Source organism: Schistocerca piceifrons, chromosome 2, assembly GCF_021461385.2.
Source record: "Schistocerca piceifrons isolate TAMUIC-IGC-003096 chromosome 2, iqSchPice1.1, whole genome shotgun sequence".
Classification (NCBI taxonomy): domain Eukaryota; kingdom Metazoa; phylum Arthropoda; class Insecta; order Orthoptera; family Acrididae; genus Schistocerca; species Schistocerca piceifrons.
Genome location: NC_060139.1, coordinates 788,893,577 through 789,037,755, shown reverse-complemented (window position 1 = coordinate 789,037,755; position 144,179 = coordinate 788,893,577). Strand labels below are relative to the sequence as shown.

Genomic DNA, 144,179 nt, shown 5'->3' with positions numbered 1-144,179 from the left:
ATTTTAGATGTATAGATATTACCTACAAAACAGAATTCAGGTCACATTCATAAAACTGCACCTAAGAAATAAAATTTATTTTGGAAATGCAGAAAATAAAATATAGAATTTCTTACAAGTCAATGCCAGGTCTGCTTCTGGTCAAACTTGATACAAACGACTCTCTAATAACTTCAAATGACCATTCAGAAACTGCTGTGTTTGACGATGACAAGCAAGTAATCAAGACCTCAAAATCAACTTAACTTAACACAGAACAGCCAATATCTAAATAAGCCTACTTATGATTTACAGCAAACAGTTACAGCCCTAATCTCACGAAGAGACATATTACACAATTCTGTAATAACAAAACCTATCCACTGCCATCAAATTCTGTTAAAGATCATTCACATGTTGTGTAAAATTATGTGATTAATACTAAAATGGTGTCACCATGTAGATATATTAATCACCAACCTCAGTTCAGCATGCGTGCACTGAGCAGTAATCTCAACAATTCTGACTTGAAGAAAGGAGTATTAATTTATTTTGCATACTTTCATCCTTTGTAGTCTCAAGGAATAGACCCTGCAGCCAAACCATACCCAAGTCCGCCCCAGTAGCTGAGTGGTCAGCGTGACGGATTGCCGTCCTCTGGGCCCGGGTTCGATTCCCGGCTGGGTCGGAGATTTTCTCCGCTCAGGGTCTGGGTGTTGTGTTGTGTTCATCATCATTTCATCCCCATCCGGCGTGCAGGTCGCCCAATGTGGCGCCGAATGTAATAAGACCTGCGATATGGCGGCCGGACCTGCCCCGCGAGGGGCCTCCCGGCCAATGACGCCAAACGCTCATTTCCATTTACCATACCCAAAACCAAAAAATGAGCTATTGGAGCCGGCCATGGTGGCCGAGCGGTTCTAGGCGCTTCAGTCTGGAACTGCGCGACCGCTATGGTCACAGGTTCAAATCCTGCCTCAGGCATGGATGTGTGTGATGTCCTTAGGTTAGTTAGGTTTAAGTAGTTCTAAGTTCTAGGGGACTGATGATCTCAGATGTTAAGTCCCATAGTGCTCAGAGCCATTTGAACCATTTTGAGCTATTTGAATTATATTCAACATAATAAGACAAGGTGCATGACATCCTCTTTCCCCTACACCAAAGATACTGAACATTCAATACCCGTGCATATAAACAAAACAATTGTCTTTTTAAGGATTACTTCAGAATTTCCAATGCATATCTGCAAAACAGCTCTGCATGGATCAGAGCACAAGAAACTGCAATAACTTTAATGGCCCCCATGCCAGGACATACTATCACTGAAGTGTTCTTCATAGTGGAACACAATAATACACTTTCCTAACAACATCAATTCATTATATATAAAAAAAAAAAGAAACGAGTTCCACACCGTATGAAGTGGAATCTTTTACAGTAATCTTAATATTATCATTAACCTTAAAGCCATCATATACGTGATTTACTGAATTAACTGTATGTATGATAAACTGTATTAACATTTACAATTATGGTCAAACTTGTCCACAGCACTCACTTGTGATAAATACACTGATCGGCCAGAACATTATGACCACCAACTATCGATGTAAACCCATCCTGGTGATAGCAGCATCACCTAGAGAGGAATGACTGCTAGTCAAGACACACACACGCTGCATATCAGTGAGTGAACTGTCATGAGTAGAATGGGGAAGGCCTGCAATCTATCCGATTGTCATGCTCCGGAGGCATGAGCACTTCGGAAAATGCACAACTTGTTGGGTATTCAAGGAGTACTGTGGTGAGTTTCTTCAACAAATGGCAAAACCAGAGTAAAGGCACGTTCAGATGTCACAGGGTTGTCTGGACACCCCTCATCACAGATATCAGATGTTATAGGCTGGGCAGACTGGTAAAACAGGACAAGGGGTATCTGGGTGAAACTAACATCAGACTTTAATGCTGGGCACAGTACAGATGTGTCTGAACACACAGTGCACCAAACAGTGCATGGTGGACTCCCACAGCTGACGACTCTTGCATGTGCCAATGTTAATAACACAACATCGACAACTACGACTGAAACGGGCACGTGACCATCTGCACTGGACATTGGTGCAGTGCAGATAACTGCAGCGTCTGATGAATGCTGATACCTGCTTCATCACGTCAATGGGAGGGTGCGAAACAGTCATCTTCCAGGGGAACAGTTCCTTGACACTTGTGCTGTGGGATGGAAACACTCTGGTGGTGGTTCCACTATGCTCTGGAGAACGTTCACATGAGCATCTATGTGCTCAGTGGAGTTTGTACAAGGCACAATGACAGCTAAGGCGTATTGTAACTAGTTGCAGACCACATAGACCCCCTCATGATGATCACATTTCCTGACAGCAACAGCATTTTTCAGCAAGATAATGCACCATGTACAAGACCAGGAGTGTGGCTCAGTGGTTTGAGGAACACAGTGGCAAGTTCCAATTGATACGCTGATCCGTCAAATCACCAGATCTGAAACTGATTGAACATATCTGGGATGTGTCTGAATGTGGTGTCAGAGCTCATATCCTCCCTCCCCTCCCCCTCCCTCCCCTCCGGAACTTAAGTGAATTGTGTGTGCAGATGTAGTGCCAACTCCATCCAGCAACCTACCAAGGCCTCTATACCAAAGGTGTGCCTACTGACTATTAGATAGGTGGTCATAATATTCTGGCTGATCAGTGTATATACCAGTACATTAGCCTATCCATATAATGATAAGTTTCCAACAAGTTGCAATTTGCACAATCATAATGCAAGACACAAGATTAATATCAATGTAGACTTTGCTGAGTATCAAAACTTGGGATGGCTTTCATATGGTGCACAGGTCTTCAACCATGCCTTATATCCAACCAAGCCCTATCAGACATAATGGACAAAATTTGGAATCTCTACCCATTAAGAAGAAATTAAAAACTTGTGATACAATTCCCACTTTCTACAAAGTACATCGTCATTGAGACTCGAGAACTGAAAACTTGCGTTGGTGACACAATGAGTGGCAAAGATCACTTAGTTATGCTTCTATGATTACAGATGTTGATAACAATTAATCTTTGATTTCTAAATGAAAGCTACCAATATGAGGTAAACAGTAGTTGAGGAAACAGTTTTCCCCTCTTTCCAAAGTTGTGAATTTCCTCCTAATTTTCCTATGTTAAATTTAGCTTACATAAAACACACAGAAAAGAGAAGGGGGCTGAGGGAAAGGGTGGAGGGGACAGGGGTGGCAGGGACATCTTATAAGGACCTTATTACTTGCTTGATACTATAATTTTTTTTGAGAGTACTGTATACAGTAGCAACCAGGAGTAGACATAAATGTTCACATGCCATAGGCCACCATTAATTTTTAATGCTGCGGTGTAAAAATGGACAACAAATCCATATATTATTAGCAACTCATAGGGTTTCAAGCTTATCATACTCTATACTGTCACAGAAATATAGAATTTCACTACTCTGACCACTATTGTCAGTGTGTTGAGTACATGGGTGTAAACACAGCAGAAGCAACAAATGTCACGGAACAGAAACGAATCTTGAACAATGACAATACAAATCGCCTTAAACATAAACTAGCCAATGAGGAATGGAACTGTGTTTAGGAGGTAAAAGGCTCAAACAAGAAATGGGATCAATTCTATTTCTTTATAAATCAAGAGGTTATCATCCTTAAGGAAAAGTATTATAAAGCCAAGAAAATGTTTAAGGCACAGCTTTCAGGAAAAAGGTGCACAGTGATACAGTCATTAAATCTGACAATGTGAGTAAAGCATCTTGGAAGCCCATCAGTCAATACCAGAAAGCACCATCAAATGTGAATACAAAACAAATATGCATATTGCATGAGAAAAAATTAATAGAAGATCCGAGAAGAATCTGTGACATTTATAATAAAAATTTCATCACTCCATGTGGCATTCCAACTCAACCTGATGACCAAAACAGCACGATTAACATTTGCTCAAACCAATATATAAACTTTGAAGTCAGAACTGTGAGTGAACATGAAATAAGTCGAATAATCTGAACATTAAAGATCAAGCACTCAGCTAGATGGGATGAGATATCTAGAGCCCTAGTTAAAAAGTGCCACAAGGAATTAGTTAAACCTATTATCAATCTCATTAACTGTTGTATTAAGGTAAACACCTTCCCAGACTCATTTTTAAATAAGTGTAGTAAAACCAGTATAGGCTATAAGAAAGGAACTAAAAAAAAAAAAAAAAACAGGTTGAAAACTTTAGGCCAGTATCATTAATCCCCATATTTAACAAAATCTTTTAATATGTTTTGCTCCCCCCCCCCCCCCCTCCCCCCCATGAACCATAGACCTTGCCGTTGGTGGGGAGGCTTGCGTGCCTCAGCGACACAGATAGCCGTACTGTAGGTGCAACCACAATGGTGGAGTATCTGTTGAGAAGCCAGACAAACATGTGGTTCCTGAAGAGGGGCAGCAGCCTTTTCAGTAGTTGCAGGGGCAACAGTCTGGATGATTGACTGATCTGGCCTTGTAACACTAACCAAAATGGCCTTGCTGTGATGGTACTGAGAACAGCTGGAAGAAAGGGTAAACTACAGCCGTAATTTTTCCCGAGGGCATACAGCTTTACTGTATGGTTAAATGATGGTGGCGTCCTCTTGCGTAAAATATTCCGAAGGTAAAATAGTACCCCATTCGGATATCCGGGCGGGGATTCCTCAAGAGGACGTCGTTATCAGGAGAAAGAAAACTGGCGTTCTATGGATCGGAGAGTGGAATGTCAGATCCTTTAATCGGACAGGTGGTTAGAAAATTTAAAAAGGGAAATGGATAGGTTAAAGTTAGATATAGTGGGAATAAGCGAAGTTCGGTGGCAGGAGGAACAAGACTTTTGGTCAGGTGAATACAGGCTTATAAATACAAAATCAAATAGAGGTAATGCAGGAGTAGGTTTAATAATGAATAAAAAAATAGGAGGGCGGGTAAGCTACTACAAACAGCATAGTGAACGCATTATTGTGGTCAAGATAGTTATGAAGCCCATGCCTACCACAGTAGTACAAGTTTATATGCCAACTAGCTCTGCAGATGACGAAGAAACTGAAGAAATGTATGATGAGATAAAAGAAATTATTCAGACAGTGAAGGCAGATGAAAATTTAATAGTCATGGGTGACTGGAATTGAATAGTAGGAAAAGGAAGAGAAGGAAACATAGTAGGTGAATATGGATTGGAGGTAAGAAATATAATAGGAAGCTGCCTGGTAGAATTTTGCACAGAGCATAACTGAATCATAGCTAACACTTGGTTCAAGAATCATAAAAGAAGGTTGTATACATGGAAGAAGCCTGGAGATACTGAAAGGCTTCAGATAGATTACATAATGGTAAGACAGAGATTTAGGAACCAGATTTTAAATTTCAAGACATTTCCAGGGGCAGATGTGGACTCTGACCACAATCTATTGGTTATGAACTGTAGATTAAAACTGAAGAAAATGCAAAGAGGTGGGAATTTAAAGAGATGGGGCCTGGATAAACTGACTAAACCAGAGGTTGTACAGAGTTTCAGGGAGAGCATAATGGAACAATTGACAGGAATGGGGGATAGAAATACAGTACAAGAAGAATGGGTAGCTTTGAGGAATGAAGTAGTGAAGGCAGCAGAGGATCAAGTTGGTAAAAAGACGTGGGCTAGTAGAAATTCTTGGGTAACAGAAGATATATTGAATTTAATTGATGAAAGAAGAAAATATAAAATTGCATTAAATGAAGCAGGCATGAAGGAATACAAACGTCTCAAAAATGATATCGACAGGAAGTGCAAAATGGCTAAGCAGGGATGGCTAGAGGACAAATGTAAGGATGTAGAGGCTTATCTCACTAGGGGTAAGATAGATAGTGCCTACAGGAAAATTAAAGAGACATTTGGAGAGAAGAGAACCACTTGTATGAATATCAAGAGCTCAGATGGAAACCCAGTTCTAAGCAAAGAAGGGAAAGCAGAAGGTGGAAGGAGAATATAGAGGGTCTATACAAGGGCCATGTTCTTGAGGGCAATATTATGGAAATGGAAGAGGATGTAGATGAAAATGAAATGGGAGATATGATAATGCGTGAAGAGTTTGAGAGAGCACTGAAAGACCTAAGTCAAAACAAGGCCCGGGGAGTAGACAACACGCCATTAGAACTACTGACAACCTTGGGAGAGCCAGTCCTGACAAAACTCTACCAACTGGTGAGCAAAATGTATGGGACAGGCGGAACACCCTCAGACTTCTAGAAGAATATAATAATTACAATCACAAAGAAAGCAGGTGTTGACAGATGTGAAAATTACCGAACTATCAGTTTAATAAGTCACGGCTGCAAAATACTAACACGAATTCTTTATAGACGAATGGAAAAACTGGTAGAAGCCAACCCCAGGGAAGATCAGTTTGGATTCCGTAGAAATACTGGAACATGTGAGGCAATACTGACCCTATGACTTATCTGAGGAGCTAGATTAAGAAAAGGCAAACCTATGTTTCTAGTGTTTGTAGACTTAGAGAAAGCTTTTGACAATGTTGACTGGAATACTCTGAAGGTGGCATGGGTAAAACACAGGGAGTGAAAGGCTATTTACAATTTGTACAGAAACCAGATGGCAGTTATAAGAGTCGAGGGACAAGAAAGGGAAGCAGTGGTTGGGAAGTGAGTGAGACAGGGTTGTAGCCTATCCCCGATGTTATTCAATCTGTATATTGAGCACACAGTAAAGGAAACAAAAGAAAAATTCGGAGTAGGTTTAAAATCCATGGAGAAGAAATAAAAACTTTGAGGTTGGCCGATGACATTGTAATTCTGTCAGAGACAGCAGTTGAACACAATGGACAGTGTCTTGAAAGGAGGATATAAGATGAACATCAACAAAATCAAAACGAGAATAATGGAATGTAGTTGAGTTAACTCGGGTGATGCTGAGAGAATTAGATTAGGAAATGAGACACTTAAAGTAGTAAAGGAGTTTTGCTATTTGGGGAACAAAATAACTGATGACGGTCGAAGTAGACAGGATATAAAATGTAGACTGGCAATGGCAAGGAAAGCATTTCTGAGGAAGAGAAATTTGTTAACATCGAGTATAGATTTAATTGTCAGGAAGTCGTTTCTGAAAGTATTTGTATGGAGTGTAGCCATGTATGGAAGTGAAACATGGACAATAAATAGTTTGGACAAGAAGAGAATAGAAGCTTTTGAAATGTGGTGCTACAGAAGAATGCTGAAGATTAGATGGGTAGATCACATAACTAATGAGGAGGTATTGAACAGAATTGGGGAGAAGAGGAGTTTGTGGCACAACTTGACTAGAAGAAGGGATTGGTTGGTAGGACATGTTCTTAGGCATCAAGGGATCAGCAATTTAGTATTGGAGGGCAGTGTGGAGGGTAAAAATCTTAGAGGGAGACCAAGAGATGAATACACTAAGCAGATTCAGAAGGATGTGGCCTGCAGTACGTGCTGGGAGATGAAGCAGCTTGCACAGAATAGAGGAGCATGGAGTGCTGCATCAAACCAGTCTCAGGACTGAAGACCACAACACCACATGTTTTACTTTCACAACTCAGTGACTACTTCACAACAAATAGCCTACTCACTGAAACAAAACATGGTTTCAGGAAAAACCACAGCACTATCATAGCAATCATGCACCAGATGAAGGAAATTTGGCAACAGCCATATTCCTTGATCTTACCAAGGCATTTGATTCAGTTAAACATAACCTGTTAATAAAGAAACTTCAGGCATATGGCTTAAAAGATTCAGCAGTACTACTGCTAACCAACTAGTTGGCAAACCGGAAGCAGTGCACAAAGCTTATATACCAAATTAATGACAGAGTTGCAACCGCCCAGTCTTCTAATGAAACTGTCAAACAAGGTGCCCTAGGGATCTACCGGTATTCTTGGCCACTTTCTCTTTTTAGTCTATGTGAATGATGTCACAGAGCCACAAAATTCCATAATAGTGTGCTACACAGATGACACATCTCTGTTGTTTTTTGGCAAAAATACCTGTGAGCTTACACCTTCTGCAACAGATGGAGTAATAACCATAATTAATTATTTTCAAGAACAAGAGCTTAAGGCCAATGTTAATAAATTACAATTATTGTCATTCAAGACTGTTAACTCTCATCATCTCTCGATAAATAATGTGTATGGAATTGAGGCAGCACACACTAATAGCTGCAAATTTCTTGGGCCTATACTTACATGAAAACTTGCGGTGGTCAAATCATATTAACTTTGTGTGTGGAAAGATTAGTAGTGGATTATACCTACTCAGTCATCTTGCAAAATAGTTACAAACCCTACTATTCAAACTGCTTACTATGGAACAATATATCCATTAGGCTACTAAATTATGGTATTGAACTTCGTGGCTGTGCTGCTGATACACACCTCGACAGATTAATGTGGTTGCAGAAGAAGACAATTAGAATAATGCATGATCAGGGTCATAATGATTCTGTTAGAGAGATTTTTGTGCAACATAAGTACCTTACAGTGTATTCCCTGTATTTATATAAGGTAATTTTATTTTTTGTAAATTGTCAAAAAGATTCAAGAAGATGCGACGACTTACATGACCACAACTCTAGAAATAAAAATCGGTACCTTAGGCAAAGAACAAAGTTAAAAATAATAGATTGCAGCCCACACATCAGTGGTCAAATTTGGTTCAACAAATTGCCAAAAGACTTAGGTGCCTATGATGGAAAAATCTTTAAAACAAAACTCAAATTATTCCTGGAAAAGAAATGTTTGTAGTCTCTGTCTGAATTCCAAGTTGAAAACAAGTGATGTTACACTTTGTATTAGAAATATTTTAGTTGTATACCTACTTCTGTGACACCACATTCCCTTTGTGTGCTTGTATTATAGTCTTGCTGACTTATATCAACTATCTGTTTTGTTTGTACTTTAATGAACATCTTCATAATTATGTAAACAAGACTGGTGTTTGCAATAGTCATTTTTGTTGACTCTATGCAAAAAATTAAATGAATAAACTGTTCATCTATAGGCTTTTTGCCAGACCCCATTACTGTTACACAATTTTCCTCGTCATTTTATAGTTTCTGTGTACTGGAACCACAATTAAGAAATAATACTGTAATGCAAATTTGAAGCTTTCACTAGCATGAGACTTACTTAAATTCAAACATAAATGAAAAATATTTGGCTTAGCAGTAAGTTTCCATTTGTGTCCTGCATTTATGATCACTTCCAGTTTTAATCAAGACTGCTGCTATCTGTACCTGAATCATGACTCTAAATTGTATAACTGTGAGGAATGCACCTATTTTTTATGTAACTAGTTGTTTACGGTACACATTCTCTATGTCCAAGAAAGTTACTTGGATGTTATTTGCAATTTTTATTTTTTATTATAAAAGTACTGTAAATGCTGCACACACAACAATAGATGTTGAAACAAAAATGGCTCCAAATCTGTGACCAGTTTTTGCAAATGCAAGTAACTGATAGTAAAGCATATAAATATTACAAACATGCATAGGCAAAATACAAATTCATTTTTCTATTGACTAGCTCTTGTTACAATACATTTAAGACAATTTTTTTTTACATAAAGGGCATTACTTCTTATTTATTATTTAAAACATCTGACATGTTTAGTTGATTTTATGGTGTGATACCCATCAGCCTTCACTGTTACGAAAAGGTAATAGCTTCAGCCTAGTATGACGGCTACAGTGTTCCTACTTGAAACAGATTCCTCTCAGATTACAAAAACATGCAAGTTATGGAAATTTTACATCAAATTATTGAAAGACTTTATTGAATTATTACAAAAATAAGTACAGTGAGATCCATATGGCTTATAAATAACAGCTACAGTATAGCCTTCATCAATGCAACATCTCGTTCACATTGTTATTTCAATACACGGAAAGTATTTTTATTATTTTACAATACATCTCCAGTATGAAACTTATCTCGAACTTGTTTTTCTCAGTTAATGGAGTGAGTAATTGATGCATTGTTAAGAAAATTATAAGCCTTGTGAGGATTCAAATAATTACCAGTAGTTAAGTTACTGGTTGTTTTCACGTGCTTCCAAGAGTGTAGTGAGAGAGATTATGAAATACGTACAGTAATAACAGACTAGACTGTTATGGAAGTAACACACATGATGGTATCAGTTCACTAACAAAAACTCACATAATGAAAATTTACACAAAAGTGAAGACTGTGAACTTCTGAAATGCTTTAAATTAGATAATTCTTGGTAGCAAACAGTAACATAAGCACTGATTCAGAGGAGTATTCAAGCCATCTGGTAAGCAATGCCAGATGTGCAAATGTTTACTTTTTGTTTGTCAGTTAACCAGTAATAGAATGAAGTAAAAGATGACAATTTAAACATCTTGAATGTACATAGATTGCAATTACACTGTGAAGCAATTTTGTCTTCCATGAAACTGCTAATGATGGCTACTTTGCAGGTTACAAAAACACTAAAATATAATTTTCCAGTGTATAAAATCTCAGAAAATCAGTAGCATGCAATATAACTACACCTTACTTTAATCAAAACCATTCACTGACATAAATGAGTAGCAAACAAGCAGTTCACCATTACAAATCAGAAAAAAATTTACAAAGTTCATCATATCCATTTTTTGAAGCTATTTGTGACAGAGATTCTTTATTTACATTTTTGCAGTTTTTTATTGCAAGAAATTCAGCGTACTTTATATCCTTTAATTCATTTAACTCTTTCAGCACTGTGTTATCATTTTTGCTTATTCTACTAAACATGCTTTCAATCAGGTTTAGAGTCTGTGTGACTTCTTTTTGTCCTCCTTCTTGAGCGAAATGTAGTGGTGATTTTCTGCCTGTTTTGGTTTTTGCATTATATACTGCACCATGTTGCAATAAGGTGCACAATATTTCATGATGCCCAAATTTTGCTGCATAATGCAGAGCAGTAATGCCACTACTATTGCTCAAATTAATACCCGCTCCATTTTTAAGCAAAACATTAACAACGGCTAAATTTCCTTTCCAAGATGCATATATAAGCGGTGTTTCATACTGGATACTTCTGCTGTTGGCTGATGCCCCTTCTTGAAAACATTTTTCAATTTCAGCACACTTGCCTCTTTTCACAGCTTGAAACAGCTTATCTGTAGCACGGAATAAAGCATTTACATTCTCGTGTCTTTTTAGCGCAGCAATGTCTGATGCTGTTATGGTACCAAACAAAGATTGCGTAATTGCGTTGTAGTATGCACCATTCTCTAATAAGTACCTTGCAACTACTGGATCGCCATACTCTACGGCTACATGCAGAGCTGTTTCATCGTTGCTTCCCTTTGCATTTATATCTGCTCCGTTTTCAATGAGAGCTTTCATAGTGTTTAGTTTCGAATCCGGCGCCTGTGTACCTGAGTGTCCGGACCTTTTCGGAGTGATTTGGGTGGAACGCTCATCAGCTGCAAAGTGAAGCGGCGTCCAGTCTGTGTTGTCAGCTGCGTTAACTGCTGCTCCTTCTGCCAAAAGGTATTTCACTGCTTCGACGTGCCAGTAGTCCGCTGCGAAATGCAATGGTGTTGTCTGCTTTTCTGTCCTCGGATCAATTTCAGCACCACTAGCGATAAGAATTTTTATAGTATCCCAATGACCCTCGTAAGCGGCGCAATGCAATGGTGTCCACCTTCGACTGTCAGTGACATTCACGTCAGCTTTGTTCTTGATGAGGATGGTAACAACATCGGTAAAATTGTTCTCTGCAGCAAAGTGCAAGGGTGTTCTTCCAATCTTGTCCCTCGCATTCACACTAGCACCTTTCGCAATCAAAAGTCTAGCGGTTTCCGCTGGGTAACCACTGTATGCTGCATTATGCAAAGGAGTCCACCTCTCGTTATCTCTCGCATTCACATCTGCTCCACTGTTAATCAAAAACTGGCTCACTGCAGCCTGTCTGTTTTGTATGGCCACATGTAGCGGAGTGAAGCCTTCCAGAGTCTCTGAATTAATCGCGGCCTTGTTCTGGATCAGCAGCTTTGTTATGTTTACGTTCCCCCTTTCTGCTGCGAAATGCAATGGTGTTCCACGCTCTGCATTTCTAGCATTTACACGAGCACGGCTTTGAACAAGAAATTCGGCCACATCTTCAAAATTCTGCGCTACAGCGAAAAATAGTGGGGTGACTTTTTTGTTGTCCTCGGCGTTCACGTCTGCATTCGCAGTAACTAGAGCCTTCACCACGGGCAAATGACCGTACTGTGCCGCAAGGTGCAGTGGGGACACTTTGGAGCTACTTTTAGCGTTCACATTAGCGCCTGCACTTATCAATGTGAGCGTGATCATTGGGTCGGCATGTCTAGTTGCTAAATGTAACGGCGTCATTCCCCGTTCCAGTTCCTTAAACAACGGAGTAGAGCAAGACGCCTGTGCATTTACTTTACAGCCCCGTGCGATAAGCTCTTTAAGAATGTCCAAATGCCCTTGCTCCGCAGCAATGTGTAGCGCTCGTACCTTGAAAATGTCTGCTGCTTCGACGTCTGCTCCTTTCGTCAGCATATCCATAACATCTTGGAAGTTGCCGGCTCTTACCGCAGAGTGGAATTCTCTAATGGTGTTGTTCGCGTACATGGTTCACAAAATATATCGCGGACACAAACACAGAGAAAAGCCGCACACACACGTTTGCACACCTCCTTCTGAATGACACTCTCACATTAAACTGCTGCCATTCGTCCCTGTAAGGCAACTGCTTGCGATTCGATAAAGCAAAGCAAGCTCTCAAATAATGCACAATCCAGGTGCTCCAACATCTGAGACATTAATCCACGTTGGTTATACAGATGTGACAAAAATATTATCTACGAAAATGGCTGATTCTACTGTACGATTTTTGAACAGTCTCACTGAAATAGTAACACTATACACCAGAATAAATCAAACTTCGGTCCTTCCACAAGCCCATTCAAATACGAACGTTACTGTGGACATATCCAGTCCTTACAAAATGTGTACCGTGTGAATCCCATTAGTGACGTCAACACGTTCATCGACCTTAAAGACTTACCTACTTCGTGCGATTAACAACTATATGCATATTAATTATTGGTAAATGCGAATGGAACAGTAATTCGTACGTGAAATGTGACTTTTATAACGAACGATTTATGTGCGCCCTCGAAATCAGTGCGCGCAATCTACAGGAAGCTGTTGCCAACTGTCGGCTCGGGTCTGTTGGCCTGTTGCCAACTGTCGGCTGGGGTCTGTTGGCCAACGGCTCGTGCTTGTCCCACCACAATGCAGCAGCGGCGCTGCTTACTCCACTAATGATTTTGACTGATAATTAAAGGTTGGTCCACATGCAACGGTTTGTCCGTGCTCATCATAACTCACACACACATACACGTACTAAAGACCCCCGTAAACGATCAAACGTGTTCTACAAAATCGCCCTTATCTAGCAACGGATTTGCCAAGCAATTCTGTACACGTTCAAAAAATATATGTCAGTTTAACATCACTTTGAAGCAGACGCTATTCAAGTTCGTGCGTATTTTGAGAGTATCGAGAAAAACGCAGACAAAGCAGTCCTGGTACTGACTTCGGCAGTGTGTTTAAAGGAGACGAAAAAAAGGCTGGTCCAGAGAATTGCTTGAAATGAGAGATGTACCCGTGAAAATACGCTAAAGAAAATATTACTCTCAGAACTCTATGATTACGTCAACTTTCTTCGAATGGGCCATGCAACTTTTTAAAACTCATTACGTCCGTCCTAAAAGAGCAGACTTGTCTGTCAAATTCGCTCTTATCTAGCCAGGATGTATCAAAGAAGCACGTACACGTACTAAGAAAGCTTGTCAGTTTAACCTTACTTTTGAAGCATACACTTTCCTTGTATGCTGTATTTTGGCGCTAGTGAGAATGGCTACAAACGCAGATGACGCATTTCCAGCATTGCCTCTGGCAGCGCGTTTAAAGAAGAAGAAAACAAGAAGCTGGTTCAGGGACTGGTTTAAAATGAGAAATATACAACTGGAAACCTCTGCCTTATGGAGATGTTTCACTCAGAATCTGATGATTACATCAACTTTCTGCGGATGGACAGTGAAACGTTTAATAACTTGTTTAGCGGTACTTCACACCCACACTGAAAAGGAAGACACAAGTGTGCGAAAATAATACATTCTCTTGTACTTGGTCCTCTAAAGACAGGTGATTGAAATACAGCAACGTGAAACATATAGTCCACATCGACCGTGGAGGAAAGGGAGAAGTTCGACTTCTTTTATTTCACTCCACTCGGCTTGTATGCCACCGTACGCGTAAAATATGTTGTTCACAATCTCTTCATGGATAGTATTTGGCTGGGAAAGTTGTGGTACCTCTCAAATGTTTGTGAATTCCTAAGGGACCAAACTGCTTAGGTCATCGGTCGCTAGACTTACACTACTTACACTAATCTATGCAAAGGACAACACACACACCCATGCCCGAGGGGCGACTCGAACCTCCGGCGGGGGGATGTGGTACCGCTACCATTTTGGCAACTGTCAGTGCTGTTTTGTTTTTATACTTGATTGTATCGTTCATAGTGGTGGAAACTCACTATACAGTGAGATAAATTGCAATAAAACAATTTTCCACTAAACATACGTTGCGAAACGTCGACACAAACAACGTCCGCTATCTTGTCAAACTTTCTGTCAATCAAAATTTCTCACAAACACGTCAAACATTTATATGTTTGACAAACAGGTCAAACTGCACCGCACACGGTCAAATATTTGGCAAGCATAAGTTAAGTTTCACAAAATGTTTGGTCGTTTTCGCGCGGATCGGAAATTGGCGTAGATACCAAACGTGCGCAAGCCTGGAAGTCAAAGAGTTGGTAGCTTGAGCAAAACTGCTCAAATATGTGGGCGCAAATCATATCTGCGCAAAAATCGTTCGTGTGATCTGAAATGCGTTCGTGTGAACAAATATGGTGTGCGAAAAGCGTTTAAATCAGCTGCTTGCTTGTTCAGTCTAGTTTTTACCATTAAGATCCCAATTTTGTAGAGAATTTAATTCCCATGTACAAAATAACTTCAAAATTTGATTACAAATGACTTAATGTATTAAATATTTGACGTTGAAAATGTAAGCGAGATATATTTAGAAAAGGCTTGAAATTATGTTTAAAGGTTGTTGAAAGTCGCTAGTGCTCTCGTTACCAAACACTGGATGACTATAGATCGTGTAATTTGCACTCCATTTGAAGTAAAAGCTTGTTTTTCACGCGTCTCAATGTTTGTGACGTCGTCGTACAATGACAAAAATTTTTAAGTACATTCACTGGTATATGTGGATAGTGTTGCGAATAGAGTTAGTAGGAAAGAAGCAACAAATTAAAATCTCATGTCTGATGCAATAATTTTATGGCATGAACAGCGAAAGTGTAGTAGTAGGCGACAAACTTTTTTCCTTTCATTATTTTGTGGGGGATTTCAGCGAGTAAATGTTTTGTAAAGGTCTGAAATAATTTGTAAAGTTGTTGCAAGCCACTAAGCTCTCTAATTCTCAAATACTTGGTGATTAAAGTCTGGGTATTTGCGCGCCATGAATTATGCTGCCTCAAGATGTGCATACAGTTTCTAACTTGTCTTATTATGTTAAACCTTCCACATAAGACTATATACCTGTTATTGAGTAAATTATGACAGAATTTCAAATTTTAAATTCTGTCTATAATTGTATGAATTGTTGAAAATTAAATTTTTGTTTTCCCTGGAAGCCGTTATATTTGCAATTGGAACGTGCACCATGAACCATGAACCATGCTAGCCGTGTAATAATGTAGGTAGGCTTCGCGTGCATACTGAATTCTAGAGTAGCTGATTCCGGAAGCAGCTGTCCATAGCATTGACGCATCAATGCTATGGACAGCTGCTTCCGGAATTTATTTAAACATATGGGAGTAACGCACGTTTGTGGAAGGCTATGAGCAGCGACAGATAAAAAAGCAGTTGCTTGTAATTCTCTGCGTAAAAATTTTTTTTGAAAAATCGTTTATCACAAAGAGTTAAGTAAATCAACAAGATCTATCCGATTTGGTGCCTGTGACGACCAAATAAATAAGGCGTGTGTGGTATTTAAACCTTCTGCGCTTACTGATCAGTCGGGAAAAAAGGAGACCCAGTGCGAAGACGACTGAGGACGACGTTGGAGAGGCAGTGTGGGAAGAATTGGAATGTGAGCAGTTACGAGAGTCAATTGATATGCTGTCGATCTCCATGTCTTTTTTTTCTTTTCAGTCATCAGTCTTCTGACTGGTTTGATGCGTCTCGCCACGAATTCCTCTCCTGTTCTACCCTCTTCATCTCAGAGTAGCACTAGCAACCTACGTCCTCTATTATTTGCTGGATGTATTCCAATCTCTGTCTTCCTCTACAGTTTTTGCCCTCTACAGCTCTCTCTAATGCTATGGAAGCCATTCCCTGATGTACTAACAAATGTCCTATCATCCTGTCACTTCTTGTCAGTGTTTTACACGTAATTCTTTCCTCTCCGATTCTGCGTAGAGCATCCTCATCCAAATTTCCAACATTCATCTGGAGCTCCACATCTCAAATGTTTCGATTTTTTTCTGTTCTGGTTTTCGCACAGCCCATGTTTCACTACCATACTAGACTTCTCTTGCCCAGGAATGCCCTTTTTGTCAGTGCTTGTCTGCTTTTGATGTCCTTCTTGCTCCGTCCGTCATTGGATATTTTGCTGCCTATCTAGTAGAATTCCTTAACTTCATCTACTTCGTGACCATCAATCCTGATGTTAAGTTTCTCGCTGTTCTCATTTCTGCTCTTCTCATTAATTTCTTCGATTTAATCTCCATCCATATCTGCACTCGTTAGTTTGTTCATTCCATTCAGCAGATCTTGAAATTTTTCTTACTTTCATCCAGGATAGCAATGCCATGAGCGAATCGTAGCATTGATGTCTTTTCACCCTGAATTTTCATTCCACTCCTGAACCTTTCTTTTATTTCCACCATATCTTCTTCGATGCACAGAGTGAACAGAAGGGGCATAAGACTATATCCCTGTCTTATACCCTTTTTAATCCGAGCACTTCGTTCTTGAGCCGGCCGAAGTGGCCGTGCGGTTAAAGGCGCTGCAGTCTGGAACCGCAAGACCGCTACGGTCGCAGGTTCGAATCCTGCCTCGGGCATGGATGTTTGTGATGTCCTTAGGTTAGTTAGGTTTAACTAGTTCTAAGTTCTAGGGGACTAATGACCTCAGAAGTTGAGTCCCATAGTGCTCAGAGCCATTTTGAACTTCGTTCTTGGTCGTCCGCTCGCTCTTATTGTTCCCTCTTGGCTCTTGTGCTTATTGTATATTACCAGTCTCTCTCTCTATAGCTCAACCCTATTTTTCCCACAATTTCGAACATCTTGCACCATTTTACATTGTCGAATACTTTTTCCAGGTCAACAAATCCTATGACCGCATCTTGATTTTTCTTTAGTCTTGCTTCCATTATCAACCGCAAAGTCAGAATTGCCTCTCTGGTGCCTTTATCCTTTCTAAAGCCAAACTGATCGTCATCTAACACATCGTAAATTTTATTTTCCATTCTTCTCTATATTATTCCCGCCAGCAACTAGGGTGCATGAGCTGTTAAGCTAATTATGCGATGATTCTCGTACTTGTCAATTCTTGCAATATTTGAAATTGTGTGGATTATATTTTTCCAAAAATCTGGTGGTATGTCGCTAGACTCATACATTCTTCACACCAATGTGAACAGTCGTTTTGTTGCCATTCCCCCAATGATATTAGAAATTCTGGCGGAATGTTATCCATCCTCTCTATCTTATTTGATCCAAGTCCTCCAAATCTCATAAATTCTGTTTCTAATACTCGATCCCCAATCTCTTCTAAATCGACTCTCGTTTCTTCTTCCATCATATCAGACAAGTCTTCCCCCTCATAGAGGCCTTCCATGTCTACTCGCATATAATTTGGCCACATATCGGGATCGGCCGCCTGTAACTCACGAAGTAAATAAATGTGTGAAAGTTGAACCTGACAATACGAATATCACATATGTTGCGAAAAGTCACATTCGCTACTAGAAATTAAATATTTTGGTTAAGTTACAGTGAAAAATTTACTGACATAAGAAACATTTTCTTCAAAACTTTAAAATGTAAAGTACCAGAAAAGCTCACGATATTTTCACACAATGGGCACAAAGTTTGCTGCCCCACCTCGACTCCTTCCAACCATGGTATTCGGAGGTTTACATGGCAGCAAGGCCTCAGTAAAAAATCGTCAGTCGTAAGACAGGTTTTCTGAAACACTAGTACACATGTTTTTATCTTGCACATAGTCAGTGGTTCTAATTCTTCGGAAAAATCTGTCGTTCATGACTTGCTACAACGTTTTTTATTACACTTTCTACATGTTTTAACGCTTTTTCAAGTGCGTAGACAGCGGATTCCGTAGCCATTGATACAGGGCTGTGAGAACTAGGACGAGCATTGGACTAGGTCTCATCATGTCATCTGATTTGTTCAAATGTGTGTGAAATCTTGTGGGACTTAACTGCTAAGGTCATCAGTCCCTAAGCTTACACACTACGTAACCTAAATTATCCTAAGGACAAACACACACACCCATGCCCGAGGGAGGACTCGAACCTCCTCCGGGACCAGCCGCATAGTCCATGACTGCAGCGCCTTAGACCGCTCGGCTCCATCTGATTTCACATATATAAAGCATACCACATATTCGTCAGTCTTTGAAGGTCTGGAAGCCAAGGGCACGGACGATTTTCTTTCCTAATCCGAAGTTGAGGTCCGTCTCTAATGACCTCGTTATCGACGAGACGTCAAACTCTAGTCTTCCTTCCTTCCTTTGAAGGTCTGGAGATGGGCCTGTATAGTAATTGCGACGAAAGTTCTCTTTCATTACGTAGTATGCCATTTCACTTTAACAACTGAATATGCACACTCTACGAAAGCTGACTATTGGCGAGATGACTGATGGGGTAGATGCATGGATTGAAAATGTAGCTAATAACAGTCTTTCCCAGCGCTATCAGTTTTAGACAGCGGACAACAATGCGTTTGATGTATTTAATACGTAAATAAATAAGAACACTGCAAAATCAATCTAACATTTCAGAGATCAGCTTCACTTCTGCTTTCGTATTAGTGGAAAGGCACTTAACAGTGTTATCTATTAGTTCGAGTAAGTAGCGGGCAGAAGTCAAATACTGGTCGACATCAATTGATTTTTGTCAACTGAGTAATCCCATCAGCCATCTCGCCAACAGTCAAATGCCCGTATCTAATGGCAATAGAAAAAAAAAGTTTCTGTTTGAGGGCGGTACTGCAGCGAATAATGCAACATAGCGCAACTCTGATGTGGGAAATTAACCACCGACATATAGACACGGTCGTATTGTGGCATTCGTGTCTTTCGGACGTACGTGCGGAAACGTGGACTATGGCGACGTTGTTACCGAATGCTTCCGAACAAGACCAATGTGCTGTTGTTCTTTTCTTGGCTACCGAAGGAAATACGAGGACGTAGGAATAATCGGAGAATGAACAATGAGCCGGAATCTCTGTCGACCACCATAGCTGTGGGTGGTAGACTTGGCCACTGTTTCATTGTTTCGATACAGTGTATCGATACGTGGAACTGTTTCAGTGTTTCGGAACGGCTGTGGTTCACTGTTTCGAAACAGTGGTGTTTCATTCCGCCCCTGTCTCGGATAACCGGACCAGATTCGATCTCGAGCCAGACACAGAAACTGCAGGAAATACGAAACTGCCAAGACGCCTAAGTGATAGTTTCATACTTTCTGCGATATGATTAGCGCTCTCGCACCTCATTTGTGTTTATATGGACATACTTATACAGTAGACATTCAAGATGATAAAATGTGTAGGTTTATTAGATTACAAAACACAAACTGTTTCACTGTTTCGAAACAGCGTATCGAAACATTACATTGTATTGTTTCATTTGTTTCGAAACAGTTGCGTGTTTCAGTTTGCCCATCTCCTGTGTGTGGTGTTGCTGCTCCATGATAACGAGCGCCCCATATCGCTAATATCGTAATGCAGAACTTTACGCCAACCCAATTGGAAGACATTCGAGCACCCGCCCTATAGTCCTGATCCTTCCCCATGAGATTATCATGTTTTCTGTCCCTTAAAAAAGGCATTCAAGGGTTGATGATTTCTGTCGGAAGAGGATGTGCAGCAGGCAGTTACTGACTTCTACAAGCAGCAGGACAAAGTATTTTACCAAACGGTTGCCTTCAACCTGGTGCGTCGGCGAGATGATTGCCTCAGTGTCGACGGCGAGTTTGCCTGAATGACATACCGATTTTGGACTGTACGGGCTTCGAACAGAAACTTTTTGATCGCCTCTTTTACTACGTGCATAGCAAACAGTTCGCAGTTTAGAAAGGATGTAGTGTCCATACTAATTTTCATATCGTGAGTTAGCAGTGTACAGTGAAGGGAATTTGATTACCCAAACGGAAGAACTATACACGTCATAGTAAGCTTGACAACAATAGGGGTCGAAGAAGGCAATAATGGAAGCCGGCATGGCACAAAGCAGCGGCTTTCCTCACGCCATCCTTTGTTGTGCGGCACAGCAGGGGGCTTGAATAAATCACAAAGAAGGAAACCTGCGCTGCGTGAATTTGTGACTGCGTTCACACTACGCGAGACTTGCTTCGCAACATGTTTGCACGAGGCTGTTTCGAGTAGTGTAAACGCATCTTGATTGGGTGCCTTGTTTTAACCTTTCTAAAAGAGAAAACTGTATTCTACGCGCCATAAATTGAAACACATGCATACGTGATGCCTGGCGCCTCACCTTTACCGCTCCCCTCCCACCCCACCCCACCCCCGCTGCGTCATCAAATCGTAACATGTTAAAAGACTCAAATCATCTCTTATCACGTGACGATATGATGTACACTCGTTGAATTGTTAAATGAATTCATGATGGTTAAAGTGCCTCACTATACTTGTTTATTCACCTGTACGAAGCTTATTGTTGGGTTACGCACATCTGAAGATAGCAATTACTTGCCGAAACCGGTAATGTGAATGTGTTTTATATGTCTGTGAGATGGTGACGCGGTAAATAATATACACACATTTCCAATGGATTGAAAATGCAGGTTATATTCAGTGCTCACAGACTGATTATACCTCAGTGCTGATATTTTTGTTACACATGAATCTCCTACTTTATTCCACGGATGAATTAATTTATAGTACACAACTTTAGAGAAGACTATAACATCGTGCGTTTCATACTTTATTTTGTACTGAGCCCTATTTGCCACGTCTTGCCTTCTTTATGACACCAGTTAGCCAGGGAATAGAGCGTTCTGCTCACCTTCCCGCGTTCAGTTGTGGAATGCACACTGTGACATTCCGTTGAGGCGTGTCCCGTAAGTAGATATTTTTGAGTGGTGGTTGCACCACTTGCTGTGCTCTTATGTTTTAACGTTCGGTTCTGAGCACAGTACTCATCACCATTAAGTATTTTAGTTTTGCTTTCGTCACAGTCTTTTATTTGTGTTTCTAAAAAATCTGTAATAAAAGTTGCGAAGACATTAGCGTCTAGCTCTCCTTTGCGCCAAATATAAAATACCAGTGAACCATCCACTAAATAATAAAACGTGAAACTGTGACATGCCAGCTAATCATTAATATAAAGACGAATGGTCTGGGTTGCAGGCATTAACAGCACTGCTCTACATCCAAGATCAACCCAAAATATTTTTCTGCTTGGGCATTGTACTGACTCTGAAATATTACAAAACTTGTAAGAAAAACAGAGATCACGTTCGTCTTTCTTTGGACTGAAGAAAGCAATGTTAGGGTTCTTTTATTTCTTTTATAAATTTATCGTTTACAGCAATTGGTTCAATGTTATGGTTAATCCAGTCACTTTTTAGCGCTCTGTACAATTCAATAAATGATGAAAAATGTGACGCCAAATAAATCTTGGAAGTAGATTTTCGGCAATAGTGGGGTGCTAACATAGGAATCTTATCTAAAAAGTTGCGACATTTTCTTTCAGTTCTTTACTCCTTTCCTGTTTTGAAGTAGTTATACTCTTTACTATGTTGACTGACTATTCACCAATTGCTGTAGATCAAAGGAACATTTCCAAACAAACGTGTAACACATCATCCTGTACGTTCAAAAATGGTTCAAATGGCTCTGAGCACTATGGGACTTAACTTCTGAGGTCATCAGTCCCCTAGAACTTAGAACTAATTAAACCTAACTAACCTAAGGACATCACACACATTCATGCCCGAGACAGGATTCAAACCTGTACGTTCAAATGGTACTAAAGACTACATTATGTTCTTGATTCTCCTACTTTGCACTTTGTTCTGTCCTGTGAACTAAGGCAGCAATGCACAATTTGCGTCGTTTCCAATTCATATCTGACCAGAAAGTACTAAATATTTGACTAACGTTCTCCTCAGATTTGAAGAACACATTTCTTTGTTCTTTGACCTGCAACAGTATTTCGCTAGGTTCTCTTGTTATTTCAGATTGTTCTCCTTTTTCCTTACGCACTGTACTTTTATATTCTTTGCATTTCATTCTAGAAAAGGATCTGCTTTACCTATCTCAACACGCTTTCTTGACATTTCATTCTTTTGATTCACAGATTCTGATTCCACGGCATTGTTGAACATGTTTACTTGTACAGGTTCGCCTTTCCTGTAATTTTGATTATATGATATCACTTCGGCAGTTGCAACTGTTTGCACATTGTCATTTTTTCTATTTTCTTGTTTCCTGTTTTTTTTTTTTTTTTTTTTTTTTTTGACATTTATGACCCACCTTTCTTCCTCCATTTTCTTGCTGGGTTCAGATCATCTGCTTCTGTACCTTTAGATTCCTCTCCTGTAGTAGTTTCATAACCTGTAACCGAAACCTTAAAATCACTACCTTCTGAATTATAAAGGGCAGCCAAATGAAAGTGAGACAGGTGTAAAAAAGGAGTAACCTGCTTATTATTTCAAAAAGAATCACCAGAGCAGTTAATATACACCACTGGCTATTAAAATTGCTACTCCAAGAAGAAATGCAGATGATAAACGGGTACTCATTAGACAAATATATTATACTAGAACTGACAAGTGTTTACATTTTCACGCAATTTGGGTGCATAGGTCCTGAGAAATCATTATCCAGGACAACCACCTCTGGCCGTAATAACGGCCTTGATACGCCTGGGCATTGAGTCAAACAGCTTGGATGGCATGTACGGATACAGCTGCCCATGCAGCTTCAACACGATACTGCAGTTCATAAAGAGTAGTGATTGGCGTATTGTGACGAGCCAGTTGCTCGGCCACCATTGACCATACGTTTTCAATTGGTGAGAGATCTGGAGAATGTGCTTGGCCAGGGCAGAAGTCGAACATTTTCTGTATCCAGAAAGGCCCGTTACAGGACCTGCAACATGCGGTCGTGGATTATCCTGCTGAAATGTATGGTTTCGCAGGGATCGAATGAAGGGAAGAAAAAAATGAAATGGCTCTGAGCACTATGGGACTTAACTCCTGAGGTCATCAGTCCCCTAGAACTTAGAACTACTTAAACCTAACTAACCTAAGGACATCACACACATCCATGCCCAAGGCAGGATTCGAACCTGCGACCGCAGCGGTCGCGCGGTTCTAGGCTGTAGCGCCTCGAACCGCTCGGCCACAGTGGCCAGCGAATGAAGGGTAGAGCCACGGGTCGTAACACATCTGAAATGTAACGTCCACTGTTCAAAGTGCCGTCAGTGCGGACAAGAGGTGACCGAGACGTGCAACAAATGGCACCCCATACCATCACGCCGGGTGATACGCGAGTATGGCGATGACGAATACACACTTGCAATGTGCGTTCACCGCGATGTCGCCAAACACGGATGCGACCATCATGATGCTGTAAACAGAGCCTGGATTCATCCGAAAAAATGACGTTTTGCCATTCGTGCACCCAGGTTCGTCGTTGAGTACACCATCGCAGGCGCTCCTGTCTGTGATGCAGCGTCAAGGGTAACTGCAGCCATGGTCTCCGAGCTGATAGTCCATGCTGCGGCAAACGTTGTCGAACTGTTCGTGCAGATGGTTGTTGACTTGCAAACGTCCCCATCTATTGACTCAGGGATCGAGACGTGGCTGCACGATCTGTTACAGCCATGCGGATAAGATGCCTGTCATCTCGACTTCTAGTGACACGAGGCCGTTGGGATCCTGCACGGCGTTCCTTATTACCCTCCTGAACCCACCGACTCCATATTCTTCTAACAGTCATTGGATCTCGACCAACGCGAGCAGCAGGGTCGCGATACGATAAACCGTAATCGCGATGGGCTACAATTTCCCTCCTCCCTACACGAGGCATCAAAACAACGTTTCACCAGGCAACGCTGGTCAACTGTTGTCTGTGTATGAGAAATCGGTTGGAAACACTTTCCTCATGTCAGCACGTTGTAGGTGTCGCCACCGGCGCCAACCTTGTGTGAATGTTCTGAAAAGCTAATCATTTGCATATCACAGCATCTTCTTCCTGTCTGTTAAATTTCGCGTCTGTAGCACGTCATTTTCGTGGTGTAGCAGTTTTAATGGCCAGTAGCGTATTTATCCCGCTGTGAGACAGGGCGGTCAAATCCTTCATGGAAAAGCGTTTGCGGTTGCACTCGAAACCATGATTGTACCCAGGCGCGCACCTCTTCGTTCGAAGCAAATCGACGGCCGCGAATGACTTTCTTCAAGGCTCCAAAACTATGGAAATCGCCCACATGTTGCCAAGGTTGTTAAGACTACACTGCATAAATTTCGCTGGGAAGCCCTTACACATCCCCCATAAGTCCCACTCTCTCCCTATGCGATTTCTATACTTTTTGAGCCCTGAAGTAAGGCACACATGGCCTTTGCTTAGGACGAAGAGGCAACTGCAAACATTTTTCCATGAAGGCGTTTACCGGCTTGTCTCACAGTGGAATAAATTTATGGCGCTACCTTTAGAAATAATAAACAGTTTACTTACTTTTTTCCGTGTGCATCGTTTTCATTTGACTGCCCCGTATACTTACATTTGAGTTAGTAGATAATGAAGGTACGTTTGCTGGTGAGAATAATACTGACGGTACACTTGGTATTTCTGAGTTTCCTGCAATATCGAGAGAAACCTCCACAAAAGCACCTGTTTGATTGTTAACTTTATCTACTATCTGCTTCACGGCCGCTCTGAAGGAAGGAGAGGAGTAGATTTAACGTCCCGTCGACATTGATATCACTAGAGACGGAGCACAAGCTCGGATTTTGTGAAGGATGGGGAAGGAAGTCGGCCGTCCCCTTTCAAACGAATCATCCCGGCATTTGCCTGGAGCGATTTAGGTAAAACACGGAAAACCTAAATCTGGAGTGCCGGATACGGGTTCGAACCGTCATCCTTCCGAATATGAGTCAAGTATGCTAACTACTGCACCACTTCGCACTCTCGGCAGCTCTGTATAATTAGTATAGCCTTACCTGTATAGCACGGTATTACTGTCTACGTACACAGAGAAGTATTTACAAAATGGAAGTTAAGCTTTGATAATTTTGTGGTAAGGTCTTATGGGACCAAACTACAGAGGTCATCGGTCCCTAAGCCTACACGCTACTTAATCTAACTTACACTATGGACAACACACGCACCCATGCCCGAGGAAGGACTCGAACCTCCGACGGGGGTGAGCCGCACAGACCGTAACAAGGCGCTGGATTACCCCGCGCGGCTTAAGCTCTGGTAAAGTATCATAAAAAGAAAGTGGAGAAAGCATGCATCACAGTTCATATTCAGGCTACCCGTATTATGTTGATGAACTTTGATTTATAATATAGGCTTACAATTATTTCCTTACTGCAAATGGCGTACTCCACTATTTCTGCACTTAACCCTTTTGGATAGTCTATTTCATCTCTTGCAAACATTAACTATTCACTTCAAGAATTTTAACTTATTGCGTGTTAATCATTATGCTAGAGATCTAATACTTAAAAGTTTTGTCCGGTGCTACCCGAACGTCACTTTTCCTTGGAGATGGATTGCGCTTGGGTCGCCAAGACTGTGCTCTCCGCTCGTCCGATTTGATTCCAATGGACTTTTTCGTCTGGCCAGTTTATCAGGTTCGAGTTGAAATGCCACACTTTTGTTGCTGTTGAACAAATAACGCCAGGCATATTAGCAAGATTGATCCGCGCTATACAGGAACGATGGTACTTGCGTTTACATTTGAAGGGTGAGTACATTGTAATGCTCTATATTAGTGTTGTCAAATGTCTAGTACGTTCATGTTGTTTCTAGTCCGTAATAAAGTCCTAAACTGGAAAACCGTATGTGGCTTTATAAATACCATGTACTTTGATGGTGAGGAAGAGAATCTGTTGACAATATACCCGGTTTCTCGGCATTTTTTGGATTTCCGTCCTATTTAGTGTTCTCTGAATTTTGGTTCCCCTAGTAGCTGCCTAGTACACCCATACGGTAGAGCCAGCCCTGCCTGTGCTAATCTGCTGTCAGATTTTAAAAGCCTGTTACTATTGCCTATTTCTGCCCTACTTGTCCGCTAACATAATTCACTATGCAAATACCTGTTTTCTTTCTACAGCTACGTCCACTGGCGGTTCCTGTAGAAGCAGTAGCATATTAAGTACTATGGCACGGTGTTAACCTGTCAGACGTTGGATCTATAGGCCGTACGTTTGAACGTTCATTCCTATAATTTTTATCTGTCACGTTTCACTGCTTTGAACGCTGGCGATTAATGTGAAAAAGTCAAGGTTCGTAATCCACGTTAAAATGTGCGTCTCCCAACTGACTTGGTAAATCACTCAAAAGGTCAGAGGCAATCAACGTGATACCACCTCCAACAGGACCATTCCTAGCAAGGCATTTTCATGTTAAAGCAAACCACTCTGCTGACAACATCACTGCCGTACTGTCAAGAGCATTGTGCGAGTGGCTTCATGAGTTCCTGCCAGAAGGTGATCAGAATATCACAATTGACAAATTTGTGCACTACCTGGAATCCTGGTCAGATCCTTATCTCCCTGTTAACTAACAACGGAAAAAGTGTAATATAATTTCAATATAAAGTTTGCGCGTTTTAAAACGAAGTGCCATAAGGTGAAGTTTTGCGACGGGGACTCGAACCCAGCACGTAATCATAATTTTAACTAAGTACAATCAGATATTATATATCAAATTTTTTCACCAGCAGCGAGATGTTTGAATGTGGAATGCGGATACAATTTTTTTTTCCTGATCGGGGATCCAACCCGGCACCTACCGCCGTTGTTTTCTATCCACGAATTGTTTGCTCACCAGTAGTGAGATGTGTGTGTGTGTGTGTGTGTGTGTGTGTGTGTGTGTGTGTTTGACTAGAAACAACGCCACCTATCTTTCGTTACTATTGATAACACACGAAGAGACATTAAAAGCGAAAATTACTTATCACTAATAGTTCGTTGTGCATATGCTAGGGCTTCAAATGAAATCGCGAATATTTTTGTGCTGGACAAGGATTCGAGCCCACATATGTGCCTTTCGTGGAGACCTAAAAGAGTTTGCAATCGTGGGGAAAACAACCAAATTATCGAACTACACTCATGCTCCTAAATTAAGGATAATGCTGATACATGGTGAAACAATGCAGTGGTGGGCGGTTTGCGGGTTTAAATCACATCGGGGTATGACCATGTGGTACATTTGACCTGCAGCCGTCGCACGGTGGGGCTGGCAGTAGTCCACATGCGCAGAGGTGTGTTGGTGCATGTCAGAGTACGGTGGAGCGAGTAAGTGTGCAGATGTTTTCAGACGTGCTAACGGTGATTGTGTGTTGGAAGTGGTTCAAAGAACACATATTGATGACGTTGTGAGAGGTAGAATACTATGGCGACTGGAGGCTCGTCAAAACAGCAGGTCGTAGCACGGGCCCCCTGTGTGCCACAAAGTGTGATCTCAAGATTGTGGCAACGATTCCAGCAGACAGGAAACGTGTCCAGGCGCTACAGTACGGGACGTCCACAGTGTACAACACCACAAGAAGACCGATATCTCACCATCAGTGCCCGCAGTCGGCCACAGAGTACTGCAGGTAGCCTTGCTCGGGACCTTACCGCAGCCACTGGAACAGTTGTCTCCAGACACACAGTCAACAGACGACTGAAAAGACATGGTTTATTCGCCCAGAGACCTGCAAGGTGCATTCCACTGACCCCTGGTTACAGGAGAGCCCGTAAGGCAGGGTGTCAAGAGCACAGTACAAGGTCATTGGAACAGTGGTCCCAGGTTATTTTCACGGACGTGTCCAGGTATAGTCTGAACAGTGATTATCGCCGAGTTTTCATCTGGCGTGAACCAGGAACCAGATACCAACCCCTTAATGTCCTTGAAAGGGACCTGTATCGAGGTCGTGGTTTGATAGTATGGGGTGGGATTATGATTGGTGCATGTACACCCCTGCATGTCTTTGACAGAGGAACTGTAACACGTCAGGTGTAACGGGACGTAATTTTGCACCAGTATGTCCGCCTTTTCAGGGGTGCAGTGGGTCCCGCCTTCCTCCTAATGGATAATAACGCACGGCCCCATCGAGCTGCCATCGTGGAGGAGTAAGTGAACAGAGTGGCCTGCCTGTTCTCCAGACCTAAACCCCATCGAGCATGTCTGCGATGCTCTCGGTCGACGTATCGCTGCGCGCCTTCAAACCCCTACGACACTTCAGGAGCTCCGACAGGCACTGGTGCAAGAATGGGAGGCTACACCCCAGCAGCTGCTGGACCACCTGATCCAGAGTACTCCAACCCGTTGTGCGGCCTGTGTACGTGTGCATGGTAATCATATCCCATGTTGATGTCGGGGTACATGCGCAGGAAACAGTGGCGTTTTGTAGCACATGTGTTTCGGGACGGTTTTCTCAACTTATCACCAATATCGTGGACTTACAGATCTGTGTTTTTTTGTGCATATGCTACTAGCGCCAGTTATGGGTAGTGCCACGTTGTGTGGCACCAAATTCTGCAATTATCGTTAATTTATCAGCATGAATGTACACTCCTGGAAACGGAAAAAAGAACACATTGACACCGGTGTGTCAGACCCACCATACTTGCTCCGGACACTGCGAGAGGGCTGTACAAGCAATGATCACACGCACGGCACAGCGGACACACCAGGAACCGCGGTGTTGGCCGTCGAATGGCGCTAGCTACGCAGCATTTGTGCACCGCCGCCGTCAGTGTCAGCCAGTTTGCCGTGGCATACGGAGCTCCATCGCAGTCCTTAACACTGGTAGCATGCCGCGACAGCGTGGACGTGAACCGTATGTGCAGTTGACGGACTTTGAGCGAGGGCGTATAGTGGGCATGCGGGAGGCCGGGTGGACGTACCGCCGAATTGCTCAACACGTGGGGCGTGAGGTCTCCACAGTACATCGATGTTGTCGCCAGTGGTCGGCGGAAGGTGCACGTGCCCGTCGATCTGGGACCGGACCGCAGCGACGCACGGATGCACGCCAAGACCGTAGGATCCTACGCAGTGCCGTAGGGGACCGCACCGCCACTTCCCAGCAAATTAGGGACACTGTTGCTCCTGGGGTATCGGCGAGGACCATTCGCAACCGTCTCCATGAAGCTGGGCTACGGTCCCGCACACCGTTAGGCCGTCTTCCGCTCACGCCCCAACATCGTGCAGCCCGCCTCCAGTGGTGTCGCGACAGGCGTGAATGGAGGGACGAATGGAGACGTGTCTTCTTCAGCAATGAGAGTCGCTTCTGCCTTGGTGCCAATGATGGTCGTATGCGTGTTTGGCGCCGTGCAGGTGAGCGCCACAATCAGGACTGCATACGACCGAGGCACACAGGGCCAACACCCGGCATCATGGTGTGGGGAGCGATCTCCTACACTGGCCGTACACCACTGGTGATCGTCGAGGGGACACTGAATAGTGCACGGTACATCCAAACCGTCATCGAACCCATCGTTCTACCATTCCTAGACCGGCAAGGGAACTTGCTGTTCCAACAGGACAATGCACGTCCGCATGTATCCCGTGCCACCCAACGTGCTCTAGAAGGTGTAAGTCAACTACCCTGGCCAGCAAGATCTCCGGATCTGTCCCCCATTGAGCATGTTTGGGACTGGATGAAGCGTCGTCTCACGCGGTCTGCACGTCCAGCACGAACGCTGGTCCAACTGAGGCGCCAGGTGGAAATGGCATGGCAAGCCGTTCCACAGGACTACATCCAGCATCTCTACGATCGTCTCCATGGGAGAATAGCAGCCTGCATTGCTGCGAAAGGTGGATATACACTGTACTAGTGCCGACATTGTGCATGCTCTGTTGCCTGTGTCTATGTGCCTGTGGTTCTGTCAGTGTGATCATGTGATGTATCTGACCCCAGGAATGTGTCAATAAAGTTTCCCCTTCCTGGGACAATGAATTCACGGTGTTATTATTTCAATTTCCAGGAGTGTATATTGTTCCACGTGGATTGGATACAACGAAAGATGAGTCTGAATTTGAATTCCAGTCCGGCACCAAATTTTTCAACATCCCAAGTTCAGGTAAAATAAGAGCGCTGTGACGTGAAATGACCGTTGGCTCATTAAGTAAAATGAAGTTTATAGAGTAAGGAATTTCACTGGCGACAGACTTTCTGTTAGTTACGACTTCCGCCTCTGCTGTGGCCCAACCTAAACCTGTACTGCCTTAGATGGTAGCGAAGGGATATGATGCTTATGAAACGGATTGTGCACAACGGTGAAAGCTGACGTTCTTCACTTGCCATTACTAGACGAGAAGGAGATTTATTCATATTTGTTTAAGGTGGCTTTCTAGTCTAGGAGACCAATTTTTACCTCATTGTCAACATTTGTTTTGAGGTGAAGTCATAAAATAAGTCAAGCAATGCTTATATCCTTTTATTCATCTATCTTTTAGCTGAATATCAAGTTTTTTGTCCAGAAATATTATGGTGTTATTAAACAAAAGGGCGTCGAAGATCGTAATGCACGCCGTGCACCGGTAGGCGGGTCGACCTGGTTCAAAAATAGGGTTGTCTGTAACACACCAAACCAAAAAATTATTAAAATATATGAGTGTAGCTATGGCCTGAACCTCTGAAAAGTGAAAAAATGTCTTTTTTCAGAGAATGGCGGATATTTGAAAAAAGTGAAAAAATCGATTATTTTTAGGCATAAAAGATCGATATTTTGAAAACTGGTGAACTTTTAGAGGTTCCGACCACAGCTATTTCATTTCTCTACAAAAATGGCTACGCGGCTTCAAAATAGGCTGAGTAGTTTTTTGGCAGTCCAAAAACCCAACAAAAAATGTGACTCTTAGCAAAACGCGTTTAAAGTTTGGAAAGGGGTTTCTTCTGTTTTTTGGGACTTACTATCAGTCTGCGATGCCTGAAGCACACAGTACGCCTTCCTCCATCTAGTAAATTTCGTTCGCGTGCACCGCTGGCTCCCGGGTCGCTTCTTTACTTGCCGTAGACGCGCGGTGCACTGAGCGTACAGGCGGTTCGGGTTGCGCCATCTGCAAAATTGGAAGGCCGTGTTGCCGAAGTTGAATGTCCATGACATTCGTTCAAAAATGGTTCAAATGGCTCTGAGCACTATGGGACTTAACATCTGAGGTCATCAGTCCCCTAGAACTTAGAACTACTTAAACCTAACTAACCTAAGGACATCACACACATCCATGCCAGAGGCAGGATTCGACCCTGCGACCGTAGCGATCGCGCGGTTCCAGACTGAAGTGCCTAGAACCGCTCGGCCACACTGGCGGGCAAGCTTTGCACCACACCGAAAACTATATAGGGTGTCCCAAGAAAAATTGTTAAATATACGGGGATATCACAGGAACGATCAATAGAAGTAATAAAGTCCAGTAATCTGCATACCTTAAGAGCTATTAGCACGTAATCTTCGACACCATGAAACAAATACCATCTACTGCAAACAGTTTGCTTTCCACATTTTGCGAGGAGGTCGCATGGACCAAAACAAAAAAAGTCTAGTAAACGTGAGCTCTAAAATACATACCTTAAGAGCTATGACTACTTGTTGGGTAGAAGAGATGAATTTCACAGTATCGAAGACGAATAAGTGCTCATAGCTCTAAAGGTATGCATTTTAGAGTCCATTTTTAGTAGAATTTTGATTCCAATGGTCGTTCTTGTCGTAACCCAGAATATTGGCCAATCCTCATGGGACTCTCTCTCTATATTCGTGTGTCTCTTTTCATTTTAGATAACTGCATCATCTGCAGAAAGTTTGAGATTACAGATAATACTATCTGCCAAGCTAATACGGCCCCAAATACTTCTCCGGAGCACGCCTGAAATTACTAGTTCTGTCGACGAGTTTCCAGTCAAGATAATACGCTGTAGCCTTCCTTCCAACAAATGCTCAACCTAGTCACAAAGTACATCTGATACTCCACAAGACCGTACCTTCGTTAGTAAAAGTTAGTATGTTTTTTGAAAGTCAAGAAATACTGCATCCACCTTACGCCTTGATCCATTTTCAGAATCAATGTCAGAAACGCTTGAGTTCGGCTCCATCGATGTTTGTCGGAATCCATGCTGCGTGGAATGGAATAGGTCATTGTGTTGGAGATAACACAACACGTTTGAGCACAGGATATATTCTAAGATTCAACGACAGATGAATGTGAGAGATATTGGACTCTAGTTTTGTGGATCGCTTCTGATGTCTTCTGTGGTTGCTTCCAACTCCAGTGCACATAGTTTTATTTATTTATTTTGTCGGATTCCATCGGATCCAGTGACCTCGTTTAACTTTAGCTGAGTAGTTTGTCTGCATTGTAATGCTCCCACACGGAAAAAAAATGTACAGTTCAGGCGTTAGATTACAATCACATGTGTGTGTGTGAAAAATATGGCGACAACCTGTAGCTGTAATCTACACGAATATCGGAATGGTATAGAATGAGATAAACAAGGACTTGAAACACTACCATCCGGAAAAAAATCTACAGTTTAATCACTGAATTACGATCATCTGTGTCTGAAACATCAGTACAAGACGAGTAGCAGCGGTGTACATGGGTATCACGAATGACAAACCTACATCAATAAAAATAGTTGCCTCATGTCCGAAAGATCATCACCTGAGAACTGCTTGACCGATTTGGTTGATTTTTTGTTGCTCTTGTGTTCGTTATTGTCAGGAAACATTTGTATGAGAAAAAGTTGGAAAATCCAACGGAAAAATGCGAAATTAACATAAATTGCTACATGTTTGAAATATCATCAATTAAGAACGGCTCGACAGATTTGGTTGATTTGGTCTTTGTTGTGTTTGTAATTGTCAGGACGAGGTTTGTATGACAGAAAATTTTTTGAAAAATTCACAAGGAAAGTCGGAAATTACAATCAGGTGTGTAAGATCGTAACTTGAGAACGGCTGGATTGATTTCGTTGATTCTTTTTTGTTGTGTACGTAACTGTGGACGGTAGAGGCATTTTTGGTATGAAAAAGAAAATAAAAAAGATTTTGCGTTCAGTTCGACAGTCCTGCTGTCTCATGTTTTCGTAGAAAAAAAAAGAAAAGAAAACCAGTTTGACAGTTACATACGAGGGTTGGAACTTAAATAGTGGCAACTATTTATTCACAACCGATGCAAAGAGTTACATGTTTGCATTTGTTACTGTCCTTCAAAGTAGTCACCAGCGTTGTGTAGAACCCGTTGCCAGCGATGTGGAAGACGCAGTATGCCGTTAGCAGAGAGCCTGTTCTGTTGCTGGTGCGAATGGAGCGGTTTAAAGTTATGGTGATTCTAGTGTACGACTGTGATGGTGTTATCCTAACACATTACGTTCTTCCACGGCAGACCGTCAATGCACAGTATTAAGGTTCGTTTTTGGGGCATCGCCTGCGACCAGCGTTGCGAAAGAAGCGCCGACACTTTCTGCGCAGCCCACCCATCATTTTGCACGGCAATGCGCGGGCGCATACACCGCAGGCTGTGGCTGCCCTGTTCGGCCGATGGGACTGTACCATCCACCATACTCCCCGGACTTAAATCCTTGTGACTTTGATTTGATTCCGAAGATGAAGGAACCACTTTGTGGCATTCGCTTCAGAACTGTTCCAGAGATTCGACAGGCAGTAGACCGGTCTATTCGCACCATCAACAGAACATGTTCTGCTAACGATATACCACGCCTTCCACATCGCTGGCAACGGGTTCTAAACAACGCTGGTGACTACTCTGAAGGACAGTAACAAGTGCAAACATGTAAATCTTTTGTATCGGTTGCGAATAAATAGTTGCCACTATTTAAATTCCAACCCTCGTATATGATATATGAATACATGTGTAACATCTCGAAAAGTTCTTGACCGATTTTCTACAGATTTTATACGCGACACCCTAATGAACGTTTGGACGGACATAGGGTATACATTTTTGTAATATATTACATAAATAAATATATGTGTAATCTGCACTGAAGCGCCAAAGAAACTGGTATAGGCATGCGTATTCAAATACAGAGATAAGTAAACAGGCAGAATATGGCGCTGCGGTCGGAAACGCTTATATAAGACAAGTGTCTGGCGCAGTTTTTAGATCGGTTATTGCTGCTACAGCGGCAGGTTATCAAGATTTAAGTGAATTTGAACGTGGTGTTACGGTCGGCGCACGAGCGATGGGACACAGAAAAAAAAAAAAAAAAAAAAAAAAAAAAAAAATATATATATATATATATATATATATATATAAATTAAAAAAAATAAATGTGTGTGAAATCTTATGGGACTTAGCTGCTAAGGTCATCAGTCCCTAAGCTTTCACACTACTTAACCTAAATTATCCTAAGCACAAACACACACACCCATGCCTGAGGGAGGACTCGAACGTCCGCCGGAACCAGCCGCACAGTTCACGACTGCCGCACCTCAGACCGTTCGGCTAATCCCGCGCGGCGGGACACAGCATCTCCGCAGTAGCGATGAAGTTTTTTTTTTTTTTCGTTTACGACCAATTCAATTCACGAGTGTACCGTGTGTATCAGGAATCCGGCGAAACATCAAATCTCCGACATTGCTGCGGTCGGAAAAAAATCCCGCGAGAACGGGACCAACTACGACTGAGGGGAATTGCTCAACGTGGCAGAAGTGCAACCCTTCCGCAAGTTGCTGCTGATTTTAATGTTGGGCCATCAACAAGAGTAAGCGTGCGAACCACTCAAAGAAACATCATCCATGTGGGCGTTCGGAGCCGAAGGCCCACTCGTGTATCCTTCATGACTGCACAACACAAAGCCTTACGCCTTGCCTGGGCGCGTCAACACAGACAGTGGACTGTTGATGACTGGAAACATGTTGCCTGTTCGGAGGTCTCGTTTCAGTTTGGATGGACGTGTACGGGTATGGAGACAACCTCATGAAGCCATGGACCCTGCATGTCAGCAGGGGACTGTTCAAGCCGGTGGAGGCTCTGTAATGGTGTGGGGCATGTGCAGTTGGAGTGATATGGGACCGCTGATACGTCTAGATACGACTCTGATGCGTGACAGGTAAGTTTGATCACCTGCATCCATTCACGTCCATTGTGTATTTCGACGGACTTGGGCAATTCCAGCAAGACAAGGCGATACCCCACACGTCCACAATTTCTACAGAGTGGCTCCAGGAACACTCTTCTGTGTCAAAACACTTTCGCTGGCCACCAAACTCCCCTGACATGAACATAATTGAGCAAAATCTGGGATACCTTGCAACGTGCTATCCAGAAGAGATCTCCACTCCCTCGTTCTCTTACAAATTTATGGACAGCCCTGCAGGATTCATGGTGTCAGTTCCCTCCAGTACTACTTTAGATATTAATCGAGCCCATGCCATGTCTTGTTGCGGCATTTCTGCGTGCCCGCGGGGGCGCTACACGATATTAGGGGGGGGGGGGGGGGCAGCTCTCCTGGACGGCGGGGCATAACACACCACCAGGCTACATGCAGCAACAAATGGTTCAAATGGCTCTGAGCACTATGGGACTTAACTCCTGAGGTCATCAGTCCCCTAGAACTTAGAACTACTTAAAGCTAACTAACCTAAGGACATCACACACATCCATGGCCGAGGCAGGATTCGAACCAGCGATCGTAGCGGTCGCGCGGTTCCAGACTGTAGCGCCTACAACCGCTCGACTACCCCGGCCGGCTACACGATATTAGGCAGGTGTACCAGTTCCTTTGGTTCTTCAGTGTATAAAGGGAAAAAGTTGTTACGAGAAGTCTCGAAAAGATCTTGACGGATTTACTTTAAACTTTTACGCGATTCTGTTATGAACATTCAGACGGAAGTGGACATACAGAAGGGGGGCAGGTGGTCGACAGAGAGAGGGAGAGGAGATAATTCAGAGAGATGAGGGGAGGGGGAGATGTACGGAGGGAGAGAGAGGGGAGATGAGAAAATGGGCAGAGAGGAGGCGCAACGAATTTAGGATGTATATACAATTCCCATAGATATTTAGCACTTGTGAGGCATTGTCGGGTTCGGTAGTAAGAAGACAAGCAAGGAGCTGCATCCGGAAAGAATCTACCGATCAGGCGCTGAATTACAGTCATCCGTGCTCGAAAAATCCGTACAAAACGTGCATGAGTTGTGCACACAAATAACATGAATGGCAGGCAACAGGATAAACAAGAAGTTGCAACGCTTCCATTCGGGAAAAAAGTTTACGGTTTACGAACAGAACTACGATAATTCCTGGGTGAGAAACGCACGCAAAACATGTAGCAGTAAATTACACGTATGTTACGGACGAGAAACAATGAGGTAAACAATGACGTGCACAGATCATTTCTGCGGAAACGGCCCTCGGCATTGTTCAGAAGCTATAAAAGCAAGCGAGCCGCGGCACCGGGCAACAGCTTTCTGAGCGAGCAACCGAGACCAGGGAGGTCGCAGCAGCTGCAGAACCATCGACAGACCGGACACCCATCTGACAGCTGAGCCATGGCTCCTACATTCCAGGGCGGCAAATCGAACGGCGGCAGGAAGCGCCTGCTGACTGTCATCTCGGAGGCGCTCAAGCAGCTGGGGGACGGCCACGGCTCGTCTCCCAAGCAGATACTCGCCTGGGTGGAGAAGAACCCCACCGTCGCCAAAAGGGCAAGTCGAGCGCTAAGCGAGCCGTGCCTTAGTTCTGTCGCAGTTGGCAGGACGTTAGGAGCAGGTGTGAGCCTGGGGCGGACGCTTCTGTGCAGGTGGACGAGCCGCGCCTGCTGCACACGCTGAAGAGGGCGGTGGAGGCGGGGGTGCTGACGGCTCGCGGCGGCCGCTATAAGCTGGCGGCGCGGGATGACGACCGCGAGTTGTGCTGCCGCAGGCGCCGCCGCCGCAGCTGCAGGAGGAGGCGTCGCCGCAGCTGCAGGAGGAGGCGTCGCCGCAGCTGCCGTAGGCGCCGCCGCCGCAGCTGCCGTAGGCGCCGCCGCCGCAGCTGCCGAAGGCGCCGCCGCCGCAGCTGCCGTAGGCGCCGCCGCCGATCGTGCAGACGTAGGAGGAGGAGGAGCTGTCGGAGGCGGCGTCGCCGTTCCTGCAGGCGCAGGAGGCGAAGGTACTTGCTTAACCCTGTAGCAGATAGGCACGAGCTGCCACGCCTTGCGGTGAACGTGTAAATTTAACCCCCTGCTCCTGTCCGCAGCTGCCGCCGCCGCCGCCGACGCTCCTGTAGGAGGCGCCGCCGCCGCTGCAGCAGTGATCCGGAGGCGGCGTCCCTGGCCAGCGTAGATGCCGCTGCGGGCCAGACGTCGAGCGGCTCGGGCCAGCCTCCGCAGCATGCGATGCAGCAAAACTAAATGTGTCGTCGTTCCCTCCCACTAGTGCTCGCTGTACCAAATCTTGTGTCAATAAAATTTTAAAATTTTAGTTTTGTTTTTACTTAACTCTCTAAAAAACACTGCTGTTCACTATTATGTGGAAAAGTCTGGAAAAAAATAAAGACCGTGTTGAAAAAAGGTAAACAACACACCAAGCATGCTCTAAGAAACATGTATTCCGTCCAGGTAACCCTAGCAAATACCTCCCACAAATTGGTAGTGTCTGTTGAAAAAAAGTAAAGTTACCAAGGAAAAACTAAAGCTACAAAGTATTTTCTAGGAAACATTCCGTTCAGCTATCTCTAGCAAACACGTGTAAGAGTAATGGCATTTGGTTGAAAATGTACCAACTCTGAGATAGCAAATACCTGTTGGCCGCTAAGGCCACCAAATCTGAGATAAAAATAAAAAAAAAGTAAAAAAAAATATCCGGACGTTACTGATATCGGGTTCTAGATTAGAGCTCGCTCTCCCTTACAGTTTCTACATGGAAAGCAATGATATCGGGTTCTAGATTAGAGCTCGCTCTCCCGTACAGTTTATACATCGAAAACGATCATCCAGTTTCGGACGAAGTACAAGAACTGTAAATAGCTCGCTCTCTCGTACAGTTTATACATCGAAAGCAATCATCCAGTTTCGGACGAAGTACAAGAACTGAAAATATTCAACCGCGGCAGATCAGCCTGTACAGTTTCGTACGATGCGACCTCGAGCCAGACAGACACCATCGGCCTACACGCTGCGCGACGAGAATTCGCCTTGCCGGCACAGGCACGCCAAGGATGCGTTAGCGCCAGCAAAGCAAATGGTGCGAATGCGACGCCTCACCGATTAGTCGCTGTCCCAGCAGACTGATGCAGTTACTGTCTACTCTCATATTCCCCGCTGGTGGCCAGATTGTGCGCAATGTGAATGTACAGGCTAGCGGGAGAATAAATATTTACGTCTGAAAAAAAAATGGCTCTGAGCACTATGGGACTTAACATCTTACGCCATGAGTCCCCTAGAACTTAGAACTACTTAAACCTAACTAACCCAAGGACATCACACACATCCATACCCGAGGCAGGATTCGAACCTGCGACCGTAGCAGTCCCGCGGTTCCGGACTGCAGCGCCAAGAACCGCACGGCCACCGCGGCCGGTTACGTCTGACCTCTACCAGATAATGAAGGCAAGAAGACAAATACATTAGTCCAAGTCTCTCCGTTTCTTTCTGAACAAGTTAAGTTAGAGTCTTTGCAAATATCTCTGAAAAAACTACACTGGTGTGCAAATCTTAAACACGAATATAAATTTTGCTTAAAGTGTATGCCAAGTAACATAGCACAATGAAACTTGGACCGTACACGGAAGGAATTACTACAGTGATGTACAGCAGGTAACTGAAAGATATACACAGTGAGACGATCACAAATGACAAGAAATTATTATACTGAAGTCGTCCGATTTATGGTGGTGCCCTTGACATTACGAAAGAGGCGACATGGGTCTGAACAGGGTGTGTGCTTATCACGGACGGCACTTCATACTCTGTAACGTGCTCCCATGCGGCTACAAGGTTGGTAAGCAGTCTTGTGGACGGGCGTACCTCTCTCCAACACATCCCACCCGTGTTCGATGGGATTTAAATCGGCGGAACAGAGAGGCCAGTCCATTTTCCGAATTCCTCTCCTTCAGGATCTCCTCCACCTGCGCTGTACGATGTGGTCGTGTATGGAAGCAGTACGGTATCACAGTAACCTTGTTCAGAGAGTGTACTGTGTTCAAAGACTTGGAGGTCAGAACACCACTATTAACACACGGATCACAAAAACGATCATGTTCGATAATGTTCCTGGGTACGTCCAGAATCACTACTCAGACTAAATCTGCTGCTCTGAACCGAGAAGAGCACGCGACCCCAAAGTCGTTTAATGACTACGAGTAGGCGACACAGTGTTGGGCGTCCACGCATCATCACAGAACGTGAAAGTCAGATCTTTTCCCACTCTGTAAAACAGCACATAAAGCGATCTATGACAGATCTAACCATAAAGCACAGTGCTAGTATAAGTACAAGTGTTTCAGAGTACACCATTCTGCACACGTAGATGAACATTGGGTTCTGCAACAGACGACGCACTAAAATCATCAATTAGGATCGCAATGGGCACAGGTTTATCGAGATTGGACGTTGCATTAATGGAAAAGTGTCGCCTAATCGGACAGATCACCATTCTGCACACGTAGCTGAACATGGAGTTCTGCAACATACGACGCCTACATGCTACCAAATGGTTCAAATGGCTCTGAGCAGTATGGGCCTTAACTTCTGAGGTCGTCAGTCCCCTAGAACTTAGATCTACTTAAACCTAACTAACCTAAGGACATCACACACAGCAATGCCCGAGGCAGGATTCGAACCTGCAACCGTAGCGGTCGCGCTGTTCCAGACTATAGCGCTTAGAACCGCTCGGCCACCTCGTCCGGCCATGCTACCAAGTTGATCCACTAACATCACCAATTAGGATCGCAATGGGCATAGGTTTATCGAGATTGGACTTTGCATCAATGGAAAAGTGTCGCCTAGTAGGAATGATCATGTTTCTTGTTACACCAGGTCGATGATCTTGTCCGGATATGCCGTCATCCGGGCACTAGCTCATGGGTGGAGTACTACGCTACGAGGAACATTCATCTGGGCTTCCATATAACGTATGATAGTATTCGAAAGCCCCATGGCAGATGTGGACTACGTGAAAATTACTGCAGACCACCTGCATCCTTTCATGCTTGATGTCTTGCTTGACTGCGATGGCTTTTCCAGCAGAATAACTATCCGTGTGGTAAAGCCAGAACCGTGGTGCAGTGATTTGAGGAGCTTGACGGAGACCAACGTTCATGCCTTGGCCACCAAATTCGCCTGATCTCAAACCGGGGGACGCCATCGAGTGTCAGCTCCACGCCCGCAAATCACCAGATTGTAATTTATGTGTCTTGCGTGACCTGTGCATAGACGTCTGGTACCACCTACCTCCAGAAACCCATAGACTTAACGAATCCGTGCAGAAGCTGCAATGCACTCCGAACGTGGACAACACGCTGTTAAGCAGACGGTCTACACCTACATCTACATAGATACTCCGCAAGTCACTGTACGATGCGTGGCAGAGGGTACCCTGTACCACTACTAGTCATTTCCTTACCTGTTCCACTTTCAAATAGAGCGAAGGAAAAACGACTGTCTATATGCGTCCGTAAGAACTCTGATTTCTTGTATCTTATCTTCATGGTCATTACGCGTAACGTATGTTGGCGGCAGTAGGATTTTTCAACTTCAGCTTCAAATGCCATTTCTCTAAGTTTTTTTAATAGCGTGTTTCGAAAAGAACGTCGCCTTCCCTCCAGGGATTCACAGTTGAGTTCCCAAAGCATCTCCGTAACATTTACCTGTTGTTCGAACCTACCGATAACAAATATAGCAGCCCGCCTCTAAATTGGTTCGATGTCTTCCTTCAGTAATATGAATGTAATCATCACCAGAGTTGCAGGGTGCAACACTTTTAATTCTGTGCTCTATTGAGATAGTGAAGCCAGAATTTTTAAATGCAAAGAATAACTTCTTCATTCACAATGACAAGGTAATATTTTACCAGCGCCCGTTAGTGTAGAGAATAGCATAACCATGAGCTGTAACTGTAAATTGCCTCACTTCTGTTGGAGAAGGAAGTGAAGAGACGTAAAATAGTGGGCCCCAGATGTGGACAAAAAGAAGGAGTATTACTTAAAGATAATTACTAATGTGAAAATTCTGTAATTTGGAATTAAGATAGTAGTCTTTTATACAAAAGATTTATCTAACCGTGTTTCTTCCATTTTGTTCCGTATATGCCTAATTAAGAACAACAGAATGGGTACAGCTTACGAATTTCAATTGTTGACGGGTGCTAAATAATAACGCTGAAAGTGCCACCACTAGTCGAAATTGGGTTAACAGTGAAAGCTGGTTCTATGTGGCACTCTCCCACTGCTATGATGTTCAGAACTTTCAAATTGACAACTGCTAGCGCTCTTGTGGTAAAAAAATCAAACGTGCCTGCCTAACGTTGCATTTGAGCTGCACAAAACTCTAATTCGCATTGTGATATACAGGGTGGTCCATTGATCGTGATCGGGCCAAATATCTCACGAAATAAGCGTCAAACGAAAAAACTACAAAGAACTAAACTCGTCTAGCTTGAAGGGAGAAACCAGATGGCTCTATGGTTGGCCCGCTGGATGGCGCTGCCATAGGTCAAACGGATATCACTGCGTTTTTTAAAAAAGGAACCCCCATTTTTTATTACATATTCGTGTAGTACGTAAAGAAGTATAAATGTTTTAATTGGACCACTGTTTTCGCTTTGTGATAGATGGCGCCGTAATAGTCACAAACATATGGCTCACAATTTTAGACGAACAGTTGGTAACAGATAGGTTTTTTAAATTAAAATACAGAACGTAGGTACGTTTGAACATTTTATTTCGGTTGTTCCAATGTGATACATCTACCTTTGTGAACTTATCATTTCTGAGAACGCATGCTGTTACAGCCTAATCGCCTGTAAATACCACATTAATGCAATAAATGCTCAAAATGATGTCCGTCAACCTCAGTGCGTTTGGCAATACGTGTAACGACATTCCTCTCAACAGCGAGTAGTTCGCCTTCCGTAATGTTCGCACATGCACTAACAATGCGCTGACGCATGTTGTCGGGCGTTGTCGGTGGATCACGATAGCAAATATCCTTCAACTTTCCCCACAGTAAGAAATCCGGGGACGTCAGATCCGGTGAACGTGCAGAACATGGTATGGTGCTTCGACGACCAATCCACCTGTCGTGAAATATGCTATTCAATACCGCTTCAACCGCACGCGAGCTATGTGGCGGACATCGATCATGTTGGAAGTGCATCGCCATTCTGTCAAGCAGTGAAACATCTTGTAGTAACATCGGTAGAACATTACGTAGGAAATCAGCATACATTGCACCATTTAGATTGCCACAGATAAAATGGGGGCCAATTATCCTTCCTCCCATAATGGCGCACCATACATAAACCCGCCAAGGTCGCTGATGATCCACTTGTCGCAGCCATCGTGAATTTTCCGTTGCCCAATAGTGCATATTATGCCGGTTTACGTTATCGCTGTTGGTGAATGACCCTTCGTCGCTAAATAGAACGCGTGCAAAAAATCTGTCATCGTCCCGTAATTTCTCTTGTGCCCAGTGGCAGGACCGTACACGACGTTCAAAGTCGTCGCCATGCAATTCCTGGTGCATAGAAATATGGTACGGGTGCAATCGATGTTGATGTAGCATTCTCAACACCGACGTTTTTGAGATTCCGATTCTCGCGCAATTTGTCTGCTACGGATGTGCGGATTAGCCGCGACAGCAGCTAAAACACCTACTTGGGCATCATCATTTGTTGCAGTTCACGGTTGACGTTTCACATGTGGCTGAACACTTCCTGATTCCTTAAGTAACCTAACTGTCTGGCGAACGGTCCGGGCACTTGGATGAAGTCGTTCAGGATACCGAGCAGCATACATAGCACACGCCCGTTGGGCATTTTGATCACAATAGCCCTACATCAACACGATATCGACCTTTTCCGCAATTGGTAAACGGTCCATTTTATCACGGTTAATGTATCACGAAGCAAATACCGTCCGCACTGGTGGAATGTTACGTGATACCACGTACTTATATGTTTGTGACTATTGCAGCGCCATATATCACAGAGCGAAAAAAGTGGTCCAACTAAAACATTCATATTTCTTTACGTACTACACGAATATGTAATAACAAATGGGGGTTCCTATTTTTAAAAAACGCAGTTGATATTTGTTTGACCTATGGCAGCGCCATCTAGCGGGCCAACCATAGCGCCATCTGGTTACCCCCTTCAAGCTACACGACTTTCGTTCTTTGTATTTTTTCGTTCTTTGTAGTTTTTTCGTTTGATGCTTATTTCGTGAGATATTTGGCCCGGTCGCTATCAATGGACCACCCCGTATAAGCATTTTGAAAAACCTTTTATTCTTTCGACGGACTACGCTGTCGGAGTTGTTTTAAGACAGGAATATGATAGTGAGGCAAGACCAATTGATTACGCCTCCAGAAATTAATTACAGTACTACCGAGAAGGAGTTTCTAGCTCTCATGTTTGGAGTAAATTACTTTTAATGTTCACGTCAGTTCACTGTGTTACAGACCATGCTGCTTTAGTATGGATGTTAGTTTAAAGGACCCCTCTAGTCGCTTGACTAGATGGGCATTAAAATTATCAGAATGTGATTACACAGTTTGGCAAAATCCTGGTCGCCAGCACAGCAGTGCCGCCGGTCTAAGCAGAAGCGTTAGAGATGTTCAGACAGATGATGTTTCTATCGATGAATTGAAAGAGGCACAAGAGAGACATGTAGATTGCCATCGGTATGCTACAGTCCCAGATTTTGTTACGGAAGACGATATACTATACTGCAAAACCCCACTGGGTAACACAAGCGTTAGAGATGTTCAGACAGATGATGTTTCAATCGATGAATTGAAAGAGGCACAAGAGAGACATGTAGATTGCCATCGGTATGCTACAGTCCCAGATTTTGTTACGGAAGACGATATACTATACTGCAAAACCCCACTGGGTAACAGGATAGTAACACCTAAAGAATTGCAACAGCATGTTATGGCACAATGTCATGACAGCCTACAGGCCACCTTAAGGGGCGACAGGACAAAAAATGCTAGAACAGCCTCACGATGCTGATGGAGAGGTCGACAAACGGATGTTTGGAAGTATATACAAAATTGTTTGCCTTGTCGCAAAGATCGCCTCCATCAAGAACCAAAATACCTTTACAAACATAGCCAGAAACTACAAAACCATTCCAAACCATGGTCTTAGGTCTCGTACGTCCCTTTCCCCAGAGTAATCAGGGTAGCAAAAATATACTGTCAATCCTTGACACTTTTCCAGGTTCCTAATTTTAGTACCACTTGCGGACATGACCGCGGAAACAGTAGCGTGCGGACCATTCGGCAGCCCCGATTCAATACCTACTGAGCTTACTGACCAAGGTTCAAATTTCATGTCAGTTTTGTTCGTAGAGGTTTGCAAAATGTCAAGAACTAAAAAAAATGGCGAACTACTCCCTTTCACCCTAAAGCTAGCGGGCGCCTGGAGTGAGAGCACAAAACTATTGTGCAAATGCTATCGTATTGTGTAGGGAAGACCCATTTGGATTGGGACACATGTGTAGAATTTGTCACCTCAGCTTTGTGTCGTATCCATGAGGCAACGGGATACTCCCCATACGAAGCAGTCTATGAGAGACCCCTGAATCCACTTGTGAGACTGACAAATAGCCCCCTGACGTCAATATAGGCGAAGTGGAAGCGCTAGCCCCCCGTCTCAAAGATGAACACAGTAATTTAAAAGCTGCACAAAAACAGTTTGAACATAGCAACAAAGGCACTACCCTCTGTCAGTATGAGCTCGGGGATTTAGTATATATTGCTCCGAAATCCCCTGGTAAAAAAGGGACGAACTGTGTAGTTCACTGCTCGGTACGAGGGCCCCTATCCTCTGTTACGGATCACCTCACTAGCGAACGCCGAAATTCAGTTGCGGGATCGTAATAACACTTTGATCGGCTAAAGCCGTATCATGGCCCCTGTGCCGCCTCAAGCAGCACTGCCTGCCTCTAACCCTCAAGTCGCTCAGACGGGTAAGGGTGTCGCCATGAAAAAGCGTAAAAGGAAGAGAGATAGGGAGTTATTAGTACGTCTCGCTATGCTTTAAGAAACAAACATCCCTACGCCCTGAGGTATAGGAAAAAATAAGAAAAATGTGGTGATAAGAAAGCATCAAAATAGGGCAAGAAAATACGAATAATTTAACCATTTATTTGTATCTATATTAGCCGGACGGAACTGAGTGCAACAGAGATGCATGCTGTTCCGCTAAAACAACAACAAAAAAAAAGGTTTTTTGCAAGGGTTGCTTGTGCTCTTGTATGCTTCTAGTTGCATCATGTTGTAAGTCATAGAGTTAAGCATCATCAGTTAGAGCAGAGAAAAATAAGTCATGAGAACTAAATTATAATAAGCGAGCGAATTGTAAATGCCCTTTCATTTGTGACAAGGTTCTGCCACTTACAAGGAAACGTGAAAATATGAGTAAGTTTATGATGCAGCCGTCGCAATTTATGTAAGTTAGACATTGCCTAGCACTTACACGTGGTCATGAACAGAAAAGCTGAAGAGAATAAGTTTTACGAATTCACGGTAATCCATTGCTTAACTTTAATTATGGAGGTCCAAGGAGACAAAAGACCTCCACGACACATGTAGGAAACAGAAACAGTTTGCATAATGTCACTATAACTGAAACAGACACAAAATATAACGAAAGGCTCTAAGTCAATTTAAGTGTAAGACACAGGTGAAGAACACAGGTTATGTTCCACTTGAGAATCAGTCGGAAACTACTTCTTGTGCCAACTTGAACACCTAGAAAATGCAGAGTAAGTTAAAAGTGGCATCTCTGTTATTAGTACCGTTGGATAGCTCAAGGCACAAAAATCTCGCATTTACAAGTAACGACTGTTACCAGTACACAACTGTTTTATCTCTTGCTACAATGCTTCACGCATAGTGCAGTTCTATTTCTTAACAAGTATTACGATATGTTTTTTCAGTCAATGATTTATATTGGCACGAACGAATTGCTATGTATGCCTACACAGAGTGTAATACAAATGGAACACGTTACCCATTGCCATTGCTTGCGAGGTCAACCAATGTTATTTACACGAAGATAAAACAGTTCACCAAAACAGCTGAAGTTGTATACAACACTTACACGAGTTGAATTAGAACCATACTTCTAAACAAAACCATGACTATTATTTATTTTACACTCAGATTTCGTACACTGAGGCAGCAATTCAATCCCATTTAAGTTCAGGATTGGTGATTATTGTCTGGTAGTAAGGAAAATTTATTATAAAACAGGAAACTAACAAAGATCAGCTTATTTTCGTCAACTCAGAGGCAACAGGACGATAAGCGTGTGACTTAAGATTTCTACAACTTAGGATTGTATACTGACTTCTTGGTACATGCCTTCCATCCTCCTGATACGAAATATTAACGAAAGGTTGAAAAGCTTAGCCGCTGCGGCGAGCGAAGCTACATTGTCGCCCGCGCGTAGATTCGAATGCGCGCCGGCTCCCCCGCCCCTACTCCGGCACACGGCGGCCATTGCTCCGACGTGCGGTTCTCAGCTGTCCGTCCGCTTGCTGTTTACGATCACCACACGTGGCTTTCTTTACTAACCGTAGCATACCGGAAGATGATTTCCTTTCATAAGACACCCACTGCATTCCAACCCAGCAAAGTATAATTGAAACGTTAAGTTAAAACATTAAATTCACATTATCAAATAAAGGGTTAAGCGTTTGCTTTATGGATTAAATAAGTCCAATGTTAGACTGGTCAGAGCTCACCTGATGATGATGAAATGAATGTATGGCATGGTTTGCGGGGAGGTCCCATTCGGGGAAGTTCGGCCCCCAAGTACAAGTCTTATTTCAGTCGACGGCACATTGGGCGACATGCGCGCCGGTGTTGAGGTTGAAATGATGATGAGGACAACACATTACCCAGTCCCTGAGCGGAGAAAATCTCCCACCCGGCCGGGAATCGAACTTTTTTTGAAACAATATATATTTATTTAAAATATTAACAATGGTACGTTTTTAAACATTTCTTTCTATCAAGCTTTTATATTCCTACAGTTCGTTAACAACACTGTCGTTTTTATAGTTTTTCGTTTGTATATTCTTTTTCTTATTGATTTTTCCTTATTTTGTTCCTCGATTTTGTTCCTCGAAACCGTTTCCATGGCCATTTGTTGCCTTTTTTTTGGGGATAAACCTTTGCAGGACAGGCATAATAATTTATATCTGGGGTCAACACATCATTGATTATGACTTCAAATTTTGTGTATGTGATGCACTTTATGGCGCCAGAGGCATGTTCTGCAAGCTGGTTTGATTTTCTTTCTTTAGTCAGTACTCTTAGGTGGGACAGAATGAGAAAAAAACATCAGCATGACAGATGGAGCAGAAGTGGGAGAAAATTTTTTACATAGACTACAAACTAAAAGGTAAATTGAAAGAAAACAGTGTCATGTTATATAAGAAGCAGAGGTGAGTGTGAGTAAACAATATAAATTTTGTAAAGCATATAATAAAGGAAACCGTTCAATTTTTGTGAGTAATAGGCACTTTTCACTAAGTAATGCTTGTATCCTAAAACAATATAGTACAAATAATGAAGTATACCTGAGTGCTAGCCGGCCGCTGTGGCCGAGCTGTTCTAGGCGCTTCAGTCCGCAACCGCGCTGCTGCTCGATCGCACGTTCGAATCCTGCTTTGAGAATGGATGTGTGTGATGTCCTTAGGTTAGTTAGGTTTAAGTAGTTCTAAATCTAGGGGACTGATGACCTCAGATGTTAAGTCCCACACTGCTTAGAGCCATTTGAACCTGGGTGCTATGAAACAAACATGACAGGAAGTAAATGTTGTCTTTTTAACAAATACACGTTTAGAAATCACTGGTAGCACTATTGGACGTACTTTTGACTCTAATTTGGATGTGAGCATGACCGATGTTTAGTGAGGAGCCCTTGTAACACTGTTTCACTAGAAGAAACACTTTTAGACTATGATACTTGAATATTTTACGTGAGACGAGGAACACTTTATCTTTTCTGTTGCACTTATGCACTTTCACTGCACACTTTCTTCTTGTGGGGAGTGTGGTGGGATGGGGGTCACAGGCTGGGGAGGGCTCTGGCGATTGCTGTCTGCTGTGGAATCTGCAGGAAGTTTTTGAAGTTCTCGCGGTAGCGCGTGTGTTGCTTGCTGGACTGTCATGTTCTCCTCCCAGAGGTCTATCAGGAAGGCCAGGTGGTCGGTCTGCCTCTGCGCTACGATGGCGTGTCCGTATGGCGAGGATCCAGAGAGTCGCCAGCCGCTTGGCTCGTAGAAATGGCTTGGAGTCTGGGGCAGTAATTGCTTCCATTGTGATGCTTCCCGGCGCCGTTCTGTTGATGTGGGCCACCATCTGCTGGCACGCTTCCCATACGTTGGTGGCATTCCCACAGGTGAAACGGTGCTCGAGGGTGTCACTCATGGCACATACGTCACACTTGTCACTTGCGACGAGTTTTATCTCCGCCAGTCTTTGGTTGGTTGGTACCGTCCTGTTTACTATTTTGTACCATGTCTCCTTTGCGTCTTTAATCACGTTTTCGGAGACAGTATGCCATATTCGTTTCCAACTGTACTGCGGAAATTTGTTTTCAATTTTGTTTTTCGCCAGGTTCCCCCTGAGAGCCCAGTATATTCTCTTGGCTGTTCTGTGGCCAGGGTTGGCCATGGTGTTCAGAGCCTAGCTTTTTTTGACATAGTGAGGCAGGGATGTGCCCTTGTCGACGAGCGTCTCTTCTGATGCGGTCTTATATCTTGCAATCACTGTGGCTGTGATCCTGTCAGGGTTTTTGTCCTGGATGGCGAGCGTTCGTTTTAATAGGAGCGCCACACATTTGGTCTTTACACCCACTAGACTTAGTCCGCCTTCTTCCGTTGGCAGCGAGCATGTTGCACGAGCCACTTTCAATATATTTCGACGCCACAGCAGGTAGAACACTGTGCTCGTAATTCCTCTCGCAATTTCGGTCGGGATGCTTAGGGATTCCCAGCCACGTGGTCGGCCTGGAGCACGCGCTGGGGCTACCCCTCTTGCTCCGGATAGTGTTCGGCACCACGTGATTGCTGACGAGCCATGGCTTGCCAAGAGGCCACGCCAACTCCGAACTTAGAATATTTTCAGGGCACCACAACTCGCCCATTATCTCATGACTTGCTTAGGTTGTGAAGCCACACTGTGTTGAAGTGTTCATCAAATTTTATCTCAAAGCTTCTGTCTGGCTTCCCAGTGTAGCATTTTGGAGGGGATTCACAAATTAGTTTGTATAAGCAGTGACACATAAACACACTTTATAAAGGCGGTGCTTGCGGCAGTGCTATGTTGTCTGCAGAGGGTGCCCCAGACCTTTCAGTTCTCTATGTGTACTGCTACAGCTCTTTGTGTACATAATTGGTTCCTGTTGAATGTTACTTTAATACAGTGTCGAAGTTGTTAACGCTTCTGTGGAATAAACTTGTGCTCAGTCTACTGGTAGTGTTGTACTTATACCTAATTACAACAGCGAGTATCAGATTTCTTAGGGGTATAATGGATGTATCTATGTTATGAATAGCTTGATGCTGCAGTTTACTGTTTGTGAAGAAAGGTACTTTTGAAGACTGGCTGTCTTATAGAACCGGCCTCATAGAAAGAGTGTAGCAGCATATTTGATGGCAGTTTTAACAACTTGCATTGGAAGCAAGGAGGTGGTAGATGTGTTTCAGCTTTTATTTTATCTGAACATTTGTCAGTAAAGCAAGAATTGTAACGATTGTTCTTAGCTTCTGTTTTAATAACAAAAATTTCTTCTAGTTCCCATGTTTTATCAAGTGTGGTCTTATGCAAATGATTCTGCATTGACATGTGGAATAATTGGGTCTACTGCCTGATGTTTGTGTCGCTCTGGCACAATATTTCGGCCACGTAACTCGTTGCCTTCTTCAGGTGCTACCTGAGACTGCCGTATTGGAGGATCTTGTCCAGTATTTATGCCCGTCTGGCACTCTGCATTGCTCTGAATTCTGGATGACAAGAGCTGCTGTTGACACTTACATGAGTTGAAAACTAGTCGAAAGCCAAAGAGACCATCAAATGTGTAGCTATACAAAGATGTTATTTGAAATCAGTGTATACACGCAAAGGCAATTTTATGTGTAATTTATAATTTTTATAATTGACATTGTAAATTTTACGAGAGATCATAAAAAATTATAGAAATAGTAATAATGTTGTTGTTGTGGTCTTCAGTCCAGAGACTGGTTTGATGCAGCTCTCCATGCTACTCTACCCTGTGCAAGCTTCTTCATCTCGCAGTACCTACTGACCTACATCCTTCTGAATCTGTTTAGTGTATTCATCTCTTGGTCTCCCTCTACAATTTTTACCCTCCACGCTGCCCTCCAATATTAAGTTGGTCATCCCTTGATGCCTCAGAATATGCCCTATCAACCGATCCCTTATTCTAGTCAAGTTGTGCCACAAATTTCTCTTGTCTCCAATTCTATTCAATACCTCCTCATTAGTTACGTGATCTACCCACCTAATCTTCAGCATTCTTCTGTAGCACCACATTTCGAAAGCTTCTATTCTCTTCTTGTCTAAACTATTTATCATCCACTTTTCTCTTTCATACATGGGTACACTCCATACAAATACTTTCAGGATCGACTTCCTGACACTTAAATCTATACTCGATGTTAACAAATTTCTCTTCTTCAGAAACGCTTTCTTGCCTTTGCCAGTCTATATTTTATATTCTCTCTACTTCTACCATCATGTTATTTTGCTCTCCAAATAGAAAAACTCATTTACTACTTTAAGCCTCTCATTTGCTAATCTAATTCCCTCAGCATCACCCAATTTAATTCGACTACATTTCATTATCCTCGTTTCGCTTCTGTTGATGCTCATCTTATATCCTACTTTCAAGACACTGTCCATTCCATTCAACTGCTCTTCCAGGTCCTTTGCTGTCTCTGACAGAATTACAATGTCATCGGAGAACCTCAAAGTTTTTATTTCTTCTCCATGGATTTTAATTCCTACTCCGAATTTTTTTTTGTTTCCTTTACTGCTTGCTCAATATACAGATTGAATAACATCGGGTCTAGGCTACAACCTTGTCTCACTCCCTTACCCACCACTGCTTTGCTTTCATGCCTCTCGACTCTTATAACTGCCATCTGGTTTCTGTACAAATTGTAAATAGCATTTTGCTCCCTGTATTTTACCCCTGCCACCTTCAGAATTTGTAAGAGAGTATTACAGTCAACATTGTCAAAAGGTTTCTCTAAGTCTACAAATGCTAGAAACGTAGGTTTGCCTTTCGTTAATCTATTTTCTAAGATAAGTTGTAGGGTCGGTACAGCCTCACGTGTTCCAACATTTCTACGAAATCCAAACTGATCTTCCCCGAGGTTGGCTTCTACTAGTTTTTCCATTCGTCTCTAAAGAATTTGTGTTAGTATTTTGCAGCCGTGGCTTATTAAACTGATAGTTCGACAATTTTCACATCTGTCGACACCTGCTTTCTTTGGGATTGGAATTATTATATTCTTCTTGAAGTCTGAGGGTATTTCGCGTGTCTTATACATCTTGCTCACTAGATGGTAGAGTTTTGTTAGGCCTGGCTCTGCCAAGGCTGTCAGTAGTTCCAATGGAATGTTGTCTACTCCCGGGGCCTTGTTTCGACATAGGTCTTTCAGTGCTCTGTCAAACTCTTCATGCACTATATCTCCTATTGTATCTTCATCTACATTCCCTTCCATTTCTATAATATTGTCCTCAAGAACATCGCCCTTGTATAAACCCTCTATATACTCCTTCCACCTTTCCGCTTTGCCTTCTTTGCTTAGAACTGGGTTTCCATCTGAGCTCTTGATATTCATGCATTTCTCCTTTCATCAGTTAAATTCAATATATTCTCTGTTACTCAAGGACTTCTACTAGCCCTCGTCTTTTTACCTAATTGATCCTCTGCTGCCTTCACTATTTCATCTCTCAAAGTTACCCATTCTTCTTCTACTGTATTTCTTTCCCCATTCTTGTCAACCGTTCCCTAATGCTCTGTCTGAAACTCTCTACAACCCTCTGGTTCTTTCAGTTTATCCAGGCCCCATCTCTTTAAATTCCCACCTTTTTACAGTTTCTTCAGTTTTAATCTGCAGTTCATAACCAATAGATTGTGGTCAGAGTCCACATCTGCCCCTGGAAATGTCTTACAATTTAAAACCTGGTTCCTAAATCTCTGTCTTACCATTATATAATCCGTCTTAAACCTTCCAGTGTCTCCAGGCCTCTTCCATGTATACAACCTTCTTTCATGCTCCTTAAACGAGGTGTTGGCTATGACGAAGTTATGCCTTGTGCAAAATTTTACCAGGCGGCTTCCTCTTTCATTCCTTAACCCCATTACATATTCACCTGCTACTTTTCCTTTTCCTACTATCGAATTCCAGTCCATCATGACTATTAAATTTTTGTCTCCCTTCTCTGTCTAAATGATTTCTTTTATCTCCTCATACATTTCTTCAATCTCTTTGTCATCTATGGAGCTAGTTGGCATATAAAATTGTACTACTGTGTTAGGTGTTGGCTTCATGTCAGTCTTGGCTACAAAAATGCATTCACTATGCTGTTCGTAATAGCTTACCCGTGCTCCAATTTTTTTTAGTCATTATTAAACCTACTCCTGCATTACCCCTATTTGATTTTGTAGTTATAACCCTGTAGTCACCTGACCAGAAGTCTTGTTCCTCCTGCCACTGAACTTCACTAATTCCCACTATATCTGACTTTAACCTATCCATTTCCTTTTTAAATTTTCTAACCTACCTGCCCGATTAAGGGATCTTACATTCCACACTCTGATCCGTAAACACCAGTTTTGTTTCTCCTGATAACAGTGTCCTCCTGAGTAAACCCTGCCCAGAGATCCGAATGGGGGACTATTTTACCTCCAGAATGTGTTACCCAAGGCGACGCCATCATCATTTAACCATACAGTAAAGTTGCACTTTTTAACTTTCTCTCTGGATTTCCTGTGGCACCAGCAGATTGGCTGACCTGTCTCTGATTTGGACTGAGTCAAGTAACAGCTCCTAGATAGCTTGCAGCTAGACCTCTGTAGCGACTACCACATCCTTGTGACATGAATGTGCCGATATATGTGCTCGGTGCATAAACTTTGGCAGACAGATCATTGTAATTTGTGCAGCAGACAGGAAGGGTCATGGATGTGCCACTACTAGACATTGTCACAGCACTAATCTGTTGATTCAGAGCGATGGCTTCATAGATGTGGTCAGCCCACTGTGCAGTAGCATCCAGACATCTCAGCCTGTGACACAATGATCGCCTTTACCTGTGGTGGCAGACAGATGCTCCATAAAGTGTTCAGGAGATTGTCAGGCAGTGCCACCTTGCTGCAGAGTTGACACAGGTACTGGGACAGTTTTCTGTCACCCATGTCTTCCTGAGTCAGCATTTGTCTGATACAGTATACCTGCAGTGCTGGTACTCTACATATAAGCTCGATGTTTGATCTTTCGAGGATTGTCTCTGCTCATGGAAATGTGATTATATCCTAAACTGTGGATGTGTAACATTGGTCAAGCTGACTGTCAAAGAAAATTTAGTCGCATCCACTGTAATTCCAGCATAGCAAAAGCTGGCCTTGACGTGGGCATATCAGAGAACTGTATTATGTGGCCACAACTGTGGGAGGCAAACAGCCAGGTGATACTGCCGGTGTTCCATCTCGTAATCAGTATTATTGCTGGGCCAGTCTTCTCAGGGCTGGGGCCACCACTGATAGGAATGTTAGATCATGCAGTGCTACCCGTACTTAATAAGTGCTCGATCAAACACTGGGAATAGGCTTCAACAGTTTTATCAAAATAACAGAATGGAAAGAATCAGTTGCTATAGGTGACTTGTCAATAAACAGTTAGCAGCGAACAGAATAAACATAAAGTAAATAAGTTACAATTCTAAAGAGTAAGTAATAAACATCAACGCAGCACTCCAAGCAGCAGACACAAAGTTATCATTGATGTTCAAACAATTTTATTGTGTTAATAGCCATTTGAAATGAAATACATGGAAATGATTTGCATATGTCTGCTACATCTATGAAAGACTGTACAGAAAAGCTAACATATGTGACTGTAATGATCATAAACATTTGTATTTACTGTCAGGTTTGTGTGTTAACATGCTGCGCAATTTTAAGAATGAAGAAATTAAAGATATAAGCTGCTTGGGAAGAAGATCTCATACCAATCATGGACTACACCTTAACTACTTAGGAAAACAGTTTTTGGTGATGAAAATAATCTCTGCTCTAGTATTGCTAAAAACTACAGGCACTCACAAAGCAGGAAGTAAGCAGGTGCTAATTACAAATTGTTTGACAAAGAAAAGAATAAGCAGGACAAAACACTGACAAAACTAGTTTAATGTGTACTGAACCTACTGTTGCAAATGGCAATAGCCAGTTAAAGTTAACACCATCAAAATGATTCTTTCTGACTGAGAGCCAACAATCAAGGAAGGACAGTATACAAGATCTACCAACCACTTGTCAAGTGATTTCTACAAAATCATCCCCAACAGCAGCACTGAGCAACCTAACATCAAAAAGCTCCACAGAAAAAAACCACAGCAGCAGCACAAGAAAGTATCCAGAGAATGAGCCTGAGACCTAGAAGATACATAGCAAAATCAGCAACAGAAATCAAAAGCAGCAAGCACCCAGAGAATGCAACTCATACCAAGAGAAGCCACAATACACAATGAGGGTTCTTCATGGTATTGTGGCATAGTGAGGAAAGGTCTATCCTATATGTAAGTAATGTGGCCCAGCTTAATAATGAGTAGTGTCATATCTTTACAAAGAGTCTCCCTTCTCTGCAAACAATAGGCCCTTTAGTATGTTGAAAGAAATAACAACATCCAGCTCCTTGGAACCATATACTAACAGGTATAAAGTACTTATTGTGCAATAGTTCAATAATGCAACATTAGAAATATGGCACTAGAATTAGAACATTACTGCAGAAGCAAGAAACTGGATATAGTTTTTACATCACAACACTAGATAACTGAATATGAAATAGACTTTTCTGTTCCTAAAGGCTATGTTGATGCTAGCATAATGTGTAAAAAAAAAAAAAAAAATAAAAATAAAAATAAAAAAAAAAAAAAAAAAAAAATAAAAAATAAAAAAATGTGGAGTTGTAACATTTATCAAAGATGGTCTGAAATTCACAGAAGTTGAAGTAAGCCTATTCTCTTCCAAATTAGACAGTGAGGTCAGCTGCCTAATGCTGACAGACCGGAATATGATAGGTGTAAGTCTTAATGGGGCTCCAGACAGAGCAGTATAAATATTCGTCATAAATTTTTAACTTGTGAAGAAAAAAATCAAGGAAAAAAGAGAACATAATTACATGCGGTGACATCAATATAGGAATTTTAGTCTCTGACAAGCAAGCATCAAGATCTTTTTTCAGTATCCTAAAGGCATTAAATTTATTCTGCACAGGAAAAAGGACATTCCAAGGCACAGACTGCTTAAAGCAACACACTCATACAGAGTCAGCTCCCCAAAAATCCCTAATAAATTATCACCCTCAGAGTGGTCCATATCTTTGACATTACTTCAAATAAAATTGTATAACTGGTTGGGTGATAATCCATTTTATACAATAACATAATTTTTTTGATGTACAGATTGTGGAGATATGTTAAATTTAAAAACATATAACTAAATATCTGAAATTATGAAAATAATTAAATATTTCAGTAACTAAGTATATCTTCAATGATGTACAAAAATGATGCCTATTCCTCCACTGTATAGAAGGTAAACGGTGAATAAAAACAAATATAGATGTGCACTGACATGTGTGTTACTAGCTTCGAAATTACAGCCTAACTGGTGGGTATGCATGTAGATACACAAGAAAATTGCACACAGTAAGCAAATGAATTAGACACAACCACTAGTAGCATCAGCGCCCCTTCCCAAGCTAACGGTGCATTATGATATGGACATCACAAAACATCAAAAGCATTGGGGAGTCATCATGATTTATGACTGCTCAATGGCTACCCAGAACTTATGGAGACAGGATTGAGCTGGATTCTAGGCAAGAACATATTGCAATATGGCATTCCAAACAAGCTCAGTAACTTTTTGATTCGATTATCTGAGATGCTACACACAGACCCTCATTTCTATGGGGTATTCTTCAAAATTCTGGAGTAATGGTGTGTTGCATTATCTTCCTGAAGGTAAATATGACTTATGGGAAGCAGTAGGCAAGCCGACTGTTGTTCGTTATTAGAAATAGGAGTCTGTACTGTTTGGTAGTGGGAGAGAAATCGAAAAATATTAGAGAACCCCTTTCAATCCATTTAAAGATTCCCCTGATGAGAATATTAGAGTAGATTACTTCCATGAACTGACTAAATGGTTTTTTGTTTGTAAGTGGTTTTATCGCCTTACATGGTGTTTTTACCTCCTATCATTGGTGTATACCAACTTGTAGCACAGTTCATCAGTTAATGTGATCTTTCTCCAAGCTTAGAGTGTTCAATGATAATGGTTCTGTGTCCAAGTTCCTAAATGGTATGACTGCTCACTGAATTTTGTGATCCAGCACTGAACTGGAGAGTGATTTGCTGTACTCTGGGCCATTTATTCAAAGTTCTGGGAGAATGAATGCTCAAAAGCCTCTGCCCACACTGTAATTAGTCTATACTCCAAACTTTTCTTTGCTGTCCATATGGGACCAGCATTCTGTAGCATATTCCTACATCCTCACTCAGTAACGGTTCCAGAAGCATCTGTGGCTCTCTTCCACAGTTCAAACACCCTGTGGCCATTCACACTGCCCATTTTTATATAAGGTCAACATCCCTTATGGGGGAGGAATCATCTGATGACATGACATATGAAGAAATTGTAGTCGATATGGAAGAGAATGGGGATCCAGTATTAGAATCAGAATTTAAAAGATCTTTAGACTAGCTGAGATCAAATAAGGCAGAAGGGGTAGGTAGCATTCCACTGTAATTTCTAAAATTAGTCTGGGAAGTGGCACCTAAACAGCTACTCAAGCTGGTGTGTATAATTTATGAGAGATGCCATCAGACTCTTAGACAAACATCATCCATTCAATTCTGAAGACAGCAAAAGCAAATAAGTGTGAGAACTATCACACAATCAGCTTAATAGTCCATTTATCTAAGCTGTTGACAAGAACAGTATACAGAAGAATAGAAAAGAAAACTGAGAAACTGTTAGTTGATGATAAGTTTGGTTCTAGGAAAGGAAGACACCAGAGAGGAAGTGTGGTATTTCACTTGATAATGGAAACACGAGTGAAGAAAAATCAAGACAGCCCCATAGGATTTGTTGAACTAGAAAAAAGTGTTTGACTACACAAAATGGTCGAAGATGATCAAAATTCTGCGAAGAAGAGGAATGAGGTAAGAGGAAATGCAAGTAATATACAATATGTACAACATCAAAGAGGTAAAATTAAGACTGGAAGACCAAGAATGAAGTGCTCAGATTAAAAAGGCAGTAAGACAGAAATGCAGTCTTTCAGCCCTGCTATTCACTCTACATATCAAAGAACCAGTGACAGAAATAAAAGAAAGTTTCAAGAGAATGGGACTGAAATACACTTCAGGTAAACTGGAACAGAAGAGAATCAAAGCATCTGAGATGTGTTGCTAGAGAAGAACGCTGAAAATTAGGTGAACTGATAAGTTAAGGAATGAGGAAGTTCTCTGCAAAATTGGTGAAGAAAGAAACATTTGTACTACACTGACAGAAAGAAGAAAGAGGATGATAGGATATGTAATAAGACACAAAGGAATAAATACCATGGTACAAGAAGAATCTGTAGAGGAAGACAAGGAATCCAATAAATAATTGAGGATGCAGGATGCAAGTGCTACTCTGAGATGAAGAGTTGGTATAGGAGAGCAATTTGTAGCAGGCTGCATCACACCAGTCAGAAGACTGACAAAAAATCCTTGATAGACTTGAAAGCTGACAGCATTTTCCCAATATTCTATCAATAAAATGAAGTGTGCCAGCTACTTTGCCCATTACTGAGCTATTGTGCCCATTTTATATGTTCAGCCATTATCACAGCCAAGTATTGAATGCGTATGAGATGACTGCTTAAATTTGTGGCCTACTGATGATAATGTTATAGTGCATTGATGTCGATGTTACAGGATGTTATGTTTTTTGCATTTTGCGAAACACACAGTTTTACATTTTTTAACATTTAAAATGTGTTATCAATCTTTGTTCCACTTTCAAATATTATCAAGAGCTGACATCACAAAGTTTTTTTGTTCTGTGACTCACTCCAGCACATTCACAAATTATGCTGCTGACACCTTAACCAATGTTCTCTGGGTTTTGAATGTGAGTATAGTTCCAAGCAGTACTAACAGTGACAATCTATGGAAGGAGCATTGTTGTCACCAAAAAAGTCTTTTTCATACAACATTTCTATTCCAAAGCTAAGTTTCCTCTTTGCAGCACATTCTCCTTTCTTGCATTTCTCTTCATGTCTCTGGAGAAGTTGTTTTAAGTAGGCACTGTTGGTGAATTCATTTCCAAATGAGCTGGAAGGAATGGGGATGATGTCTGCCATGCCATTTGAGTGGGAGTGACATTCACTTCCATGGCTTCAACATCTTTGTTTGTTTCTTTGTCTTTGGTTTCACAAAGAGAGGTGGTCAACTCAGCAGACACTTCAGATGTCTTTGGAGGTTCACAACTGGAATATCTGTAGTTGCTGCTGGAGCAAAGAGGTGTCCTGGAAATATGTCATGGCTACGAGGTCAGAGACCAGTGTGTTCGAAGGCACTAACAATGTTAGCAAGGGTTGCTTCTTTCCCACAGGCTTTAGTAAATATAGTACGCATTTGATACTGGGAAACTGTTCTTTCTGGATTACATTTTAGCCACTTTGTTACCTCTCAATCAAAATAAGTTCTTAGTGGGCCAACAAATGAGATATCTAGTGGCTGGAGCCTATGGATGCAGTGCGCAGGAAAACAAAACATAGTGATACCATTCTCCTTAGCAAAACAGACACTTCAACCTGTATGTCTATCTAGCAGGAGGAGTGCATTATAGTCTAGAGACAGCTTCACAAAAGAACAAAAATGCTCAAACCACTTCAAAAAAATGTCTCCTGTCATCCAGCCTGTTTCCTGGACAACTCCATTGGTTCCTAATGAAGCCATGTCAGTTAACTCCTTTTTACCAGTTTTTTCTGGGGTAAATCAGCATTGGTGGCATGAACACCTCTTTCTGCAATGGTTATTGCACCTACCTGCTTTTTTCTCTCTGTGCAAATATTCGTACCTTCAAAGGTTTCTGGACACTGCACAGACCAGATTCATGAACATCATAAGTGTTACATGCTGAAATACCTTCATTGTCTATTACTTCTTCAAAAATTGAAAAGAACTTTTGGACAACTGGTTTGTTACAACCTGCTGCCCTAGCTGCTGATGTTGCCTCAGGTTTACGTAGGCGGATGTCTAGATTTTGCTTTAAGAAGCCAGCAACCCAGTCCCACAGATTCATCTTCTTTTCCTTGTTGAATCTGGGCACAAATCAATTTTTCTCAGCTATTTGGAGTGCAAGTTGTCTCACCTCCTTCATGGTCATACCAAACATGCACAACGCAAATATATTTCAGGTGTTGTACTAATACATGCTCCAATTCAGTGTTGCAAGTTGCTTGGAATCTACACAATCCTTTGTCAATGTCATTGAAGACTTTGTTCATATTCCTAGTTCATCTTCTGAACATAGCCTGGGGAACTCCGAATGCTTTCGATGTGTGCACCCATCCCATCTCGCCTCTGGTAACAGCATCTATAACCTGCTGCATCTGCAGCGCATCCCAAGACTATCTTGATGATTTCCTTACTTTATTGCTTGCCGTCTGAAAGGGGAAATTCATATACTTATATTTGGCCTAAGTAAATTCACTGTATTTGTGTATCATTGCACATTTATCAACTCATGTTTAATGTATTTTATTCTAGAGTGACCTACTGTTATTGTTGTTAAATTTAAACAGATATGTAAAATAAATAGCTTAATTAATATCAAAGATCACACAGAATAGAAGACAATCCATATCGGGGTAAAATGACATACTGAGTCACTTTATACTGACACATGGTAATTCACTGCAGCCTGGAAAACCTTCTTTGATTCATTCAAGAAATATTCCACAACTGCGTGCTCTAGCAGAACCTCCTGCCTCTCAAAAAATAGCTAAAAGTATGCTTTACAAGATAACTTACGCTTTTCTCAAACATGTAATTACCTACAACACTAATCAAGGAATATATGTGAATAAAAGTAAAAAGTTGGATGTTTACCATCAAGCTTTTCGTTCACAGCACCAAGACAGAAGCTGGCAACTCATCGCAGGAACAGGGTTGCAAATCGACTTTTCTATACAGCTTAGTGCAGGTGGTGTCACTCATCTGGTTTCATCCATAGACTTGCTATTCCACTTTACCTTGGTATGTCATTATAACCTGACTTTCCTGATTTGGAAAAAAATTACCACAGCACGCTATGGCCTATATCAAGCACACCATGTAATAGCTCATGTCTAAGAATAACATACTTTGCACACACACACTCTATCATCAGATATAGAAAATGTGTCCAAAGTGCAAAAAAAGGCCATCAAAATAATGAGCAAGAGTTGCCACAGTACCCACTGCACCAAGCTAGTTAAAAAATTTTATATTTTGACAGTTTTAAATGAATACATCTTTGAAACTACAATTTTTGTACAGAAAGTCATTGAGTAATATGCAGCTAACAGCTCCACATATGATCAACAAATCAGATACAGTGATTGTTTGTACCTGACTACAAAAATTTAAAACTAAGAACAAACTACTTTGTTTTACCTAGGAGTTGTGGTATATAATAAACTGCCAAATGAGATCAAAGACATACAATAAATGTAAATTTAAAACACGTATTGAAGTCCTGGTACGTTGACTAAAAAATAATTTTTACTCAGTTAAAAAGTTCATGCAATACAAATAATTACAAACAAATAATGAGGTTGCTCAACAGCAAAATAGTCACACAGGATGGAGTATGCAACAAGCAACACAATAGGCCTACATGTCTTGTTTATAAATTATGCCATGTAATCTAAAATCCAAAGTTTATTGCCTGAGGAGTCTTATAATTCATTTCACTTGTTTGAATAATGTTTGTTTCTGATCCCCAAATCCTGACTTACGTAATTCAATGATAAATAGAATACATATGTCTGTTTAATGAATTTCTTATATGCCATTTTAATTTTTCCCCCATTACTCTTAACTTACCCCTGTTATAAGTAGGCCTATTGCACATGTGCATGTATTGCAATGACATCCACACAAAGGAATTTGGATGGATGAATAAATAAATAATTTCGAATTTGTGTGTTTTCAGATACCTGTAGTGCACAACCTACACCTCAGCATGATTTCTTTGCACCTTTGCGTGCTTTTTGAACAACAGGTTGGTCAACAAAGACATTGAACATGCACGTCACTTTTTCCCTATGTTTTTTCTCACATATAGATGTTTTAGTTTTCCTTTAGCAAAGAGATAATTAACATTTTTGACAAGCATCAACAAGTTGCTGGTTTTATAACTAGACTAAGTACGTTCCGGTAATGATATCAGTTGACTGTTTCAAAAGATAGGAATGTCTATTGTGCCCTTCCAAGTGAATGACAGAGTGAACAAAAAATAATTTATATTTGTAGGGAAAGCTGTGTGTTTAATATTTGCAGCTTTTCTGCCCAAATTTACCCAAACACCCAGAATACCTACTCCATATTTCTAATTGACACTAGTGAATTATTCACCAGCGACACAGAATACAAGTCAGAAAAAGTGAAGAGACACTGGATTTGTGCCAGCATATGAAAATTGGAGGAAACCAATTTGCTATTTGTCTATGTCATTACGGCTAAAATTGTTACCCTGGCACCATTGCAGGTTGCCTATCTGACAGCTTCCAGGGCCAACAAAAATTTGATTTTCAGCATTTCCGATAATTATTACCTGAGTTCAAAACACTACCATAATCTATTCATTAAGTAGTATTATCTTACATTAAAGGTTTAACACAAGAAGTAAAGTATTAAAGTTAGGAACTGTGTAGGCCTACGTCTTGAAGTATTGTAACTCATGCTGAGCAAATTATACAGGCTATATTCATCCAGTATTTGAGAAAGAGCTTTTAAGCGACTTCCAACAAACTTGACACATAATTTCAAACTTTTTCATAAATTCTCAGTAATGAAACAACAAGCGCACTCATTTTGTATGTCTGGGGACCTCGTTCAGCATGTTTAAGAGGCTATTCCAGCAGCCATTGAGGAAACATTAAGCAAACAACTGAAGACTGTAGCACACGTTGGAATGAATCATGCCTGTCGTCTGGGCTCTGAGGTCATACATGGATCATTCCAGTGACTGGCAAAGAAAGTTAAGACCAGTATTGCACATGATGTTTTATTGAAGCTTGCAATTTGCAGCATTGTCCCCAGAACTGATCATGGCCCTTAGGTTCTGAGTCGAGTGGAACTGAACCATGGAGATTTCAAAAGGTCTGTGACAAGCTGGGCTGCGACTTCTTAGGCTGTGTCATAGGGTTGAGAACTGTAGAGACCCCCTAAATAGGCCACGTGCGCACTACACAGGTTTTTAGATTTGAAGACTCTCCACCCAGTCTAAATAACAATAGCTGTAGGAAACCCAAGGGTATCAGTGTAAGATCGAAAGAGATGAGTAGGCTATTAAAATCCTAATGGTAACCAGTCGAATCATTCACAACAAAGTGCTAAAGTTTGAAGTGCTCATGAAAATCAGTGAAGCTCACAAAATACTAGGTACAGAAAGCTGGTTGAAACCTGAAATAGATAGCAGTGAGATTTATGGGGAAAATTTAAGTGTATATTGAAAGGATAGGCAAATGGGACATGGCGGTGGCATATTTGTCACAATAGACAAGAAACTCAGACCCACCGAGCTGAAGTTCCATGTGGGATTGTTCGGGCAAGACTATCAGGGGTGGGCACAAAAGGATAATTGGACCCTTGATGTATCCAAAAACTTCTACAGAGGGTCCCCAATCATACTGTAATCAGTGATGGAGGCTTTAATCATCCAACAATGAATTGGGAAAATTACGGTATTGTTAGTGATGGGTGTGATAAGCCATCCTGTGAAACTTTACTAAATGCCTTCGCTGAAAACAACCTAGAACAGATAGTTAGGAACCCCATTCAAGAGGGAAACATACTGGGTCTAACGGAAACAAATAGAGCTGACCTCTTTGAGTGTATTTTGAAACAGGTACCAGTGAATATGACACAGTTGTGGCAAAACTGATTACCAAAGTACAAATGACAATTAAAATGAGCACAAAGATATGTATATTCAGTAAACTAGATAAGGAATCAGTAGCATCATATCTCGATGAGGAACTTGAAGCTTCCAGCACAGGGCAGGAGCATGTAGAAGAACTCTGGCTCAAGTGTAAAACAATAGTTGACTATGCTCTGGATAGATATGTACCCAGTAGAAGATTTCACAATGGGAGGGAAGCTCAATGGTATACAGTCACTGCAAACAAACTTCTAAAGAAACACAGATTACTGCATAATAGGTATAAAACAAAGCATAGGGCTGTTAAGAAGGCAATGACTACTGTAGCAGAATATTGTCATATGATCTTTCACGGAACCCAAAGAAATTCTGGTTATATGTAAAGACTGTTATTGGCATCAAAGTTAGTGTCCAGCCCCTAGTGAGTAAGGCAGGAACTGAAATAGAGGGTAGCAAAGCAAAAGATGAAGGGCTTAACTGTGTTTTCAAATGTTCCTTTGCAAAAGAAAACCCAGGAGAATTGATTTCTTGATTTCTGAAAAGCATTTGCCTCAGTACCACACCTACACTTATTGACAAAAGTATGATCATATGGAGTATCATCACACCTATACTTATTGACAAAAGTATGATCATATGCGGTATCAAGTAAAATTTGTGACTGGATTGAGGAGTTTTTGGTAGGAAAGAGGCAACATGTTATCTTCGACTTTGGGTGTGGCCCAGGGAAGTGTGTTGGGGCCCATGCTGTTCATGTTGTGTATAAATGACCTTGCAGACAATATTATAGTAAAATCAGGCTTTTTCCCGATGAGGCAGTTATCTATAATGAAGTACTATCTGAAAGAAGCTGCATAAATATTCAGTCAGATCTTGATAAGATTTCAAAGTGCTGCAGAGATTGGCAACTTGCTTTGAATGTTCATAAATGTAAAATTCAGCACTTCACAAAATGAAAAAACGTAGTATGCTATGACCATAATATCAGTGAGTCACTGTTGGAATCGGCCAACTCATACAAACATCTGGGTGTAACGCTTGATACGGATATAAAGTAGAATGTTCACATCGGGTCAGTCATGGGTAAATCATATGGTAGACTTCAGTTTACTGGTGAAGTGCAGTCAATCTACAAAGGAGAATGCTTACAAATCACCGGTTCTAGAAGATTGCTCAAGTTTTGTGGGATTCATATCACATACAACTAAAAGGGAATATTGAACATTTACAGTGAAGGACAGCACGAATGGTCGTAGGCTTGTTTAATCCGCGGGAAAGTGCCACAGAGGCACTGATGTCTATTAACAAAGTTTTAAGAATCGGCTTTAAATGATTACTTTACGAATATACTATAACCCGCAATATATCGCTCACATAGGGAATCTGAAGATAGGATCAGAATAATTAGTGCACAAAAAGAGGCATTCAAATATTCAGACTTCTTGCGCTCCATACGTGAATTGTGCAGAAAGAAACCCTAATAACTGGTACAATGGGACGTACAATATGCGATGCACCTCACAGTTGTTTGCAGAGTGCATATGTAAATGTTTATCGCGTACTGAAAGGAAAACATTTTCGCTGTTTACGAAGTAACACTTCAGCATCTGGCACGACTAATTATTATTTATTTACCACTAACTCTACTCCCAACACACTTTGTAGATACGGTAGTATCCACATAAACCGCTGAAAGTACCTACAAAATTATCTCATTGTATAATACAAAGTCGGTCACAGGAGATATGACATCATAAAATTTGAGATGCGTCTTCAACCTCAATATTTAAAATGCTCAACGTCAATACCTAGCACATTAATCACTTGCAAAATAATTAGCCGTTTGATGCTGTTTTATGCATATAAGTCCGATTCTTTACAGAATTAGGGGTGAGGCTACTTGGGCTAACACAACATGCCATGAAATTGTATTGCAGTGCTTATCGCAAGCACTTACTTTTTTCCGTTGTACCAAACAACAGTCAGAATAAGTAACTTAGAGATAAAACAAGTGAAAAACATTACTTGACGGAATTATTTTATGTGGACGACATTTCTTCAATTTGCCTACGGGTGCTGACGCACATTATAAGTTCACAGTTTGAGGATGACACAGCCGTTCTTTCTGTTTTGCTTTCAGTTTGTATCATCGCTGGATGCTGTTGTCACGTGTCTGTCTGTTGAAGATGCGTGGTCATTATTGCGAGTGGTATTGCTGCGGTGCATTAGTGATCACTGAGTGACTTGACTTACGGAGACAAAGCATCTGCTCGAGAACTAAGGTAAATAGTTGTGGTTTTTCAGTTATTAGATTAGCGCATTTAGACTGACATTAAACTTCTGCAACATTGTAGCTTTGTATGTAGTAACGGTATGAAAGATTCGTGGATAGTCTCACAGAACCGTAGGAATTTTTGTTTCTTGAATATGGTGAGTTTTCCCCGCAGTGCGCATTCTGTTTTGAGAAACATATTTAGGCACAATCATTCGAGAAAAATGTGCATGCTATTTAGAACTATTTTTCACGTCATTGGGCGATCGTAACACCGTATCTTTGTTAACACATATGCTTAGAAAGTTGACAAACACTATTTCATTCATGAGAAATATTTAATGATGCAGTTATATGGAAAACCATGTGGTACCTCATGTTGTTACTGACCGTTCCAAGACAACCTCGAAATAAAATACAAAATTATGTTAAAAAGTACTAAGGTACCGTATTAGTTTCCACCATACGTCCCTCCCCATGCAACAACCGATCGTTGAGGCTCTGAACATCTTGGTAAAAACTTCGAGAATTATGTTTAAATCGCTGTAAAGTTCCGTTGAATCTATTCAACATTTTAAAAACTACCCCTTTTCCCTAAGGCCAGACTACAGTTCGCACAAAAGCTGCTACCAAAGCATTCGAATACTGTGAATGGCGATGGTAAGGAGTTTAAGGAGTTAAGAGGGTTCGACGCTGTTACCTCTCTTTTGAGCAAAAAACTATCTCACTAGAGCATTTGCGGGCGAACGCTATTAATAATAAGCGCGCACCATCACAGATCTCGCTTACTCGAAATACTGTTGCCAACCGCTACAAAAAAAGTAAAAAGCATCAGTCCCGAATTTTATTGAATCGATTGTATAGCTAGAATAAGCCATGTTGCCTCTGTAGAAAAGTTCACTGGCTAAATTTTAATGATAGTCTGAACGGAAGTTAGACAGCTGTTAGCAGTTAATAAGCAACCAGGGCTAGTTTAAAGCGGCCCCTAGAAGGTCAATAATACTGCACAATTTTCCTATATTGAGAACATAAAAATCTACATAAAAATCTTTAGAAATATATTGACCGCCTGTGTCACAGTTATGTTAGACTGTGCCAGAATGAGATTTTCACTCTGCAGTGGAGTGTGCGCTGATATGAAACTTCCTGGCAGATTAAAACTGTGTGCCGGACCCAGACTCGAACTCGGGACCTTTGCCTTTCGCGGGCAAGTGCTCTACCATCTGAGCTACCGAAGCACGACTCACGCCCGGTACTCACAGCTTTACTTCTGCCAGTATCCTGCCTCCTATCTTCCAAACATTACAGAAGCTCTTCTGCGAACCATGCAGAACTAGCACTTCTGAAAGAAAGGATATTGCGGAGACATGGCTTAGCCACAGCCTGGGGGGTGTTTCCAGAATGAGATTTTCACTCTGCAGCGGAGTGTGCGCTGATATGAAACTTCCTGGCAGATTAAAACTGTGTGCCCGACCAAGACTCGAACTCGGGACCTTTGCCTTTCGCGGGCAAGTGCTCTACCATCTGAGCTACCGAAGCACGACTCACGCCCGGTACTCACAGCTTTACTTCTGCCAGTATCCTGCCTCCTACCTACCAAACTTTACAGAAGCTCTTCTGCGAACCATGCAGAACTAGCACTTCTGAAAGAAAGGATACTGCGGAGACATGGCTTAGCCACAGCCTGGGGAATGTTTCCAGAATAAGATTTTCACTCTGCAGCGGAGTGTGCGCTGATATGAAACTTCCTGGCGGATTAAAACTGTGTGCCTTACCGAGACTCGAACTCGGGACCTTTGCCTTTCGCGGGCAAGTGCTCTACCATCTGAGCTACCGAAGCACGACTCACGGCTGGTACTCACAGCTTTACTTCTGCCAGTATCCTGCCTCCTACCTTCCAAACTTTACAGAAGCTCTTCTGCGAACCATGCAGAACTAGCACTTCTGAAAGAAAGGATATTGCGGAGACATGGCTTAGCCACAGCCTGGGGGATGTTTCCAGAATGAGATTTTCACTCTGCAGCGGAGTGTGCGCTGATATGAAACTGCATGGTTCGCAGAAGAGCTTCTGTAAAGTTTGGAAGTTAGGAGGCAGGATACTGGCAGAAGTAAAGCTGTGAGTACCGGGCGTGAGTCGTGCTTCGGTAGCTCAGATGGTAGAGCACTTGCCCGGGAAAGGCAAAGGTCCCGAGTTCGAGTCTCGGTCGGGCACACAGTTTTAATCTGCCAGGAAGTTTCATATCAACGCACACTCCGCTGCAGAGTGAAAATCTCATTCTGGAAACATCCCCCAGGCTGTGGCTAAGCCATGTCTCCGCAATATCCTTTCTTTCAGAAGTGCTAGTTCTGCATTGTTTGCAGAAGAACTTCTGTAAAGTTTGGAAGGTAGGAGGCAGGATACTGGCAGAAGTAAAGCTGTGAGTACCGGGCGTGAGTCGTGCTTCGGTAGCTCAGATGGTAGAGCACTTGCCCGCGAAAGGCAAAGGTCCCGAGTTCGAGTCTCGGTCGGGCACACAGTTTTAATCTGCCAGGAAGTTTCATATCAGCGCACACTCCACTGCAGAGTGTAAATCTCATTCTGGAAACATCCCCCAGGCTGTGGCTAAGCCATGTCTCCGCAATATCCTTTCTTTCAGAAGTGCTAGTTCTGCATGGTTCGCAGAAGAGCTTCTGTAAAGTTTGGAAGGTAGGAGGCAGGATACTGGCAGAAGTAAAGCTGTGAGTACCGGGCGTGAGTCATGCTTCGGTAGCTCAGATGGTAGAGCACTTGCCCGCGAAAGGCAAAGGTCCCTAGTTCGAGTCTCGGTCGGGCACACAGTTTTAATCTGCCAGGAAGTTTCATGTTAGACTGTGGTCTGTGTGCAGTATTAACAATATCCTTAACAGTTCCTGCATGCTAAGTAGACCGAGCAGGTTAGGGTTGTCCTTGTTGGGAAATGAGTTCAAAACGAGACGAAAGAACATTACTTAGTGCGTCGAAATGTGTAAATCATTATGGAATGTCAGGACAGATGAGTAAAAAAACAGTTGTTAAGAATGATGAATATCATAATTTCTTGCCCAGATAATATGGGAACGGCCATAAAGGAAGATATGTTAAAAACTTGTCTAATACGTTATTTACCCAAATATAATCCTTTGTGCATGTATTATGGCATGACACGTTTCCAGAGCTATGTCTCAGATATTGCAAAGTGATATTGCACTAGCAAGTTTCATGTCTTCGAAAGAAGTACCAGTAACAAGATAAACACTGACATGTTGGAACTGTGTTTCTCATTGTATTGTTTTGTTTTTTTATGGCGGGGATATAGGCGTACGCAGAAATTTAACAGAGAGGAGGGGGCAAATGCCATAGGAGTGCCAATGTATGGGAAGAACCATTTTCAGTAGTGAATTTTCTCTTGGACCTTCAACGCGCAAAGCTGTAATTTTTTCTTTCTTTTGTTGTTTCTATGTCAGTCTCTCAACAAGCTTCCGTGAGTGACCCTTGACGCTCCTTGAACCAATTTTTGTCCGCCTTTTTTTTCTACTTGGAAAGAAATAGAGCTGTTATCAAAGCAGCAGCATCTTTACCGTCTAACATTCCGAACCACTGTGTTATGACACAATATTATAAATAATATTATTGGTACGTATAAGGAGCGTGTCAACAATATCGCACAGTATTATTGTGCAATATTATTTACCATCTGTGGGCCGCTATAAACAAAATAGACATGTCAATTAATCATTAATGACTGTGATTCAGCTTGCATAAATTTTAGAATGAGATGCTCTGAACGCCTGGAGCACCGGAAAGCAGAAACGTGTGAACGACCGCAAATGACAGAATAACTTGCACAAAAACATCAGTAAGCTGTAATAATAATTCGCAGACGTCTAGTGCCTACCTAGAACAACCCAGGAAACGATTGGTGACAGTAATTTCAAGCGTTGGATGCGCTACTCTTCTCACTTGAGTTAATTATATTTTGAGGTTATTATTTGAGACTAAAATTTATGATAAAGATTTTGCGTACTTATTGTTTACAATAAAGCTGCGAGTTCAGTTTTTAGATTCCGAATTATATGCCGCTTATTATTTTTTATTCTCAGGATGTCACAAACTCCTTTCTTGAACTAAACTTTCAATTTTGCGCATTTCCGCCCCCAGTAACCTACTGGAGCTGGCACGGTAGCTCGGTGTGTTCGGTCAGAGATAAAAGAAATTGAGTGAAGAGATCAACGAACATCCTGTACTGGTGTCATGAGACGTCCGCCCCGAACATATACAACGAACAAAATGAGATAAAAAAAAGTTGTCAGCGCGACAGAATGTCAATCCTAAGAGCCTGGGTTCAGTGCCCGACTGGGTCGAAGATTTTTTCCGCTCAGGGTCTGGGTGTTGTGTTGTCCTAAACATCATCATTTCATCCCCATCGACGCGCAAGTCGCCGATGTGGCGTCAAATCGAAAGACTTGCACCCGGCGAACGGTCTATCCGACGGGAGGCCCTAGTCACACGACATCTACATTTTATTTCTCATATTACATATTTCGTGTTTGAGAACGTCGGTCGATTCGACCGAACAAATCAAACTTATTTGAATTTAACCGATTGTCGTTCGAAGTCTGTATGTCAAGCGAAGAGATGGTTACATTCTGACCGCGCATTTTGTGGCATCCTGACTTGAAAAGATCGAAGTCGGTCGTCGGTGGAACTCACCGATATCAGAGCCAGTGTGACCAGTTCTACACAGGAATTATCACAATTATAGCAGCGGCCACTTGGGACGCGAAGCTGAGGGGCAAGTGCAAGATTTATATACAGTGTGCATCAAAATTGAAAAAAGTTCTCGAACTGGCACTGTAGGTAACAGCATCTTTTCCGGGTACATCTACATCATACTCCGCAAGCCACCTAATGGTGTGTGGCGGAGGGTACTTTCGGTACCACTATATTGTACAAACTAGTTTCAAACTGTTGCAGATGTGGCGCCTATTGCGGAAAATATATAAATTAGATAGGATTTGTTAGGATGCTGTTACGTAAAATTCAATAACTTTGATTTGTAGAGATGCCTCGTCACGTGGTTTCAAGTGGTTTATGACGTACAGCTCTATTTGGAATATTTAGCGATTTCCAGAGTGGTGGTTAGTTCGGAGCCTAATAGCACAGCTTAAATTGCTGCAAGTGAATGAGTGGCTTTGAGATTTGATATCCACCCATTTAAGCAGGGCAGACTCCGAGCAGATCTGGAGTCGAGCAATACGGTACCAGTTGAAAATTCGTGGAAGGGGCTTTAGTTCCTGAATTTACCTCACTTTTAAAGAAAATATCCTGAAACCCGCCCACCTCTGTAGCTGAGTGGAGCCGGCATGGTAGCTCATCATGCTAGGTCAGAGAACTGGGGACCCTCTGTAGTAAAAAAAAACCGTCTCATCGATTGAATTTGAAGGTGTTATGCGACAAGTACACAAAAGACTGATCGAAATACGACGAAGAAATAGGTTGAAAGAAAGAAAAAAAAAAATCAGCGTTGATAGCTGCCATGTGAAGTACCTGGGTTCGATTCCCAGCATTTCCAAGGATTTTTCTTTGGTGGAAGAACTGGTACTGGGTGCCAGCAGCCTCGTGATGCCAACTGAGGGGCTACTTCATTGAGAAATGTCGGCTGTAAGGTCTGGAAAGTCGGGAAAACGGCCTGGAGAGCGGCTTGCTGACTACGTAGCCCACCATAGCCGCCCTCTCCCACATACCGTGTGCACATAACGCCACCTGGCATAGGACGAAACAGCGGCCGGTCGCATCCTCTGGGGCTTCAAGGCCTAGACGAGGAGCTGGTTTAAAATCCTGAAACCCTTGGTCAGAACCGGAGAGCTCGTTTTTTATTCACTCTCCCTTCGTCGTTACACTTTCAAAGAATCTGTCAGACAAAATGAAAAACTTCTGAAGCTGCGTCTACATCGGCCGCGCTGCCCAAAACCGAGAGAAGAGGTTCGGCGCAGCGCCGCTCTGTCCAGTGACGAACAAGTTCCGCGTGGTTGTACATCAAATGAAGTACTTCGCGTGTGGATCTGTTTCGACGGCATTTGTCGTTTTCCATTTTTATTGCCGCAACCCCACGCACATTGGAACATTACTGCGCATCTATCACAAAGCGAACGGAGTGGTCCAACTAAAACATTCATATTTCTTTACATACTACATGAATATGTAATAAAAAATAGGGGTTCTTATTAAAAAAAACCAGCTGTTATCTATTTCACCTAAGGCAGCACCATCTAGCTGGCCAACCATAGCTCCATCTGGTTTCCCCTTTCAAGCTAGACAAGTTTCGTGCTTTGTAGTTTTTTCGTTTGACGCTTATTTCGTGGGATATTTGGCCCGGCCACGATCCATGGACAACCCTGTATAACGTAGGTACAGATACTTAGGCACGATAATTACCGTCTCTCGTGAACTTAGTGGGGGAGGATAGTATTACACATTCGCTTGTATTCATCCGTCATGTTCCGTTGTAGGCACCTGTTCATCGTGAAGGAAAATCATCAGGAGTGGAGAACGAGTCGAAGTCTTAACGAGAAACAGCGTTGATAAATTAACCCTAGCTGAACTGCCAAGCCATTTTGTGCTCACTGGTACTAAATTTATCACTGTGACATTAGCAGAAAAATTTCACATTAGTAGGAAAATTGCTTCTTTGAAAAGAAATTTAAAAAGCAATTTATTGAATACGTGTGCAACGACGTAGGTTACATGGGAAGGAAATTATTTAGCTCATTCTGCACTTCCAAACTGCATTGTTGCTTGAGAGAACGTGGTACAGGGTAAATTAAAAACCATAAGAGAATGTGATACAGGTAAATTAAAGTTTTGCCAACCAACCACATCGCTGCATAAATACCGCCGGTATATGTGTCAAACATTTAATTTTTTGAGTCCATAAAGAAATTTAAATAAAATTTCATGTGTCAAAGAAAAACAAACATAAATCGATCAAATACTTATGTTTTCGATGAAATGCATTACATGTAATTAACTTCTTATGTGATACATACAAAGGTGCAGATCCAGTTGGGAAAGGGATGTCATTGGGGCCGTGGAATCACCCCACCTTAAAAAACACTGTACTAACCGCTGATGTAAACATGTTGTTATATTTGTATTACAACATTTTATAAATTTTATTTGCATCTTAAAATATAGGCATCTGTGGTACCTTAAATGTGGATATTGCAGTAAGTTAATTGGGGGAGGGGGAAGACTCAGTAACAGGCTCTCTGACTCCCAGTCAAACTCTGGATATCACCTTCTTCGAGCAAAACTTGGTGTGCGAGGGTATCTTCGGTTTGTACCTACACTTTCTGTGACTGATCAGTTTGACAATTTTCCATTCTTCAAACGTCCAGTTGTAGTATTCCTGCACCCATGCTAACCTCTATGCCTTGTCACATGACATGCAGTTAGCGGAATGGGGCAAAAGCTTCTGTAGCCCATTGCATGGTGGTGATTCTGGATAGTGTTGCTGTGCACTCATGTTGTTATGCAGTATGCAATTGGCGAGTAATTTTCTACAAGTGGCCCCTGTGCCAGCCATTGCAATATGCGTTAGTCTAAGATAACAACAGTCATCAACGCTTTGCTGCACGTGGCAACTGATGATGGCAGCTGTAGTTCTACCCGAGTGGAGTTAATTTTGATAAATCCTGGTCACAGTGGTGTACAAACAGCGTAGTGCCTACACGACTCCTACAGCTACATCTTCATCTATATTTTTGGTTTGCACCCACTCTCTGCACTATGACAGCCAAGCACGCCACTTTCAGTGCTGTAAGTGACATCTACATCCGTACCCTGCGAACCAATGAGAAGTGCGTGGCAGAGAGTATGTTCCGTTGTACTAGTTATTAGGGCTTCCCATTTTGTTTACCATGTTGCATGGGAAGAAAGATTGCTTAAGCACTTCTGTACACACTGTACTTAATCTTGTCCTTACGGTCACTACTGGAGCGATTTGCATTGGGTTGTATTTTAATCCTAAATGTACCTGTTAAAGCTGTTTCTGGAAACTTTGTAAGTAGGTGTTGTTGGAATAATTTGTGTGCATCCTCAAGTAACTGCCAGTTCAGTTTCTTCATCTTCTCTGTGACACTCTTCAGAGGGTTGAACAAACATGTGACCATTTGTGCTGCCGTTCTGCGTACACCCTTAAATTCTCGTTCTATGTGGTATGGGTCACTACACACTTAAGCAATATTCTAGGATAGTTCATGCAAATCTTTTATAGATAATCTCCTTTGTAGGCAGATGTTTGAAGTCTGCTACCTGCTTTACCTATGAATGAGTCTAGGTGACCGTTTCTTTGTATGTCACCACAAAGTGTAACACTAGGTATTTGTAAGAATTGATTGATTAGAGATGTGACTCATAGGTTTTGTAATCACAGCATATTACCTCTTTTGCATTTTGTGAAGTGTGCAGTTTTATATTTATGAATGTTTAAAGGAAGTTGGCAGTTCGAATCATCAAGGTCCGACTGAATATTTCTGCAACTTTTTCAGACAGTACTTCATTGAAGATAATGGCATCATCTGTGAAATGATATCATTAAAACTGTCTATAAGGTCATGTTTTCTTGATATTGTCACATACATTACAAACAATTAAAATCTTTATTTATTCCTTTTGAATGAAATGATTTTGGGTGTTAGGCCACTTCATTATGTACTAAAAAGCAACTAATGAGGGCGTTTTGGCCGTCTTTGCAACAGTTCTCTTCAGGGCACCCTGAAGTCGCCGTGTGAGGACCATTGCAAAGACTTTCGAAACGTCAATCTTTTAGTTGCTTTCAGTGTTCAATAATGACTCAACTGACCTCAGAGATCAGTTTTTGTCGAAAAAGATCAGTTTGTGTTTTGGAGAAATGAAGGAATGTATGAGGCAATACTGACTCTACGATTTAGAATGTAGGTTGAAGAAAAGATTTGGAGAAACCTTTTGACGTTGCTGACTGGACTAAACTCTTTGAAATCCTGAAGATAGCAGGTATACAATACAGGGAGCGAAAAATTGTCAACTTATGCAGTAACCAGACTGCAGTTTTAAGAGTCAGAGGACATATAAGAGAAGCTTTAGTTGAGAAGGTAATGACACAGAATAGTAGCCTCTCACCAGTGTTATGTCTGTACATTGAGCAGGCTGTGAAAGAAACCAATGATAAATTTAGAAAGGGGATTTAAGTTCAGAGACAAGGCAAGGTAGTTGGAGGAGCACCTGACTGGAGTGAATAGTGTCTTAAGAGGACACTATAAGATGAACATCAAGAAAAGTAAAACAAGGGTAATGAAATGTATTTGAATTAAATCAGGAAAAACTGTGGGAATTAGGTTAGGAAATGAGACATTAAGTGGCAGGTGAGGTCTGCTATTTGGGCAGCAAAATAACCGAGATGGCCCAAGTATAGAGGATATAAAATGTGGATTGGCAATAGAAAGAAAAGCATTTCTGAAAAAGAGGGCTGAGCTAACACCAAATATAAATTTGTGTTAGGAAGTCATTTCTGAAAGTATTTGTCCGAAGCATACCCTTGTATGGAAGTGAAACATGGATGATGACCAGTTCAGACAAGAAGAGAGTAGAAGCTTTTAAAATACAGTGCTGTACCGAAGAATGCGGAAGATTCAGTGAGTAGATCGTATAACTAATGAGGAGATAGTGAATCAAACTGGGGCGAAAAGAAATTTATGGCATAACTTGATTCAAAGAAGGGATCGGTTGATGGGCTACAACCAGAGACATAAATGAATTGTTAATTTGGGAATGGAAGGAGGTGTGGGGAGAAGGAGACGAAGGTTTTATTACAGTAAGCAGATTCAAATGGATGTGGGTTGTGATAGTTATGCAAATATGAAGAGGCTTGTGGAGGACAGACAAGCATGGAGAGTCTTTGTACTGAAGAGCAAATGAGGCAACCTATTACCCAAACTGACTTTATTGATATGTTCTTGTTTCAATGATGACTATGCTTGGTATGAACAAAATATAAAAGGCACCTTACAAAACATAAAAATGAATGTGAGATATTATAAAATCTACGTCTTTGTTCCACAAGCTGTGTTATAGTGATTTTCGGGGTTATTTCATTTACCATTGTTACTTCACTCTTCCTTGTTCCAGTGATGAATGGTTCATGGGAACAACTATTGGTTATGAGCTAGAATCTTTCTTATTTTATCTTCATGGTCTCTTCATGTAGGAGGAAGCAATATGTTTATTGGTCGACTCTTTTAGGAATGGTACGCTTGGAATTTTAACAGAAAACCACACTGTGATGAACAACATGTCTCGTGAAGCGTCTTCCATTGGTGTTGAATGGCTATTTCTGTGACACTTTCCTCTTACTAAAAGAACCTGCCTCGTAACATGCCTTTCTTCTTTAGATGTTCTTTGTTACGTGTGTCAATACTATTTGGGTCCTACACTGACGAGCAATATTCAAGTATTGCTCTAACAATGATTTTGTGAGCTGCCTGCTTCGTGGGTTGACTACACTTCATGAGAACTCTTCCTCTGAGATAGTGTTCCATGTGCTATGATCTGGCTGTGATCAAATGCACTGATGTTCACATCTTGGTCATGCTGAACTCGACAGGAAAAAGCTTAAGAGCATTACAGTGTAGTGACTGATAATCTAAGAATGTGCTAATGAGAATCTGAGACTGGATTGGTGTTAATTATCCACTGCAAACATGAGTCGGGAATAGCTGCAAGTTGTTGGCACATCCAGTGGCAAGAAGACTCAAAGGCCTGCAGAAATCTGGTACAGAGCCACACTTTTGGTTAGTTCATTTCTACAGGGGCAGGAGGCACACTGGGAAGGGGTCCTCCAAGAGCTCATACATTTGGTGTCACGCAGGCAGATTTGTCACGGCAGCAAAATTCATTACCAGCAGCTGTATGTTCCAGAGGCCAGAAGTGGCTATAAGAATTTTTGTACACTGATGGGAAATGGCATAAACTTAACAGGAACCACTGCAGACAAAGGAAGGCAGCAACAACCAATTGCTGACATTGTCACAGATTATTGACGAATGTGGAGTCACACCCTGGCCACATCATGAGGTATGTGACCTACATTTTATGAGCAGTTTATAGTGCTGTTCGGCGTCTATCTGAGGTGATGAGAGAGACACAAAAACACTGACGGACTTGAAGAATACACTAAGCAGATGCAGCAACAGACAACCAGTTCTTTTTTTCCTCTCTACAGTAACATGCACCTCAGCTGTATCATCCGTAAAGCAACCTAAGTGTAAAAGTAATGTTGGGCATTTATCTATTAAACTTCATAGTCAAATGCACTTGTAATTATTATTGATATTTTATGTGTGATTTCTGGAGTAAACTCTTTGAGTAAATGGTTCTCCAGTTAGAGATACCCAGAAACCTAACCCACCAATCTTCTCATTACCACCATCCCAATGTAACTTTGATTACTACGCTGCCAGAAAAAAATGAAACATCCTTAAGGATAAGATTATTTTATTGACAAAGTGAGGTGACAGGTAGTTCATCATTGTGGGAGTTAGTGATACCAAATTCAGAACAAATGAAACACACATTGCCCCTCTGGTGGCAATACAGGTATGTACTCTCACATGCAAAAGATCATAAAGGTGCTGAATGGCACCCTGAACAAATGGTCCCAAGCGTCTTGCACCTTTTGTTGCAATTGGGGAATGATTCTTGCAGGCCCTGGAGAACAAGTAAGTTCCCACTCCATCATGGCCAATACCATGTTCAATTGGCAACAGATCCAGTGATCTTGCTGGCCAGGGCAGTTGTACACCAAGAAGAGCATGTTGCATTGCAGCAGCCATATGTGGACATGCGTTATTCTGCTCAAAAAGCACATCACCTCCCTGTTAAAGAAATAGCACTAGCACAGGGATAAAAGCTTGTGCAATGTAGTGGCCACTGGTTACTTTACTCTACGGAAACACAAAAGCGATAGCGAGTTTTAACTGAAGCCCCCCCCCCCCCCCCCCAAACGTTGAAACCTGGGATGGACCTGTGGACCTGTACGTTGTGGGCGAAAACACTATGGAATAGGCAGCTCACCAGATCGACGCCATACTTACACATCTTACACATCCATCACTCGCATACAGACAGGACCTAGTGTCACCACTGAAGACAACAGAGCACCATTCCACTCATCAGTCAATGTTTTCATGACACCAGATTAGCCATGCTTGGCAGTGCTGTGATGTCAGTGGTCTTCTGGCCAAAGGCAGTCATGATCTTAATCCTGTTGCAAGCAGACAGTTCCCAATAGTCCCTGAAGACACAGCAATTGCAATAAGTACCCTGGTTTTGTCCCTGAATGAAGTTTGGTCGGCCAACACTGCTCGTAGAAAGTGCCTGTCTTGATGTTCATATGTACTACACAGACATGCAGAACCTTGTCTACAGGTGTGGGAATTTTCCACAGACCACTGCTGAAAGCAGCAACAAACAGCTGAGACATTGTGCCCATAACATGCAGCAGTTGGTTGATACACCCATCCAGCTTCCCACAGGCCTATAATATGAATCCTTTCAAGTGGTTGAAGCTGTTCTTTGAGACTAGGTAATTATTTGTGGGGCATGGTTGTACAGACCAAGAATGAATGTTGCAAAACACTGTTCACCTCTAAACTTGGCACAGTTACTGTCTGCATAATCAAAACAGAGGGTGTGCAGACAGTCCTCTTGAGTGCCGTTTGATTGCTAATGATCGTGGCAAATGAATCACTAATACTGCAACCCTTCACTATATACATATTACAGAGGCAGAGAGGCCGATGGATTATGAGTTTTCATTGTTCTGCACCAGCCTTGACTGAGGCTTTATTCAGCTTCCTGTTGGATTGTAGCTGACATCTGTTGAGTCAGCCCAGCATCTGCTCTCCCAGGCAAGATGTTACCGACATAGGTGCCTCAGCGGGCAGCCAACACAAAGTGGTCTCATGCTGGCTGCTGGAGGTTCTTCTTCCTACTCTGAATTCTACAGCAATCCTTGATGACTGAACAGTGGTGTATCTGGTGTCAGTAGTTGTATGGTTGGTTGATCTCACCTTTCCAGCTTGGTAGATTCCAGCACCCAGAGGTGCCCAGCCATTGAACAGAAACCTGGACCCCAAGAGACCCTGTTACTGTCTTCTGCATTGAAGTTCAGTGCTGGCAGCACTCTCCATTGTGGCGTCGTTGGAGGGCAGTCAGTTTGTCTGTCAGCAGATGACAGGCAGTGAACAGCAGGAAATCAGGTGAAGACCATCATCTCGAGTACAGCTTCGGCCAGTTCAAAGACTCTGCTGGAGCATCGGGGACATTGATTCACTACAGTATTGTAATCATGGACTAGAGTGCTATTACTGTGAAGGCCATCAATCCCAATGAACTTACCAGAGTTAAGTGCAAGAGCTGGAAGAACGGAGGCTACTGTGAGGCTATGACATGAGGCTCTGTTCATAATGACTGCATGAGTCCTCCTTATTCTGCTGTATGTACTTAACAGGCTGTTAACTGCTGTGTAAGTTCCTTGCTAAGTGCTGTTGTGTAAGAGACAGAGTTTCTTGCACCATGTCTTAAAAGCTAATGAATGTGCCTGTCTCAGTTCCTTTCATTTTCTGTTGCTGTTTTCTTTCTGCTGAATGCATGTTCTCACTCAGCAGATGGTGTAGTCATGTACTGAGGGCTTGAACCACTTGCAACATACCGCCGGCATCTGTCTCTGGCATGACTTGGTTTTGCCTGTGGCAATGTTAATGATTTTATGATTTTTTTCTAGCTGTAGTTCAGCAGCTTTAGGATATTTCAATAAAGATAAAAAATCAGTTGTCAGCTGCACAAGAAAACCTTTATTTGGTTCACTTTACTGGTTTCACCAGTTTGAACTGTCGTCTTCAGAAGTGAAAAAGGCTCCAATCATTAGTAAGACAGTGTCAAATTAAGAACTGGATAGTGATCCTTTGCTGTAGAATCATTAAGATAGAGTAACATCACTAAAATATATGTTATGTGTGATGAGTAGCAAACAGTTACCTGTCAAATTCCACATCATAAACAGTATGTATGACAAAGATCACCACCATGCAGTCTAATGTGTTCTCATTACTGGAAAATATAAACAAGTCACTACAGTGACCCAACTAGAGGCATGTATTTGTTGTTGAACACATATATGTATATTAAAAAAAGTAAATTTCATATTGCATTGTTGGCTGGGATATCCTACGTGGTGGGTTCAGCCAACTGTTCCTCCCTGCGAACTGGCCCTTACATTATAGTCGTATGATCAGTCCGGTGGTTGACATGTGTCCTACATACTATGTATGATGTAGAATTGGAATCTTTTCCACTCATCGCACATAACATATATTTTTAGTAATGTCACTTTGTTTTATTGATTGTGTTACAAGGAATGCCACCATCCAATTCTTATTTTGAGGTTGGCTTGATATGAGCCTATTTCACTGCTAAAGATGACATTTTAAACTGTTGAAACCAGTAAAGTGAATCAAATAAAGGTTTTCTTGTGCAGCTGAAGACTGAATTTCTTTCTTTATTGTTAGTAAGTTTTAATTAAAATTTCTAATTTCCTACCTCTTACTATTCTGTGCCACAGTAGTTTTATATGGGGGTGTCACTGAACACAGTCCTTGAGGGCATTGCATTTTTTTCAGGCTGTACATTTGAATGCATGTATGTTCATTTCAGGGAAGGGTCTACTTAGATGCCATTCAAAAACATCTGGCACCTAGCATTTGATTCACAGTTACTTAAATTTTCAACCTTTCATGAATTCAAAGTTAATTCTTTTCAAGTGAGGGAAGAGATCAATATATTTCAGTGACTCCACAGTGTATTGCATTCTCAGTACTGGAAAATATAAACAAGTCACTAAAATGGCCCAACTAGAGGCATGTATTTTTTGTTGTCCATGTATATGTGTGTATTAAAAATCTAAATCTCGTATGGCATTGTTGGCTGGGATATCCCATTTGGTGGGTTCAGCAAAGTGAACTAATCCTTTCCTTAAGATTATGTGACAGGCAAGTCTTAGAGTATTTGTAGAATGTAGGTGAGTGTAATAGATGCGTGTGTAGTGTAGTGTTATTTTTTGTTGTATCATGACAATGAATGAACCACCATCAACAATGTCATGTGTACTCACTTCATGAAACACTATGGAGAGGTTTGAAATTTAATCCAGGACTTTGGCACAAAGACTGATAATAAAGAACTTTATTTTATGCCATCATCTCTCTTCCCCTTGCCAGCCAAACACGCCGTGAACATTTCGTCCTCTGGAATTTGAACCAGCTTGTCTCCTAGTTGACCACCACTGCACAGGCATGCATTAGTGACATCAGCTATGGAGGCCAGTTGTATGCATATTGATCTATTTATAAGGAAGACATGGAAGACACATCACCAGCCACTTGAAATGCTAAACTGCTCCACTCCCTGCAGTGACAGAAGCACTCCCCCTCCATACAGCTGCTATCCCTAATTCAATTGCTCATGAGTACAATAAAATTCTGCACTTTGCCACCATTACACAGTAATCACTCTTGGTATTTCAGAGAATGCTGTACAGATCTGTTGGTTGTAGGATGTCCGCTGGCGTGACGTCTTCAAGCGTGGTGGGTCTTACATTTGAGGACGGTGTGTGTGTAGCGACAGACACACTAGGTTCATATGGCAGCCTGGCAAAATACCGAAAATTGCCGCGCATCGTCCAGCTGACAGAACGCGCTCTGTTGGCTGCGGGTGGAGATTATGCAGACTTCCAGTATGTGCGGGACCTCCTGGAAAACAAGATTCATCTCGACACTGTGGATGGTGACACACCTCCTGCACCCAGGTATCTCTCCCCACCCAGACACAGATAAAAAATAACTTACTGTTGCCTCAACTTTTAATGAGGCACAAATTCCTAAGATTTTACTAATGATAACAATAAAATGTACAACACATTTTAGTGTAATAGTGATAATTTGTTTTCATTGGTGCTTAGCACATCACTTAAGCATAACTTCCATGAAACTTTTATTCAGAGAAATATATCATTTGTAAAAAAAAAAAAAAAGAGAGAGAGAGAGAGAGAGAGAGAGAGAGAGAGAGAGAGAGAGAGAGAGAGAGAGAGAATAGTACGTATGCCATGCAGTTTGTTTAAGATCCACAGCAGCAACAGACTTCCACAAATTTGACATTCTAATACTTTATGTGGTGTAGGATTGAACTGTGAAATCACCATTATAAGTGTCTTGGAACAGCTCCCCCTTGGAACATATCTTCCCTCCAAATTAACTAGGAGTAACACTTGACTGCTCCCTCACCTTCAAACAACTCTGCTCCAATGTCAGACATACCACTAGTGCTCAGAATAACATCTTGAGAAATTTAAGAGACACAAGTTCTTAGAATCACTGCTTTGTCCCTGTGATATTCTGGAGGAGGGTATGTCCATGTTTGGTGGAAATCATCTCATGCCAAAACTGTCGACTCTGCTCTGAATGATTACAGGGTGCTTAAAACCTACCCCTGTTGAGAAGATCTATTGTCTTTGCCAGTTTGCACCTCCAAATATTTGTTGAGAAGTTGCCACCAATCTTGAACAACTGAAGGCTGAAAACATTCATTTCACCCACTGTTCATTCATGAACTACCTCATTGCAGGCTAAAGTAAGGTAAAGCCTCTTTTGAACTGCAGAACCTTTTGGATCTCCCTTCAGACTTGGCAAGACATCTTCTGGCCGACTACAACAGGATGTGGAGTGTTTGGAGATCACTTAGGTAGGGTGTCGGCAGCATGAAGTGCTCTCTTAAATTGTGGGGTTTCACATCAGAGAATAGCAAGTGTGGGTGCATAGAAGAATGAACTGTGGAAAACCTATATCAATACCTTTTTATTCATGTATCTATTGAATGCAGGACCATATGCTTGCAAACAATAGTGCTGCAGTTGTGGCTCAATATTGGACCAATGTAATCTGATTTCCAAATTTAGCCATGATATTTCTGATTTTGCTTTCAAAATTTGTGTATATTGTGTATAACTGCATGTATTGTAAAGTTAGGCTTCTGCTAAGCATAAATAAATAATTTCAATGAGCACTAAGATTTTGAGCACAGATTTGCGGGCTAATGCTATGTGGCTGTGTAAATGAAACAAATACAGTTTTTTTAGTCATTTCCACGTACATTTGAGAAAGACAGTTTCTTTTTATTTTTTTATTTTTTATTTATTTTTTATTTTTTTAAAGAACACCAGATGCCAGATGTGGGAACATGAAGGGAGTCCATAACAATATTTTGAGAAGGCAGTGATGTACATGTTTTTAATAGCTTTTTTTCAAAGATCATGATTTTGCAGAATAGCATCATGTCATTGTTTCATTGAAACATTACCAGTTTCTATCAAAGAACAGCCTATCCTCAGGCATTAAAAAATGGCATTACAGGCCATGTTTATATAGAAAAGCAATAGAATTACAGTTGAGGTAATGTGTTGCCAGGACAAAGCAGAAGGTCAGACTCAGTAAGGCAGAAGATGCCTCTCCTGTTTGAAACATTACACACTTTTGGAGCCAGTATTTGTTAGTCATTGGGCAATTTAACTGCTAACACTTTACTGAAGGCATAAGTATTGCAGATTAAGTCATAAAGCCGTCATATTAAACTACACTTGCGTAATAATTAACTAATATTCATCAAAAGCATTCCGAGCCCAGTGTATTTGTTTTGCTTGGATGAGTTGTGAGACTGCAAAATTTGAATTTTATCAGTGTTTCTGAACAATCAATGATGATCAGTACTAAGTCGATGTTGTTGTCTGTCTTGTGTTAGTTGGAAAACAGTAGTTGTTATTAAATATCTCAGTACATGTAGGTCAAAGTTTGTAGAGAAATATTTTGTTCAATAGCGTAGAAATGAGTTCAGTATCCAGCAGAACTAGAGTTTGACCTCAGTCTAATTAACCTGATAGCCTAGAATGAGTCATTCATTCTGCAGTGGTGTGTGTGCAATTTTGAATCTGTCTGGTATATTAAAACTATTTGCCAGATCACCAGCTCGAACTTGCAAATTTGGCTTTTATGGAAAATGCTCTTCAGAAACACTTATGGATACCTTGCTGAAATAGCTACCCTGGAAAAAAAGACTATCGTGGAAAATGGTTTAGCCACAACTTATGTGTTGTTTTCAGAATGAATATTTCACTTCGTAGACATTTTTCACTTTATTTTGAAAGTTCCTGGCAGATAAAAACTGTGTCTTGGCTGGTGGGAACTTGAATGCAAAATCTTGAATGTTGCCTAGATTCATTCTGGAAATGTCCTCTGGAGTGATAGAGTATGGCTAAGCTATTTCTCTGCAGTATTTCTCCCAGGAGTGAGAGGAGAGCTTCTGTCAAGTTTTAAAAGTGAGAAAGTAGTCCTGTCAGAATTGAAACTGTGAGGAAAAGTTGTGAGTCACATCTCAGTAGCTGCAAGGTTCCAGATTTGGCACACCACTGAAATTTGCAAGCAAGTTTCAGTCAGTTAGCTGATAACCAGGCCTGCTTTGTGATGAGATTTTTCTCTGTTTATGTGTTGCTATGTATTAATCTGGAGAGGGTCATTCCACGTCAAACCATCCAGAAATTTTAGGAAATGACACCATCGTCACATAAATCCTTGAAATATTGGGTAGTGGAAGTTTACCTAGATATATTCACAAAATGTAAATGTTGCAGGTCAATTACTTTTTCACTTAGGATAAAAAGAAGTTGTATAGATTCAGGAATTCAGGCTTTCATAGATGAGCTCCTTTATAATTTAAAAATGCAATAGTTCCTACAGTTTTTGCTGTGGAAGCGTGATTTTTTTTAGTTAAAGAGGAAGGATTATATTTTTATAGCCATGCTTCTTGTAGTGAATGTCCGTCACCTACATCTCAGAAAAATTGTAAATAATTTCTTTTAAACAAAATCCATGCATGGACACTATAATTGTTTTAAGGTATTGCCCCCTCATAGATACCTTTGAAAAATTTACATTATTATTATAAATATTCCATTATGTCACCCAAAAAGAATCAGTTTGTGGAAATAATGGGAAGTGTAAAAAACAATGTTATTGTAAAAGAAATATTGAAGTTGATAGAGGGAAACATTCCACGTGGGAAAAATATATCTAAAAACAAAGATGATGTGACTTACCAAACGAAAGTGCTGGCAGGTCGATAGACACACAAACAAACACAAACATACACACAAAATTCAAGCTTTCGCAACCGACGGTTGCTTCGTCAGGAAAGAGGGAAGGAGAGGGAAAGACGAAAGGATGTGGGTTTTAAGGGAGAAGGTAAGGAGTCATTCCAATCCCGGGAGCGGAAAGACTTACCTTAGGGGGAAAAAAGGACAGGTATACACTCGCGCACACACACACATATCCATCCGCACATACACAGACACAAGCAGACATTTCATGTGTCTGTGTATGTGCGGATGGATATGTGTGTGTGTGTGTGTGTGCGCGAGTGTATACCTGTCCTTTTTTCCCCCTAAGGTAAGTCTTTCCGCTCCCGGGATTGGAATGACTCCTTACCCTCTCCCTTAAAACCCACATCCTTTTGTCTTTCCCTCTCCTTCCCTCTTTCCTGACGAAGCAACCGTCGGTTGTGAAAGCTTGAATTTTGTGTGTATGTTTGTGTTTGTTTGTGTGTCTATCGGCCTGCCAGCACTTTCATTTGATAAGTCACATCATCTTTGTTTTTAGATATAAATATTGAAGTTGCTAATTCATGACTACCATGTCACCACTAAAGTGCTGAAGTTGGCTACATTGGATTTCCCTAGGAACAAATCATATCTGAGAACACTGTTTTATTGCCACTATGTGTATTGCATCATCCAGTTCCTTTGTTTTGAGTAGTGCAGTTCTGAGCTCTTGTACTGAGTTGTACCCAGAGTCAATGATTGGTTAAAAATTCAGTTGTTGCAGTTTCTAACTGCTCATTCAAAAACAAAGTAAATCCCTTAATGTTACAATAATAATGTGAAATACTTTTGTATGAAACAATGTGATAGAACGATGTTTCATTATTTAATTACTTTTGAGGTTACACCAATCATCTTTTGAATTATTTACGGCAAATATTGGTTTTGTGACTGAAGCACTATGGAAAGTGCAAATAGGCAGTGTTTTCTTGGACAGTATCTGCAAGATATATGTGATAATGCCCTGACTTGTGTGAATGAACTGATTAGTGATGAACAAGAACTTTTATTATGGCGAAGCAACAGTCATTCATACTGTGATTTAAGTGTTTGATGTGTGTGTGCTAAGCATAAAGACAGTTACCTGTGCAGATTCTCTCTACATAAGAAAATTTGCTGTGATCCCTTCAAGCACCCCATAAACAACGTGTTTCATCTGGATTGCATGAAATTAGAGGCTTTAGCATTATTCCTGAGGAGAAAATGTACCCAACCTGTATCAAACGTATTAATGAAAAGCAAGCAAGTGACGACTCATCAGCAGACTATATAAATGACAGTAATGTGAAGGTGCAGACTCCTGAAAAATCTGTGCTCAGTACGAGCTTGACTAGCTTAGGAGTATCTCCTGCAAAGATGCATTCAGTTGCTCATCATAGTCAGTATGCACCATCCAAATGAAAATTAGAATCAGCAGCTGGGGCTCTGAAAACTAAAATTTCGCATACATATCAAGCTGAACTGGCTGCTGATGCAAGCACTATCCCTGACAGTGATTTAACAGAACTGGAAGAAAAAGCAAAACATCATGATGAACTCATGGACAAAATCAGACAGAAAATTGAATATAGAAATAATCATGAAAAAATTTCGTTACTTATGCTTCTGCTGCCAACTTGGTCTGATAATTTGGTATGACAAGCAAAAGCTCTTTTAATGAAGAAGGGTATTTTATCGATGGCTGTGCAGAAAAGAGGGAAGATATTGCCATATGACACAGTGCAAAAAGTAAAGTTTTTATTTGGATGACGAAAACACAGGAATAATGCCTGGGAAAAAAGACGAAGTGAGCACCAGCAAAAATACTTATGAACAAAAGCATCTTATTTTAAGTAATTTAACTGAACTGTATTCTCTCTGTAAAAAAAAAAAAAAGAAGTATCCTGAAGGCAAAAAGATTCTCAAAATTTGCTTTTCTTTGACCAAAACAGTGTATACTTGCAGGATCATCAGGAACACATGCTGTATGTGTGTGCATTTACCACCAAAACATTAAATTGCTTCTAAATTCCATTTCTATTAAAGAAAATACCAAGATCTAATTAAAATAATATGTGATATAAATAACTGAGCCTGTATGCTTTGTCTGTGTGAAAAATGCCCCACTAGTTCTTTGCTTCAAACCCACTTAGAAAATGAAATAGAAGACTATGATCCTGATGAGATGGTTTAGTCCAGTCAGTGGGTATTAACTGATAGAATGACTTTAAGTGTTCAAATCACTTCTCTATCAGAATTCTGTGACACACTAATTAAGAAAACTGGAAAAACTTACACCACACTCTTATTTCTCATTCACAATCTGATTATCTGAAAATGAAGAAGGAAACACTTGGTGAATGATCAGTGTTAATGTTAATGGATTTCAGTGAAAATCTCTATTTTGTTGTTCAAGATGAAGTACAGGGTACAACTGGAACAATGGCAGCTGCACTCAACACACTGTCCATATATATTACAAAAAGGACAAACAACAAACAGTTGCATGCAATAGTATTAGTATTATTTCTGATGATCTAGAACATTATGTTGCCTTGGTGTACCAGACTCAGAAGACTGTATTGAATTTTTTTACATGTGAATTTCCAGAAATTCATCTTGCGCATGTTGAATATTCCACTGATGGTTATGCTGCACAGTGTAAAAATTGTAAGAATTTCAGAAATATCTGCTACCATGTACACGACTTCAATGTAAAATGCAGCTGGTCTTTTTTTGCTACCAGCCATGGCAAATCTCCATGTGAGGGCATTGGTGGCACTGTTAAAAAGACTTGTCACAAAAACAAGTTTGCAAAGAGTTTATAAAAATCAAAATACTTACAGCTTCACAGGTATTTGAATTCTGTCGTGAGAACCTGCAAGGCATTTCAGTTCTCTTTGTTTCAAAAGATGAAATGTAAAAGTCAGATATTATCTTTCTCAGTGCTTCACAAGTGAAAAAACAATTCCTGATTCCTGGAACACGATCTATGCATCACATTGTACCAATATCACCAAACAAGATTGGAGCAAAAAGGCTGAGCTGTGATACAGATTTTAATATTCTGCATGATTTCTCAGATGCACTTTCGCCTCTAATGCCAGAATGCACTGAGCCCAACTGCTATGTTGCATGTGCATATGACTCTTCTTGGTATTTGGGAATTGTTGAGAACATGAATTGTGAAGAAGGAGATGTTACAGTAAGGTTCATTCATTGTCATGGACCATCTCCATCCTTCTATTGGCCTGATAATGATGTTTGTGATGTTTCTTTCACTCATATTCTATGTGAAGTTGATATCACCTCAGCAACAGGCTGTACTCATTTTCTCAAAGTTGGTGGAAGAAAAGTGGTTCTCACACAAAAAAAAAAAAAAAAAAATTTAAGCATCAAAGTTCTTATCACATGTGTAGTTCTGAATCAACTTGAAAGCAGATTGCAGCACCAGCATTTTGTGCAGTGTTGACTATATTGGCTTTTGACAAAATGCTTAAATATTATAAACAAAATGCTATGTAATTTAACATTGAGTTATATGGTTATGCCAGAGGTAAGAAAGTGTTCATATGTCATGTAATGGACAAGTTGTCATATATTTTATAATATCTAATTTTGTTTCATATATTGCAATTTTTATTCAGTTTGGGTATTGTTAGGTGTACTTACATCATTAATGTCTCTCGGTTAGCAACTGTATCTCACTCCAAATCTTTCCCCCAGTGCCATTCATTTCTCAAAACTGATTTTTTGTATGATGAAACTTTATTATTTGTTGATCACTTTCTAATTTTTTCAGTGTTTTCCAGAGGGAGGCAATTGTCCAAAATATTTTTTATAATTTAACAATAAAATTAAATAAAATCAATTTACAAAAATTTAATTGGATGATTCTAACATGTTTTCAGAAATGACATGTCTGAAAGGAAATTCAGGGAAAAAACTGTCACCATACCATTTTTTGTTTAAAAACTGCAGCCAATTTTCAATTTTTTACAGTTTGCTTTGAAGTAATGAACTGCATCAAACTTCCAGCAATTGCTACCAACAGAATGTATATAAAGCAATAAAAATTGGCAAAAGTTCATGATATTAGATACAAATGCAGTACATGAAATCTCAGTTCACAACTAGATAATGTGTGTCATGGCCTGGATGACTTGACTTAAATGACCCATAAGTGATATACACTTGGTATAACTGGGACAGCACTACATGAACTGATTTTATTACTACATGCATATTTTTTAACAAATTGTTATTGTAGTCATATCCAACATGGGCAACGGTGGAGGTTATCTTGCACAGGACAAATATAGGTTCACGCGCAAGACAAATGTAGGTTCGTATGTCATATTATTGGCTGGTGTGTTAAGATAATTTATACAATGGAAAAGCTAGTTGATCTGCTGAAATTGGACAGCTAGCATTTTTTATTCCACACTGATGCCAACGCAGAGCAACTTTGGTGAGCCAAATTATAATGAATGCCTGCTTAACAGCATGTCAGTCTACCTTTGAAATGCAATAAAGCAGCAATTATATGTGGCACGGATCCTGGAAGTAATTGCTAGATTCCTGGCACCAGGTATCAATGCACAGATGATGCAATTCCTGTAAATTATGATCCATTGGTTTGTGGGCGTGGAGATGGTGTCCAATAGCTTCCCGGATGCACTCCATCGAATTCAGACCAGGTGAATTTAGTGTCCGAAACATCAATGTTAGTAAAACAATAAACTGGTAGCCAAGATTGCAGGAATTCTTTTTATTCCGTGATTACCAGTTTCGACGAAACTAAAGTTCCCAACATCGGCTCATAGGACACATACAGGTTACAACATCAAGGCAAACAGTGGTGATATTAACAGTAGTACCTAGTTTGCCAGAATGAGATTTTCATTCTGCAGTGGAGTGTGCGCTGATATGAATCTTCCTGGCAGATTAAAACTGTGCGCTCGACCGAGACTCGAACTCGGGACCTTTTTCTTTCGTGGGCAAGTGCTCTACCAACTGAGCTACCCAAGCACGACTCATGCCCTGTCCTCACAGCTTTACTTCTGCCAGTACCTCGTTTTCTGCCCTTCCAAACTTTACAGAAGGTCTCCTGCGAACCTTGCAGAACTAGCACTCCTGAAAGAAAGGATATTGCGGAGACATGGCTTAGCCACAGCCTGGGGGATGTTTCAAGCTGGTAGAGCACTTTCCCGCGAAAGGCAAAGGTCCCCCGAGTTCGAGTCTCGGTCCCGCACACAGTTTTAATCTGCCAGGAAGTTTCATATCACCGCACACTCTGCTGCAGAGTGAAAATATCATTCTGGGAACATCCCCCAGGCTGTGGCTAAGCCATGTCTCTGCAGTATCCGTTCTTTCAGGAGTGCTAGTTCTGCAAGATTCGCAGGAGAGCTTCTGTAAAGTTTGGAAGGTACTGGCAGAAGTAAAGCTGTGAGGATGGGGCGTGAGTCGTGCTTGGGTAGCTCAGCTGGTAGAGCACTTGCCCGTGAAAGGTCCCAAGTTCGAGTCTCGGTCCAGCACACAGTTTTAATCTGTCAGGAAGTTTCAACCTAGCTTGCACTTGTATGTTATAGAGACACTTAATATTTATAATGTCACCTCTCTTGGATGCCTATGTGCTACTGACAATTTTGTAAGGCCTGCGTGTTGCAGGTAACTATTAATATCACCATTGTTTGCCTTGATGTTGTAACCTGTATATGTCCTAAGATCCGATGATGGCGACTTTAGTATCGCCGAAACCAGTAAACATGGAATAAAAAGAATTCCTGTGATCTTGGCTACCAGTTTATTGTTTTACAAGCATCTAGATCGCTCCCACATGAGCACAATGTGCTCCCTACAACATCAATGTTAGTTCACTATCAAGCCCCTCAAACCACTGTGACAAGGTTCTGGCTTTGTGACATGAACAGTTATTCCACTGAAAGATGGCTTAGCTGTTGGGAGAGACACTAATCATGAAGAGATGCAAGTGTACCACGATAGTGTTCACATAGTCTACAGATCATATGATTTCATTGATTATTACCTCTAGTCCCAAGGAAGCACAGTTGAACATGCCCCAGAGCATAATACTGCATCCACCAGCCTAAGTTAGAGGTCAAACATGTGTTTTGACTGGAGGAAGACGTCTCTGGATACTACCACTGACCTGATGTGCCAACGAGGCAACAGGTTCCCATCGATCTACGGACCAGTCTTGATGCACACTGCTATTGTAATTGACAGTATCATTGGTGGAAACTCTAGGAATCGTGCTGTGAAGTCCCATATTCAAGAATGTGTGTTCCAAAACACAGGTGCCTTCATCAGCATTGTATGCTCTCGTCAGACCTACCATAGATTGGCACCAGTCCTGCTTTACAGAGTGGGCTGGCCTCCGACATTCAAGTTCTGTGTTGAGCTAACAACTTGTCACCTACTTGTGCTTTCATTGTCCTTCAACAAATTCCCATAGATGCGTAAAACTGTAGCAAGATGCATATGTTTGTGTATTTTCCATATCAACAGTAGAATGTTTCCCATTTCTCTCTGCTTCACACATATATTTTCCTTACCATGCCACTTGCCCACCGAAGCAGTGTACATGATTCAAATGAAAACCAAAACCTGTTGTAGTCCTTTGTAGCACCAACAGATGGTGCTGCCATTAATGTCAGAGGTATCACACACCAAAGAATAGAAGTTCCCTAGGTTCCCTCAAGGTTATGTACAAGACCAGTGACTCACTGTAAAGTAGTTAACTGCTGTTTCATTTTATTGTTCCATTTTGATTAATGTTTCCCATGGAATGAATGCCCAAGCTTTCAGTTGACCAGGAGAAAGGAAGCTGGAGTATTAGCTAAGAGTCATTGGGAAGTCCAACATTTCTCAAGAAAGATATGGTGTGAGAAGCCACCTTCAGATTTTACAGTACCTTAAGAAAATACATAGATATCTCAATGCTTGTTATTAGGTAGGCTTTGTGATTGTGGATCACAATAGAAGATCAAGGAGTCTTTTATTACAATAAAAGTCATGTGGCTTCCTTCAGTGGAAGAAGCAGTATATTCTGAAACGAGAAATCTCTGTCCATTACCAGTAGAATTTTCTTGCTTGCCTTCTATTGTACCCATGAGTGGGAGGGGGGGGGGAGGGACCTGCGAAGCATACCACCATCAGCAAGATCTTGCTGATAACCCAAGGAAGTTCTGGTCCTAAGTAAAATTGGTAAGTGGTTTGGAGGTTTCTGTCCAGTCACTCAGGGACCACTCTGATGTGGCAATAAAAGACAGTAAAAGGAAAGTGAAGTTTTAAATTCATTTATGCAGGATGGTCATACGAAAATTTTGTTGTTTGATCATCACACAGATTCCTGCATACATGACATAGTAACAGACATCCCTAGCATTGAGAAGCAACTGAAAGAGGTGAAAACAAGTAAGTCACCAGGTCCAGATGGAATTCAAATTCAGTTTTACAGAGAGTACTCTATGGCAATATTTCTCAGTCTTTCAGTATTCACAATCCAATTTGCTATAGTAATTTTCATCTCCCCACCCCCCTCCCCAAACCTTCTTTCCTTATATGAAGACAAAACCAGAATCAATGGCCCTATATTGTTCTTTATCTTACAGGTAGTTAGTGAAAATACTCGGGTGTATCAGTTAGCAAAGAATAAGTCTTCATAGACTCCAGAACAAGTGGTGGAATCAAAAGACAGTTTAGTAATAAATCGCATTTTAAATTCTGGGCTGGAGTGGATTGATGATGAGTTTCTTGCACTGAAAACTAGAGCAGTTAATCATCTGTTACCATTACAACATCCTATATATGGAATACCAGGTTTCTGTATTGGCTGCTTTGAAAACAAAGTATAGATTTCAGCTAAACACAGGAAAATCTATTTCTAATATCTAATCTTTGAAAACTTTGCTCTGCAAGCCAGGCCCAATGCAGTAACAAATAGTTACAAAAATAGCAGTTAGTTTAGTATTGAAAAGTTAATTATTAAATGCAGTGTCCAGTACTGATAAATCCTATTTATCAGTATGTTGTATCACTGAGAAAGTGAATTTTAATTTTAACAATGGAAAATCCAGAATGGAATGTAACAACATTATGAGAAGGAAAGTTGCTATTCGCCATATAGTGGAGATGCTGAGTCGCAGATAGGCACAGCAAAAATACTTTCACAATTAAAGCTATTGGCCATTGGCTTTTGTCAACAATAGGCACACACACACACACACACATGCAAGCGCAACTCACACACACACACACTCATTCAAGCGCAACTCACACACACAACTATAGCCTCAGGCAACTGAAACCACACTGCGACCAGCAGCACCAGTGTGTGTGTGTGTGTGTGTGTGTGTGTGTGTGTGTGTGTATTGTTGACGAAGGCCAATGGCTAAAAGCTTTAATTGTGACTATCTGCGATTCAGCATCTCCGCTATATGGTGAGTAGCAACTTACTGTCTCATAATATTGTTGAATGTTAATTTTTTATGATGTCAGAATGTATTTTGCTTTCCGTTTCTTTGAGTAAATTGATCAATTTGTGAATGAATATTTTTTTATTTTCAACAAGCTTGTACCACCCATTCTCTGTCTTCATCTCTGCGAATCACTGTGAGGTGCATGGCAGAGGGTACATCCCATTGTAACAGTTATTAGGGTTTCTACCTGTTCCAGTCACATATGGAGCATGGGAAGAATGATCGTTTGAATGCTCCTGTGTGAGCACTAATTATTCTAATCTTATCTTCAGGATCCCTGTGTGAGTGATACATAAAGGGTTGTAGTATGTTTGTAGAGTAACCATTTCAAGCTGGTCTTTGAAACTTTATTAATAGACTTTCTCAGGATAGTTTATGTCTATCTTCAGAAGTCTTCCAGTTCAGTTCCTTCAGTATCTCTGTGACACTCTCCCATGGATTAAACAATCCTGTGACCATTCATGCTGCCATTCTCTGTATGCATTCAATATCCCCTGTTAGTTCTATTTGGTATGAGTCTCACGCGCTTGAGCAGTATTCTAGAACAGGTTGCACAAGTGATTTGTAGGCTATATCCTTTGTAGACTGATTGCTCTTCCCCAGTATCCTATCAACAAAATGAAGTCTACCACCTGCTTTGCCCGTGACTGAGCCAATGTGATCATTCCATTTCATCTCCCTACAAGTGTTACACCTTGGTATTTGTATGAGTTGGCCACTTCCAACAGTGACTCATTTCTTTTATAGTTGTAGGATACAAATTTTTTTTGTTTTGTGAAGTGCACAGTTTTACATTTCTGAACATTTAAAGCAAGTTCCCAATCTCTGCACCACTTTGAAACCTTATAAGCTCTGACTGAATGTTTATGCAGCTTCTCTCAAAAGGGGGGGGGGGGGGGTGCCACACAGATCGAGAATTGCTGCTCTGTGACAATGGCCCCTTACTTAGCTTGCATTTATTGTGAATCACTCACCAAGCTCAAAGTCTCAAATGACTAAAAAACAGCCCAGGTGATTCTTGTATGCAACAACAGTTTACTGCAGAATTCTTCAACATATTCTCAGACTGAATCCAATAAATGGCTGTGAGACTGAAAAGTTTCTGATGAGAAATCGGCATGGGTTTAGAAAGTGTTGCTGCGCAAACTTCAGTTTTACCTTTTCTCCAAGGATATCTTGCAAACTGTGGATGAAGGTCAACAGACAGGTTCTATATTCCTATAGTTCTGAAAATTGCTTGACACAGTGCCCACTGCAGAGTGTTAATGAAAGCACAAGTATACGGAATAAGTTAACCACATACGTGAGCGGCTCGAAGACTTCTTAAGTAATAGAACACAGCATGTTGTCCTCAACGGCAAGTGTTCATCAGAGACTAGGGTATCATCAGGAGTGCTCCAGGCACTGAGCTTATTCTCTACATACATACACCTCTGACAGTCAAGGTGAGAGCAATCTGCAGCTGTTTGCTGATAATGCTGTTATCTACAGGAAGGTGTTGTCATTGAGTGACTGCAAGAGGATACAAGATGGCTTAGGCAGAGTTTCTAGTTGGTGAGATGAGTGGGAGCGTACTCTAAGTATACAAAAATGTAAGTTAATACAGATGGGTAAGAAAAACAATGTTTTAATGTTTGAGTACAGCATTAGCAGTATGCTGCTTGACACAGTCACATCAATTAAATATCTAGGAGTAAAACTATAAATGAATATGAAATGGAAGAAACATTTAAGGACAGTAGTAGGGAAGGTGAATGGTTAACTTCGGTTTACTGCGAGAATTTCAGGAAAGTATGGTTATCTGTAAAGGAGACTGCATATAGAGCACTAGTGCAATCCATTCTTGAGTGTGCTTGAATGTTTGGGATCCCAATCAGGTCAGATTGAATGAAGATATTCTAGCAGTTCAGAGGCAGGGTGCTAGATTTGTTACCAGTTGGGCTGATACACATGAGTATAATGTAGATGCTTCATAAACTCAAATGGGAATTCCTAGAAGGAAGAGGATGTAGTTTTTGTGAAACACTATTGAGAAAACTTAGCAAACTGGCAGTGGAAGTTGATAGTAGAACAGTAGTACTGCCACCAACATGCATTTCGCTTAAGGACTATGAAGATAAGAGAGATTAGGACTTTTACAGAGGCATATAGACAGTAATTTTTCCCGTGCTCTATTTGTGAGCAGAACAGGAAAGGAAACGACTATTAGTGGTACGAGGTACCCCCGCCATACACAATACAGTAGCTTGTGGAGTATGTATGTGCATTTAGACAGAGAATGTTTAAATTTTTGAATGAAAAAAATAAGGAATAATAAGAACTCTCTTTGTTCTTATTTAAAGACTGGACTTAAATCACACTGAACAACTCAGTATTAGACAGCTCTTTTCTAACTCTTAAAAACAGTAAAAAGTCTGTTTGATCTGGTTTTCTTAAAAATGTGTACTGTACAGAAATATGTACATGATTCTGAACAGTTTTCAAAAATAATAAATAAACCATGCACTGTAGGTCTCTGTTCTGCTGGCTGCGGCGGCTGCTGTATGACCGGCGCACCCGGTTGAGGCCTCTGCGCATGGACGCAGTGGTGGCAGGTCTGGAGCCAGACGGGGAACCATTCTTGGGTGTCGTAGACCTGCGTGGCACTGCCTTCTCGGCACCCTCAGTGGCCACTGCCATGGGTGCCTATCTTGCATTGCCTGGTCTGCGGGAGGCTGGAACTTCACTCAGCCGCCAGCAGGTAACTTACCTCTATCAGAAAAACAATTCAGGTGAATCACAGAAATCATAGTAGTTGGACAGTGTATCTCCAGTATCTTAAAAGATGATTTGTGACTGCTGAACTGGGTGCCCAGAACACACAGTATTAGACTGCAACAAATACAATGAAATGCATTCCAGATGAAACTGGGGAAAATCCAATTTCTTTTTCATATTAAAAGAATTTCATATTAAAAATACATTAGGAAAAAACTGTTTTAGATATCAACAAATTTTCTAGGTTACTGTAATTAGATTTCCTGCTAAAATCAGTCAGGCACAAGCCTCCATTTGTCGACCACAAGGAGAGTAGTTCACTTAAATTTTGTCTGCCAGTGTGTAGTGATCTAGGCTGTATGTTTTCAAGTAGCTTGCATTCATGTTTTTAACAATTTTGATAGAATAAATCCTTGTCTGGAAGATGATAGGGCTTGATTTTATCTTTATTGGTATCTACTGTTTTCATTTGAATTTTAATAACAGGATGGGTAGGGTGTTTGCACTATGTGTGTGGACACAGGAGGACTTGGCTGCATTTCACGAGAGCTGAAGACTTTGTCAGCTGTGGTTAGCCATCTGCTGGCTGCTGCCTCAGGGTGCAGCTGCAGCAGACAAACTAGCATGGGGAGGGGGTGGGGGGAGGGGTCACTACTGCTCGCCACGTCTATGGCATTCGATAAGCCACAAGTGCCCCGTGCATCATTCTAAATGGCAAGCACCTCAGAGAGCTCAGCATTCATTTGCTGGGTGTGGGCTTGGCAACCCTGAGTTTCCTGAGCTGAGAACTGGTAAATGCTGCCAGTCAGCATTGTCAGATCTCTGTAAACATAAGGTGTGGGCATGCTTCAGTGACTATAGTTTGGCGTGGCGGTGGAAAGTTATATGTCACTGGGAACGGGGGTCTTGGATTGATCATTTGGGTCAAGAGGATGGTGCAAACCTTTATTAAATAAAACCCTCACTCTTAAGGTGTGTTGTGTTCCAATAAGATACATGACTGTTGAGGCAAAACAGTTGTTAACAGGCAACCTCTGAGAAACCTGCTGCACCTCAGTTGTAAAAGGTTTACATAGGCATGCAGAGCTCTGTCTGGGCAGACGGATGATTCCCTAGTGACTGGTGGGACCAAAATAGCTCACATTAGCAATATTCAAACTCCCAGTGGAAGGGGTGGGCCGCTGGAAGGTTTATCTACCCACTACAAAAGAGACATCAGGTGGGTAGCCCATCTCGTACATCTCTTTCAGTGTTGAATACCAGTAACAGAACAATGCCAGTGCATAATGTATTCGTTGTCATGAAGCAGTAAGTGGGCATATCTGAGAGAAAATCCACATTCTGTAAACAGAGGGGAGTGGAGAGAATTGCTGTAGCTCCTAAATCTGCTGAAAGGTTACAGAATGGTACCCTGCTTGATACTCACCTGTAATTCACCTGAGTTACTTAAATATATAAAGGCTGCTTTCTTATGTCTTAGTCCAGTACAATGCGTTGCTTTCAATGCCAGGAATTTGGGCACACAGTTCCAGCATTCAAAGACAAGCTGACATGGGGGAGATAGAGTTTAGATGCTCCTGATCCAGGTTAGCTGCACACCTAACTACCTTGTTGTGTTAACTGCTCTGGCCCCTATGCTCTCTCATGAAAGGAACATGCTCTTTATGTGCAGGAACAGAAGATTCAGGAGCTTCAGGTCACCAGGTGGTTACCATACACAGGGCAAGAAAGATTTTTGAGGCTGTGCAACCTCAAACATTTGCAACTTCATTCTCTACCATTGTCAAGGAACCACTTGCCAAGTCTGATGTCTGAACTCAAACAGCTGGTACTGACGCTAGCATGAGTACCATCTGCAACATTCAATAGCAAAGTTTGATGCCTTGGCACAAACTCATAGTTAAATGCCAGTACATCTAGTGGCACTTGTAGCTGTGCCTGCCAAGGCAAATTGTAAAGAAAAGCAGGCGACTTCCACACCAAAAAAGAAATCTGGTCACAAGACATCTATGTCTGATTCTTTACCATCCAAGGGACTATAAAGCAGATGTTGAACTTTCTAACCATAGTGCTGTAGTAACTTCAGGTGGGAAATACTGTCTGATGGACCTAGACATATGAGTATGTTTGAGCAATCCACTGAGCCTGTCTACTCCTCCTGTCAACTTTTTAACTTGCCTCCTAGGTGACAGGACTTACTGAGGGTTAAACCCCATTCTTCAGTGGAATTTGCATAGCTGTTGGACGCATTTGGAGAAATTAAAACTGCTTGTACAAGAATGGCCCACTTGCATCTGCCTTCAGGAGACACACTTCAAGGCCAAGGATAATTCTGTTTTGCCAAGATTTCACCTCCATGGGGAGAATGATCTAATCCTGACCACACAGAGGTTCATCAATGAGACACATCGCTACTCACCCATCACCTTCACCAACGAGTTACAAGAGGCTACAGTGGCAATGTATGCGCAATCTCGCCTTATAGAGTGCTCTGTGTACATCCTGCCACAGGGACCCCTTGGTGGCACAGCACTTGATCTCATGTACTAACTCTCTCACCCGTTCCTGTTACTTGGTGACATCAGTGCATATGATGTGTTGTGGGCTCATCTACTGCCTGCCCCTTGGGTCGGGCAGTTGAGAGGCTGCTTGTTGTTAGAAGACATCTGCATGTTTAATACTGGGAAAGTGATGCACTTCTGCATGGCTGCTGGGCTGTCCTCTGCTGTATCTTCCCCTCTGCTCTCCTGCCATTACCGGTACTGTTACATGGGAAGAGGCCAGTGATTTACTCTCCCTTGACTCACGTGGCTTCACTTAGCTGTGACTACAATGCCTGAACAGAGACCATATAGATGGCTGTTCGGCTGGGCGAACTGGCCACTGTACAGCTGATTGGCCATATTACAACACTGTGACAGCACACAGGAGTGAATGGACAACATCCAGATTGTGAGGCAACATGCTGCTGATCCCCCCATTCCTCTAGACAGCCTAGAAGAAAAGCTGTCTCTTGGTGGGTCAAGGAATGAAGTTAGTAATTTGGTACAGGTGTGCTGCTTTATGTCAGTTTAGGAACGATCTTGCAGCCTTTTATTAGGTGAGAGCTAAAGGTAGGCATATCATCAAGGGGAGAAAACAATGCATGGAGAGAATTTTGAGCATCCATTAACTGTTCCAAACCAGTAACGAAGATAAGGGAATCAATTTGGAAGCTATCAGGGAATAAAAGTCAAATACTTGTGATGTGAAAGAATGGTATCCTCCAAACAACACCTAGGGAAATAATGCAGACATTGATGAAACACTAATGTTTTGAACTCTACCTGTTATAACAACATAGGGAACACACAGAGAAATGGTGACTAGACTTTTCCTTTGAAAACTTGGAGCCCTATAACTGCCATTTATCCATGTGGGAATTACAGTCAGCACTAAATGCTGAGCTTGAAATTGCTGCTGGACATGAAAGTATTCAATATAGCATGTTACAACACCTAAGTAAGGAGCAAAAGAAGTTCTACGTCTCTTCAATTAGGTATGGGATGATGGCTGTTATCTGGGTCTGTGGAGGGAGGTGATTCTGATATCACTTCAAATCCAGGAAATGACAGGTTATCTCTAGATAGCTACAGGAATGTTGTGCGCACTACTTCATAGGAAAGACCCCTCAGTGGATAATAAGCCAATGCATAGTGTGGACTCTCAAAACCAGGGTCTTGCCTAGTCATTTCCAATCTGGGTTTTGGAAATACCGATCCGCACTTGATAGTTCTCCAGTTACAGAGTGTGGTAAAAGACTCATTATTATTCAAACAGCAATTTATTGGTATCTTTTACAATCTGGAGAAATCCTGTAATACCACCTGGAAGTACAACATGTTTCATCAGCTGCATGAATGGGGATTTCGTGGATATCTCGCTGCCTTGTTGCAGTCCTTGCTCGCTGAAATATATTTTCATTATTGAGTCAGTGCTACATACTCCATTCCATTCCCTAAATGGAATGGTGTTTCTCAGGGTAGCATTCTGAGTGTCACCCTTTTTATTATAGTAATAATAATGAGCGTATGGCATTGGTGGCCGGGAGACCCCTCGCGGGGTGGTTCGGCCGCCGCTCCACGAGTTCTTTACCGCCACTATGGCAAGTTGCGGGTGAATGAGGATGAAATGATGATGAAAGACACACGACACCCAGTCATCTCGAGGCAGAGGAAATCCCTGACCCTGCCGGGAATCAAACCTGGGACCCCGTGCGCGGGAAGCGAGAACGCTATTTATTTTAGTGATTCATAGTATCTCTTTCACAGTAAGGAACTCAGTCAATTGTTCAACCTGGAGTTCCCAGTTAATTGTTCCTAATTTGTTGTTGACTTTGTGGTATTTTGCTCTTCCTCCAGTCTCACAACTACTAACTTAAAACTACATCTGACTCTTAGGAGGCTGGAGGATTGGACTGATACAGTTTTTCTTTTTTTTTGCATGGAGAATTTAAAATTCCCATCAATGATTTGCTTACCTGGAACTCCAGTTGAGGAGAACCATCTTCGGTTTTAAGATCTCAGCGAGTTCTTGAGCTTCATCTTTTATCAGAGGTTAATATGACTGCCACACATAACGACCTGAAATGTATATATTTAAAGACACTAAACCTCTTAAAATAGCAGTATGAACTTGGCAGGAGATTGATTCAGTGTGCTTAATATTCAGTAGAATATTTGTCTGCACTTGATTTGCCTATAGCAACATAGTGTATGGATCAGCTAGGCCTTCTTATTTAAAGATGTTGGATGATACCCACCAAGCAGGCTTTAGGCTGGCCACAGATACATACTGAGTCAGTTCCTTTCGTAGCCTCTGATGCTGGTGAGCCACCGCATATCATCTGGTTAGAGCTACTCAAGATGCAAATGTGTACAAAGTGCAGTCCATCTCCAACCATAGTGTCGCTGGTGCTGGAGCTGAGCAACCTATACAATGCAGGTTTACTTGCTGCTGGGCTAGTAAGCAATTTTCAGTCCATGCGAAGAAATATCTTGAGCAAGTTGGTGTGGAAGACATACGAATTCTTAAACAGTGATGGAGAAAATCTGCTGCCTGAATGACTGACAGGCCCATCCTTAACTTCGATATGTCAGAATACAATAAGCTCACCATTCTGGCTTTAGCTGTAAAATGAGTTTTTAATGGAATTTTATCAGATTATACAGAGCACATGGTGATTTTTACTGATAGATCAAAGCAGTGGGACAGTGATGAGTGTTCTGTTATCTTCCCATATTTTGTCCTTAAATGCTGCCTACTAAGCCACTTCTCAGTTTACTACGTGGGGCTGTGGCTGGCCAACAAGACACTGGAGCACATGAAACTTCTTGGTGGAGGGAAGTTCATGTCCTAGTGCTCTGCAGGGTATTCAGTAAATTTTCCCAGCCAGTAGCATAAGGTCCAGGACACTATCCTCCTCCTGAATTGGCAGAAGAAAGAGGTGGTCTTCTGCTGGGTCTGTGAAACATGGTGAATGAGGAAGCTAACAGAGTAGCAAAAGCAGCCTGCTGCAAAAATACCACTCATCAACTTCACATCCCCCTGTTGGCTGTCGTAATGTGGGTGACAAAGAGTCAGCTGAATGGGAAATACAGTGGCTGCAAGTGGGTAATGACAAGCTGTGGTCAGTCATACCAGCTATTAGGCCATGGTGCACTTCGTTTTGAACTCTATGAAGGGACAAAGTGGTGTGCACACGCCTATGTATCAGCTATTGCCCAGTGAGGCATGATTATCTCTTGTGACAAGAAAGACCCACTGGAATGCAGTGTTTGTGACATCACACTTATGGTGCACCAGGTTTCAACGTCTTGCATTTTGTATTCTGGTAGGAGGGAAGCCTTTGGTCTACTGAAGGAAAGGGCATTGATGATTACGTTGTTTAGCACCCAAAAATTTTTCATGCATCCATCTAGAAACTAACACTTCACTCAGGACTCTCCATGTGTCGCTTGTTTTGTCTACAGGCTCTGCTGCCAAGTCATCTTACAGCGTATCTGGCACATGGGGACTGCACTCCCTGCAGAGTGAGTGGCAGTTCTAATGTGTTCACGTTGCTTGAGTTGGAGTGTCAGTGTGGGGAATGACCACCTGGCCTCGCCCATTCACCCTGTGAGTGGACAAGTGGCTGCTCTCAGGATCTGAGCAGGCAGACAGAGGGGGCAGAGCTATTGGGACCTCTAATGTTAGGCGAGTTATGAAACCCCTTAGGGAAATAGTAACCAGGACTGGAAAGAAGTTCGTCTGCCAGGGGACCTCATCCAAGATGTGGAGGAGATACTGCCTTTGGGTATTGACAGTGCAGACATCAGTCATCTTCAAGTTGTGTCTCATGTTGGCACCAGTGATGCCTGTAGCTTGGTTTCTGAGGCCATCTTCAGTTCATACAGGCGGTTGGCAGAGGTTGTGAAGTTGGAGCCAAGTGGAGGTATGAACAGACACTCCATAGATCCTGTGACAGTCTTCGTTGCAAATTTATGGACCTACATTATGGGGTGGAGAATTGTAGGACTGCACTTGATAGCCAAGGGGTGCACTAAGCAGAAGAAGCAGCTACTCTGAAGCTGACTACTTGTGGAGTACACATGGGGATTTTTAGACTAAATGATAGTTTGAGGTCCTGTGATGGACACTCATCAGTCGATACACAGAGAATGAAATCAGATAACATACAAAGTAAAGATGCTTGTAACAGTAAATTGCCAAACCAGTTGTTACAAAATTCCTGAATTTACTGTCCTACAGGAAAACTACTACATTCAATTTATAGTCAGAATTGAGAGCTGAATGTAACATGAAGTAGAAAGCTGCAAAAGATTTAATGAGACATGGAATGTATCCAAAAGACTGATTGGATGCCATAGGAATAGAAAAATTCATTGCGAATGATAAAAATATTGTGTCTGTCGGTCTAAATTGAGTGTGACTGTCAAGTTATCTGGGAGCAAGTAACCAGCCAAGGTGAACTCAAGCTAATTATCGGGTGTTTTTACTGCCACCTGATACAGCCATAACAGTTGTCCAATTATTCAAACCAAGTATATGCTTAGCAGCACGGACGTACACTGATCATGTGGTTGGAAGCAGCTTTAACCTAATGAGTATAGACTGGTGCATCTATGGATTCATTGCAGGTGCTACAGATAGACAGTCGAGTGAAGCAGTTCCGAACACATTTTCCAAGAACTGTCTTGAGAAGCTAGTTCGACAACCCATAAGCAGTGAAAATATTTTAGAGCTTTTATATGTTGGTTAAGTGGATTAAGGATGAAAAAGACCCAATGTAGTATACTAAGAACATTAGGAAAATGCTGAGGAAGCAATAGTGTTGCACACTGGTTTAAAAAAAGAACACTGAAATGTCGACAGCGAGTCGGAAAGAATGTGTCCACGTAGAAAAAGATCACTGTGCAAGGCATATAGCTTCCTTTGTCATACCTTAGTGAAAAATCTTGTTGAGAATCTGGGAAAATTATGGTCCTAAGTAAAATCAGTAAGCAGGTCAAAGACTTCTGTCCAGTGACTCACTGTGCAGTCACTCATTGACCAGTTTAGTGTGTCAGTAGGGGACAGTGAAAGGAATGCTGAAGTTTTAAATTTCCTATTTAAAAAAAATCATTCACGCAAGAGGATCATGCAGACATACTGTTGTTTATAATTACTAATAAAACAGTCTTGATCACGATTTATTTTATAAGGTGACCGGTTTCGACCACTACTGTGGTCATCTTCAGACCATTGAGTGGAAACCCCTTTCTGTTGGAGAATCTCCAACAGAAAGGGGTTTCCACTCAGTGGTCTGAAGATGACCACAGTAGTGGTCGAAACCGGTCACCTTATAAAATAAATCGTGATCAAGACTGTTTTATTAGTAATTATTTACAAGACATTGATCACTGCTGTTCCCATAATGCATTCAAAAGTAATACTGTTGTTTGACTGTCGCAGAGACTTCTTTATGAAGGACATAGAAACAGGCATCCCTGACATTGAAAAGAAACTGAGAGAGGTGCAAAGAAATAAATCATCAGATCCAGATGGAAGAACATTTCAGTCTTACAGAGAGAATTTTTCAGCATTGGCCCCTACTTAGCTTGCATTTATTGCAAATCTCCTGCCCAGTGCAAGTGACTAGAAAAAAAATGAAAGTCTCTCCTGTATATAAGTAGAGTAAAAGAAAGGCCCCCACAAAATTACATATCAGTATCCTTGTATCGATCTGTAGTAGAATTATAAGTTCAGATGTAATAAATTTTCTCGAGACAGAAAAGCTTCTGTCCAAAAATCAGCACAGATTTAGGAAGCATTGTTTGTTAGAAACTCAGGTTGCCCTTTCCTCACATTAGCCTGCAAACCATGGATGAAGAGCACATTTTCATATTCCTAGATTTCTGGAAGCTGTTTGACACAGTGCTCCACTGCAGACTATTAATGAAGGTTTGAACACAAAGAACAGATTACCAGGTTTGGTTTTACAAAGAGCACTCTGTAGCATTGGCCCCTAACCTAGCTTGCATTTATCGCAAATCTCTCACCCAACACAAAGTCCCAAGCAGTTGGAAAAAGGCACAGGTGGCTCCAGTATATAAGAAGGATAAAAGAACAGGCCCGCAAAGTTACAGACTAGTATCTCTAACTTCTGTTTGCTGCAGCATCCTTGAACATATTCTCAGTTCAAATACTATAAACTTTCTTGAGACTTAGAAGCTTATGTCCATGAATCAGAATGGTTTTAGAAGGTATCACTCATGTGAAACTCGGCTTGCTCTTTTCTCACATAATTTACTGCAAACTATGGATGAAGGGCAACAGGCAGACTCCATATTTCTAGATTTCCAGAAAGCATTGGACATGGTGCCCCACTTCAGGCTGTTAACGAAGATAGGAGCATATGGACTAAGTTAACACATATTTGAACGGCTTGAAGGTTTCTTAAGTAATAGAACACAGTATGTCATCCTTGATAGCAAGTGGTCATCAGAGACAAGGGTATCATCAGGAGTGTCCCTGGGAAGTGTGATAGGACCACTGTTGTTATCTATATACATAACTGATTTGGCGAGTGGAGTGGGCAGCAATCTGCAGTTGTATGCTGATGATGCCGTGGTGTATGGTAAGATGTTGAAGTTGAGTGACTGTAGGAAGATGCAAGTCAACTTGGACAAAATTTCCAGTTGGTGTGATGATTGGCAAGTAGCCGTGAATGTGGAAAAGTGTATATTAATTCAGGTGAGTAGGAAGAACAAATCTGTAATATTTGGTACAGCATTACTAGTGCCCTGCTTGACACACTAAAGCTGTTTAAATATCTGGCTGTAACATTGCAAAGCGATATGAGATGGAAGAGCATATGAGAACTGTGGTAGTGAACACAAATGGTCAACTTCGGTTTATTGGGAGAATTTTAAGTAAGGGTGGTTCGCCTGTACCACATATAGGATGCTGGTGCAACCTGCTCTTGAGTACTCCTTGAGTGTTTGATATCTGTACTAGGTCGGATTGAAGGAAGACATTGAAGATGTTGAGAGGCAGACTGCAAGATTTGTTACCGGTAGGTCTAAACAGCACGTAAGTGTTACAGAGATGCTACAGGAACTCAAATCGGAATCCTTGGAGGGAAAGTGACATTATTTTTGAGAAACATTGTTGAGGAAAGTTAGAGAACTGCATTTGAACTGACTGCCGAACGATTCTATTGCTGCCAACATACGTTGTGCGTAAGGGCAACAAAGTTAAGATGCAACAAATTAGGGCTCACACAAAGGCAAATAGATAGTCATTTTTCTCTTGCCCTATTTGTGTGTGGAAAAAGAAAGGAGATGATTAGTAGTGGTAAGGGTACCCTGTGCCATGCACCATATGATGGCTTGCAGAGTATCTATGTAGATGTAGACTTACATGAATGTCATGCAGATTTCTTAACTAATAGAACCCAGTACATTGTCTTGGATGGTGATTGTTCACCAGAGACAAATGTGTCTTCAGGAGTGCCCAAGAAAGTTTAATAAGGACTGCCCTTTTCTGTATGTACGTAAACAATTTGTTTGCTGATGATGCTGTAATGTGTGGCAATATGTGACTATAACTGAGTACAGGATAACTTAGATAGAATTTCCATTTTGTGTGATGAATGGCAGCTTACTCTGTAAAGTAGAAAAACTCAAGTTAATGCAGATGATAAGCAAAAACTATCCTGTAATGTTTGAATACAGTATGAGTGGTGTGCTGCCTGACACAGTCATGTTGATTAAATACTTAGGTGTAACTCCGTTGAGTGATAGGGAATGGAATGTGCATATAATGTCAGTAACAGGGAAGACAAATGGTCAGCTTCAGTTTATTGGGAGAATTTTAGGAAAGTGAAGCTAACCTATAAAGGAGGCAGCATATAGAATACTAATGCGACCTACTCGTGAGTACTATTGAATGTTTCCGATCTCCACCAGGTCGGATTAAAGAAAGGCAATTAAGATGCGTGCTATTAGATTTTTACCAGTATATTCATTCAGCATGTGAAATATTTTTTGGACTTAAATGGGAATCCCTGGAGGGAGGATGACATTCTTTTTGTGAAACATTATTTTGGAAATTTAGAGAACCAGCAGTGGCAACTGACTGCAGAATGACTGTACTGCTGCCAGTGTAGATTTTATGTAACGACTGTGAAGATGAGATAAGAGAAATTAGGGCTTATACAGAAACATATAGACAAATTATTTGCCCCTCACTCCATTTGCACATGAAACAGTAAAGGGAATGACTATAGTCGAGATAATGTAAGAAGATTCCTGACAGCATGCAGCACTGTTGCCAGCTTTCAGTTGCAAAGAGCTAATGGCTTCAGGCAAAAACAGTAACTGTCTAAATGTCTGCAGAGCTGATACAACACTGATGCACTGCCATAGAGACGTTTATGAAATGTATTATATTGTTGGTTGAGGTAGGTGTGTGAAGCTGCCATACCCAGCCCACTGCAACTGTCAGGGATCAACTTATGCTGACTCAGCTATAGTAGTGGTGCAAGGTACCCTTCCTTCACTATGCACCCTGTGGTGGCGTATATGATGAACAGTAAAGAGATCAGAGGTAGTTTTGTTTTGGTCGAGCATGGTAGCTTGTGTGCACACCGCACCATGGCCAGTGACCAGCTCGCCTATCTGACAGAGTGACAGGGGTCTCAAGACACACCATACGAACTGCTTACATGTTTATTTACATACTTAATTAGTGAGTCAGAGGCAGCTGAACCAGATGTTTAATTAAAGTCAGCATAATTAATTGCATAGGACAGCTATATGAACAGCATGGCAGCATGTGGTAGACAGTGTAGACACACTTCATAAACATCACCTAGATCAGACACTGATAAGCCGAAACGTTAAGACCAACTGCTTAATAGCTTGTTTGTCCATATGCAGTGATGGCGCCAGATAGTGACCCAGATGGGTTCCATAGAGTTTACTTCAGGCAAATTTGGTTGCCGAGACATCAATGTGAGTTCACTATAATGCTCCTCAAATCACTGTAGCATGGTTCTGATTCCGAGACGCTGACAGTTATACTGCTGAAAGATAACATTGCCGTTGGGGAAGAGATCAAGCAGGAAGAGATGCAGGTGATTACAGCTACCAGCATGTCTTCAACTACTACCACAGGTCCCACGCAAGTGTAGGAGAATGTCTCCCTTAGCATAATACTGCTCCTACCAGCCTGCATCAGTGCCATGCTGCACATTTCGAGCCACCATTCTTTTCAATGATGGCATTTTTGGAGACAACCATTGACCTGGTGTAGGAAAAATGTGATTCATCCAAAGAGCTGACATGTTTGCACTGATCAGTGGTCAAATCCTGATGGTACCATGTCCACTGCAACCATAATTGAGAATGTCATTGGGTCAACATGTGAGCACTTAGTAGTGGTCTGCTGCAGAGCTCATGTTCAACAGTGTACATTAATTGGTGTGCTCTCAAACACTCGTGTGTGCCCCAGCACTGTACCTTTTTAGCAGAGATTCCACAGATCACCATCTATCCTACTTTACAAAGTGGGCAATCCTCCTAACCCCACATTTTGTGAAAAGTTATGGATGTCCAGCCGTTCAGTGCCTAGTGGTAGTTTCACTGTCCTTTTACATCTTTCCATCTTTTACTACAGTAGCAATTGAACATGCAACCAGCTTCACTGTTTTTGAGATACTCATTCACAAGTTCTGTTTAATAATAATCTGCCCTTTGTCAAAGTCACTTGTCTCAATGGATTTGCAGCCCATATCTTCACTAAGGTGATCGCCTGTCCGTGTAGCTCCACTTACGTACTTTTGTTACCATGTCACATGCCCACAACACCACCAGGCAGCATCCAAAGTCACGACTGGCAGTGATCATAATGTTTTGGCTTATTAGTGTAAGTAGTATATAATATTGTTATATTCCATCCTGGTTTTCCATTGTTTGATTTTTTTCCCATCCCTAATTAGCAATTTTAAATTAATAATTAAAATTTTACACAGATTTGTCCATAATTCAAATTCCATTAAAGATTTATAAATTTGTATAACAGCAGTGGAAAGAGCAGATCATTTCCTATAAAACTAACTTGATGTATATATTGTAAATGTTCAAGGCACAGTCGACAAAAAGTGAATATTGGTCTCACCATTTGATATGTGAAATCATTCTAATTATGGCTGTAAGTGAACCACTTGACCAAACTTCTGTTGAGATATATCAATTTGATTAGCATTTCTACTGTCACCTCTAGCTTTAAGATCACATGTCAATGTCAAAAGTTGTAATTTGGACTGATGATTTCTCTTACTCGCTGAATAATGTAAATTCACAGAACTTTCAGTGTTAGGAGAACCACTTTTATCAAAGAGGCCACCATCTTTGCTTTGGGTCAGCCGTATGAGTGCAGAAGTAGGTTCTATGCATCTCTGAGCAAATATGTAACTGATAATTTACTGGAATTTGAGGTCTTTCGGGTCACCAGGTGCGAAAATTTAGAGTAAATTTTCATTTTGATTTAGTGGAGACTGATAATTACAGCTGTTGCATTTAGAATAATTTTGTCAAGGGTCAGACAGATTTGTCTTTATTGTGATTAGTGCTGGACTGGACAGAGAATATTTTTGGATGGTGAACTCAGATGCCTAATCTTTTGAAACCCAACAATATGAAACGAAATATAATTTTAACATTTTTCATAAAATTAATTTTTATTGTCATAATAAGCAATGAATACAACAAGAAATTGGCAAAAAGTACATCCTCAATTGTTCAGGAGATGGTTTTTCTTTGGAATATAATTTTAAATTTTTTTACAGAATAAATATTTATTATCATAGTAATTTATGAATACAAGAAGAAATTGGCAAAATGTATGGACTCAATTGTTTTAAAGAGGTGGGATCACTTCAGAGCCATTAGGACATACTGTTTTCAACCACCCATCATTTCATGTGATAAGTTTGAAAGAAAATTCATATTTTTCCAAAACATAGTTAAACATATTGAAATGTCCATGAATTCATAATGCCCAATACAAATTGTAGCCCTAAATAACAAACAAAAATGTGCCTAAAATTTAAGAAATTGTGCATCAAAACTACATAGTCCCCATGTGGTTTCGTTTCAAAACTACTCGTAAAAGCTGTAGTACAAACTCAAATATACAGGGTGTTTCAAAAATGACCGGTATATTTGAAACGGCAATAAAAACTAAACGAGCAGCGATAGAAATACACCGTTTGTTGCAATATGCTTGGGACAACAGTACATTTTCAGGCAGACAAACTTTCGAAATTACAGTAGTTACAATTTTTAACAACAGAGGGCGCTGCGGTCTGGGAAGCTCTATAGTACGATATTTTCCTCATATTCACCATGCGTAGCAATAATATGGCGTAGTCTCTGAATGAAATTACCCGAAACCTTTGACAATGTGTCTGGCGGAATGGCTTCACATGCAGATGAGATGTACTGCTTCAGCTGTTCAATTGTTTCTGGATTCTGGCGGTACACCTGGTCTTTCAAGTGTCCCCACAGATAGAAGTCACAGGGGTTCATGTCTGGCGAATAGGGAGGCCAATCCACGCCGCCTCCTGTATGTTTCGGATAGCCCAAAGCAATCACACGATCATCGAAATATTCATTCAGGAAATTAAAGACGTCGGCCGTGCGATGTGGCCAGGCACCATCTTGCATAAACCACGAGGTGTTCGCAGTGTCGTCTAAGGCAGTTCGTACCGCCACAAATTCACGAATTCACGAAGAATGTCCAGATAGCGTGATGCAGTAATCGTTTCGGATCTGAAAAATGGGCCAATGATTCCTTTGGAAGAAATGGCGGCCCAGACCAGTACTTTTTGAGGATGCAGGGACGATGGGACTGCAACATGGGGCTTTTCGGTTCCCCATATGTGCCAGTTCTGTTTATTGACGAAGCCGTCCAGGTAAAAATAAGCTTCGCCAGTAAACCAAATGCTGCCCACATGCATATCGCCGTCATCAATCCTGTGCACTATATCGTTAGCGCATGTCTCTCGTGCAGCAATGGTAGCGGCGCAGAGGGGTTGCCGCGTTTGAATTTTGTATGGATAGAGGTGTAAAATCTGGCGCATGAGACGATACGTGGTCGTTGGCATCATTTGGACCGCAGCTGCAACACGGCGAACGGAAACCCGAGGCCGCTGTTGGATCAACTGCTGCACTAACTGCGCGTTGCCCTCTGTGGTTGCTGTACGCGGTCGCCCTACCTTTCCAGCACGTTCATCCATCACGTTCCCAGTCCGTTGAAATTTTTCAAACAGATCCTTTATTGTATCGCTTTTCGGTCCTTTGGTTACATTAAACCTCCGTTGAAAACTTCGTCTTGTTGCAACAACACTGTGTTCTAGGCGGTGGAATTCCAACACCAGAAAAATCCTCTGTTCTAAGGAATAAACCATGTTGTCTACAGCACACTTGCACGTTGTGAACAGCACACGCTTACAGCAGAAAGACGACGTACAGAATGGCGCACCCACAGACTGCGTTGTCTTCTATATCTTTCACATCACTTGCAGCGCCATCGGTTGTTGAAAATTGTAACTACTGTAATTTCGAAAGTTTGTCCGCCAGAAAATGTACTGTTGTCCCAAGCATGTTGCAACGAACGGTGTATTTCTATCGCTGCTCGTTTAGTTTTTATTGCCGTTTCAAATATACCGGTTATTTTTGAAACACCCTGTACATTACAATAACTTTAGATATACTTACTTTCGCTGTCACTGATCTCCTCAGTGTGAATCAAGTGACTGCTACAATGCACTATGTTAGTAGAAGTACATCAGTCAGCTTCTAATACATTTTATCATAGAAGCAGACAACAAAATGTCCATAAACATTTGTATGCAACATCTTCCTTGCCTGACTTGCTCTGTCTTGTGTGCTGAAGCACACAACTCTCTCTGTCCGCTACCACCAAGCAGCACTGCTGCTCAGTAATGGTTGTTCTCCTTCTTTTGCTGCCCCTCTTAACACATTGTTAAATCAACTATCTCATTAGGCTACTTTGGGTGTGTCACATAAGATGACTAGATATTAAAAAATGTTGGTGACGAGAAACTAATTGATGTTTTCCTTTGACACAGAGCATCCCATAAAATATGTAATGAGTGTTTGTTTGAGCTGGGTCTTCCCACACATTGCAAAATTGAAACTACAAGTATCTTCTGAAACACCAGAGAAAACGTACCTGAAGCCTCTCAGGAAAAAACACTCGATAAAAGGATTCCTTCAGAATGAACCAAATTTCAACAGCAAATGCTGTATCCCACAAGGAGCAATAGAGCTACCGTATTTACTCGAATCTAAGCCGCACTCAAATCTAAGCCACACCTGAAAAATGAGACTCGAAAGCAAGGGAAAAAAACTTTCCCGAATCTAAGCCGCACCTGAAATTTGAGACTCGAAATTCAAGGAGGAGAGCAAAGTTGTAGACTGCACCTCCAAATTGAAACAAAGTTGGTCCATTGTAACATGAGACACAATTTTGGTCGAATGGATGAAGATACAACTACAGTAGTTTGGATCGAGTCGTAAGCTCAATATTTAAGCTTTATCAAGTAGCCATTGGTATGTGTCAGGCGCTCAGTCCATATTATAAGGGTACCCTTCTTTTTTCAAATGTTTTGTCTGGTTTGAATCGATCGCTTATTTTGCTTTAATCAGATCAGTGCCGTTCTCTTTGTTATAGGTGTTTACGTCACTCTAAGCTGAAAATGCATAATTGTACTGTGCCATGCATTGTTTGTGGCATTCTGATAATGAGTGATTACGACCTGTCGCCGCTCGAGGCATGGCTTGCTTTTGTGCATGCTACCACCACTTACAATAAAAAGAAGAGAGGAATTGTCACATAAGCGAAAGAATGACAAGAGACTGTTATTTGTTATTACTTACACTGCTGCTTTCTTTGGTAATGATCAACGAGAACCAAATAATAAACTGCATATGACAGATGTTCTGAACGAGAGTTCAGTGAAAATTTTTCTCTGTTTGAAAATCCTTGCAGACGCCTGTTTAGTATATAACATTCTGCATAGAAATTAGAGTCATCTTAGATTTAAAAATCTAGTCAATTGCCGTGCTTCAGTTCTGACTGTATCACTATCCAGCATAAGAATAATATGAATATTCTTCCGCACTTGCTGGTGTCTCACTCTAGTTTCCTAGTTTATTAGGCAGACAGGATTTAAATGAGATAGCAGCAAATACGAAAGAATACATGGCATAATGTTTACATTCTTCTACCTTTTCTTTTAATTTATTTATTGGCGCAGAGGTTTTGGCGCCAGTATTTATCTTTGAGTCTGCACAAGCATGCCTGTGTAGCGCTACATATATTCGACTGCAGAAGTTAGTTGTGGCGGCACCTACCAACATTTTTCAGAACTTCCGCTTACTCTGCACTCGATTCTAAGCCGTAGGTGGTTTTTTGGAGTACAAAGAGCGGATAAAAAAGTGCAGCTTAGATTCGAGTAAATACGGTACCTCCACATATGGGTGCAATTTAATGAATGAATGGAAGTTGGAGATGTGACAGATGTACATAGGGAAACTGACAATGTCAATGACATGAGTGCAATGTAAATGCCTATGAGACAGCAACAGCTTCTGTCTCATGGTTGGTGATGCATGTTGGAAACAGCAGATCAGTACAGCTCATCACTGAGACATTTGTGAGAAGTGGTAAACAATGAAGACATCAAAAGATTAGTTCTGTCAGTGGAGTAAAGTCATTGTCCAGATACTTGTGTATGAGACAGCGACTGAAGTAGGAGTAATTAAAACAAAATCTGAAGTGTTGAATTGACTTAAAATGTTCCTTCATGAAGAAAAATCAAAGAATATATGAATGGAATGGGATGAAACCTGCCCAGCAGGAGATTGAATGCCACCTGGTGTCATGGCAAGTGATGCACTAAGGAAAGTGAATAAGCAGAACAGAGTTGAATGAGGAATCATTCTAATGATGATAAGGATCATGAATCGAGAAATCTACTAACAAACAGTTTTGCCAAAAGGCAGATTATGATGGCCTTGTGCTTGGCAATGAACATCGCAGAAGTGGCGAAGCTGGTCAATTGTTTGCTTGCTACTGTAAGTGGAATAGGTGGTGATCCAAGGCAGATCTGATGACGAAGAACAATGCTGTTGCAGACACAAGTGTTTCAGAGATGACCCCTACCATTTCTCATGTTGACCAAACAACATTGTCAATTATGATTACAGTGCACATGAGAGCATTGAAGTCGGTGTGTGGATGAATGGAAACGTGCTGCCTGGTTGAGTGAATCATGTTTCTTGTAACACAAGGAGGGTGGTTGTGGCCAGAGATGTGTCATTGAGAGAAACATGCTCGAAACATTCATCACAATGCAGACATAGAATTGGGGGGGGGGGGGGGGCAATATTATGCTATGGGGAATCTTCTCCAGGTCTTCCATAGAACCTGCAGTGCGATTGAAGGCACCATGACAGCTGTGATTTACATGAACACTACTTCATGCTTGGTGTCTTCTTTGTTTGCAATGGAATCTTTAAGGAATACAACAGTCCTTGTTGCAAGCTGGTGTGTTACAGTGGTTTTAGGAGTATGATAGTGAACTCATGTTAATGTCTTGGCTGCCAAGTTTGCCTGATCTGAACTCTAAGGGACACATACAAGATGCTACTGGGTTCAGGATTGGTACCTGTAACTAATGGGAACTGCATGATGTGTGCATAGACAACTTTCATATACCTCTGGAAATCTACCAAGGACTTACTGAATACATGCCATGCAAAATCATTGCTTCATACCTTTCCAAGGTGGATCAACTTGCTTTTAAGCAGGTGGTCATAATGTTTTGTCCCACCAGTGGATATGATACAGTAAAAAGTGCTTTCTGCCACACACTTCACAGTTTTGACATAAATGAAGCTGGTTTTCTTGACTTGATCCTTCACACCAAATCAAAACTATCCAACTTTGGGGGCAGAAGAATGTAAACTGCCTTTGTAGCCCTCTGCTCAAAAGTATGCTGTCATATGAACAACTGTTGCACAGTTTTGGTGATGAGTGTGCAGCTCACCTATGTTTCCCTCACCAAATGAGATGGTACATTGGTCTCACATTGGACTTATATTTCAGAGGTTAATAGTTCAGATTCTCATCCAGCCATCCAGGTTTAGGTTTTGCATGATTTCCCTGAATTGCTTAGGATTCATGCCATGAGGGTTCCTTTGAAAGGCACAAGTGATTTCTCTACTCATCCTTCCTCGTTTGAGCTTTTCCTTCTCAAATGATCTCATCAATGGCACAGTAAACCCTATCTTCCTCTCTCTATATATCACACTACTTACGTGACCTGTACATGTCACTGCAATGAATACACATTTCTCTCATTTAAATTACTGTTAACAGTGTGGTAAGAAATATATTTAACATCAAAATCGGCTGCCATGTAATATTCGAAATGAAGATATCCTATACATTGGAAGGAAACCAAGATATGATGGGTGAAGCGAGGAGGGTGCAAGAAGCAGACTATCACAGGAAAATAGAGTAGTCCTACTGGTTTCAAACACAGACTTTAATTTGAAGAAGAAATTTTTAAAAATGTACTTTGAATCATGGACTTCGGGAACATCTGATGTTATGGTGCTAGCACGGACCGACAGACAGTCAGGAAGCTGTCCCAGAAAGGTGTGCAGGGTGTGGTGTGTGAGGGACCAGTTCCTTGGTACTCGTGGAATTAGAAATGCAGCAAAACCAACATCATACTTGATTGAACAAGGACTTGTACATGGCTACAGGTGGTGTCTCAATGGTGTGTGTTGAGCCTTTGTAGCAGTGCTCAGCTTAGCATTAACACAAGGTGGTGTATGGCAGTGCACAGATGCTGGCAGGTGGAGTTGCTACATCAGCAAACTTGTGGCATACGGGCATGTCAGCTATTCCACTGAAGCAAGAGGCACAAGTGCTGGTTGCCAACAGCTAGTAGCAGCAGGTCAGCTGCAAGGTGCATCCAGGTGTGGACTGTGAATCCAGGACTCTACAAGTGTCCAGGAGCCAGTTAACAATGGTCTGGAGGACACACCAATTGGAGGCAGCCACTCAGACACCAGCAGTGTCAGGCCAAGGAAAAGCCTGTAGAACAGCAGCTAGTGGTGGGTGGTCGCTAGTTGTGGATGAGGCTCGGTAACCTATATTGGGTTGACCTTTGGCGTGGAGTAGCTCTATGCCTGGACAGCTTGACTTTGTGGCAAATACCTCTAGTCACCTAGGGTCCGAATTAGCACAGCATCAAGAGTGGCATGAAGTAACCATGCTCACTGCTGCACTGGGCTGATGTCTTGCACCATGCAGCCTCAGCATTATTCTGGCCCTGGCAGCGATATTCCATTGGCAGCATACTTGCTTGCCTTGCCATGGGTTGTGAAGTCTGCTGGGGAAGTTGTTGGTCTTACAGAAGAATAATGGAAATAAAATGGTGTGATAAGAAATGAGGAGGTGCTCCACAGAATCGATGAGGAAAGGAATATATGAAAATCACTGAGTAGAAAAGGGACAGTGTATTAGGATGTATGTTAATTGTCTCGAAATTTGGTAGAAAATCCGAAGAAATTCTGGTCGTATGTAAAGTACACAAGCGGCAAGACACAGTCAATACCTTCGCTGCGCAGTGCCGATGGTACTGTTACTGATTACTGTGCCGCTAAAACGGAGTTATTGAACGCAGCTTTCCGAAATTCCTTCACCAGGGAAGACGAATGGAATATACCAGAATTTGAAACATGAACAGCTGCTAGCATGAGTTTCTTAGAAGTAGATACCTTAGGGGTTGCAAAGCATTGATACGGGCAAGTCTTCAGGTGCAGATTGTATACCGATTAGGTTCCTTTCAGATTACGCTGATACAATAGCTTCCTACTTAGCAATCATATACATCCACTTGCTCACCGATAGATCTGTACCTACAGACTGGAAAATTGCGCAGGTTGCACCAGTGTTTAAGAAGGGTAGTAGGAGTACTCCATCGAACTACAGACCTATATCATTGACGTCAGTTTGCAGTAGGGTTTTGGAGCATATAGTGTATTCAAACATTATGAATCACCTCGAATGGAACGATCTATTGATACGTAATCAGCATGGTTTCAGAAAACATTGTTCTTGTGCAATGCAGCTAGCTCTTTATTCGCACGAAGTAATGGCTGCTATCGACAAGGGATCTCAGGTTGATTCCGTATTTCTAGATTTCCGGAAAGCTTTTGACATCGTTCCTCACAAATGACTTCTAATCAGGCTGCGGGCCTATGGGGTATCGTCTCAGTCGTGCGACTGGATTCGTGATTTCCTGTCAGGAAGGTCGCAGTTTGTAGTAATAGATGGCAAATCATCGAGTAAAACTGAAGTGATATTAGGTGTTCCCCAGGGAAGCGTCCTGGGAACTCTGCTGTTTCTGATCTATATAAATGACCTGGGTGACAATCTGAGCAGTTCTCTTAGGTTGTTCGCAGATGATGCTGTAATTTACCGTCTCGTAAGGTCATCCGAAGACCAGTATCAGTTGCAAAGCGATTTAGAAAAGATTGCTGTATGGTGTGGCAGGTGGCAGTTGACGCTAAATAACGAAAAGTGTGAGGTGATCCACATGAGTTCCAAAAGAAATCCGTTGGAATTCGATTACTCCATAAATAGTACAATTCTCAAGGCTGTCAATTCAACGAAGTACCTGGGTGTAAAAATTATGAACAACTTCAGTTGGAAAGGCCACATAGATAATATTTTGGGGAAGGCAAGCCAAAGGTTGCGTTTCATTGGCAGGACAGTTAGACGATGCAACAAGTCCACTAAAGAGACAGCTTACACTACACTCGTTCGTCCTCTGTCAGAATATTGCTGTGCGGTGTGGGATCCTTACCAGGTGGGATTGACGGAGGACATTGAAAGGGTGCAAAAAAGGGCAGCTCATTTTGTTTTATCACGTAATAGGGGCGAGAGTGTGGCAGATATGATACGCGAGTTGGGATGGAAGTCATTAAAGCAAAGACATTTTTCGTCACGGTGAGATCTATTTATGAAATTTCAGTTACCAACTTTCTCTTCCGAATGCGAAAATATTTTGTTGAGCCCAACCTACATTGGTAGGAATGATCGTCAAAATAAAATAAGAGAAATCAGAGCTCGAACAGAAAGGATTAGGTGTTCGTTTTTCCCCCACGCTGTTCGGGAGTGGAATGGTAGGGAGATAGTATGATTATGGTTCGATGAACCCTCTGCCAAGCACTTAAATGTGAATTGCAGAGTAATCATGTAGATGTAGATGTAAGATATCAGAAAAGAAGTGCAGAGATTGTGAAAAACCAGTTGTCCAAATGTGTGACTTATAACACGTTTAAGGAAGACGTGGTCCCATTCTCAAGTTCATAAAAGTACTGCCAAAAGTTTGTAAGCTTCAAATCTCTGTACTGACACTGTGACACAGATAATCAGTGATTAACTTCTGTGGTAGTAGAGGGAAACCTAGTAGAGACAGCTCTAGGAATATACCCAACAATTAGTGAATGGTGTCTGGCATACTGCTAGATGTTTGGCATAGTGCTACTCTGACTAAAAAGACAGCACAAGAGAAGAAGCTGTGATGGGCTGCATCAGATTACTGAAAAAACTGAAGAAAAAAAAAGGAGTATCTACAGGCAAGCAAATTCATTGGGATATCTACAAGCTGCTTGATGAAATTACTAATATTATGAAGGTTCAGCACATTTACATATTTGTCTTGTCAGTCTTCAGATTGGTTTGATGTGGCCTGCCACAATTTCTTCTCCTGTTCCAAACTCCTCGTCTGGGAATAGAATGTATATGGAAAGTCATGCCCTTGATTATTCAGCATGTGTACTGAATGATGTAGTGCAGTAGCACGACACTGGACTCATGTCGAGGAGGACAGGAGTTCCCTGTCTGACTTTAGCTGAAGGCCAGAATAATAAATTTTTCATTTTGTGGAGAATCTCCATGTTTCTTATCTATCTGATCAATTTACAGTACAGTTCTACAACAGTACGTTTCAAATATTACATTTCTTTTATAGAACTCCACAGCCCGTGATTCGCTTCCATAATTTTCTGTGGTCCAGATACACATGCTCAAAAATCTCCTCCTCAAATTAAGGCCTCTGTTTGATATTAGTAAACTTCTTTTGGTGAAGAATACTCTATTTTCCTGTCAGTATTCTTATGCCCTCCTTGCTTCATCCGTCATGCACTAATTTTCTTCCAGTTTTGCCAGTCATCAGAAATATGAGCTTTGTTCAATAATAACAGAAATTTAATTTGTCCACAACAATTTTATCCCCTTCAGAATAGTCACCAGTATGCCAGCACTTTTTTTTCTGTCTCCAAAACGTTCATGGTACCCTTTTAGATCTCTCAGTGATGCTTTTTTAATCTCATCTATGCTTGTGAAATAACGGTCATTTAAGGTTTGGGATCCAAAAATAGTGACGTGGGACCAAGTCTAACAAATATGGGTGGGGGCATAATTGCAGTGTTGTATATGGCTAAAATTTCTCAAACAAGCAGCAAAGTATGAATAGGTGCATTAACATGGTGCAAAAGCCACTAATAATTTCATCACAAATTTGGACATTTGTTTTTGATTATTCGACATTGTGGCAAAAACTCATGGTGCACTGTATCATTGTAATCGAAGAACACGTGAGCGTAATCTTCATATTTGACTGTATTTGTTGACCTATTTTTGATTTTCGTGAGCTCTAATGCTGGACATAATTGTGATGTTGTATCTATAACCCCATGTCTCAGCACCTGTTATGACACATTTCAGCCATGCTGCAACATTGTTCATCTAGCAACTCTTAAGAAACTTGCAATCGCCACTGTTTTTGTTCAAAATTCAGTAGTTTGAGTTGTACTTTTTGCTGTCACATTTCATATCCAGAACATCCAAAAAAATTCCATCACACGAGTCAGTTGATATGTTGTCATCATCAGCAATTTCTCTGTGATTGGCATTTCTCTCCCTGTCTCCACAATTTCATCTTCATCGTCTTCACAGCATTTTTCGAAATGTTTTTTTTTACTCATAGAAGATCTACCAAAATAAATACTTTTAACACTTCTGAAAATTTGCTGCACTTTTATAGCAAATTTTAATACAAATTCTCTGACCTTTTTTATTCTAAATAAATGATGACCATACTACTAAAACATATTAGTCAGTTTGACATCTGGCAAAGGCTAAATATGCCATATGGCTAATACTGTTCATATACTTTCCACTCATTTTTGCCAACACTGCAATGAAAATATCACACAATTTGGACTAATCAAACAAGCAAAATTACAAAATTCTCTCTACTTTTTGAGCATGCCTTATACTTTTACAATTTTTCACGTGTAATCTGCATGCCAAAACAATAATAAATGTCCATGTAAACTAATGTCTGAGAATCTTTCATTGTTTTAATTATTAACACAGCAAAGTTTTACAAAGTTCCTGAATTGGAGGCTCATAACAATTGTTTGATATGTTCACGTGCATTTTCATATGCATACACTGCCGCAACTTTTGTGGGTGTAGTGAAAGCCCCATTATGACCCTTTTGGATAAATATCAGCAGCAGTTTCAAAGAGTGTGTCTTCCTTGTGCTGCCTGCAATGCCTTCATTTAGACCACTGTTACTACCTTCTTACAGGATGTGCCCCTGCAAAGAAGAGGAACATGGTAGTTTATGCATGACAAGATTCAAGCACATTTTTGTCACACTTCAAAATACTCTGGATGATACTCACCATGCCAGATGGATAGATAGGGGGTGGTTTAATATCTGTGGGACCATATAAGTCAGTTGGTCTGCGCAGCAGACATTCCTAAATCAGAGATGCTTCATCAGAATGTCATGCATTTGTGTCAACTGTTCAAAATACACTGGATGATACCTATTGTGCCAGATGGATAGGTAGGGGGGAATTTGTCATATGGTTTACAGGGTCTCCTGACACCAGTACTGTGGTTTAATATCTGTGGGACCGCCTAAGTCGGTTTGTGCAGGAGACATTCCTGGTTCAGAGATGTTTCATCAGAATGTCATGCAAGCCTACATTGTCCAGGGGTCCAGAATAGGTCATTCAGTCTGCAGCGGAGTGTGCACTGTTTTGATGCTTCCTAGCAGATTAAAACACTGTGCTGGATTGGCACATGAAACCAGAAATTTGCCTTTTGCAGCAGTGCCAACTGTGCTATCCCACCAGGACTGGTACTCAGTTTTAAACCATCTAGGGTTTTTTTGAATGTGTGCAATAGTCTATGGTCTGATAACAGCATGAGCCTGTTGGGTCAACTGTAGAACAGTTTGCACATTTGCTATCAGGTCCTGGCTTGAGAATATAGAAAAATGTTCTTTCCTTAATAAGTAAGATATAAAATATTTTCGGTTATATGTTTGTACAAAATTTATTTTTCTTCTCCCACCACACCCCAGAATTCACCTTCCCTCACTTTCCCTCCCCCTGCCTCCAAAAATTAGTTAATAAAAGTATTGCTGTCACAGCCTGTGCTGTTTATAGCACTGAATGGCATAACTAAAGTTGACCAACCTCATGTTGAAAGCTACATGGCATTGGTTGTTAGTGTAAATAGTAACATAGGCACAGAATTTGTCTAGATCAGTGAGGGGCAGTTGTTTTGGCTTAGAGGCCACTTTGTGGAAACAGAGGGCTGCAGCTTCTAAAATCGCTGCATTCATTAGTTAATTTTGCATTTCAGGAAAGGCATAGATTGCACCATAAAATCAATAAATATAAATAAAGTAGTTTAGTTTTATTTATTCTGCTAATTTCATATCACCTACAGCAGTACATTTAATTTTAGAACCAGTTTAATGAGACAAATATATCCTTTTTTTTATTGGGAGAGATTGATTGTTGAGATTCTCATCACAGTCTACAAGTTAATTTCTGTCAAAGAGCATTGATATTTACCTTTTTTGATCTTCAACCAAGAAAAACTTAGCTCACAAAAATATTTAGACCCAAATATGGAAAACATTTCCACAGAAAATTTCTTCATATGTGGAAATTTTTCAACTGACAAAGATATGTAAGTGTCATCTAATGTCACTGCATTAAATATTTCTTTTATAGCATGATCTGACTGCACATCAGTAAGTTCAAGCTGCAGATCCTTGGGTACTATATCATCGTCACCAGTGATGGGATAAGATAACAAATTGAACTTCAGCTCAAATTTTTTGAACTACTGAAATCATTTTGTGAACTCATCCACCAAACTCTGCAGATGATCCCTAATCTTTGCAGAGACACTTTCAGGTTCTTTCTGTTTTCTTAATAAAGGGAAATGACAAAAACCTCCTTCACCTGCTCACCTTGCAAATAAACCTAGTTTTGCTTTGATTGATTATATGTGCATCCAAATTTCATGTGCAGAAAACTCATTTCCCTGGAATGTCACATTCAGTTTCTTAAATATACCAGCTGCAAACATCATCTCATATCACCACTCCTCACATACTATTTTTTTTTAACAAAATCATGAGCTATCTCCTTCATGTCCAAAATTTAGAGAATTTTATTCTGCAATTCCCAGACATTTTTTAACAGTTTCGCCATGATCAACCACCTCACACTGTTGTGGTAAATTACATCTTCTTACTCTGCCCCTACATCCTTAAGATGAGATCTGAACTATCAATGGTGGAGTGCCCTGGCCCCATGTGTGTTCAGAACACCAACTCCAGGATTCACGACATACTTCAAGTCCAGTGCAGCATAACAAAGGCTCTCATAGTGCAAAATGCAATGAAAAGACCAGATATCACTTTCTGTGTCTTCTGCTCGTTAACTTGATTTTTAAAGCTTTACTGTACATACATTTTTCTCATTGGTAGCTCAGGCCCTACCTGTTGTAATTCTTACCATTTTGTTCCAGTGCAAACCACTTTCTCCATACAGTTCACAGCACACTTAAGCAAGTCCTGACCAGCAGTTCTATCTTTAATTGATGATGAAATGTTCATTAATTCCACAGATAAAGATCAGTCATTATGCAGTGTCTTTGTTACCTGTGCTCTCATCCACTGCAAAGGAAAACTAAAGAAAATCTTTGCTCATAGCCTTCTGTTGTTCTGTGAGTTCATGAATAATTCAGTCAATGTGCCACACTATAGTCCTTCTTGGCAATGAAATCCTTTCACATTTGCTTCTAACATCAGGAGACTATATGCTTGCACTCTCTCCCATATACTGCTTAGTATTCTCGCCATCTGAAAAAGGCTTTTGCATTATAGGGTACCCTGAAATATGCCTTTGTAGTGTCATTGTGAAGTGTTGGTTGCTTTCTAAATACTGTTTGTTGTTTTCACACACTCCACAGCTTTTATTTTGCATTTTTATTTGAAATGTTTGCAGCCAAATTCACTATGTTTAGTTTCCTAATGCTGTTTTAAATTTTATTCCTAAACATGGCTATTGTTTCATGACACAATAAGCACATTGCTGTATTCCCTGTAGCAACAAAGAAATTGTGTTAGTCCATTCTTCATTAAACATATGACATTCATCACTCATTTTACATTTTTTGGAGGTCCATGTTTTCAGTAAAGTTGGAAATAATATATTTACTGTCGCACAGACAAAGTAGAAATAAACCATATCAACCAGAAAAGCACTGCTGATGGGAGTGCTGCTTTCAGCCACCGCACTGAGTGTCAACTTGGTTTTGTGCGAATAGTATCTACACTGCGCATGTGTATTGATGTGGCCCCTTAGTGGAAATCTTTGATCGCACACCGTAAGGAAAGCTCGGTCCAAGACTGATATTTCTGACTGTCCTGGTGGACTGCAAAACGACCATTAGTGGGCCGCATGTGGCCTGCGGGCTGCTGTTTGCCCAGTCCTGATCTAGGTAAATGTTGTAAACTTGGACATACAGTGAAATTGCCCAGTAGAATCAGTTTGTAACTAAATCAAGACGCGTTCATATCCCCAAACTGTTGTGCAGCCACACAAGAGCACTGCATAATTTATATTTCCTTTCCTACATTATGAGAAGCATTATCACCTTGTTGAGTTACAGAATGTGGCAACTTCTTTACAATAAGTTTCCTTGAAATTCGAAATTTTGATTTTTTGTGATTATTGTTTACTTCTACTGCAGGAAACTGCAAGTTGTATTTTATACTAATCCATTTAAGTCTACAGATGAAGCATAGAAGAGTGTACATATCACATCAAATAATCATTTTCGTCAGGCTCTTACTTGTCTCAACAGACTGGGGCTGTGAGTGGAGAAAAGTTGTTCTACTGGAGTGATTAAGCCATACAAGGGCGGAACAGATGTCCATGTGGAAGTGCCTGCTGATGTGGGCCACATATGTAACAACCATGATTATGTAGTGTTGGTGAGGGAGAAGAGGTGTGTCCAGGGAGTTTGTTACCAATTCCATTCACTGATTGTTGAATCAGTCCATTTGTGCAATTATGGCATTGTTTTGGACATTACCACCCATATTCTTTACAGAGTAGTGTCAAAATCACCACTGAGCTAAAAGAGTGGAATATATTTGCCTCATAAGGAATTTAAACTACTTGACGATTATAAACACCACAGTATTTCAGATCGTGCCCAGTAACGTAATTCTGGAAGACACTAAAACTGTGACTGAACAGAATCACAGAAAACCATTTCTTGGAAATGCATGAGTATCTTGCATACAGTGAATAGGAAGTCTTTACTCCAGATTACATGCTAGCAAGTGCCCACTGTTGCTCTTCTTTGGAGATGGCTATGACACTGACAGACCAAGACACAAAGTGATTACAATGGTGTAGTTAATCAAAACTGGATGAAAATTATAAACAGAAATTATTGTTGAAAATGTGTCCAGATTCCAGTGAATGGGTACCTGCCTTTGTTTCCTGATATAAATGCTGCGTGGCTAGGGCCTCCCATTGGGTAGACTGTTCTCCTGGTGCAAGTCTTTCAAGTTGACGCCACTTCGGTGACTTGCATGTTGATGGGGATGAAATGATGATCATAAGGAAAACACAAAACCCAGTCCCTGAGCAGAGAAAATTTCTGAACCAGCCGGGAATCGAACACGGGCCTTTAGGCATGACATTCCGTCACGCTGACCACTCAGCTACCAGGGGCGGACTGTTTCCTGATGAAAATAAAAGCAAGTATTTTTGGTAGCAGTGGCAGAATTTTAGTAAAGAGAAAACAAAATACAGTATAAGAGATATAATGAACAACACCTTCAAGCCACAACTAAGCATGGAGATGGTATCATATGTCTGCTTTAGAAGAGATGGAATTGGTTTTAATAGACAGGGTATGGCCAGGTTCCAGAAGTTGAGGATTTTGCCAGAAAAAACAAAGAAAGGTGCACAGATGCTTGTGCCTATCAGCAATTACTAGTTTCAAGTAGACACCTACCCAAGCCTACAACAGAAGTATCTATCGTGAAGCCACCGTGAATCAATGCTAAGAATATTATGCACCAGTTGTCAAAAATGTGTGATTTATTTACAACAACATGTTTTAGGACTACATTATCCCATTATTAAATTGTATAAAACAAAACAAAAAAATTATTATGTCGTATTACTGCATATACTGGCTGTTTACACACATACTTAAATGTGAGTTAATATACATAATAATTCTAAGTAATGGTTTGTGCTTCGTTGTTTTATAGAACTTGATAATGACATAATGTTGTCCCGAAAGATGTTTGAGGAGAATAAATCGCACATATTTGCAGTTCAACTCCAACACCCACAATTATTTGTCATTTAATATTAGTTCTGGTAGGTTCCAGAAATTTCTTATGTTTGTAATGTTTGTATATTATGGAATATTCAATATTTGTGTAAATAGCTGCACTCTCTGTCCAGGAGTTCACTTCTTTTCTGACTGTACATTGGTGTTTGTAATGAACTTGCTTTCAGTGCTAAGTGTTGTTCTTCATTGTCATTATGATATGATGATGTATTATGCAGGCATCTGGTACTTTGGAACATCTACATCACCATGGCACCAATTAGGCAACATAAAAGTCATTGCATACACAGATAGGAACTGAAATACAAACTGTACATCATTCCCACAGTTCATATCTTCAGGATACCATTGGATTCCAGCAATAAGTCAGCTGCATATCAGGCATCCATCAGTGTTTTCTGGAGACAATGGTGTGCAGCCAACAGAATGCTGAAAGTATTTGACTGAGTCACCAAATACAGCAGGTGCAATGACATGATGTGTTTGGCTGCCAGCACTCCTAAACAAAGGAGTATTGAGAAGATCTATTAATGCAGAGTGCTGTAGTTGGCTCCAGTGAGAACCGAAACAGTGGGTTGCTGTTTCTACAGGAGAAGGAGCAAGAAATTCTGTGCTGCCAGCTGTTTGGTGTAGCGGTTAGCATTGTTAGCTAGCATGTTGTGCCTCAACAATTTCAACCCAACAACACGCAGTTGCTTATCGTTTATTATTTATCAACTCCAGAGGCTTCTCGAAATTTCTTATCTTGTAATGCTGTTATATTCTGGAGTATTCAGTGTTTGTATAACTTAGCTGCACCCTTCATACAGGATGTCAGTTCTATTCTGACTGTACGCTGGTGCTCTTAATAAACCAAATCAAATCAAACCCTCCATGTTTTCAGTACTTCACTGATGACCCTCCTTTTAAGATCCTGGACCTGGTTCTGGTTACAATCTGACGACATGTACCGGAGAGTATGTGGTATGGAATATTAACCACAAAAAATACCTAAACAGAACTAATTTTTTGTCCTAGAACTAGTTGTTTTTGCTTAATCAGTTACTGTGTGTTATGTTGTGCTTTTCTAATGGTTACTGTAATAAAATAAACATACTAGTATATTTTTTGATAATTTTGTTTCTTAAATTTTAATTAATTAGTGTAGTTTTGGAAAATGAATGCTTAATACTACTATGTTAAATTTAAGAGCTGTTTTAGTCAATTTAACATGGGCTAAGTGCATTTTTAGCTTAACTGTAAACAGAATTTATCGTATGGGATGAAGTCACTCCAGGTGAGGGCAACATTGCTCCAAATGCATTAAAAATATTGTGGCACATAAAGCTTTTAATATTTGATAACACTACATTAATGTTACAAATTTGATATCTATACTGACAAAAATATTCTACTACAGTTTACTTGCAAACAGAGGCTAACATGTGAGAGACAATGGAAAAGTGCGTTGCTGACAGTATTGGAATAAGCTGTTGCATGTGTTTGACATGTGTTTGCAGGCAGCAAAGCTGCTGGAGGACAAGATGCGAGTGCTGCTACTACGAGATGCGCGCTCCTGTGAAGAGTTCCAGCTAGCAGTCGTAGATGGCACAGGAGTCACCATAGAGCCTCCACGCAAGCTGCATGCCAACTGGCAGGTTGCCCACTCTGTCTGACTGTTCCCGGCAGATGGCATTGTCAGAGCTGTGTTTTGATAAAATAAAGATTCTAAAATATGTAATTAGTGTGTAGTACTTTATCCTTATTCAGCATTGTAAGTATATTTGTCAAAAAAAGCAGCACCCTGTTGAATGAAAGCAATTTTTTTTCCTTACTGGTTTCAGGCACCTAATGCCCTTTGACAGAGGACTAGAGTGCAGTAATTCGAACATTCTGAAGCTGGTTAAAGAAACAAAATTTCTTTTGTGTGACTGCCCTTCTTCAGAAGATTAGAATGTGATAATTCTAAGCTTCTGAAAAAGGAAGCTAGATACCTGAAATCAATTCAAAAATAAAATTTCTTTTGTGCAACTGGCTTAAATCCTTTAAATATATTCACTGTATTTAATGGTATGTGTAGGTAGGGCTATGTTTTCTATCCATAGACCCCTAGGCTGGCCCTACTAGGGGGAATTTTACAATAATTCACTGGCAGAGATAGTAAGTTTTGAATTTAGAGCCTAAGTAGTGGTATTTAAAGTGTTATTTACCAAATGCTCCAGATGTCAAATAAATGTGCCAGGAAGATGAGCTCTTACCACTGAAAGCAGTTGCTGCTACAAGGTGAATTACTTACATGCCTCATCACAGTGCTAAATATGCTTAGGCAACACCTAGGAGGAAAAAAAGGGTAATTAGATCACAGTGGACATAAGCAGCAATTTATAATGATTTATTAATAGAATCATTACATTACTTATCTGAAGTATTAGGATGGTGCTTGGCAATAGTTCAGTGTTGACTTGCACTGATCAATCTAGTCTGAATCCAGTGAATTACAACTACAATCACAAGCAAAATGGCCAGTTCGGCCCTACTTGGCAGAGACTGCTGTCATAGTCCTCATGCAGTCTTGAGTTTCCATTGATACATTGTGGTTACTGTGTGGAGTAGAGCCATGTGTCTCCTTATAACAGCATTTGACAGCTGGATATCCCCTTGGGGACTATTTCTATGATGTGTAGCAGAAGAATAAAATGGCCCTTGCTGTGTTGCAACCTCTCATGGACACTAGCCTTGACCCAGCTGCATCTGAGTACTACACAGCTCAGCACTCTTCTGTGTATGGCTGTGTTGTGTATCTTCTGGAGAACCAACATAAGATTTACTGTTTGATTATATAAACTTTTACTACACAATTTATGGTTTAATTGAATACTGAGATTTAAAAAAAATGTTTTCTGTTTATCAGTATTAGTTTGTATTTTATGGTGGTCCCTTAATAATAGACTACACAGAAAAATAAATAAAAAAGTCTTTATTACAGTGGTAGTTTTAATTCGTGTTACAGTGTTGTTATATGACTATGACTATGGATAAAGCCACCATGACATTACATCGTATTGTGCTAAAATGATGGATGCAACCATCAAAATGATTTTGACTGGATGTTACATAAGTTTTGGGTTGTTTCCAATTAGATGTACTGTAGTCACTGTGATTGAAATATGAAGAAAAAAGTAATGAATCTTAGTTAATTGACTTTCAAATTTCTTCTTTGATGTCACAAAGCAGTAAGCGATCTGGCAGATGCAGTGAATCATAAGACAGCCTGTATATTTCCTGCAGTATCTTGTTAACAAAATTGTCTGAACATGGTTTAACCAAGCCTCAAGAGCTGAAGAATCTCTATCTGGTGACAGAAAGTAAAGCATTTTATGAAATAACTTATGGAAAAATCAGCTTGGTGTGAAATTGAACTCGCATCAAATTGCCAAAATTTTGTTAACCATCCTTTTAAAAATTTTAGCCATTTTCCCAAGTAATGTGGAAACACATGCATGCATTGCATCGTATGATAAGATGAGAAAACCCAATGTCTCTCTCTATGTGGGAATCATATGATTTTCATACGAGCAGTGTGGGATGTAGGCACAAGGACATATGGAAGTTTTGGTCAGCTGCGTTTCATATACTGATAGCCAAAGCAGTTAAGGTGACTGCTCGCATAAAGCAGGAACTCCGTGTTCAAGCCCTGGTCTAGCGCAAATTTTGATATGTTACTAGTAGATCGTATAGCCACTGTACAATCATATTCGCAATTTGCAAATACGTTTCATAAAGTGGAACCGTTGGCACTGGGAATTTGATGCGAGAAAGTGCAGATTTGGAGAGGTGAATGCTGACTTATTTCGTATCAGCTGTCTGTTGAAAAATACAGCTGAATAATCTTGTATAAAATAATTACATCTACATTTTTTATGATTACAAGTGTTGCTGCATCACAGTATCAAAACAAATACACATTTTTATTTTAAATTTTTTGTATAGTGTGTGCTCTTAGGCCTAGATAGTGTGTGCATATGAGTCCCTCTCTATAGGGTCTATTCTAGGCAGCCCAAGATAATGAGATGCATGGAAAATTATGTGCAGAATTCCATTGAATAGCAAAATATACATTTAAAAGCACAGTTTCAGCTTCAAAGCTTCTGAGTATTGAAGAATCGTCATTGCTACAGCAATGAGATAAAAATTTATAGAGAATTACTTGTGTGAAACTCAGTTTGCCCTTTTCCCTCATGATATCCTGTGAACTATGGATGAAGGGCAACAGGCATACACAGTATTCCTAGATTTTTTGAGAAGTGTGACACAGTGCCCACTACAGACCGTTGACAAAAGGATGAGCATCTGGAATAGTTTATATGTAAGTTGGCTTGAAGTAATAGAATCCAGTACTTTGTCCTCAATGGTGAGCGCTCGTCAGGGACAGTGGTGTCATAGGGAGTGTCATAGCGAAGTGTGATAGGACGTTTGTATTCTTTGAGAACCCACTTTTGAAGATAACATCATAGACCTGCTATTAACAAATGGACCAGATCTTTTTGACTCGGTTAGTGTAGAATGGAACCATTGATGATAAGGTCATTACAACATCACTGAATACAGTTGTAAATAAGAAATACAAAGAAAGGCAGGAAGATCTTTTTGTTCAGAAGGAGATAGAAGATACAGATTTCAGATTACGTGACAGGTCATCGCGAAAAATTCATGTTCAGCATTGACAATACTGAGCACCAATGGACAAAGTTCAAGAGCATTGTGCGACACACTTTAGACAAGTCTGTAGTGAGCAGAACTTTGAGGGATGGAGAGCACCCATCACAGTTTGACAACCTTGTTAAGAAGCTGCTATGAAAGCAGAGAGAGCTTTGCTGCAAATATGAACATAGCCAAAGCTTCGCAGACAAATAAAAACTTCATAGCTTAAGGAAGGCTATATGTGAAGCACTCAACGAATATGAAAGTAAAACTCTATCTACCAAAATGATAGAAAATCCTACGAAGTTCTGGTCTTAATGTTAAAACAGTGGGGGATCAAAGCCGTCTATGCAAGTACTCTGTGACCATAATGGCATTGAAACAGAGAATATCACAGAAAAGGCAGAAATACTAAACACCTTTTTCAGAAACTCTTTCACAGAGAGATATCACACTATATTCCCTCCTTTAAATCTTTCACAAATGAGAAAATACAGGTATCAAAGTAACTGATGAAGAGATGGAAAAGCAACTGAAATTGCTCAACTGAGGAAAGGCCCCTGGACCTGACATCAGTACCAGTTCAATGCGAAAGAACTTGCCCCTCTATTAGCACCAGTGAGCCATAGGTCTCTAGAGAAGTGAAGCATTTCGAATGATTGCAAAAATGCACAGATCAATCCCATTCTCAAGAAAGGTCATTGAAGAGAAGCATAAAACTAGAGGCCTATATCTCTGAAGGTCTGATGTAGAATTTTAGATCATATTTTACGTTAATGTATTATGACATTCTGGCAGCCAAATCCTCTGTAGGAACCAACATGAGGTCCGTAAGCAACAATCATGTGAGATGCAGCATGCTCTGTTCGTCAACGAGGACCAGAAGGTGGTAGATACAGGTGCCCAGGTGAATGACGTGTCCCCTGACTTCCAGAAGGCATTTGATACAAGTCTGCACTGTCATCTGATGGACAACATATGGGCATGTGCAATATCAGACAAACCGTGTGACTGGATTGAAGAGTTCCTAGGAAACAGTACACAGCAAGTCATTTTCAATGGAAATAAGTCTTCAGACGTAAAAGTGACTCCAGACATATCGCAAGGGAGTGTTGTACGTCCATTAATTTTCACAATATATGACATAATAGACAACACTGGAAGTTTCACGACGCTTCTCTTAGGTAATATTACTGTACACAGAGAAGTTCTGTCGCTACAAAATTGTAGCAAAATGTAGGAAGACCTGCAGAAGGTTGATATTTCTGCAGGGAGTAACAATGGGCTCTCAACATAAATGTGTAATTATTACAAATTTGTAGACAGAAGGACTCTTCATTATATGAATTGCAGAACAATCACCGGAAACAGTTAGTTCCATAAAATATGTAGAGTATGTGAACAGAGCATTTTGAAGTGGAACGACCACACAAAATTAATCACAAATGAAGCGTAAGCCAGACATTCATTGGAAGAATCGTCAAGAAATGTGGTCCATCAACAAAGGAAGTAGCTTACAAGACACTCGTTTGAACAATGTGAATATTGCTTGTCAGCACGTGATCTGTACCGGATAGGACTGGTAGACAAACTATAAAAGATACAGAAGAGTAGCATATTTCGTTACAGGTTCATTTAGTAAGCATGAAAGCATCACAGACTTGCTCAACCAACTCCCAGTAATGGACATGGCAAGAGAAGTGTTCCGCATCTTGGTATAATATACTGTTAAAGTTCTAAGGGTGTACTTTTTACAAGGGAAACTCCTCATCACACCCTCCTCAAATTTAGTGGTAAGAGGACCCAGTGGACAGCCTGTCATAAACTGAACACAGATCAAGCGTGAAAACAGGAAGAAGATGTACTGAAACGTGAAAAACAGCGAATTAGAAACAGTGAATGGTCGAAGCGCGAGAAGTGCATCATAGAGCAGCACTGAAGAGCAATGGAGTCATGATTGCGTGGTCATGGTAGTGGACTGCGAAGCGAGTGTGCCATGTTCAAAGCTCCCTTGTGCCAATTTTTTTTTTCTTCCTCCGTGTTCGCTGTATTCAATTTTGTGTGTGTGTGATCATGTAATGCCCAATTGCAACACCAAGGTGTAAGGAAGGGATCTGTAATGAAAACTTTTTCTGCACAACTACTCTATGAGCAGTTGAAAGGAACTGGCTTTCAAATGGGAACCACAGACCTTCGATGACAAGGTGATAAGTCAACTGGATCCTCCACCAGAAAACAAGTCTGTTGTGTCATACATGGCGTTAATGACAGTATGCGTGTCATATGATAGGAATCTCTTATCGATGCACCTAATTTGTATGCCTAGTGAGTGAATGAGATAAGCCTCCTTGCCCGATTTAGGTGTTGTATGATTGTGAATGTCATCACCGGAATTAATGAAAACATAATAGTCAGGCACATAAGCTGCAACAACTGAATGTAACAGTTTCACAGTCAAGCAGTTTCTCTGTGCTCTGTCACAACATATGTTTTGAATGTTTCTGAAGTTGTGTTCTGTTTTGGGAGTTTTGACTCTTGAATTCATTTCTTGTAACATAGTTCACATCTGTTTATTTGTTGTTTTCATTTTGGTGAGGCGTGTATGTGGTATCTCGTCTTCTCTCACTATTCATCACATTATTTGTGATGGTAATGTATTCTTACCACACAACTCACATTCTATAACCAATGTATAGTATGACAACTGCCAAGACTACAGAAAGAGAACAAACATTTCAATGACCAGACTGACAGTTCATAATGTTGTGAAAAAACAAAATCAAAAATAAATGGCACAAGAGAGTTTTGAATCCTGTTCACTGGCCCTGCAGTGCATCACTGTGACCACTTAACCACTACGCCGTAGCCTTGCTGTATCATTTGATGTTGCGCTTGGTAAGCTTCTGTTTTGCCTTTTTTTCATAGTCCAGTACACCTTATTCCTATTTTCATCCTTGATCTGTGTTCAGTTTTTGACGGGCTATCTACTGGGTCATCTTATGAATAAATCTGACGGGGTTGTGATGGATAGGTTCCCTTGTTAGAAGAGTCAATCAATATGTTGTCTCCTCTTACACATGCATGCAGAGGATAAATTTAAATGTTATGTATATAGATAAATGATTTGACGGACAGGATGAGCAGTGATCTGCAGCTATTTGCATTTTTTTTTCTTTTTTGGACGTGGAGAATCTGAAGCTCTCCACTCACTGGACTGTGATTTCAACTCTGGTTCAAAGTCTTTAATCAATGTTTCATCGGTAGCGACAATTTGACACAAGACTTCTTGACCTTCATGCTGAATCGTTGTTTGAGCGAGACTACAGTGTCCAGATGTTTCCACTTCTCTTCGGTAGTCAAACAGTGTAGGACCTATCTTACAGAAATTTTTCTCTTCTTCAAGTCATTTGTCAGACTACAGAATACTGTCATTGGGGAAATTCCCGTGGCTTCAGTAAGTTCCTCACAAGTTGCAGTGTGCTCTTCTTCCAGAGCATCTGCCACAATTTTTAGCTTCGTTCATCTGTTGACAGTTTTGGCCTGCCAGGTCTTGGATTGCCGTCTATGTTCCCCCCAACCACGACGTAAACGATTAACCAACCTCAAACTGTACTATGGTCCACTGTAAACTCGCCACAAGCTTCACTTAACACGCAGTGGATTTCTTTTGGGTCTTCACTTGTTGTATGACCTCTGGTCTTCAACAGTAACAGTACCTGAGACTATTCCTGGGTCCATTTCTACTTCTCACCAATTTTTTGTTAGAATACACAGTGAAAAAACAAAAACACGTGCTTTCCTTTCAGGCTCTCAACTCCATTTGTCATAATTTCCATTTTTGTTGCATCAAACAATCCAAAGTAATACCAACCTCTGCATTATTTATGAAATGTCCCTCATAAAAACAGAATCGCTGAAGGAGCTGAACACCATAACGAAAAGTGACTTCCAAAGTGCTTCAAAGATTGGAAAAAGTGTTTTTTTCCCCTTTATTGTTATTTTAACACCTTATACGAAAGGTGGGCCGGCAGCGGCAATATTATGCTGCTCTGTGGCCACAGACAGTACAAATAGAAACAAGGAAGACACAGAAAAACAAAACATAATGGTGGACAAAAAACAGTAGACACATGAATAAAAAATACGGAGCTGTTCACAGGTGTAGTAAAACAAAAATGGTTGTCACTGTACACGAACACTGATGACTGAGATGACACGCGTGAATGATGGAGCGTGGGCGGTGAAAACACTGAAGCACTAACATGATGGCGCACGCATACAGAACCGATGGCGATGATCTCCGGCGCGCGAATGTTCACTTTGACGTGTGCGAGTCCGGGGACCTGCCAAAAGGATAAAAGGTGGGGGAGGAGGGAGATGACAGAGTGTAGATGCCAGTGGCAGAGGAGATGGGAGGGGGCAGAAAGAAGGTACAGGGGGTAGGGGAAGCCCGGGGGAGGAGGGAGAGAGGGTGCCCTAAGGAAAAAACACAGGGTGTGGAAGGAGAGGATCAAAGTTGGTAGGAGGGGTAGATGGAGGGAATGAGGGCATCATCAGGGATGGGGAGTTAGTGGAAGCCACCTTGGGCGAGGCTATGGAGAGTGGAGAGATGGAAAACAGGTGGGATGTGGGAATACAGGTGCGGCAGCAGACGGGGGTGGGAGAAGATGGGAGAGACAAGTGGGTGAGGGGGATCAAGTTTACGGGAGGTATAGAGGATCCGTATCGGTTCGAGGAAAAGGAGGAGGTGCGGGAATGGAATAAGGTCATACAGGATCCACATGGGGGAGGGGAGACGGATGCGATAGGCGAGGCGAAGATCATTCTAGGATTTGAAGGGACTTGTAAAAGGTGGGAGGGGCAGAGATCCAGGCAGGGTGGGCGTAGCAGAGGATAGGGCAGTTGTGGGATTTATAGTTGTGGAGGATGGTGGAGGGGTCCAGACCCAATGTGCAGCCAGAAAGGAGCTTGGGGAGACAGAGTCGGGAGCATGCCTTGGCTTGGATTGTCCGGAGATGGAGGGTCCAGGAGAGGCAATGGACAAGGGTGACGCCAAGGTACTTGAGGGTGGAGGTGAGGGCAATAGGATGGCCATATATGGTGATATAGAAATTGAGGAGACGGAAGGAAGGGGTGGTTTTGCCTACAATGATTGTCTGGGTCTTAGAAGGATTGACCTTGAGCAACCACTGGTTACATGAGAAGGTATTGGGAGCGTTGCAGGGTGGGGCAAGGAAGGTGGTGTCATCAACGTATCAGAAAAGGTGGACGGGGGGGGGGGGGGGGTTGTGTGTGATGAAAGCGGTGGCATATCTGCCGTATACAGAAGGTATAAAAGAGGGGAGAGGCCGAAATTCTGGGGCACACCGGCGGAGGGGTAGAAGGTGTAGGAATCCGTGTTATAGATGGGGACGTTGGGAAAGAGAGGACCTGATCAGGCGGACATAGTTGATAGGAAGGGCGAAGGTTTGGAGCTTGAAGAGGAGACCGGAATGCCATACACAGTCGTTAGCACGCTCAAGGTCGAGGGAGAGGAAGATGGTGGAACGACGGGAGTTGAGCTGTTCGGAGAGGAGATGAGTGAGATAAAGGGGAAGGTCATCGGCAGAGAAGGATGGTCGAAAGCCACACTGGGTAGTGGGAAGAAGGTGGTGCTGCCAGAGATGCTGGTGGATGAGTCAGGTATGGATGGATTCGAGGACCTTGCTGAAGACCGAGGTAAGGCTGATGGGACAGTAGGAGGAGACAGCGGATGGCAGTTTGTCAGGTTTAAGGAACATCAGGATACGGGAGGTTTTCCACAGGCTGGGGTAGTAGCCAGTGGACAAGACCACATTATATAGCCTCGCCAGGGTGGAGAGGAAGGGGGTAGGAGCTTCACGGAGGTGGCGATTGGTAACACGATTGTGACCGGGAGTGGTGTTGCGTTTCGTGCGGAGTGTAGTGATGATATCCTGAGTAGTGATGGGGGCATTGAGTTCGTTGTGTGTAATGTTGTCTAAATACTGGAAGCCAGGGGCGAGGGGAGGGACAGAGGTGTCAGTCCCATTGCGGACATCCAGGAAGAGGGAGTAATCGAACTGGGGATTGTCAGGGAGGGTAAAGATATCAGAGAGGTAGGAGGCAAAGTGATTGGCCTTACCAAGGTTTTCAGGGAAGGGTTGGTCATCATGAAGGAGAGGGTAGTAGGGGTGGGGGGGTTAGATCGGGTAAGGCGGCAGAAGGCTGACCAGTACTTGGACAAGTTGATACGAAGTGTAGCATGAAGACGGGTGCATGTCTGTCGCCAGTCCCCACGTTTCTTAGCTGTGAGCAAGTTTCTGATGTGTCATTGTAGTTGCCAGTGGCGTCGTAGTGTGTCCGGGTCACACATGTGAATGAAGGCATGGTAGAGACGGCGGGATTCACGGAGGAGGAGGATGGACTGTGGGGTTAAAGTGGGACAGTGTGGGTGGATGGCGACGGAAGGGACGTGGGCCTCCACGGTGTCAGACAAGGTCTGCTGGAGAAAGGAGGCGGCATGAGTGAGATCATCAGGGTGGTGGTAGGTGAGGGGGTGGCTATCGACCTGGGTAGAAAGGGTAGTAGAGAGGGTATCCCGCTAGGCATTCCAGTTGACACGGGAATAATCATGGACATATTTTGGGGGAGGGTCGATACGAGGATCGGGACGGGGGCGATGACCGTCTGAAACAGTGAGGAGGACAGGGTGATGGTCACTACCAATAAGGTCAAGGACATCCACTGCTATGTGGCCAAGGAGGTTAGGGGAGGAGAGGACAACATCTGAAGTGGTATTGGATTCAGGGCGGGTGTGCTGGGGAATGGGAATGAGGCTGCCTTGGAGGGAGGAGGGGAACCGATACCACCGCCGTAACTGGGCGGTGGAACGACTATAGATGTTGAGGTCAGCGGCGATCACGTAGGAGGAGAAGGTACGGTCGATGTGGGAAAGGAAGTCAAAAGGAATAGGGGCGTTAGGGCAGACATAGATGGTGGCGCCTGTAATGGTAAGGTCGGGGAAGAAGAGACTAAGTATCAGGTGTTCTGTGGGGTTAGGAAGGAGGGGTTGGAGCCGAACACGGATCTGGCGGTGGTGGCCGATGGATAGCCCGCCCCGCGCTATCGGGAGGGGATTATCAGAGTGGTGGAGGAAGGAGGTAGGGCGATGTGTGTACGGTATGCTGAGGCTGAAGAAAGGTTTCATGGAAAAATTGTGCCACAAGTGTAGTTTATGTGAAGGGAATTGCTATAAGGGGAACAAACTCAAAAACTGATGTTGATGAATAAATAAATATTATTTTTTTTAACAATAACGGCCATTACTTTTTGATCATGCTTTGTATGTTACACAACACATGTTGAACACACAATACTTACAAAAGCTGCATAAAGCACAAACTCATGTTTCACAACTACAAAATCAGTAACAAATTGTGGAAACTGCTCTTGGCGCTTCCTAGTGCTCATCCGTTCAGGCGCTTCTAAAATCAGTCATTAGATGGAACCACCAACCATGAAACATTAAGTGTTCCTAGGTACACTGTCCTCCAGGTACAACACTCTCCAGGTACCCTCTTTCATTCACTTCATAATGTTTTGAAGAGTGTGTATGTAGATGTAGAAGCTTTTTGACAAGATAACTACTTCCGCATTCAAAAGCAAAGCGAAGCATGTTGTTAATCTAAGAAATAGGCATAAATGAAGCCTGCCTGCAATGTGATAAGAGGTAATGCTTTCACTGACAGATGCAACGGATTTATGTTGACGTTGTTAAGTTGAATAATGACGAGAAGAGGGCGTGAAAAATACGACAGAATATGCTTTCGACACTTTAAAATACTTATTAATAAAGACAGTTGGTATAACTCGTGATATTACCGAGTAGTGGTGAGTACAGTTACACTATCTTCTCCAGAGAGTGGAAGGAAGTGCTTAAATTATACAATCCGCGGACGATGTTCATTAATGTACTGGGAGAGAACTGTCCCTCCGTAATTTTTTTTTCGTACGGAGCTAATCTTCAAGGTTAACAAGGGAGCGTGTATTTCAAACGTAACATTTTATTGCAATAACCACAGTGACATCTGGACTGAAATCTGGAAGAGAATGTACATCTAATCGTGGAAATGGCACAGTTAACAATTCCCTTTCAGTGCCTGAATAAACTAATTACAGTTGGTTACAGTCACGTTACCGGGGGGGGGGGGGGGGGGGCACTGGGGACCGAACCGCATAATAACCCTGGGTTCGGTATGGGGTGGCGGAGGGGTGAGTGGATTTTTGTAGCCTGTTGTGGGGTTGTGTACCACTGAGGCTACGGCGGGGACAAAACCTCTCCGTCGTTTCTAGGTCCCCAGTTCAATACAATACAATGCTGGCATTTAAATGCTGGGCATCTGTGTACTTTTTATATAATTATGTCTTTCCTTCAGATGAAATGTTTTAGTTCATGGCTTTGATTATTATTTGATGACATTTCTGTTGACGGGTGATGGAATGTAACATCAGACGATATATTCGACATTTTATTCAACATCTTATTCTCTTTGTAGAAGAGCTGGAACAGTTTTCCTGACAGGCGATGCGGAGTAATGCTAGCATAGCCCTCCCGGTTAGTCCTGCAGTCCTAACGCCCTACTTTCCGGGCGGTAAGGCGTGCCGGTCCCTGCGCGAATTAGTGTCGAGGTCCGGTGTGCCAGCCAGTCTGATGATGGTTTTTAAGGCGGTTTTCCATCAGCATTGGCGAATACGGGCTGGTTCCTCTTATTCCGCCTCAGTTACACAACGTCGGCGATTGCTGCGGAAACACTTCCTGCACGTATGCGTACACCATAATTACCCTACCACGCGGTTACAGTCACGTTACACGTTACCGGGAGGGGGGGGGGGGGGGGCACTGGGGACCGAACCGCATAATAACCCTGGGTTCGGTATGGGGTGGCGGAGGGGTGAGTGGATTTTTGTAGCCTGTTGTGGGGTTGTGTACCACTGAGGCTACGGCGGGGACAAAACCTCTCCGTCGTTTCTAGGTCCCCAGTTCAATACAATACAATGCTGGCATTTAAATGCTGGGCATCTGTGTACTTTTTATATAATTATGTCTTTCCTTCAGATGAAATGTTTTAGTTCATGGCTTTGATTATTATTTGATGACATTTCTGTTGACGGGTGATGGAATGTAACATCAGACGATATATTCGACATTTTATTCAACATCTTATTCTCTTTGTAGAAGAGCTGGAACAGTTTTCCTGACAGGCGATGCGGAGTAATGCTAGCATAGCCCTCCCGGTTAGTCCTGCAGTCCTAACGCCCTACTTTCCGGGCGGTAAGGCGTGACGGTCCCTGCGCGAATTAGTGTCGAGGTCCGGTGTGCCAGCCAGTCTGATGATGGTTTTTAAGGCGGTTTTCCATCAGCATTGGCGAATACGGGCTGGTTCCTCTTATTCCGCCTCAGTTACACAACGTCGGCGATTGCTGCGGAAACACTTCCTGCACGTATGCGTACACCATAATTACCCTACCACGCGGTTACAGTCACGTTACACGTTACCGGGAGGGGGGGGGGGGGGGCACTGGGGACCGAACCGCATAATAACCCTGGGTTCGGTATGGGGTGGCGGAGGGGTGAGTGGATTTTTGTAGCCTGTTGTGGGGTTGTGTACCACTGAGGCTACGGCGGGGACAAAACCTCTCCGTCGTTTCTAGGTCCCCAGTTCAATACAATAGAATGCTGGCATTTAAATGCTGGGCATCTGTGTACTTTTTATATAATTATGTCTTTCCTTCAGATGAAATGTTTTAGTTCATGGCTTTGATTATTATTTGATGACATTTCTGTTGACGGGTGATGGAATGTAACATCAGACGATATATTCGACATTTTATTCAACATCTTATTCTCTTTGTAGAAGAGCTGGAACAGTTTTCCTGACAGGCGATGCGGAGTAATGCTAGCATAGCCCTCCCGGTTAGTCCTGCAGTCCTAACGCCCTACTTTCCGGGCGGTAAGGCGTGCCGGTCCCTGCGCGAATTAGTGTCGAGGTCCGGTGTGCCAGCCAGTCTGATGATGGTTTTTAAGGCGGTTTTCCATCAGCATTGGCGAATACGGGCTGGTTCCTCTTATTCCGCCTCAGTTACACAACGTCGGCGATTGCTGCGGAAACACTTTCTGCACGTATGCGTACACCATAATTACCCTACCACGCGGTTACAGTCACGTTACACGTTACCGGGAGGGGGGGGGGGGGGCACTGGGGACCGAACCGCATAATAACCCTGGGTTCGGTATGGGGTGGCGGAGGGGTGAGTGGATTTTTGTAGCCTGTTGTGGGGTTGTGTACCACTGAGGCTACGGCGGGGACAAAACCTCTCCGTCGTTTCTAGGTCCCCAGTTCAATACAATAGAATGCTGGCATTTAAATGCTGGGCATCTGTGTACTTTTTATATAATTATGTCTTTCCTTCAGATGAAATGTTTTAGTTCATGGCTTTGATTATTATTTGATGACATTTCTGTTGACGGGTGATGGAATGTAACATCAGACGATATATTCGACATTTTATTCAACATCTTATTCTCTTTGTAGAAGAGCTGGAACAGTTTTCCTGACAGGCGATGCGGAGTAATGCTAGCATAGCCCTCCCGGTTAGTCCTGCAGTCCTAACGCCCTACTTTCCGGGCGGTAAGGCGTGCCGGTCCCTGCGCGAATTAGTGTCGAGGTCCGGTGTGCCAGCCAGTCTGATGATGGTTTTTAAGGCGGTTTTCCATCAGCATTGGCGAATACGGGCTGGTTCCTCTTATTCCGCCTCAGTTACACAACGTCGGCGATTGCTGCGGAAACACTTTCTGCACGTATGCGTACACCATAATTACCCTACCACGCGGTTACAGTCACGTTACACGTTACCGGGAGGGGGGGGGGGGGGGCACTGGGGACCGAACCGCATAATAACCCTGGGTTCGGTATGGGGTGGCGGAGGGGTGAGTGGATTTTTGTAGCCTGTTGTGGGGTTGTGTACCACTGAGGCTACGGCGGGGACAAAACCTCTCCGTCGTTTCTAGGTCCCCAGTTCAATACAATAGAATGCTGGCATTTAAATGCTGGGCATCTGTGTACTTTTTATATAATTATGTCTTTCCTTCAGATGAAATGTTTTAGTTCATGGCTTTGATTATTATTTGATGACATTTCTGTTGACGGGTGATGGAATGTAACATCAGACGATATATTCGACATTTTATTCAACATCTTATTCTCTTTGTAGAAGAGCTGGAACAGTTTTCCTGACAGGCGATGCGGAGTAATGCTAGCATAGCCCTCCCGGTTAGTCCTGCAGTCCTAACGCCCTACTTTCCGGGCGGTAAGGCGTGCCGGTCCCTGCGCGAATTAGTGTCGAGGTCCGGTGTGCCAGCCAGTCTGATGATGGTTTTTAAGGCGGTTTTCCATCAGCATTGGCGAATACGGGCTGGTTCCTCTTATTCCGCCTCAGTTACACAACGTCGGCGATTGCTGCGGAAACACTTTCTGCACGTATGCGTACACCATAATTACCCTACCACGCGGTTACAGTCACGTTACACGTTACCGGGAGGGGGGGGGGGGGCACTGGGGACCGAACCGCATAATAACCCTGGGTTCGGTATGGGGTGGCGGAGGGGTGAGTGGATTTTTGTAGCCTGTTGTGGGGTTGTGTACCACTGAGGCTACGGCGGGGACAAAACCTCTCCGTCGTTTCTAGGTCCCCAGTTCAATACAATAGAATGCTGGCATTTAAATGCTGGGCATCTGTGTACTTTTTATATAATTATGTCTTTCCTTCAGATGAAATGTTTTAGTTCATGGCTTTGATTATTATTTGATGACATTTCTGTTGACGGGTGATGGAATGTAACATCAGACGATATATTCGACATTTTATTCAACATCTTATTCTCTTTGTAGAAGAGCTGGAACAGTTTTCCTGACAGGCGATGCGGAGTAATGCTAGCATAGCCCTCCCGGTTAGTCCTGCAGTCCTAACGCCCTACTTTCCGGGCGGTAAGGCGTGCCGGTCCCTGCGCGAATTAGTGTCGAGGTCCGGTGTGCCAGCCAGTCTGATGATGGTTTTTAAGGCGGTTTTCCATCAGCATTGGCGAATACGGGCTGGTTCCTCTTATTCCGCCTCAGTTACACAACGTCGGCGATTGCTGCGGAAACACTTTCTGCACGTATGCGTACACCATAATTACCCTACCACGCGGTTACAGTCACGTTACACGTTACCGGGAGGGGGGGGGGGGGCACTGGGGACCGAACCGCATAATAACCCTGGGTTCGGTATGGGGTGGCGGAGGGGTGAGTGGATTTTTGTAGCCTGTTGTGGGGTTGTGTACCACTGAGGCTACGGCGGGGACAAAACCTCTCCGTCGTTTCTAGGTCCCCAGTTCAATACAATACAATGCTGGCATTTAAATGCTGGACATCTGTGTACTTTTTTCCGTTGTATTTTCAGTATGAACGTAAAAATTGTCATGCCATCTGTACTGTAGCTTGTCTATCGGGTAGCAGCGCTATGGCGGTTTAGGCAGCTTTGTAAATGTCTACTGCAGTGATTTTCAGCCTTTTCGGGTCCATGGGCTCCCTTGACCTGAACGTGAAATACCCGTGGTTTCTTTCGCACATGAAATCTGACTCGAGGTGTGGGGTAAATAAACCTAAGTTCGGGAAAAAATGAATAAGAGTAGTTATTTCTTGATTAAATGTTGGCATACAACATTTTAATCAAATTTTAATATTACTACGTCTTATAACTGCAACGAAACCTATGGGAAGGATGAATGCTTCATCATTACGTCTTCACGGCGCAAGGTCGGAAATTGTGACTCGCGTTTCTTTCTCCATCCTCATTCGCAATCTGTATTTTGTGTTGATGACTGCGGATGTTGAAAAACCTACTTAACATAAGTAGGATCTTGCAAAATTTATCAAAACGCGTAGGGCATTGTTACCCAATTGAGGATTCTCCTGCTTCACCAAG

General features: G+C 41.7%; 2 protein-coding genes across 2 annotated transcripts; one reads left to right on the top strand and one right to left on the bottom strand.

Moving 5' to 3' along the window:
* Positions 1-10,659: 10,659 nt before the first annotated feature.
* Positions 10,660-12,681, bottom strand: LOC124775857 (ankyrin-1-like). The gene has a single exon (XM_047250691.1). It carries the CDS (start codon positions 12,679-12,681, stop codon positions 10,660-10,662), a length of 2,022 nt encoding a protein of 673 aa, XP_047106647.1.
* A 53,756-nt stretch (positions 12,682-66,437) lies between these two features.
* LOC124777623 (proteasome subunit beta type-4-like) lies at positions 66,438-129,300 on the top strand. Its single transcript, XM_047253093.1, has 4 exons — positions 66,438-66,551; positions 82,186-82,437; positions 96,828-97,056; positions 127,976-129,300. Exons 2-4 carry the CDS (start codon positions 82,187-82,189, stop codon positions 128,129-128,131), a joined length of 636 nt encoding a protein of 211 aa, XP_047109049.1. The 5' UTR covers positions 66,438-66,551; position 82,186; the 3' UTR covers positions 128,132-129,300.
* The last annotated feature ends 14,879 nt before the right edge of the window (positions 129,301-144,179 follow it).

Coding starts and splice junctions, on each gene's coding strand:
- LOC124775857 (XM_047250691.1), bottom strand. CDS start 12,681: ATGTACGCGAACAACACCATTAGAGAATTCCACTCTGCGGTAAGAGCC.
- LOC124777623 (XM_047253093.1), top strand. CDS start 82,187: ATGTCCGCTGGCGTGACGTCTTCAAGCGTGGTGGGTCTTACATTTGAG. Junction 82,438..96,827: donor GACACACCTCCTGCACCCAG/GTATCTCTCCCC, acceptor CATGCACTGTAG/GTCTCTGTTCTGCTGGCTGC. Junction 97,057..127,975: donor CTTCACTCAGCCGCCAGCAG/GTAACTTACCTC, acceptor ATGTGTTTGCAG/GCAGCAAAGCTGCTGGAGGA.